The sequence below is a fragment of the Lolium perenne genome, chromosome 6 (genome assembly GCF_019359855.2).
Source record: "Lolium perenne isolate Kyuss_39 chromosome 6, Kyuss_2.0, whole genome shotgun sequence".
In the NCBI taxonomy this organism is placed as follows: Eukaryota; Viridiplantae; Streptophyta; class Magnoliopsida; order Poales; family Poaceae; genus Lolium; species Lolium perenne.
Window position 1 is genome coordinate 246,033,327 of NC_067249.2, and position 133,644 is coordinate 246,166,970.

Below are 133,644 nucleotides of genomic sequence, written 5' to 3' on the forward strand. Positions count from 1 at the left end.
CGGCGGTGGCGGTGGTGGTGGTGGTGGTGCTTCACCTACACCTCCTTCACGTCAGCCGACGCCGCCCCCCAATTCACCTCCGGCGGGTAAGCAGCCGCCGCCCCCTAGTCCGCCCGGCGGGTGCGACGCCGCCCCCAATCCACCTCCGGCGAAGAAGCAGAAGCAGCAGTCCTGGATTATTAACCCGGACCCTTACGTACCTAAGAAAACAAAGGTACCGGAGCCATCACTGAAGCCTCTCCCCACGAGGCCTTGGGAACGTAGTGCCGAGGAAGTCGAGGCGGCCGCGACTGCTGATTTAGAGAAATGGAAGGCGGCCTGCAAGAAGAAAAGAGAGCCCGAGCCCAAGCCAGTATTTTCTGATGAGCAAAAGAAGTGGGCTAAGTCATTTTTGAACGCACCGTCCCAAGCCGCGAAGAATCTGCCTGACGACTATGCACGTGAACTAAAGAATCAGGCACGCATATTCAAGGAGAAGAATGAGGAGGCCGATAAAGCGGAATTACAAAGTGTACAAAGCGGGAAACGAGTTGTTGCCCAGCTCGGGGAACAAAGTAAACAATCGATTGCCCCGCTTATAGTGATAGCCGCCGGTCCGGATGCCCCCGAAATCATAGAAGCTGCGGCAGCACAGGGATTGACTGTAACGAGTGCCAGAGAACAAGCGGCCAACTTAGGTATTACTCTTCGTGAACTGTTAGGCCTTGATGAGGCGCCAGTGAAGGAGGTAGTACTTACATATGTGAAGAATGGGCCTCTCGTCGAGCCTGCGCAGGAAGAGGATCTACCTCCACAAATGAAATGTCTGCTGAACTAGTACAAGGGTTACATAAAACATAAAAACGCCAAAGATTATATTTATGCGGAAGTTGGATATGAGCATCACTTCAAACAATACTGTGTATAAATTCATCTGAGTGAATTGTTCCAGCTTTTCAATCTGCGCGAGCTCGACAAATCTATCATCAGTTGCTACGTTCTGTAAGTGATTTATTTCTACCCCATCTCGTTCATATTGCCTGCACTATATATATATATGTCCTAACTATATTGTTGTGTCCGCTATTATACATGCAGATTGAAGATTAAGGAATGCAGAGTAAGGAGCATCCATGATGTTGGGTTCATTGACCCACACATCGTTAATAGATATACGTTAAAACATCACCCCGCCGACGTGGAGAAAGACCTGTGGCGGTTTCTTGATAAGCAGGAACTCAAAAGTGATATTCTATTTCCTTACCATTTTGGGTGAGTGTTTATGTCTTGAGCACATTCTCTTTTGTTTACTCCATGCATGGTATGTGGCCGGCTAATCGATGAGTTATGCATGACGTACTGTGCATGTATCGTGTCCGCAGGTTCCACTGGATTCTGCTAGTAATTAAAGTTGACAAATCAGAATGTCTCATCCACGACTCTCTGGATATGGATAAGGCGGAGTGGGCCGACATGAGACAAATGATTCAAAAGTAATTGTTTTCATTCATTTGCGCTCTATATCGATCGGCCTATTTCGTTCATTTCCTAATTAAGCTTCAAGTAATTAACTAATAACTCTCTTGTTCATTTAATTTTCTTTGCCTCGTAGGGTTTGGAGACGGTTCGCAGATACAAAGGTCGGTGAATTCAAGAAAGAGCTAAATTTCATGCGGTCAAAGGCTAAGAATGGTAGCGATATGCAGCCACCGGGAACCAATCTGTGTGGATACTATGTCTGTGAGATGATCCGGAGATACACCTCTGAGCGCGTTCCGAGTGATCTCAATGCTCAGAGGAATAACCTCCGGTCGATGCTTAGTCCAGAAGCTCACTTCCGACCACTTCAAGAGGAACTAGCTGGATGGTTCAGGAGGGAAGTCCTCCATCCTAAAGGAGAACACCATTGCGACGACGTAGAACTATACATGCATTAAATTATGTATGGAAACTTGTTCAAACTTGTATATGGTCATCCGATGATATTGAATATATATTGTATATTCCTCTTGAATTCTTTTTGGTTCTAATTTCAAATTTGTTTGAAATTGTACATTCATATGCATGTATATATGTAGTACCGTAGAATATGTGAAACTCCTTCAAAATTACAATAAAGCACAAAAGAAATAAAACAATATACAAATTAAACAGAAAATATGTTTAGGGGGGGGGGGGGGGCAGGTTTAGGGGGGGCCTAAAACCCTAAACCTGCGGCGGCCTTTAGTCGCGGTTGGCCAGAAGAACCGCGACTAAAGGTCCTCCGCCCGGACGGCCGCCTGGCGCCCACGTGGACGGGCAGGAACCGCGACTAAAGGGGGGGGCCTTTAGTCGCGCTACTTTGGTCGCGGTTGCGCAACCGCGACTAATGGCAGTTGCGAACCGCGACCAAAGGCCCTTTTTCCACCAGTGTTATTTAATGTAGCATAATTGGTTCTACAAATAACTAACTACTACTATTTTATTTTGTAGAATAACACTGTCTGATCAGAAATACAAAGTAATCAGAACACCAACGGATATGGCATGGATCAGGTATCTAGGAAAATCGGAAAAAGGGGTGTATTTGGCATCAGTTTGTGGTCGTCTTAGAGTTTGGATGCTGCATGACCAAGATGGTGAGATGAGCTGGATCTTGAAGCACGATAATGACCTTAAGCCCATGCTAGCACGTCAGGTGTTTGATCGGCAAGCTTGTGGACCATGGGTCCTAGAGGATGCGAACTACAGTTTTTTTAGAGAAAATCTTAGCGACCACTCTATTCTTCCAGAAGTAAAACGCGGAAACTATTTCGAGGGGAAATTTGAATGGAACTCTGATGATGACGATGATTATTATGATGATCTCTTGGACAAGGGAGACTACAAGGTTAAACAATGCGATCGCCGTGGACATGTTGATATACTCGGGTTTCACCCGTACAAAGAGATTGTTTTCTTGAGCATCACAGAGGAACATCACACATTGGAGACAGGATTAGCCTATCATTTAGGCAGCTCGAAGCTTCAAGTCTTGGGGGATGTATGCCCAACGAGCTATAGCATCTTCAACTACTCCTTACCTAATGATCAGTGGTCATTTGAAACTTTTCCATACACTCCATGCTGGATCGAAGAGTTCCCTGGAAACAGTTAGTTTATTTTCAAATATAAATATTGTTGTTTCGTTTATTTTCCGCTACGATCTTAATTTGGAGGTTTCCAAACAATGCAGCCTCCTTTATCTTTCTATCTCAAAAATGTTTATTATTCTCAAGAACATACACTCTGGATGAAACTCGGAGGTACGGACGAAGTTTTCACGGATCATGAGCCTATTTGGGTATATATACTAAAATCTCTTTAGGTTTTGGATGGATGCAAGATTGAGTTTACTTGTGTAGGGTGCAGTAGCTCTGCACTTGGCTCGGCCACTGTATTTTCCCCAATATTACTGGCATATGTTTATAGAGAAACTGTAAAGTTCATCAGAAACTAGATTTTGAAGTGCGCCTTGGCGCACGACCCCGTAGAATTCATGTATAGATGAGAAAGTGATAATGCTTTTCTTTGGTTTTACAAAATGAAGCGACTCACAAAATTTATAAACGGAGTAACAAACATCTATATATACAGGAAAGCAGAAGAGAATATATTGTGGCAACTAACATTCAATGATTCAATCAAGATAAACAAATCTATGGAAGGAGATTTAGGGATGAGCCTTAACGCACCATCAGGTGGAATTCGTGCCAATTTACATTTTGTACGACAGAAGAAGACCAAAAAGAGTAAGAGCGGAACAAATTTGAAGAAAAAGAGGAATAATGAAAAAATCCAAGGTCAACCACGGAAAGCATGTACGAAGATTACAGTCGGTAGAAAGGATTCACAGACCTTCACAAAGATTACATTTGGTAGAAAGGATTCATAGATGGTTCGTGAGGTAATTAAACAATTATGTATCCCAAAGACTATCTTTAAAAGAAACAACTAACACACATAGAGAAGGCCATCACATTTGTAGGTCAACATTTGATTTAACAAAAAATGTTGAAGAGAAAAGCATTCTGCCCAAGAAAGGGTGTATGCTCAGTGTATGCTCAATGAACCCTCCTAGACACATCTTTATTCAAGGTTAACAATTTGAAGCAATCATACAACTATATGACTATTCTTATCTGAGAAAAAGATTACAAGGCTTATAAGGATAATGAACGAAAAAAGAGTTGAGCAAACACATAGAACATAATACAATTGTTGATGTAATTGTGTTTATGAATTGAGCCGATGGCAAGTCTTCGACCAGCAAGTTCCTTTCAGCTCAAAGATGCCCACCTAGTAGAAATAACGAAAATATTAGTTCAAAAGAGAACAAATCACCTACACTCACTAAATATTCCACTAATAACATAGTAGATTTAATTTTTAAATCTAAGCTACCGATCATACTGTCCCTATACATATTTTGGACAATGTACTGCATATGCACCTCAAGTGTAAGTATTATTAATACATTAATATCAGAGTATGCAGAGCTGGCCCAAATGAAGTCATCAAACTTGTATAAAGTCCATTGAAAACTACCACACTAACCTTATGTTTAAGGCAGCCCGTGAAAATGCAAGATTCTTAGCCATATTATATTACAGAGCAAATTGGCATAATCAAAAAGCCCTTGTCGCCAGACAACAACAACCTCAAAACTAATCTTCTTGAGCTTTGACCGAGAGTAATTGCTTTCCTCGCGCATGCGTGCAAGTTCATAGGCACCAGCAGCAAAACGTAGAAGCCATAGTTGCTTTTGACACGACAATTAGTGTAGCATATTAGGAAGAAAAATAGAAGGGAAATGTTATTAGTAGTAATGTTGTTTGAGATATCCTCTCGAATTTAATTCAATTGAACTAACTTGCTTTACTGCTTGTTGTCATATTAAAGTCTAGCATAGAGATGGGCAAGGAAACAATGCTTCAGGTGTGTGACTCCTAAAATTTCAAGCAAGAAGAATCAACAAATTCTCAAGGCAGCCCAAGGTATAAGTAATGATGTTTTATTTCAAGAAGTACCTTTGATGCGGCATTATAGACACCATATGATTCAAATAGTTTTGTGAGAGCATTCATCATTATATCATCATCAGGTGGTTAGCCCCTAACAGTTCCAAACTGCCTCGGCCAAACAACCCAAATGCACCGATGCTATCGCATGACACACCATTTTTATACAAGGCCTTGATTGCAAAAAGCCTGGACAAACCTACATATTTGTAAAGGTACTAATACTAAAATATGTGTTAATTTACTTTAAAAGACAACTTAGATAATAAATGAGAAAACATCTAATCCATTGCGAAAGCAAGACCCAACAAAGTGGGTTAACTGGCAACCTACCAAATTCCATGCCAAACATAAAATAGTCTATTTTAGCAACTTAGATCAGTTCCAACCCTGCTAGTACCATGAAGAGTTGAAGAAGTCGGTTGCTTGTTCAATAACTTGATGGCATTAACTTTCATCTACTGGAATTTATATTTGAAGATCAGTAATTTTTACCATATTTGACAATACAACTATTTGTAATACAATGTAGATATATCAGTGATATATACAAAATGTCTAACAGAAGCAGCAAAATACAGGGTACAAACCAAAAATTAACTCATCAGTAAAATCATCAGCATATGAAAGGTGCGAACAGTCAGCAAGCACAATATGGCCAAAGAAAATTGATGGAATATCATGCGATGACAATCTAAAAACAGTTCCAAAAATTAATAGTTAAGCACATATTCTTACTTCACCACTTCCAAGAAATTGGTCTGTTCTTCCCGTGTTATGATCAAAACCACCTGTAAAACTCCTCATTTCTCAGTTAGCTCTCTAAGTAAATGAACCGGGCCTTCAAAACTCATCAATTATCAGCCAGCTCTGCAAGTAACTGAACTGGAGGCCTTCCCTATTCTACCTATAGTGCAGAAAAGTTAAACAAAAAATGCTAGTTATAGAGCAGAATGAAAACATGGAGGTACTATGAGTAAAGTTCTTATTCCAGATTACATCGATATGTTGCCCTTTCTTATTGGCATTTGCAAAGGACCAACGATAACAATTGTGTATGTACAAACGAACTCTCAGTAAATAAATAAAACCATTTTTGAAAGCGGGGCACAATCTACCCAGCAAAACGGAATGAGAAGCAAGTTGATACTTGAGATTTCGCCTCATTGGCCCGATCAGTTTTTTTTCTTCTTGAGAAAAAGCATATTTAGTATAAATATCTATAAACAGACATTTTTTCTTGACCTACAGATACCAATGATATTTTAAGACCGAGATAAGTACAAAAAATTAAGTTTAGGTTTAATCCAGTAAAAGAGGGCACTTAATTTCCATACTAAAGAAACATATTCAGTACACATATATAAAGTATGTTCTACGTAACTTATATGAAACGCTGTACTTTTTAAATTTCTATGTCTCGACATATGAAACTGTGAGTTTATCCACTCAAAAAAGAACAAACCTTGAATGGCTTGTCAATAGTTAAGAGTAGAGCTCCTTTCGTCCGTCAAGATGTCGACACAAAAGCTCCCATATGAAACGTTGTACTCTTTAAATTTCTATGTCTTAACATATGAAATTGGGGAGTTTATCCACTCAAAAAAGAGAAAACCTTCAGTGGCTTGGAAATAGTTGAGAGTAGAGCTCCTTTCGTCCTTCAAGACGTCGACACAAATTCTCGCATTATTGTTGATGTCCTTCAGGCCGACTGAATGGCTGCCTCAGCTGTTAGGGACCAATTTCCTCAAACTAATGTGCCTTTGTAAGAAAGGAAACCTCATTAGATAGCTTATCAAAAATATTTGCGCCACATTTCTATGTTCAGCATAGCTGTTGCAAGCCGTATAGGGAATATGTACAGATGTAGAGTAGAATTAGTGGCAAAGCTAAGTAGTATTTTTTTTTAGACATAGTTCTGATAAGCACCATTTCAGATTAGGAAATAGCGCCATAATTTGCTGAACTGAATTTGTTCGCATTCCAAAATAGGTAAAGAGCATCAGTAGTTGAAAGATTGGGAAAGAACAGGAGAAAGTACATGTAGGCTGCATCTCGATGTCGCTGATCTCTCGACAGTCCATTGTGGCGCAACATACGATCTAGAGACAGTAGGCAAGAATCTAGATGACAATCCCGCTGGTAGTTGTGGCGAGGCCACTAATGCTTTAATAGAAAGAACATAAGGGACCAAACACAAAGCAGACATCTGATTGTGGGTTTGTTAGCCCAACCGTCCAAAAATTAATGCAAGGGGTAGATAATCTCCATACACAGCCACCATGCCATGCCATAACAATAAAGATGCTGGTGTCTAAGTAGTCCAAAAAATAGGAACTAAAATAAAGATATAAGTTATTCACCTAGAACTTGTAGACTCCGATCTAGCTGTGGCAAGATTTGTCAAGTGAAGCATATTCACGTTGGTGAACAATCTAAGGTCAACCATGAAACTGAAGCTGAACCTGTGATATATTGGCAATTTGGCACACCCAAACTAAATCATCAGTTTTGCAAGTATAATAAGCATATGATATACATTGCACCTGAGCGATAGTACTGCAGTACAACCAGCGAGGATTAAAGCCATCTGTTCACTATGGATGCTAATCCCAACAAAAACCATCTCTTCACGAATCATGTTGCTGCATAAATGATATGGATTAATCAGGCAACCACAAAAATGGCATTATCGTTCCATCAAGTTCTGTAGTTCATAGAGAGAGAGAGAGAGAACTATGCAAAGAATCATCTAAAGAACATATACACGAGTCTAAAGTTATTGCAGATTGAGTTTGAAAACAAAGAAATATCTGAATAAGAAAGATTAAAATAATTGCATGCAGACACGAGAAGAAAGTGAGATCTAGCCCACCTAATAATATAAACCAATCCCATGAGTCCACCAATTAATCACAAAGACACACTACTTAACCTGATAGTATTGAGCATTGCGACACATTTAACTGATTGCCTTCCGTCTGCAATGCAAAAACCAACAAAGACGTAGCGACACCCTGTGGTACAGACCTGAAACAAAATACCTGAGATTGTAAATAAACAAAGCCAACATTGTAACCCAAAAGAGCACATGTTTCTCAGCAAACAGAAACAATTAAGATGGCTATTACTTCAGGGCAGTAGATGGAGGACAGAGGAGGTAAATTAAGTGGACCAATTGAGGTATGTAGCAGAACTTTAATCAATATAGATACTACCGTGTGAAGTTTCAAGGATATCTGCTGGAGCAGATGTAAGAAAGAGCTAGTACAATATGTTAATGTAACTCGGCGTCTGCCTATTGCGCCATCAAGATGCTGGTACATTTAGCCCTACAATAAATTAGGAAAGTGTGTCATAATTACTAACATATGCTCGCCGCCTTGCAAACTTGAGGATGCCAAACCGTAAGAAACAAAACAGAACAATATTCCACAAGAAAACGTACATGTCCAGTTCACATGATTAGATATCCTTCTTAATGCACCATCTCACCGAGGAGAAACACTGCATGGCAATGGATCATACATGAGGAAGTCTCACAATTAGAAATGTGATAGGGCAGTTTAAGTAGGTCGACCCAGTATGACTCAATTGGTTAGATATCAATACACCAATGTTCTGTAACAACCTTTGTCTGAACTCCAAGTCAAGCTCATCACAAGTTATGGATTCCATATGAATCATATCCAATTATGTAGAACACTTGCTAGATAAGAATATGGAAATCATAACCTTGCAGGTAAATTTGGAAGATGAGCTTTTTTACCAGATTAGTACTGTAGGGGCATTGGAATCTGATTTTGATCTTGCAGGTTGAGATGGTATCATAAACTTAATTCTGAGTAGTTGAGAATCAACTACTTTGTTTTGCAATATCACGAAACATATGTAACAGAGCCGAACAAATATTTAGCTTAATTTAATAACAGTACTAACAAAAAAATCGAAGTTCACGCATAACACAAGTCAGTATATTAGTGGATATCACCTTCCCTTGCTTCTCCTCTTCTAGCAGACCCAGAACGGCCGGAAGGAGGAGCATCCCGGCCATAAATAGCCCGCCGCAAGAAAATCACCCACCATGCAAAATCACCTACCGCTGCCAACATCTCACGCAGTAGGGCAGGCCAAGGTGCTGCTAGAGGGAGCCATCGTAGCTGCTGCTCCTTGATGGATTAATCTCCCCTGCAGCCTATTAGGATTTCCATCAAACACCTTGCAGGCACATATAAGCATGAATTTGCAGAGACATGAAAAAGAGAGGAGTTGAAGAGAGGGTTATCTGAGATGTAGAAATTTACAGGGGAGGTGGACAAAGGAGCATAGTCGACCGCTAAACATACATCACGCGACATATATTGACTGGTGATGGTCCTCCCTCGTCTCTTGTTGCTCATGTCTCCTCTTCATCTCTTACGCCCTCTCTAATTAATGGTGGAGAAGTAAGGGTGTAAAGATGGAGAAGGTCTGGCTAGGGTCCATAGATGGTGGAGGGCGAACTCCCCCCGCATCGGCCCGCCGCATCACCGCGTGCTCCTCCAAATTGCGGGTTCCCGGCCGGACAACTGCAGGTGGCGCTGGAGCCCAAGGCTGGTGCTGCTACCGGCCGGCGATGGCGGCGGCGGGAGGCGGCGCTTGCGCCCAATGTTGGCTCTGCTCCCGGCCGGCCATGGTGACGACGAGATATCGATCGGAGGAGGGAGAGGCAGCAGCAGCCAGGTAGAGGTTAGGAGGATATGTACAGAAGAGGAGGGGGTACGGAGAGAAATCGCCAACCATGGGGATCTGACGAGGAGGACGGCTGCGGAGGGAGGAATAGCAGGAGGGGAAGGGGGCGCGCGAGCGGGCGCTCCTCCTGGCAACGCCATGGCGCGCGGCGGTGGTGTGTGCGGGGCCGAAGGGGAGGCGGAGGTGCATCGAGGAGGAGGCGCAGCAGCCGCCGCCTCTCGCGAGGAAGAGGGAGAACGAAGGGGCGCGGGCGTGGGTGTGGCTGGGGCGCTCGTTTTGTCTCCTCGCACGACCGGGCCGGGATGGGCTTTTAGTGACCCATGGATAAAAAGTGGGTCTGCGGGAGGGCCTCAGCGCCCTGGACGGAACGACGGCCGAGATCGCGCCACGTCTGCTCGATCGGACGGCCGAAAATCCAAAGCGCTGTGAGAGCTCCATGGGGTGCAGCAATCATACCATGAGATTGTAAACACTGATCGGATTCTCTTGAGGAGATGGTGGGAGCGAGAGTGCTGCTTGGGTCATTTGAAGTACTCAGTTAACAGTGGTGGGAATTATGTCTTCAGTTAACAGTGGTGGGAGTGCTACTAGCGCTGCTAATGCGGCGCCAGTGGTGGCGAAAAGAGCCTTTCCTAGACGGACAGTGCTTACTCCCCTAATTACTACTCACTGATTACGTTTACGTGGGTCTCCGTGCGACTCAAATCGCAAACAGATTTTCTCTCGGCTGGGAGCATTGATGGTAGCTTAACTGCACCGGCAAAATGGGAAAACCCAGCACTGGCCTGCTCCAGGTGACCTGAAAATAACTTAAAACTGACAGACCAGATGCGGTTTGACCTTGGAGTAATGGCTCCATTGCATTGAAATTTCTGCCTAAAACGAGAAGGAGCACTGCAATTTCTTCTGGGCTTGCCAGCTACGTAGACAAGAAGAGTGCATTTGAAACATCAGATCGAACAAATTTCAAATATTTTGTTGTCATTCGGAACCCTTGTAAAAGAAATGTAAGCAAGAACCCTGGTTCAGTTCAGTGCAGCAGGTCAGCAAGCCTCTGCAACTTTTTGTGAGATGACAGAAGAAAAATCTCTGCCTACAGGTAAGGATTCAGCCATTCGGCTAGCTTGCCCAACTCGGCACCATGCGTGCGTCCTTGGTTTCAGAGGAGCGAAAGCGATCCTGCCAAACATCCCGGAGGCGCGAATGATACAAGAGAGCGCCAGTGATCGTGGTGGACAGGCCCAAGCAGCACTCTCGCTCTCACATGCGCGATCACGCGCCGACGGATCAAACAAATCCCGCTTTTCATGTGTGCAGCACTCTCTCTTGTCCCGCCTCCGCGTCGGACCATCGCCGTGGATCCATCATTCACGTGAACATCGCTGGCTGTTTTCGGTTCTTGATTTCTTGTATAGTTCAAATGTTGAGTGGCAGCTGATCGAGGTACTCGGATTTCTGCAACAATTTGCTTCCGAGGTCCTATCGCCGTTGCAAATTTGCAACCATCAGAGCATCTCCACCGGGCGTCCCAAATAGTCGCCGACAGGGTCACCGACACTGCTGTATGGGGACGCCGGCAGTGCATCTTCTATTTTGGTACGCTGTTCCCACACGAGCGCCCTCCATACGGCGGCCCTCAATTTTTTTTTTCTTTTTACAATATTTTGAAACAATATATCAATCACATTTTATTCATACTATATTTAATAATTCATACGATCACACAAATAGTACTTCAATTATTCATGCAATCAAACAAATGGTACATAAATTATTCAGATAATCAATCAAACAAATAGTACTTAAATTATTCATACAACCAAATAAATAGAAATAAAATCATGCATTATCAGCGGCTCCTCTCCTCGCCCATAAATACGCAGCTACATCCGTTTTAAATTGTGCATGGATATCTGCATCTCGAATTTTATTGTGCATATGAAGAAAAACGGCAAATTCTTGTGGTACATGCTCTACCTCAGCAAGTGGCCTTTCATAATCAAATAGTTGATCATCCTGCACAGGTTCGCCGCGCTCGCTCTTAGTGATCATGTTGTGTATGATCACACATGCGCATCACCTCCCACATCTGAGACTCAGACCAGGGTACATGACAACGGCGAAACACTGCTGAAGCACCCCAAAGACATGCTCAACATCCTTGCGTGATGCCTCCTAGCATGTTGCAAAATAAGCTTCCATCTCGTTCGCATGAGAGGGAATTGTCTTCACAAATGTAGCATACATCGGATAATACCATCAGCATGTCGACTCTGCCAGCCGTAGGTAGTCATTGGCTGTATCTGGAGGAGGTCTGTATGCAAGACAGTGCATTACAGCAGTGCAGTTCTGAATTGAGGTAAAGCCCCATAAAACTGTGCAATCTTGCTTCGCCATGAAGTAGTTGTCGTACTCCCTGACGTCGTAGACAATCTTCAAGAACAACTCCTTGTTCATCCTAAACCGGCGCCGAAATTCCTTGGGCGAATGAGTCGCGTCGTCGTTGAAGTAGTCGGCGTCAAGAAGGATTGCGTCGGCTTGACGATGCCGGTTGATGTTCCTCCTCTTGCATGGCTTTGAGCCGCCGGCGCCGAGGCACGACGAAGAAAAGGCTGGCGAACGCGCAACATGCTCGTCAGAATCAGTTGTTGCTTTTGCCGCCGGACAGCCTCAGCGTTCTGCTTCTCCGTGAACAACTGCACCATCATCTCGTCGTCGGTGTCCACCGCGGCAATCAGACGAACACCTTGCAGGCGGGGCGGTTGTGTCGCGGCGGCAGCAAGCTCTGTTCCGGGCGAAACAGCGGCCGCCGATCGAGGGGGTGGCGGCCGTGTGGATGGACGGCGGTTCCTTGACATGCAGTGGTGTCTATTGCAAGCAGGGCGCGGCAGAGACGGCGATGATTGCGATCTAGAGAGGTGGGAGTCGGCTCGGGCGTGGAAAAGAGGTGGAGAAATCGGTGTGTCTGGCTGCCAAGCAGAGCCCACGCTCGTTTTCGGACGTATCACGAGGCGCCGGCGCGTCCGACGCGAAGAGGCCGGCTCGGGATGCCAGCGATTTTATTGGGCACGAAAACTAGCCGGCATCATCTGAGGCACATCAGTGCAAGCCCAAAAATCACGCTAGCCCCAAAACGCTATCGGTACCGTTAAATATTGTAGGAGAGAAAAAAGGAAGAGGATGATGAAATTAACCGAATGAAAAAAAGATTGTGCGTTCGTATCATTGGTGTTTGATCGAATCGATTTTGCTGATCAGATGCGCAGCTTCCGACTCGGTTGCTCTGCTGCCGTCCACCGACGAACCAGAGCAGGGATCTGTCGGTCACCAAAGATCGCTGGCTGTTTTCTGGGAAGATTCTTGTACAGTTCAAAATTTCATTGCAAATGAGTTGCAGTTGATCGACCGAATCAGAATTCTGAAACAGCTTGCTTCCGAGCTCCTATGAGTTTTACAGATTTCTCGCCGCTGCAAATTTGCAACCACTAACGACCTAGTAAAAGAAAAACAGAAAAGAAGAAAGAATTTGTGTGTTGTTTTTCGTTCTCATTGGGGTTTGGTCGAGTCGAGGTGCTGATCCTGATCATCAGGCGCGCAGCTTCCGACTCTGTTGCTCTGCTGCCGGCCGCCGACGACCCAGAGCAGGGTGCGCCGCGCGAACGACGGCCGCTCCTCGGCGAGCGACGACACGACGCTGTTGCCGCCGCAGCTCCCGGCCTCCACGTCGTCGGCCCAGTCCGCCTCGCTCCCGCTCTTCCGCTCAACTCCTCCTTCGTCCTCCTTGCTGCTCCTCACCGGCCACCGGAACGACACCGTGCGCCGCTCGGACGATGCCGAAGCGTTGGCGTCGCTTTTCTTGGAGGACGGCGGCACCATCCAGGTCTTGGACACGGAGAAGCTGTCCTTGGCGAGCTTCGCCGCGGCCATTCCGTCCGGAGGACGCTGCTGCTGCTGCTTCTGCGCCGGCGTCGTGGCGAATGATGGTAACCGGAGCGAGCCCTCCCCGAGGCGCTTGGAGGCGCCGAACCCGCACTCTGACATGGCGCCGCCACCGCGCCGCGCCCTAGAGAACGCGGGTGGCTTCTTCTTGGGCGGCGGCTTGATGGCCACGCGGAGCGCGGCCTGCTCCTCCACGACGTACTCGTAGGACCCCATGGAATGGCACCTCCTCTGCCCGAGCTCCGCATTGGCATCGCTGCTGGTGCCTGCTCCGTCAGCGGCAACCGCGGCGGCGGCGTTCGCGTTGCCTTCCACGCACATGAACTTGCCCAGCTTCACCTCCACCACCTCCTCTGCTCCCGGGACGCGGACGGCCACGCTGCTCGGCTCGCCATCCGCCGCGGCGTGCGTCGCGGACTCACCCATGTCGCGGGAGCTCTCGGACTCGAGCACCATGACGACGGGGCTGCACGTGGGCGAGAGCTCGCCGGGGGCGAGGAGGCTCCTGCGGCAGAGCGGGCAGGTGGAGTGCGACAGCAGCCACGTGTCGATGCACTCGAGGTGGAACGCGTGGCTGCACTTGGGCAGAAGCCGGAGCTGGTCGTCGGCCTCGAACTCGCACAGGCACACGGCGCAGTCGAACGGGTCCTTGCCGCCGCCCAGGACGCTGTGGTAGAGGAACACCGGGAGCGCGTCGATGAAGGCCTGGTCGACGCCGGCGTCGTGCAGGTGGAAGAGCTGCTGCAGCTGGCCCTGGAACGCCGTCACGCTCTCCGCGTCCTCCCGCGCCGCGAGCCGGCGCCGCCGCAGCCGCAGCAGGTGCCGCGCCAGCAGGTGCAGCAGCCCGCACACGAAGAAGACGATCGCCAGCACCGCCACGATGAACAGGATGCTCGGGCTTATCTTGTTCTGCAGCACCGACCCCGGCGACGCCTCCGCCGACGACGAGCTGCTCATCCTCCTCACACCGCCGCCACCGCCCCAACTCTAGTAGGAGTAGTACGGATCAAAGTCCAAGCTTGGCTTTACGAACCAGAGGAAAAAGATGGAATCTTGCTGGCTACGAGTAGGTGAAGGATCTTGGCATGGCGACTCTGGATTATAGGTGATGGCGATGCAGCAAGAAAGGGAGGGAGTACTTGCCGTTGCAGGTCTAGGGGGGAGGGAAGCTTTGTGTGAGAAGTCAGAGGGAGAATAAATTGCAGAGATCGACCGGGATTAGGCTATCCCTATGTAATTAATCAATGAATTAAAGCCGCATTAGGTGAGGGTTAGGACACACAATTAAGCACGCAGGTGTGGGTCACTGTTGTGTAGTGAGGTCATCGGCAGGACGGCATAAACAATTGGTGACATCGCTGTTGCAAAGGAGTTGCTGATCCGTTGCCCTTTTCTGCTGGTTTTGTTGGCGTCTCATGTCTTCCTTTTTTCCATTTCTTGATCGAGTCGTTACTATGTCACTTCAGTATAGAGTTACTTCTAATTGGATGGAGTATTTGACTATTGCGGTATTGGCTACAAAATGATGTGTGTGATGCGTCCTCTGCCTCTACTCCTGCTCAATCCTCGTGTACCTTTTTATGCAGTATACGCCATTAGTTGCCTTGTCTAGGCAGAGGCCGCTGACCTGGTTTAGGGTACTTCTGTTTGCACTTTTGTTGCATTGACTTGCAACGAATGCCTCTTTTCCTTCTACTATGGCCACCTGTAATTCCACTTTTTGTGTACCGAAAGTGAGAAGCCTTTGCTGATTCCACCTGTAATTTCCTTTTTGTGTACGGTTTTGTTGATTACAACATTTGTTCTTTCTTTTTGCGAATTGATTGCAACATTTGTTATTCACAAGATTAAATTTACTGCAAAACTACAATGCTCTAGGCAGGAAATACGAGTCTATAATCAAACTAACGGGTTTCTATAGAGGCCCTAAAATCAACGAGAACATCCCAATTCATTTTTTATTTCACATATTTCTTCAGCTTTTCCAACTCCAATCCTCAGTCCTTACAATAAAGTCAAAATCAAGGATTGTAGCGTTTTCTCTGCGAAAAAAAACAATATTTGGTTCCTTGACTTTCCTGAAAGGGTCCTTTAGGCTAGCTATAGTATCAAATAGCAGTTTAATACATATAATACTTACTAATTGGCTAAAAGAAAAGATGTCTACATCTTAGATTAAAATTATGCTCCATATTACTCTACATTTTAGCTTTACAATAAACAATAACAGACAAAAATAAAGCAACCCTCTCTATTGGATATCATTAATTTTAATGTACCTTGGATTGGTTGTTGATATGTCAAAGTACTAGTATATACAAGGCCACTAACACTAATCGATAAAAATAGATTGGCTTTCTACCTCCTAGGATGGTACTTATTAATTGTGAATGTTGCATGCACCCATAGAAAATCAGACACCACATGCAACACATTTAGTTAACCCGCAAGACTAGAGCATTTTTATATAATTAATTGTGCTATTTATTAGTACACTTTATTTTCTTGGTATATAAAATTTGATTTTGAGGTCTTGTATACGAGGACAGAGGAAGTGACTTGCTGATTGGTCTTAATTTTTTTAGAATGTAGATAGAGGATTGTGCATTATACTATCTATATAAGTTATAGGGAGGAGGCGTTTTAGCTCATAGGAGCAATTACACCCATTATGCAAAATAATTAAAACCCAATTTTAAAAATATTAAAATTCTAATATAAAATTTATGGTGTATATCGTGACATTCTATGTTTGTACACAAGTTTTCGTGAAAAAACAACATTTTATGTGGCATGTAAGAAAAATACAAAAAAATGTTATGTACGTAGTCGTGTTGTAGCATCAAAATTTATCTTTTTTAGGGAGACGTAGAAAAAACAAAAAAATTCTGAAAACTTGTGTACGAACATAAAATGTCTAGATGTATTTTATTTCGGAATTTTTTGACACTTCAAAATGTATTTTCATACAACAGGTTCATATACTCCTATGAGCCAAAGTGGATTACCCATGATATAGTATGATGTATTACTATCATATTCTTATTATATTTGTTGATTTGTAGAATTTTAATGCAAAATTATGTATAAGATTTATTTAACATTATTTTTTCTCCGTTCACAATTACTTCGTGTTCTAGGTTTAGTCAAAGTCAAATTTTAAAAAGTTTGACCAAATATTTACACAAAAGTATTAAAATCTTCAATACAAAATTTATTGCATTCAAAACACCATATATAAAATATATTTTCAAATATATATATTTGGTATTATAATATTTATATTTTTATCAAACTTTGTACAGTTTAGCTTTGATAAAATCCAGAACGCAAACTAAACAAAAACAGAGGGAGTAGCTAGTTACCACAAGCAAATTGAGGCATGCACTCTAGTGGTAGATTAGAACTGACTGTGGCTTGTGATGGTATTTTCTTTGTCACGATGAAGGCATTTGTCCAATGAAAGCACACAAATAAATAGTATGAGGACGTCTTGACCAGTTGGATGGCTAGTACGGGAGTAGCACCTCTAGCCACCTCGAGTTTAAATGTTAGGTTTAACACTTTGTTATGTCTCATAAAAAGTGAAATATATTTCAAGTGGGAGCCGACGTTCCTGTCGATAGCGAGCGTACGTAGTAATTTTATTAATTTCAAGACACGCCAAATCAGTTTCTTTTACTTAGTTTGTGGGGTTGCTTATAGAAGTAGAATGTGCATGTGTAAGTTTATAGAGGTAAGTCTACATACGTATTTGTGACCGCCTGCGCTTGGTTCTAATAGAAGAAAAAAAACACCCAAACCAGGCCCAAACAAATAGGCTTCGTGCATCACTCAATAATTGTCGTCGTCTCCCGTAGACCACAACCACGCAGGAAGGATGCAACTTGCTCATCATTGGTCTTGTTGAGGACGTGGAATGGAACAAGCTTGGTGCCTTGCGTATCAATGGCAGACGACGCAACCCACCTGCCGGATCAGGTTCAGACAAGCACGCACCCATGGCCGGTACTGCGTCGGTGCAAGCAGCAATGGCGTGTACTGCGGTGACGGGTACAGGCTTGTGATCAGCGGTGGTGCCTTCTTCGTCACGAGGATGGCACCGGCCATGGCGACATGGCGTGGTGTGCGGCGAAGAACCATATTTGAACAAAAAAGTGGTAAACGGCAGAAACAAATGAGAGCACGCGAATCCCGAGAAAGATTTTCCAAATGCAAGATGCCGCTGTCTTGTGACACGATGGCCGTAGATGGCGATGGCGATGGTGATGGGTTGGGGGTTGACTTTGGCAGCTTCCAGAAGAAGGCTCTTTTATGGTACGGAATGGAGAGTCCCTGTAGCTAGTTAGCGCCATTGAACTCCCCTGCTCTGCTCGTAGATGCACCGACGGCCGACGGGGTGTGCCAGCTGCACGTACCTCGTGGCGATCTGCCGCGCGCGTGGTATTGCTGCTCTATCTCCTGATACCCTGCCTAGCTTGCTACTCGCGAGTCAAAAGGCACGGTCAGCTCTAGATGGTGGAGGATTTGCGGCGAGTCAAACGGAAGGAGTGAACAGAAGCAGACTGTCACATCAGTTTCTTGCGCGACTTCTCGCTACTTTGGTCCTTTGTGGTGTAGTACTGAAAAAGTTAGGAGCGTAAGTTAGGCCTCCGGTTGTGATCCAATGGGATCGGATATTGTTTTAACATACTCCAATGGGAGTATTTTTTTTTTATGAATTTAGATCTGAGCGGGTAATTGTTAATACGGGTTCGAATGTAAATTGTATTGGATTACGGATATGGAGTGAATTTGGTGCAGACTTGGATCGAAACCACGTAGGAAAGCACCCGCGGGGCCCTTCTACTGGGCAGACGCGCCGGTTTCCCCTCCTTCCACCCATCGCCGCCATCGGCGTCGCGTCTCCCATGCTTTCCTTCCACCCCGCCTTTCCAGAAACCGCCGGCCATCGACACTGTTGCCACTCCCTCGATCGGCCACCGCTCTTTTGGCCGGAATAGAGGTCCCCGCCACCACCGCCCAAACGCCGAACCGCCTTGCCCACAAGGTGTTCATCGGATTGACACGATGGACAATGACGACGAGATATTGGTGCAACTGTTCATGGAGGAGGAGAGCACTACCGCTGTCCGGCGGCAGAAGCAGTAGATTCTGACGAGCCTCCTCCGCGTTCACGAGCCCTTATTGGTCGTGCCTCGACGCGGCGGTTCAAGGCTAGGCAAGAGGGAGAACGTCAACCGGCATCATCAAGACGGTGCCATGCTGCTTGAGTGTGACTACTTCGCCGACGATGCTACTCATACGCCGAAGGAATTTCGGCACCGGTCTAGGATGAACAAGGATCTGTTCATGAAGATTGTCTTCGGCGTCAGGGAGTACGATAACTACTTCATGAGCAAGAAAGAATGCACAGGTTTGTGGGGCTTCTCCTCAGTCTAGAAATGCACTACTCACTCCTAGGAAATCCCTTTTCTGTGGCGCACCATTTTGGACTTCTGTGGCACATATCCCTTGCGCCACAGTTGTCACGCGACAGATATTTGAATTCTGTGGCGCATATCTACATGCGCCACAGAAATTTCAAAACTTCGGTGGCGCACCAGGTCGTCATGCGCCACAGAAATCTTCTGTGGCCCACCCAGCAGTGGTACGCCATAGATTTTTTTTAATTTTTTAAGAAATGGCGGCTAGATTTAGATCTAGATCTGGGGCCGCCGGAATTTCGCTGATTTTTTTAAATTTTTCGGGGGTCGCCGGAGGTGGGTGGTTGGGGTTGGGTTGGGTGGGTTGATGGGTGGGTGGGGTGGGTGGGTGGAGGAGGTGGAGGCCGATGAGGCCGGCAGGAGGTGGTGGTGGAGGAGGAGGTGGAGGTGGTGGTGGTGGTGGTGGTGGTGGTGGTGGTGGTGGAGGTGGTGGTGGTGGAGGAGGAGGTGGTGGTGGTGGCGGTGGTGGTGGAGGAGGTGGTGGTGGTCGCCAGAGGAGGAGGAGAAGAAGGTGGTGGTGGGTGGGTGGGTGGAGGAGAAGGTGGAGGTGGTGGTGGTGGTGGTCGCCGAAGGAAGAGGAGGAGGTCGCTGGAGGAGAAGGTGGTTGACAAGGGATTAACTTGTCAATGCCTACGGGTTGTAAACTAGGGTTTTAGCTAGAAGTGGAGGGCAAGTAGATCTCGAAGGTTTCAGCCGAAAAGTACTCGACGATATGAAAACTAGGGTTTGTGAGACAATGAATCGATGCTTTCTTTGTCCCTCGGCTCCCCCTTATATAGGAGGTGGAGCCGAGGGATTCGTGATACATAAGTTACAGAGTCCGGGAGGGTTTCCAACTCATCCCGCAATATTACAAGTGTTCTCTCCTAATACAACTCTAGCTTTCCTTAACTAGCAACTTGGGCTTCCGATTCTTCTTATCCTTCGGCTCGTGGGCTTTCAGTAAACCCCGGGTACCATCTTCGGCAGGCCCATTGGGGATGCCTATGTCAGTAGCCCCCGAGATTTTGCTTGAATCGCAGAGTCAGGGAAAATCTCCACCTTAATATTTATTCGATAACTCTGAACTTTACCACATATCTTTGCATACGAATTTATATATTGTACAGGGATAATGGTAGTTGGGGCTAGTTCATCTGACGGATCGGGTACTAGTTAACTGCCCTAGTGGCAATCCGCAAAAATCTACTTCAAGATCACGTCCCTGGACATGATCTCGGGATACTGGTGTAAACTTCGACAGGTGCCGCTTAAGGTCTTACCATTCTGTCGAGTCCCAGTCATATTTATCGGGTACCTAACGCGTCCGTTAGGATTTTTCTTCGTATCTGTTGATACGGAAAAAAGTAGCAAACCGACGTCAGAGACAGCGCCACACCACACAGAACGGATCTGGGGTCTTACCTTCGCAAAGTTTTGCGGCATTCAGAAATTGTTCGCAACTTTGGCGTTCTGAGAATATATTGTCGAGTGCTTATTCGGCTGTTGGAATAGCACATTTTATCGAGTCAACGGATGACTTATATTGCTCTCCCGATGGGAGTATATGTAGAGTTATTTATATAACTCGAAATATACTCACTTTTTCTTCTTTTTTCTTTCTCTCTCTTTTTTTATAATTTCATCGGGCACGCGAACAGCCTTTCCGATGGGAGTAGCCCCCGAGGCTACAGCCAAGGACTTATGCTTGGATATAGGCTCCACGCCTTATGTTGCTATATTTTTCCTCTCTCTCTAAGTTTTCAAATCTCTCGGGTACGCGAACAGGAGGAGGAGGAGGTCGTCGGGTATGGGTGGAGGAGGAGGAGGGAGAAGGGAGAAAGGGAGAAGCAGGAGAAGTGGAGGAGTAGGAGGAGGGAAAGGGAGAAGAATGGTGCCTCCGAAATTTAAAAATCGGGCTCAGAATTCTGTGGCGCATGTTCATATGGTGCGCCACAGAATTTTTTTCCAATTTTTTTATTTTTGCAGGAAAATATCTTGAATTTTCCGTATCTTTTTACGCTTTTCAAATTTGGCGATTCTAAAGAATGGCTAATCGGGTAAATCCAGGTGAATTCGGATGTAGAATTTTCTCCGGTCATTTAGATATATTGTGCGTTTTTTTCGAGTTCGTATGCAACCGCAAATCCAGTTTGATGATTTTGCAACGCAATTTTGCAAAAAAAAGTTGAAATTCATGTTTGTTAATTCTGAGTGGTACTAGATGACATAATACATGGGCACCTCCAAGGATTTTATTTTTGAATTTTGTACCTATTTCTTTTGTATTTTATAGAGCTAAAAAGGGCGATCCGGGGGTGAGTTGCATGGAGAGCAAAAAAAAGAACCCTACACTTTTTGTGGCGCATATGCCTACATGCGCCACAGAAAGAATAACTTTTGCGGCGCATATGCCCATATGCGGCACAGAATTTTGACTTTCTGTGGGCGCATGTGGGAAGATGCGCCACAGAATTTTGACTTTCTATGGCGCATGTGGGCAGATGCGTGATGACCCACAAGTATAGGGATCACAACAGTCTTCGCGGGAAGTAAAACCCAATTTATTGATTCGACACAAGGGGAGCCAAAGAATATTTGTAAGCCTTAACAGCGGAGTTGTCAATTCAGCTGCACCTGAAAACAGACTTGCTCGCAAGAGTTTATCAGTAGCAACAGTTTTATAGTAGTAGCAGTAGTGAAATATCAGTAGCAGTGTAACAAAGACAACAGTAGTGATTATAGTAAACAACAAGATTAAAGTACTGTAGGCACAGGGATGGATGAACGGGCGCTGCATGGATGAGAGAAATCATGTAACAATCAAGGTATGGTATTTGCAGATAGTAATAAAACAGTATCCAAGTACTAAACAACCATAGGCATGTGTTCCATATTTAGTCGTACGTGCTCGCAATGAGAAACTTGCACAACATCTTTTGTCCTACCAGCTGGTGCCAGCCGGGCCTCTAGGGAATCTACTGGAAATTAAGGTACTCCTTTTAATAGAGCACCGGAGCAAAGCATTAACACTCCGTTAACACATGTGATCCTCACATCACCGCCTTCCCCTCCGGTTGTCCCAATTTCTGTCGCATTGGGGCCTCGGGTTCCGGACAGCAATATGTGTATACAACTTGCAAGTAAGATCATAAAGCAATGAATATCATCATGAATTGATAGCATGTTCAGATCTGAGATCATGGCACTCGGGCCCTAGTGACAAGCATTAAGCATAACAAGTTGCAACAATATCATAAAAGTACCATCTACGGATACTAGGCACTATGCCCTAACAATCTTATGCTATTACATGACCAATCTCATACAATCCCTACCATCCCCTTCAGCCTACAGTGGGGGAATTACTCACACATGGATGGGGGAAACATGGCTGGTCGATGGAGAGGCGTCGGTGGTGATGATGGCGATGATCTCCTCCAATTCCCCGTCCCGACGGAGTGCCAGAACGGAGTTTATGGTCCCGAGACGGAGTTTCGCGATGGCGGCGGTGTTCTGGATGGCTTCTGGTGATTTCGTCTAACCCCCGTGCATTTTTAGGTCGAAGCCCTTAAGTAGTCCAGAGGGGGGCACCTGGGGCTACCCGAGGCGCCGCCACCATAAGGCGGCGCGGCCCAGGGGCCCACCGCGCCGCCTTGTGGGGTGGCCGCCTCGTGGCCTCCCCCCCTTCTGGTCTTCTGGATCCGTTATTCTTCTGTGAAAATAGGCCCATTGGAATTAATCCCGGGGATTTTCCTGAAAGTTGAGTTTCTGCACAAAAACGAGACACCAGGGCAATTCTGCTGAAAACAGCGTTAGTCTTTGTTAGTTGTATCCAAATTACACAAATTAGAGGCAAAACAATAGCAAAAGTGTTCAGGAAAGTAGATACGTTTTGGACGTATCAACTCCCCCCAAGCTTAGCTTATTGCTTGTCCTCAAGCAATTCAGTTAACAACCGAGTGATATAAAAGAACTTTCTCGAACACATTTGTTCATATGATGTAAATATTCTCATGATATGGACAAGTACTTAGGCAATTCATAATAAGATACATGCAAATAAAGTCATCTAATAGCTATGTCAATCATGGAAAAGGTACCAACAAATTAATAATAAGCATCATGAATCATGTCTATCAGCAAGATTGCAATGTTCATAAAAGGATATGATAAAGTGGTATCTCGCTTGCCCGTATTTGTACAGCAAAACATAAATGCCCGGGCACCTTTGAGTTTCATGGAAAGACTAGAAGTAGAGATTATCAAAGATAAAAGCATCAAAGTTATACCACAGTTAATCACATTTTGGGATAAGCATATTATACTAAGAATGACAGTTGTGCTCTCAAGAAGGTGCTTAAAGAAAGGATGGTGACTCAACATAAAAGTAAAAGATTGACCCTTCGCAGAGGGAAGCAGGGATTAACATGCGCAAGAGCTTTTCATTTTTTAAACAGGAGTAAAATTATTTTGAGAGGTGTTTGTTGTTGTCAACGAATCGTAGTGGGCACTCTAACTACCTCGTCAACTAGACTTTCAAGAGCGGCTTCCATGAAGGACGTTATCTCTACCATCAAGGTAAATCATCCCTCTTCTCTTTTGTTTACACACGTACTTTAGTTTTATTATGGATGACACTCCCCCAACCTTTGCTTACACAAGCCATGGCTAACCAAATCCTCGGGTGCCTTCCAACATTCACATACCATGGAGGAGTGTCTATTTGCAAATTAAGTTGCTTACTGATAAATCATGGCAAAATATGTAAAGAGAATTATTGATGAAAGTTAATTAATTGGGGCTGGGAACCCCGTTGCCAGCTCTTTTTGCAAAATTATTGGATAAGCGGATGTGCCACTAGTCCATTGATGAAAGTCTATCAGAAGTAAATGACAAGGTTGAAAGATAAACACCACATACTTCCTCATGAGCTATAAAACATCGACACAAATTAAGAAGTATTTTGAAGGTTTAAAGGTAGCACATGAGAATTTACTTGGAATGGTTTGAAATGCCATGCATAGGTATTTATGGTGGACACGTTGGAATAACTTGGTTTTCAGGGGTTTGGAAGCACGAGCAGCGTTCCCGCTCAGTACAAGTGAAGGCTAGCAATAGACTGGGAAGCGACAATCAAGAGAGCAGTAACCGCCATAATCATGCTTGCGACAAAATAATTTAACGGAGGCATAAAATTGATACAAGAACTCTGAGGCAAAGTAAATCATCGAGGTTTAATTGACTTTGGTTCAGTCATATGCATGCGTGAGCATGTGCCAAGTCGATTCAAGAGAATTATTCAGAGGAGGATACCACAATATCATACCTATTTATGAATAAAACAATGCAAGCAAATATTTATGACATGCTACTCATATTAATAAACTGGAGCTAAACATGAGAGATCATGAACTACTAGACTTTCTTAAATGACATATACCTCACATGAACCAACTAAGCATGCTCACATGGATGAGTATATGTACAAAAATGAAAACAAATAGAGTTCATACCATCCTCTCACCACAGTCGAATTGTCGTAGATTGTCATTATTGCCTTTCACTTGTGTAGCTTGAATAATATGGAATGAAAACCAAGCTCCAGCCACCGAAGACCGCTGAACTCCATAATGAACTTTACAAAATCAAAGAAGAACAACAAATATTTTTGGTATTTTTGAATTGGAAACAAGAACAAAAGGAAACAAGCAAACAAAGCAAAATCTTTTTGGATTTTCTTATAGCAAACCAACGATAGCAAATAAAGCAAAATAAGAGCAAGAAACCAAAATAAACAAATGGTAAAGAGAAACAACAGAAATATTTTTGGTCTTTTTGTGTTTTAGGAAAGAAACAAAGCAAAAACAAGAAAATGAAAACTAAAAGAGTCACATAAACACAAAGCAGCAGAAATTCGTCAATCTTGACAGCAGTACAGTAATCGATTTTTAAGAAAATCTTCCGCTGCTCAGCTCGAAAAGTGCTCAACTAATGAAAGTTAGATAATAACCTGGGGAACATGCAAAAAAATTGGCTTCGCAAAATAACGTTCTGGCTGTTTTTGAGAATTTTTTTGGTATCAGTCCAGAATCTGTTTTCAAACAGCACTTCCCCAAATATCATCTCCCTCTTATTAGAAACCACCTTAAGAAGCTAAACAAGTATGTACAAGTATCCAGCAACTATAATATGCAATGAATGAGTGATGCCGGCATACCTCCCCCCAAGCTTAGCCTTTTGGCCTAAGTGGAGATCAATCCCAGCGAGGGTCAGGGTTCCACGAGCGGTGGATCATACATGGCGTGGTCATAATAAGGTCCTTTTTGCAGAAGAAAAGGGTGAAGGCTCCACATGCCCAAAATGTTGATGTGAGGAACTCGCTGCATCGGATGACAAGTCGAGGGGTTCCTCGGCCTCCTCCGTGTCGTCCCCTGCATGATGGCCATCTCCCTTTGTGTATGCATCTAGTTCATCTTCTGTGACCGACCAATTTCTACTGGAATCAAGGTTAAACAAAACAGGTGCAGGAAATTCTACTAGCCTTTCAGTTTTCTTAGTTGTTCTCCAATTTTTCTTGTAAAAGGTTATCTTATAAGACAGGTTACACAAATTAGACCACTCAGAAACAAAGTCATGTTTTATCATGGAAACAATATCAAGTCTCTCTACGGAGAGCTGAACATCAAGAGGATGAGGTTCTACACCATGCATAGCTAGCAAACGAGAGGCGATGAGACCTCCACAAATTCCTCCCTTTTCAGGGTTAGTAGCAAGTCTAAAGGCTATCAAAGCACCCAAATTATAAGTCCTATCACATTGCAATGCAGCGGCTAGGAAAGCCAAATCCTGGATAGATAACTTATTTGCATTCTTTCTAGCAAGAACGCACTTGGTGATGAAGTAAGCAAAGTAGCGAATAGTTGGGAGTTGAATACTACGAATTTTACCACTCTCATCTGAGAAGCTTCTCCCTTGACAGATCGTCTTGTATAGACTCAAGAGCTCCTGCGGCAGTCCCCTAACCTTCTCACGTGATCCCCATTGTGGCACTCTAATTGCTGCACAAAAATCATCAAAAGGCAGGTTGACAGTTTTATTATAAATTTTGTATCGAACCATGGGGTTAGGTTGGGACCAATTGAATTCAAAATCTTGCACCACTGACATGGTCAGTTTTGCATATTGGTAAGGTTCACTGATACGTCTCCAACGTATCCATAATTTTTGTTGTTCCATGCTTGTTTTATGACAATACTTACATGTTTTGCTTGCACTTTATAATATTTTTATGCGTTTTCCGGAACTAACCTATTAACAAGATGCCACAGTGCCAGTTCCTGTTTTCTGCTGTTTTTGGTTCCAGAAAGGCTGTTCGGGCAATATTCTCGGAATTGGACGAAATCAACGCCAAACCTCCTATTTTTCCCGGAAGGCTCCAGAACACCGAAGAAGAGTCGGAGAGGGGCCAGAGGGCCACCACACCATAAGGCGGCGCGGCCTGGCCTGGGCCCGCGCCAGCCTATGGTGAGGAGCCCCCAGGCACCCTCCTGCGCCGCCTCTTCGCCTATTTAACCCCTTTCGACCTAAAAACGCAGTACCAAGTGACGAAACTCCAAAAAGACTCCAGGGGCACCGCCGCCATCGCGAAACTCCAATTCGGGGGACAGAAGTCTCTGTTCCGGCACCCTGCCGGGACGGGGAAGTGCCCCCGGAAGCCATCTCCATCAACGCCACCGCCTCCATCATGCTCCGTGAGTAGTTCCCCCATGGACTACGGGTTCTAGCAGTAGCTAGTCGGTATTCTCTCCTCCATGTACTTCAATACAATGATCTCATGAGCTGCCTTACATGATTGAGATCCATCTGATGTAATCGGTGTTGTGTTTGTTGGGATCCGATAGATGATACATTATGATTAGTCTATCTATAAAGTTTGTGAAGTTATTGTTGCTGCAATCTTGTTATGCTTAATGCTTGTCACTAGGGCCCGAGTGGCATGATCTTAGATTTGAGCTTTATAATTATTGCTTAGATTGTATCTACAAGTTGTATGCACATGTCGCTGTCCGGAACCAAAGGCCCCGAAGTGACAAGAATCGGGACAACCGGAGGGGATGGCGGTGATGTGAGGGACACATGTTTTCACGGAGTGTTAATGCTTTGCTCCGGTGCTCTATTAAAAGGAGTACCTTAATATCCAGTAGATTCCCTTGAGGCCCGGCTACCACCGGCTGGTAGGACAAAAGATGTTGTGCAAGTTTCTCATTGCGAGCACGTACGACTATATATGGAAAACATGCCTACATAATTAATAATCTAGATGTTCTGTCTTAATGCTTTATCAATCCTATCAATTGCCCAACTGTAATTTGTTCACCCAACACTTGTTACTTGTTATTGGAGAGTTACCACTAGTGTAGATCGCTGGGAACCCCAGTCCATCTCTCATCATCATATACTTGTTCTATATGTCATTGGAAGTAGTATCAACTATTTTCTGGTGCCATTGCTCCTGTGTTCTTATTCTTTATCTTTGTATTACTGTTACTATTGCTCTCATATTACTGCTACTTTCACATTACCCCTGTTACTAGTGCTTTTCCAGGTGCAGCTGAATTGACAACTCAGTTGTTAAGGCTTATAAGTATTCTTTACCTCCCCTTGTGTTGAATCAATAAATTTGGTTTTTACTTCCCTCGAAGACTGCCGCGATCCCCTATACTTGTGGGTTATCAAGACTGTTTTCTGGCGCCGTCGCCGGGGAGGCATAGCTCTACTCATAAGTTCACCTGGGGAGTACACTCTACCTCTCTCTCAGTTTTTATTTTGTTTTATTTTGTTTCGCTTAGTTTACTTTTATCTAGTTTATTTGTGCTTAGTTTATTTCTGTCTAGTTTTATTTTGCTTAGTTTACTTTTGCTTAGTTTATTTTTGTCTTGTTTTACTTTCCTCATATACCTGAAAATCCATAAAAATTTGAAAAATCTAAAAATTAAAAACTGCTATTATGGGAGAACCTACAACCTACTTGGAGCTCATAGAATGTTATAATAATTATAGAGAATCAAGAACTGGTAAAATAATGAGTGCTATGATGGAAAAATTGAATACAATGGCTAGAATCTTGCTTAGACGCTATGATATAAACTGTTGCTCTCAACAGGATACTAAACATCTTAAATTTCAATGTGGCTTTAGTGAGGAATTTTTAATTAAAAACTATAATCGGAATTGCTATATTCATTATGGGTTCGAAGAGGTAGAACAATTTGTCTTATTTATGGGAGCCTCCGAGATAGAACCCTTCATGGTTGAGAATTATGAAACTTGTGTTGTTTGTAAGGACCTTAAAGATTATGTCTCTTCTATCCTTAATTGTTGCATAGAATGCTTCAGTGATAATCCTTATATCATTGACTATAAAGAGAGACTCATTAATGCACAAAAATGCACTCACAATTTGCAGGAACCTGTGGAAGAAGAAACTGATGAACCTGAAAGCTCATTGGATAAAAAAGAGGAGGAAATTGATGAACCTGAAAGCTCATTGGATGAAAAAGAAGAGGAGAGTGATGAACAAAAGGAGGAAGAATGGATTAGCTACCCATGCCAACCTTCTAATGAGAGTAACTCTTTATCTCTTACACTATTTGATTGTCCTCCATGCTTACCGGAAGAGGTTGAATGTTATGTTCCTGTGGATTCTCTTGAAATAGTACCTATGAGTAATACTTGTGAGAATAATTATGCTACTGTTATCTATGATAATCCATGCTATTTTGATAAATCTTATGATAATGCTTTGTTTGTGCCTGATGTCGAAATGCATGGTACTAAAGAATTTTGCTTAGCAAATGTTTATGATAAAGCTCTAGATGATGGTCCTATGTTACTTGATAATATTAATTGTACTACTAATGAAAATGGGATTGGAGAGTTCTTGACTTATTCTATGAGTCCCATATCTCTTGAGATTGATCAACTACCTTGTTATATTATTAATAAAAGAAAGTTTGAAAGTTTTAATTCCACTATTCTTGAACTTGATAAAAATTATATGTTTGAGGATCATGAAAAGTATGCTGCATGTGATAGTTATATTGTTGAGTTTGTTCATGAAGCTACTGAAAACTATTATGAGAGAGAGAAATATGGTTGTAGAAATTTGCATGGTACTAATACACCTCTCTATATGCTGAAATTGTTGAAGTTACACTTGTTCTATCTTCCTATGCTTGTTACTTTGCTTTTCATGAACTTGTTTATTTACAAGATTCCCTTGCATAGGAAGCATGTTAGACTTAAATGTGTTTTGAATTTGCTTCTCGATGCTCTCTTTTGCTTCAAATACTATTTCTTGCGAGTGCATCATCGAAACTGATGAGCCCATCTTAATGGCTGTAAAGAAAGAACTTCTTGGGAGATAACCCATGTGTTATTTTGCTACAGTATTTTGTTTTATATTTGTGTCTTGGAAGTTGTTTACTACTGTAGCAACCTCTCCTTATCTTAGTTTTGTGTTTTTTTGTGCCAAGTGAAGCCTCTAATCGAAGGTTGATACTAGATTTGGATTTTTGCGCAGAAACAGATTTCTATCTGTCACGAATCTGGGCTGTTTTCTCTGTAGGTAACTCAGAAAAATATTCCAATTTACGTGCGTGTTCCTCAGATATGTACGCAACTTTCATTAGTTTTGAGTTTTGTGATTTGAGCAACGGAAGTATTTCTTTTAAATTCGTCTTTACTGGCTGTTCTGTTTTGGCAGATTCTGTCTCTATTTTTTGCATTGTCTCTTGTGGACTTTAAGCAAGGCTTTCTAGACGTGGAGAGCTGTAGCTAATGTTTTATTGAGTTCTTGCAATGTGTCACTACAGGACCAAGGTGGATTCAAATTTTTTTGAGTACTAACCCCTCTAATGAAGTTTATGAGAAGTTTGGTGTGAAGGAAGTTTTCAAGGGTCAAGAGAGGAGGATGATATATGATCAAGAAGAGTGAAAAGTCTAAGCTTGGGGATGCCCCCGTGGTTCATCCCTGCATATTTCAAGAAGACTCAAGCGTCTAAGCTTGGGGATGCCCAAGGCATCCCCTTCTTCATCAACTTATCAGGTTTCTTCTATTAAAACTATATTTTTATTCGGTCACATCATATGTGCTTTACTTGGAGCGTCTGTGTGTTTTTATTTTTGTTTTTGTTTGAATAAGATCGGATCCTAGCAATCCTTGTTTGGGAGAGAGACACGCTCCACTTTTTCATATGAACACTTGTTCTTCGTTTTACCTTTAATGTTCAATGATAAAAGTTGGAAGCTACAACACTTATTATTATTTGGTTGGAAACAGAAAATGCCTCATAATGTCTTGGATAATTTGACACTTGGCAATTGTTTTGAGCTCTCAAGTAGATCATGATTAAGTTTTTTCATGTAGTTTAAACCTATTAGTGGAGAACTACCGTAGAGCTTGTTAAAATTGGTTTGCATGATTGGTCTCTCTTAAGGTCTAGATATTTTCTGGTAAAAGTGTTTGAGCAACAAGGAAGACAGTGTAGAGTATTATGATGCTTGCAATATGTTCTTATGTAAGTTTTGCTGTACTGGTTCATACTTGTGTTTGCTTCAAATAGCCTTGCTAGCCTAAGCCTTGTATCGAGAGGGAATACTTCTCATGCATCCAAAATCCTTGAGCCAACCACTATGCCATTTGTGTCCACCATACCTACCTACTACATGGTATTTCTTCGCCATTCCAAAGTAAATTGCTTGAGTGCTACCTTTAAACAATTCAAAATTTATTACCTCTGATTTGTGTCAATGTTTTATAGCTCATGAGGAAGTATGTGGTGTTTATCTTTCAATCTTGTTGGGCAACTTTCACCAATGGACTAGTGGCTTCATCCGCTTATCCAATAATTTTGCAAAAAGAGCTGGCAATGGGATTCCCAGTCCCAAATTAATTAACCTAAATAGACACTCCTCCATGGTATGTGATTGTTGGACGGCACCCGAAGGATTCGGTTAGCCATGGCTTGAGAAAGCAAAGGTGGGGAGGAGTGTCATCATAATAAAACTAAAATAAAAGGGCACTCCTTCATGGTATGAGATTGTTGGCAGGCACCCGAGGATTCGGTTAGCCATGGTTTGTGAAAGAAAGGTTGGAAGGAGTGCCACCCAAAAATAAAATAAAATGGGAGCCGCTCTTTGAAGGTTTGTCTGGCAAGGGGGTTAGAGTGCCCACTACCATTCGTTGACAACAACAAACACCTCTCAAAACTTTACTTTTATGCTCTCTTTATGTTTTCAAAACCAAAGCTCTAGCACAAATATAGCAATCAATGCTTCCCTCTGCGAAGGGCCATTCTTTTACTTTATGTTGAGTCAGTTTACCTACTTCCTTCCACCTTAGAAGCAAACACTTGTGTTAACTGTGCATTGATTCTTACATACTTGCATATTTGCATTCATCATATTACTTTGTGTTGACAATTATCCATGAGATATGCATGTTGAAAGTTGAAAGCAACCGCTGAAACTTATATCTTCCTTTGTGTTGCTTAGATGCCTTTACTTTGAATTTATTGCTTTATGAGTTAACTCTTGTGCAAGACTTTTGATACTTGTCTTGAAAGTACTCTTCATGAAAAGTTTTGCTATATGTTATCTATTTGTTAGCAACTATAGATTATTGCCTTGAGTCACTTCATTCATTTCATATGCTTTGTAATAGTATGATCAAGGTTATGTAAGTAGCATGTCACTACAGAAATTATTCTTTTTATCGTTTACACCTCGGGACGAGCAGGAACTAAGCTTGGGGATGCTGATACGTCTCCAACGTATCCATAATTTCTGTTGTTCCATGCTTGTTTTATGACAATACTTACATGTTTTGCTTGCACTTCATAATGTTTTTATGCGTTTTCCGGAACTAACCTATTAACAAGATGCCACAGTGCCAGTTCCTGTTTTCTGCTGTTTTTGGTTCCAGAAAGGCTGTTCGGGCAATATTCTCGGAATTGGACGAAATCAACGCCAAACCTCCTATTTTTCCCGGGAGGCTCCAGAACACCGAAGAAGAGTCGGAGAGGGGCCAGAGGGCCACCACACCATAAGGCGGCGCGGCCTGGCCTGGGCCCGCGCCAGCCTATGGTGAGGAGCCCCCAGGCACCCTCCAGCGCCGCCTCTTCGCCTATTTAACCCCTTTCGACCTAAAAACGCAGTACCAATTGACGAAACTCCAAAAAGACTCTAGGGGCACCGCCGCCATCGCGAAACTCCAATTCGGGGGACAGAAGTCTCTGTTCCGGCACCCTGCCGGGACGGGGAAGTGCCCCCGGAAGCCATCTCCATCAACGCCACCGCCTCCATCATGCTCCGTGAGTAGTTCCCCCATGGACTACGGGTTCTAGCAGTAGCTAGTCGGTATTCTCTCCTCCATGTACTTCAATACAATGATCTCATGAGCTGCCTTACATGATTGAGATCCATCTGATGTAATCGGTGTTGTGTTTGTTGGGATCCGATAGATGATACATTATGATTAGTCTATCTATAAAGTTTGTGAAGTTATTGTTGCTGCAATCTTGTTATGCTTAATGCTTGTCACTAGGGCCCGAGTGGCATGATCTTAGATTTGAGCTTTATAATTATTGCTTAGATTGTATCTACAAGTTGTATGCACATGTCTCTGTCCGGAACCAAAGGCCCCGAAGTGACAAGAATCGGGACAACCGGAGGGGATGGCGGTGATGTGAGGGACACATGTTTTCACGGAGTGTTAATGCTTTGCTCCGGTGCTCTATTAAAAGGAGTACCTTAATATCCAGTAGATTCCCTTGAGGCCCGGCTGCCACTGGCTGGTAGGACAAAAGATGTTGTGCAAGTTTCTCATTGCGAGCACGTACGACTATATATGGAAAACATGCCTACATAATTAATAATCTAGATGTTCTGTCTTAATGCTTTATCAATCCTATCAATTGCCCAACTGTAATTTGTTCACCCAACACTTGTTACTTGTTATTGGAGAGTTACCACTAGTGTAGATCGCTGGGAACCCCGGTCCATCTCTCATCATCATATACTTGTTCTATATGTCATTGGAAGTAGTATCAACTATTTTCTGGTGCCATTGCTCCTGTGTTACTGTTACTGCTGCTGTATTACTGTTACTATTTCTCTCATATTACTGCTACTTTCACATTACCCCTGTTACTAGTGCTTTTCCAGGTGCAGCTGAATTGACAACTCAGTTGTTAAGGCTTATAAGTATTCTTTACCTCCCCTTGTGTCGAATCAATAAATTTGGGTTTTACTTCCCTCGAAGACTGCCGCGATCCCCTATACTTGTGGGTTATCATTCACCAACAACAAAACTTTCCAACCCTGCATTGGAAATCAGATTTTGAACATCTTGCAAGATTCCTGCGCTCCTCATAAAATCTGTGCATGGGTAGTAGGAGGGGTATACTCCCTCTTCGCGGTGAACTCTCATAACTTGTTGCACCTCCGATTCTTGTTGGTTGAGTTGGTGCCTATTCCACTCCATTTTCTGAAATTTTCAACAATCATTATAAAAGTTTATTTGGAGACATATAATTGAGGGAAACTACTATAGGAACTTGGTAGAGTACTAAACATGCATCAAAACTAATTTTTACAACTTAGAACAAGCATGCAAGCTCACTTAACATGTTACCTACAACAGCAAAATATTCAAGATATACTCAACCAAACAAAATTCTATTTGGATGATCGGAGGAGTCACATACCGGAGAGCAAATGTGCCAAATTTCAGACAGAAATCTGGGCTGAGCAAAGAGATCAAGAAATCCCGAGCTCTTGAGCAAAAACACGAGTGAGAGAAAGTTGGTACGAGTTTTTTCGGGAGAGAGAGTGGAATGGGAGGAAGAGATGACTTAGTGGGGCAAGGAGGGGCCCACACCACAGGGTGGCGCCCCCCCCCCCCTCCTTGGCCGCGCCGGCACATGGGGGGCAGCCCTGGGTTGCCCCACTGGTCAGCCCCAGGTGCTCCCAGGTAGCTCTTCGAAAAATAAGACCAACGGTATAATCTTTGTGAATTTTTGAAAACTTTGAAAAATGCTCATTTCTAGGTGTTAAAATTATTATTACCGGGCAGAAAAAGATTTTCAAAACTCTAAACAACTAAAGAATCTTGCAAAACAATTAGTGCTACAGCAAGTAAAACAAGTGGAGGAAGAAAGAAATATTGTTTAGTTCCTCTATGCATATAAAATGTACTTGTTAACAAGGTTGATCAAGTCTTGCCACCAAATAAATTTTACATGACATAAGATGAAATAAACCTCAAATCAATCATGTTACCTTGTATTGTATTGATATGGATCCAATCATAATATTTTGATATCCCTCTTTAGGCTCATATATAGGACAATCAATAACTCCCACTTTGATAGTTCTCACATTAGAAATTGTATTAACTCCACATACTTTATCAATCCTCTTGGGAAAATAAACAGTATGCTCCTTGTCATCAACATTGAAAGTAACCTTTCCTTTATTGCAATCAATAACAGCTCCTGCAGTGTTAAGAAAAGGTCTCCCAAGAATAATAGACATATTATCATCTTCAGGCATTTCCAACACAACAAAATCAGTTAATATCAAGCAGTTATTAGTAACTTGAACAGGAACATCCTCACATATACCAACAGGAATAGCAGTAGATTTATCAGCCATTTGCAAAGATATATCAGTCGGTATCAACTTGTCTAAATAAAGTCTCTTGTAAAGAGAAAAAGGCATAACACTAACACCTGCTCCCAAATCACATTAAGCAGTTCTAACATAATTATTCTTGATGGAACAAGGAATAGTCGGTATACCTGGGTTGCTCAGTTTCTTTGGAACTTTGCCATTGAAAGAGTAATTAGCAAGCATAGTGGAAATCTCCTCATTAGGAATTTTCCTTTTGTTAGAGACAATATCTTTCATATACTTTGAATAAGGAGGCAATTTAATAGCATCAGTCAAAGGGATTTGCAGGAATAAAGGTTTCATCCAATCACAAAATTAATTTTAGTGTTCCTCTTCCTTTGATTTTAGTTTCTTAGCAGGAAAAGGCATTTGCTTTTATACCCAAGGTTCTCTTTCATTACCATGTTTCTTAGCAATATAATCTTCTTTAGTATACTTTTTATTTTTAGCATGCTTTTCAGGTTCATCTTCAACCTCTTCTTTATCAGAAGCATCATTCTTATCATTATCTTTATCATGTTCATTACCACTTTCAGTTTCAGCATCAGAAATAGAAATACTATTAGGATCATTAACAAGCTCAGAGGATTCTACAACAGTTTTATGTTTCTTCTTCTTTTTCTTAGAAGGAGCACTAGTTTCAATTCGTTGAGAATCTTGTTCAACTCTTTTGGGATGCCCCTCAGGATATAGAGGATCCTAAGTGGAAACACCGCCTCTAGTTGTTACTTCATAAGCATGTTTTTCTTTAGAACTATTTTTTAACAAGTCATTTTGCACTTTAGTGAGTTGATCAATTTGAGTTTGAACCATATGAAAATGTTTAACAAGCATCTTAACATCATTGGAGGTTCTCTCCACAATATCATGCAATTTACTAATAGCTTGAGAATTTTCCATTAAATGATTATCTACTCTCATATTAAAATTATCTTGCTTAACAATATAATTATCAAACTCATCTAAGCATTGAGCAGGAGGTTTTGAATAATGAATATCTTCCCTAGTAAAGCGTTGAAGAGAATGTACCTCAATCATGGATGGAGGGGGAGTTATCTTACATAAATCTTCTATGGGAGGTAAATTCTTCACATCTTCAGATTTAATACCTTTCTCCTTAAGAGATTTCTTGGCTTCCCTCATATCTTCATCATTTAATTTAATCATATCCCTCTTCTTCAATATTGGCGTCGGGGTTGGTTCAGGTGTAGTCCAATCATCATGATTCCGGCCTATTCTAGTCAATAATTCTCCAGCTTCGTCTGGAGTTCTTTTCCTAAAAACATAACCAGCACAACTATCCAGGCATGCCCTAGACTCAATGGTTAGTCCACTATAAAATATATCAAGTAAATCATGCTTTTCCAGATCATGTCCAGGCCGAGCTCTGATAAGAGAGCAAAACCTTGCCCAAGCTTTAGGCAATTTCTCTCCATCTTCCTGGTCAAAACCATAAATTTTCTGTAAAGCAATATGTTGGGCACTAGCAGGAAAGTATTTCCGAAAGAAAACATCAAGCAAACCACTTGGACTATCAATAGAATCAGGAGGCAAACTATTATACCAAGTTTTAGCATCATCCTTTAATGAGAAAGGAAATATTTTAGCAACAAAATAAGTACGCTTCTTGATATCATCAGAAAACAAGCTACTCAAAGTAGAAAGTTCATTCATGTGTTCTACAACACTTTCTTTTTCAGTACCACAAAAAGGTGTTTTCTCAACAATAGATATATGAGATAAATCAAGAGAAAAATCATAATCCTTATCCTTAATGTTTATAGGAGATGTGGCAAGTTTAGGATCAGGAGACAGCTTATATCTAACAGTATGTTGTGCAAGAAACTTTTTAATATTACTTGTACCAGTAGTAGCATTGCATTTATCAATAAAATCATCATCAAGTTCCACATAATCTTCATCAAGATCATCACTAGAGTATTCAACAGACTCAGGTGAATTAACAGGTGTAACAGTATTTTCATTAGGAGTTTCAGTATTTTCAATTTGTCTAGACCTAGCAATTGTAGCATCTAGAAAAGATCCTAACGAACCACTATCATCAAGCACATCAGAAGCATCATCAAAATTATAAGAATTTTCAGATTCAGCAGAAGTACCAGCATGTGAAGCTTGTGGTGGTGAAACAAGTTGACTTATCACAGATGGTGAATCAAGAGCAGCAGAGGTACTCAGAGTTGTACCTTTTCTTGTCGTGGATGGTAATATGGCGACTTTAGTACCGCGAGGTTTACCCATGATGGAAAATTTGCAGCGAACAATATCAATCCAAGTGAACTTGCAAATAAAGCTATGCTCCCCGGCAACGGCGCCAGAAAATAGTCTTGATGACCCACAAGTATAGGGGATCGCAACAGTCTTCGCGGGAAGTAAAACCCAATTTATTGATTCGACACAAGGGGAGCCAAAGAATATTTGTAAGCCTTAACAGCGGAGTTATCAATTCAGCTACACCTGGAAATAGACTTGCTCGCAAGAGTTTATCAGTAGCAACAGTTTTATAGCAGTTGCAGTAGTGAAATATCAGTAGCAGTGTAACAAAGACAGCAGTAGTGATTATAGTAAACAGCATGATTAAAATACTGTAGGCACAGGGATGGATGAACGGGCGCTGCATGGACGAGAGAAATCATGTAACAATCAAGGTAGGGCATTTGCATATAGTAATAAAACAGTATCCAAGTACTAAACAACCATAGGCATGTGTTCCATATTTAGTCGTACGCTCTCGCAATGAGAAACTTGCACAACATCTTTTGTCTTACCAGCCGGTGGCAGCTAGATGATGCACAATCATAACTTATACCAAGTACTACATGATGCACACACTGTCAACATTACATCATGGAGGAGGAATAGACTACTTTAATAACATCACTACAGTAGCACATAGATGATATTCAACTAGATCACAAAGAGAGAGATGAACCACATAGCTACGGTAGAGCCCTCAGCCTCGGGGGAGAACTACTCCCTCCTCATCATGGGAGATAGCAGCGGTGATGAAGAGGGCGGTGGTGTCGATGGAGATGCCTTCCGGGGGCACTTCCCCGTCCCGGCGGCGTGCCGGAACAGAGACTTCTGTCCCCCGAATCTTGGCTTCGCGATGGCGGCGGCTCTGGAAGGTTTTCCGTATCGTGGCTTATTCCCCTCGAAGTTTTAGGTCACGACAACTTATATAGGCGAAGAAACGGAGTCGGAAGGGGTCTGGGGGCTCCACACACCAGGGGGGCGCCCCCCCCTCTGGCTGCGCCACCACCACGTGTGGGGGCCCTGGGCCTCCCCTCTGGTCCCTCTTCAGTGTTCTGGAAGCTTCGTGGAAATATAAGATCGCGGGCCTTGATTTCGTCCAATTCCGAGAATATTTCCTGTGTAAGATTTCTGAAACCAAAAACGGCAGAAAACAGGAACTGGCACTTCGGCATCTCGTTAATAGGTTAGTTCCGGAAAATGCATAAAAACGATATAAAGTATGAACAAAACATGTAGGTATTGTCATAAAACAAGCATGGAACATCAGAAATTATAGATACGTTGGAGACGTATCAGCATCCCCAAGCTTAGTTCCTACTCGTCCTCGAGTAGGTAAACGATAAAAAGAATAATTTCTGAAGTGACATGCTACCAACATAATCTTGATCATACTATTGCAAAGCATATGAGATGAATGCAGTGATTCGAAGCAATGGTAAAGACAATGAATAAACAACTGAATCATATAGCAAAGACTTTTCATGAATAGTACTTTCAAGACAAGCATCAATAAGACTTGCATAGGAGTTAACTCATAAAGCAATAAATTCAAAGTAAAGGCATTGGAGCAACACAAAGGAAGATTAAGTTTCAGCAATTGCTTTCAACTTTCAACATGCATATCTCATGGATAATTGTCAACACAAAGTAATATAATAAGTGCAACAAGCAAGCATGTAAGAATCAATGCACACAGTTGACACAAGTGTTTGCTTCTAAGATAGAAAGAAGTAGGTAAACTGACTCAACATAAAAGTAAAAGAAAGGCCCTTCGCGGAGGGAAGCATGGATTACTATATTTGTGCTAGAGCTTTTATTTTGAAAACATAGAAACAATTTTGTCAACGGTAGTAATAAAGCATATGTGTTATGTATAAGACATCCTATAAGTTGCAAGCCTCATGCATAGATTACCAATAGTGCCCGCACCTTGTCCTAATTAGCTTGGATTTACATGGATTATCATTGCATAACATATGTTTCAACCAAGTGTCACAAAGGGGTACCTCTATGCCGCATGTGCAAAGGTCTAAGGATAAAGTTCGCATTGGATTTTTCGCTTTTGATTATTCTCAACTTAGACATCCATACCGGGACAACATAGACAACAGATAATGGACTCCTCTTTAATGCATAAGCATTCAACAACAGACAATATTCTCATAAGAGATTGAGGATTAATGTCCAAACTGAAACTTCCACCATGGATCATGGCTTTAGTTAGCGGCCCAATGTTCTTCTCTAACAATATGCATACTCAAACCATTCAACTCATGATAAATCACCCTTACTTCAGACAAGACGAACATGCATAGCAACTCACATGATATTCAACAAAGTGTAATAGTTGATGGCGTCCCCAGGAACATGGTTACCGCTCAACAAGCAACTTATAAGAAATAAGATACATAAGTACATATTCAATACCACAATAGTTTTTAAGCTATTTTTCCCATGAGCTATATATTGCAAAGACAAAGGAATGAAATTTTAAAGGTAGCACTCAAGTACTTTGGAATGGCAGAGAAATACCATGTAATAGGTAGGTATGGTGGACACAAATGGCATAGTTTTTGGCTCAAGGATTTGGATGCACGAGAAGTAATCCCTCTCAATACAAGGCTTAGGCTAGCAAGGTTGTTTGAAGCAAACTCAAGTATGAACCGGTACAGGAAAACTTACATAAGAACATATTGCAAGCATTATAAGACTCTACATTGTCTTCCTTGTTGTTCAAACACCTTACCAGAAAATATCTAGACTCTAGAGAGACCAATCATGCAAACCAAATTTTAACAAGCTCTATGTAGTTCTTCATTAATAGGTGCAAAGTATATGATGCAAGAGCTTAAACATGATCTATATGAGCACAACAATTGCCAAGTATCAAATTATTCAAGACATTATACCAATTGCCACATGTAGCATTTTCTGTTTCCAACCATATAACAATGAACGAAGCAGTTTCAACCTTCACCATGAACATTAAAAGTAAAGCTAAGAACACCAGTGTTCATATGAACGAGAGGAGCCTGTCTCTCTCCCACACAAGCATGAGTTTATTCAGAGAATGAAAATAACAAAAATGAAAATAAAAGCACACAGACGCTCCAAGTAAAGTACATAAGATGTGACCGAATAAAAATATAGTTTCAATAGAAGAAACCTGATAAATTGTTGATGAAGAAGGGGATGCCTTGGGCATCCCCAAGCTTAGACGCTTGAGTCTTCTTGAAATATGCAGGGATGAACCACGGGGGCATCCCCAAGCTTAGAGCTTTCACTCTCCTTGATCATATTGTATCATCCTTCTCTCTTGACCCTTGAAAACTTCCTTCACACCAAACTCAAAACAAACTCATTAGAGGGTTAGTGCATAATCAAAAAAAACTCACATGTTCAGAGGTGACACAATCATTCTTAACACTTCTGGACATTGCCCAAAGCTACTGGAAGTTAATGAAACAAAGAAATCCATTAAACATAGCAAAACAGGCAATGCGAAATAAAAGGCAGAATCTGTCAAAACAGAACAGTCCGTAAAGACGAATTTTTCTGGGGCACTAAACTTGCTCAGATGAAAATTCTCAAACTGAATGAAAGTTGCGTACATATCTGAGGATCACTCACGTAAATTGGCAGATTTTTCTGAGTTACCTACAGAGAACCCTGGCCAAATTCATGACAGCAAGAAATCTGTTTCTGCACAGTAATCCAAATCTAGTATGAACCTTACTATCAAAGACTTTACTTGGCACAACAATGCAATAAAATAAAGATAAGGAGAGGTTGCTACAGTAGTAACAACTTCCAAGACTCAAATATAAAACAAAATTGATGTAGTAAAATAAACACATGGGTTATCTCCCAAGAAGTGCTTTCTTTATAGCCATTAAGATGGGCTCAGTAATTTTAATGATGCACTCCCAAGAAATAGTAGTTGAGGCAAAAGAGAGCATCAAAAAGCAAATATGAAACAAATTTAAGCCTAACCCACTTCCTATGAAAAGTAATCTTGTACACAAATAAATTCATGAGGCATAATGCAACAAGCATAGAAAGATAAGACAAGCGCAACTTCAAAAATTTCAACATATAGAGAGGCGTTTTAGTAACATGAAAATTTCTACAACCATATTTTCCTCTCTCATAAAGATTTTCAGTAGCATCATGAACAAACTCAACAATGTAACTATCAAATGAAACATTCTTATCATGAGTCTCATGCATAGAATAATTACTACTCCCAACATAAGCATAGTCATTCTTATTAATTGTAGTAGGAGCAAATTCAACAAAGTAGCTATCATTATTATTCTCATCATCAAATATAGGAGGCATATTGTAATCATAATTAGATTTATCCTCCATAGTAGGTGGCACCAAAAGACTACTATCATTATAATCATCATAAATGGGAGGCAAAGTATCATCAAAGAAAATTTTCTCCTCCATGCTTGGGGGACTAAAAATATCATGTTCATCAAAACCAGCTTCCCCAAGCTTAGAATTTTCCATAGTATTAGCAACAATGGTGTTCAAAGCGTTCATACTAATATCATTACTACTAGCATGCAAATAAGGTTCCATAGGTTTTTTAATTTTTGCATCAAACAATCCATGTCTTAACTCAGGAAATAGATTAAAAAGCTCACTGTTATTTTCCATTATGCCTAACTAGTGAAAAACAAGAAACAAAAAGATGCAATTGCAGGATCTAAAGGAAATAGCTTCGAGCACTCACACACCGTCAACAGTGCTAGGAAATAGCTTAGTCGGAGGATGTGAATACCTTTTACCTTACCTCCCCGGCAACGGCGCTAGAAAATAGCTTGATGTCTACGCACGCTTCTATTCCTGTAGACAGTGTTGGGCCTCCAAGAGCAGAGGTTTGTAGAATAGCAGCAAGTTTTCCCTTAAGTGAATCACCCAAGGTTTATCGAACTTAGGGAGGAAGAGGTCAAAGATATCCCTCTCAAGCAACCCTGCAATCACGATACAAGAAGTCTCTTGTGTCCCCAACACACCTAATACACTTGTCAGATGTATAGGTGCACTAGTTTGGCGAAGAGATAGTGAAATACAAGTGGTATGAATGAATATGAGCGGTAATAGCAATCTGAAATAAATATGGCAGCGAGTAAACATGCAACAGAACAGTAAATAAATGGAGATTCGATGTTTGGAAACAAGGCCTAGGGATCATACTTTCACTAGTGGACACTCTCAACATTGATCACATAACTGAAACTACTCTACACTCCCTTGTTGGATGACAAACACCATTAATTGTGTAGGGCTACAAGAGCACCTCAATGCCGGAGTTAACAAGCTCCACAACATTCGATGTTCATATTTAAGTAACCTTAGAGTGCATGATAGACCAACGCAATTATACCGAGTACTAACATAGCATGCACACCGTCACCGTCAGGCTATGAAAGGGGGAATAGATCACATCAATACTATCATAGTAATAGTTAACTTCATAATCTACAAGAGATCACAATCATAACTTATACCAAGTACTACATGATGCACACACTGTCAACATTACATCATGGAGGAGGAATAGACCACTTTAATAACATCACTAGAGTAGCACATAGATGATATTCAACTAGATCACAAAGAGAGAGAGATGAACCACATAGCTACGGTAGAGCCCTCAGCCTCGGGGGAGAACTACTCCCTCCTCATCATGGGAGACAGCAGCGGTGATGAAGATGGCGGTGGTGTCGATGGAGATGCCTTCCGGGGGCACTTCCCCGTCCCGGCGGCATGCCGGAACAAAGACATTTGTCCCCCGAATCTTGGCTTCGCGATGGCGGCAGCTCTGGAAGTTTTTCTGTATCGTGGCTTATTCCCCTCAAAGTTTTAGGTCACGTCGACTTATGTAGGCGAAGAAATGGAGTCGGAAGGGGTCTGGGGGCTCCACACACCAGGGGGCGCCCCCCCCTCTGGCCGCGCCGCCACCACGTGTGGGGGCCCTGGGCCTCCCCTCTAGTCCCTCTTCGGTGTTCTGGAAGCTTCGTGGAAATATAAGATCGTGGGCCTTGATTTCGTCCAATTCCGAGAATATTTCCTGTGTAAGATTTCTGAAACCAAAAACAGCAGAAAACAGGAACTGGCACTTTGGCATCTCATTAATAGGTTAGTTCCGGAAAATGCATAAAAACGATATAAAGTGTGAACAAAACATGTAGGTATTGTCATAAAACAAGCATGGAACATCAGAAATTATATATACGTTGGAGACGTATCAAGGTACTCCTTTTAATAGAGCACCGAATCAAAGCATTAACACTCCGTGAACACATGTGATCCTCACATCACCGCCTTCCCCTCTGGTTGTCCCAATTTCTGTCACTTTGGGGCCTCGGGTTCCGGACAGCAATATGTGTATACAACTTGCAGGTAAGATCATAAAGCCATGAATATCATCATGAATTGATAACATGTTCAGATCTGAGATCATGGCACTCGGGCCCTAGTGACAAGCATTAAGCATAATGATACGTCTCCGACGTATCGATAATTTCTTATGATCCATGCCACATTATTGATGTTATCTACATGTTTTATGCACACTTTATGTCATATTTGTGCATTTTCTGGAACTAACCTATTAACAAGATGCCGAAGTGCCAGTTCCTGTTTTCTGCTGTTTTTGGTTTCAGAAATCCTAGTAACGAAATATTCTCGGAATCGGACGAAATCAACGCCCAGTTTCCTATTTTTCCCGGAACCATCCAGAACACCCGAGAGCTGCCAGAGGGGAGCCCTGGGGGCCCCACACCACACCCTGGCGCGGCCAGAGGGGGGGCCGCGCCGCCCTATGGTGTGGGCCCCCCAGAAGCCCTCCTGCGCCGCCTCTTCGCCTATATAAAGCCCCTGGATCAGAAACCCTGAGGCGTTCGACGAAACCCACAGAAACCTTCCAGAGCCGCCGCCATCGCGAAGCCAAGATCTGGGGGACAGGAGTCTCTGTTCCGGCACGCCGCCGGGACGGGGAAGTGCCCCCGGAAGGCTTCTCCATCGACACCACTGCCATCTCCACCACCATCTTCATCACCGCTGCTGCTCCCATGAGGAGGGAGTAGTTCTCCATCGAGGCTCGGGGCTGTACCGGTAGCTATGTGGTTAATCTCTCTTCTATGTACTTCAATACAATGATCTCATGAGCTGCTTTACATGATTGAGATTCATATGAGTTTTGTATCACAATTTATCTATGTGCTACTCTAGTGATGTTATTAAAGTAGTTCTATTCCTCCTGCACGTGTGTAAAGGTGACTAGTGTGTGCACCGTGTGGTTCTTGTCGTAGGCTATGATCATGATCTCTTGTAGATTGTGGAGTTAATTATTGCTATGATAGTATTGATGTGATCTATTCCTCCTACATATGCATGAAGGTGAAAGTGTGCATGCTATGTTAGTACTTGGTTTAGTCTGTTGATCTATCTTACACTATAAGGTTACTAAAACATGAACATTATTGTGGAGCTTGTTAACTCCGGCATTGAGGGTTCGTGTAATCCTACGCAATGTGTTCATCATCCAACAAAAGTGTAGAGTATGCATTTATCTATTCTGTTATGTGATCAATGTTGAGAGTGTCCACTAGTGAAAGTGTAATCCCTAGGCCTTGTTCCTAAATATTGCTGCGTTACTACTGTTTGTTTACTGTTTTACTGCGTTACTACTGCTGCAATACTACCACCATCAACTACACGCCAGCAAGCTATTTTCTGGCACCGTTGCTACTGCTCATACTTATTCATACCACCTGTATTTCACTATCTCTTCGCCGAACTAGTGCACCTATTAGGTGTGTTGGGGACACAAGAGACTTCTTGCTTTGTGGTTGCAGGGTTGCATGAGAGGGATATCTTTGACCTCTTCCTCCCTGAGTTCGATAAACCTTGGGTATCCACTTAAGGGAAAACTTGCTGCTGTTCTACAAACCTCTGCTCTTGGAGGCCCAACACTCATTTCTGAAAGGAGGGGAAGTAGACATCAAGCACTTTTTCCGCGCCGTTGCGGGAGGAAAGGTAAAAGGCACTCATACTCCGGTTCCAGGTAAAGTACTTTTCTGGCGCCATTGTGTTTGTGCTCGAAGCTATTTCCTTTAGATCCTGCAATTGCATCTTTTTGTTTCTTGTTTACACTAGTAAGGCATAATGGACAACATCTGTGAGTTTTTTATTCTATTTCCTGAGTCAAGACATGAATGGTTTAATGCGAAAATTAAAAAACCCATGGAATCTTATTTGCACGCTAGTAGCAATGATATTAGTATGAACGCTTTGAACACCATTGTTGCTAATGATATGGAAAATTCTAAGCTTGGGGAAGCTGGCTTTGATGAGCATGATATTTTTAGTCCCCCAAGCATTGAGGAGAAAATTTTCTTTGATGATACTTTGCCTCCTATTTATGATGATTATAATGATAGTGGTCTTTTGGTGCCACCTACTATGGAGAGTAAATTTTGTTGTGATTATACTATGCCTCCTACACTTGATGAGAATAATAATGATAGCTACTTTGTTGAATTTGCTCCCACTACAACTAATAAAATTGATTATGCCTATGTGGAGAGTAATAATTTTATGCATGAGACTCATGATAAGAATGCTTTATGTGATAGTTATATTGTTGAGTTTGCTAATGTTGCTACTGAAAGTTATTATGAGAGAGGAAAATATGGTTGTAGAAATTTTCATGTTACTAAAACACCTCTCTATGTGCTGAAATTTTTGAAGCTACACTTGTTTTATCTTCCTATGCTTGTTACTTTGCTCTTCATGAACTTGTTTATTTACAAGATTCCTTTGCATAGGAAGCATGTTAGACTTAAATGTGTTTTGAATTTGCCTCTTGATGCTCTCTTTTGCTTCAAATACTATTTCTTATGAGTGCATCATTAAAACTGCTGAGCCAATCTTAATGGCTATAAAGAAAGAACTTCTTGGGAGATAACCCATGTGTTATTTTGCTACAGTACTTTGTTTTATATTTGTGTCTTGGAAGTTGTTTACTACTGTAGCAACCTCTCCTTATCTTAGTTTTGTGTTTTGTTGTGCCAAGTGAAGCCTCTAATCGAAGGTTGATACTAGATTTGGATTTCTGCACAGAAACAGATTTCTATCTGTCACGAATCTGAGATTTTCTCTCTGTAGAAAAATCAGAAAAATATGCCAATTTACGTGCGTGTTCCTCAGATATGTACGCAACTTTCATTAGTTTTGAGTTTTCTGATCTGAGCAACGTAAGTATTTATTAGAAATTCGTCTTTACGGACTGTTCTGTTTTGACAGATTCTGCCTTTTATTTCGCATTGCCTCTTTTGCTATGTGGGATGGATTTCTTTGTTCCATTAAACTCCAGTAGCTTTGAGCAATGTCCAGAAGTGTTAAGAATGATTGTGTCACCTCTGAACATGTGAGTTTTTGATTATGTACTAACCCCTCTAATGAAGTTTATGAGAAGTTTGGTGTGAAGGAAGTTTTCAAGGGTCAAGAGAGGAGGATGATATACTATGATCAAGAAGAGTGAAAGCTCTAAGCTTGGGGATGCCCCGGTGGTTCATCCCTGCATATTTCAAGAAGACTCAAGCGTCTAAGCTTGGGGATGCCCAAGGCATCCCCTTCTTCATCGACAAATTATCAGGTTCCTTCTCTTGAAACTATATTTTTATTCGGTCACATCTTATGTGCTTTACTTGGAGCGTCTGTATGTTTTTGTTTTTGTTTGTGTTTGAATAAATTGGATTACATCATGCTTGTGTGGGAGAGAGACACGCTCCGCTGTAGCATATGGACAAGTATGTCCTTGGTTTCTACTCATAGTATTCATGGCGAAGTTTCTCCTTCGTTAAATTGTTATATGGTTGGAATTAGAAAATGATACATGTAGTAATTGCTATAAATGTTTTGGGTAATGTGATACTTGGCAATTGTTGTGCTCATGATTAAGCTCTTGCATCATATGCTTTGCACCCATTAATGAAGAAATACATAGAGCATGCTAAAATTTGGTTTGCATATTTTGTTTCTCTAAGGTCTAGATAATTTCTAGTAAGATGTTTGAACAACAAGGAAGACGATGTATAGTTTTATAATGCTTGTAATATGTCTTTTATGTGAGTTTTGATGTACTAGTTCGTGCTTGTGTTTGCTTCAAACAACCTTGCTAGCCTAAACCTTGTATCGAGAGGGATTACTTCTCATGCATCCAAATCCTGAGCCAAACAACACTATGCCATTTGTGTCCACCATACCTACCTACTACATGGTATTTTCTGCCATTCCAAAGTAAATTGCTTGAGTGCTACCTTTAAAATTCCATCATTCACCTTTGCAATATATAGCTCATGGGACAAATAGCTTAAAAACTATTGTGGTATTGAATATGTAATTATGCACTTTATCTCTTATTAAGTTGCTTGTTGTGCGATAACCATGTTCACTGGGGACGCCATCAACTATTCATTGTTGAATTTCATGTGAGTTGCTATGCATGTTCGTCTTGTCTGAAGTAAGAGAGATCTACCACCTTATGGTTAAGCATGCATATTGTTAGAGAAGAACATTGGGCCGCTAACTAAAGCCATGATCCATGGTGGAAGTTTCAGTTTTGGACATATATCCTCAAATCTCAAATGAGAAAATTATTAATTGTTGTTACATGCTTATGCATAAAAGAGGAGTCCATTATCTGTTGTCTATGTTGTCCCGGTATGGATGTCTAAGTTGAAGAATAATCAATAGCGAGAAATCCAATGCGAGCTTTCTCCTTAGACCTTTGTACAGGCGGCATAGAGGTACCCCTTTGTGACACTTGGTTAAAACAGTGCATTGTGATGATCCGGTAGTCCAAGCTAATTAGGACAAGGTGCGGGCACTATTAGTACACTATGCATGAGGCTTGCAACTTATAAGATATAATTTACATGATGCATATGCTTTATTACTACCGTTGACAAAATTGTTTCATGTTTTCAAAATCAAAGCTCTAGCACAAATATAGCAATCGATGCTTTCCTCTTTGAAGGACCATTCTTTTACTTTTATTGTTGAGTCAGTTCACCTATCTCTCTCTACCTCAAGAAGCAAACATTTGTGTGAACTGTGCATTGATTCTTACATACTTGCTTATTGCACTTGTTATATTGCTTTGCATTGACAACTATCCATGAGATATACATGTTACAAGTTGAAAGCAACCGCTGAAACTTAATCTTCTTTTGTGTTGCTTCAATATCTCTACTTTGAATTATTGCTTTATGAGTTAACTCTTATGCAAGACTTATTGATGCTTGTCTTGAAGTGCTATTCATGAAAAGTCTTTGCTTTATGATTCACTTGTTTACTCATGTCATATACATTGTTTTGATCGCTGCATTCACTACATATGCTTTACAAATAGTATGATCAAGATTATGATGGCATGTCACTCCAGAAATTATCTGTGTTATCGTTTTACCTGCTCGGGACGAGCAGAACTAAGCTTGGGGATGCTGATACGTCTCCGACGTATCGATAATTTCTTATGATCCATGCCACATTATTGATGTTATCTACATGTTTTATGCACACTTTATGTCATATTTGTGCATTTTCTGGAACTAACCTATTAACAAGATGCCGAAGTGCCGGTTCTGTTTCTCGCTGTTTTTGGTTTCAGAAATCCTAGTAACGAAATATTCTCGGAATCGGACGAAATCAACGCCCAGTTTCCTATTTTTCCCGGAACCATCCAGAACACCCGAGAGCCGCCAGAGGGGAGCCCTGGGGGCCCCACACCACACCCTGGCGCGGCCAGAGGGGGGGCCGCGCCGCCCTATGGTGTGGGCCCCCCAGAAGCCCTCCTGCGCCGCCTCTTCGCCTATATAAAGCCCCTGGATCAGAAACCCTGAGGCGTTCGACGAAACCCACAGAAACCTTCCAGAGCCGCCGCCATCGCGAAGCCAAGATCTGGGGGACAGGAGTCTCTCGTTCTGCACGCCGCCGGGACGGGGAAGTGCCCCCGGAAGGCTTCTCCATCGACACCGCTGCCATCTCCACCACCATCTTCATCACCGCTGCTGCTCCCATGAGGAGGGAGTAGTTCTCCATCGAGGCTCGGGGCTGTACCGGTAGCTATGTGGTTAATCTCTCTTCTATGTACTTCAATACAATGATCTCATGAGCTGCTTTACATGATTGAGATTCATATGAGTTTTGTATCACAATTTATCTATGTGCTACTCTAGTGATGTTATTAAAGTAGTTCTATTCCTCCTGCACGTGTGTAAAGGTGACTAGTGTGTGCACCGTGTGGTTCTTGTCATAGGCTATGATCATGATCTCTTGTAGATTGTGGAGTTAATTATTGCTATGATAGTATTGATGTGATCTATTCCTCCTACATATGCATGAAGGTGAAAGTGTGCATGCTATGTTAGTACTTGGTTTAGTCTGTTGATCTATCTTACACTATAAGGTTACTAAAACATGAACATTATTGTGGAGCTTGTTAACTCCGGCATTGAGGGTTCGTGTAATCCTACGCAATGTGTTCATCATCCAACAAAAGTGTAGAGTATGCATTTATCTATTCTGTTATGTGATCAATGTTGAGAGTGTCCACTAGTGAAAGTGTAATCCCTAGGCCTTGTTCCTAAATACTGCTGCGTTACTACTGTTTGTTTACTGTTTTTCTTTTGCATTACTCTTCGCAATACTACCACCATCAACTACACGCCAGCAAGCTATTTTCTGGCACCGTTGCTACTGCTCATACTTATTCATACCACCTGTATTTCACTATCTCTTCGCCGAACTAGTGCACCTATTAGGTGTGTTGGGGACACAAGAGACTTCTTGCTTTGTGGTTGCAGGGTTGCATGAGAGGGATATCTTTGACCTCTTCCTCCCTGAGTTCGATAAACCTTGGGTATCCACTTAAGGGAAAACTTGCTGCTGTTCTACAAACCTCTGCTCTTGGAGGCCCAACACTGTCTACAGGAAAGGAGGGGGAAGTAGACATCACATAACAAGTTGCAACAATATCATAAAAGTACCATCTACGGATACTAGGCACTATGCCCTAACAATCTTATGCTATTACATGACCAATCTCATCCAATCCCTACCATCCCCTTCAGCCTACAGCGGGGGAATTACTCACACATGGATGGGGGAAACATGGCTGGTCGATGGAGAGGCGTCGGTGGTGATGATGGCGATGATCTCCTCCAATTCCCCGTTCGGCGGAGTGCCAGAACGGAGTTTCTGGTCCCGAGATGGAGTTTCGCGATGGCGGCGGTGTTCTGGATGGCTTCTGGCGATTTCGTCTAACCCCCGTGCGTTTTTAGGTCGAAGCCCTTAAGTAGTCCAGAGGGGGGCACCTGGGGCTGCCCGAGGCGCCGCCACCATAGGGCGGCGCGGCCCAGGGGCCCACCGCGCCGCCTTATGGGGTGGCCGCCTCGTGGCCCCCCTCCTTCTGGTCTTCTGGCTCCGTTATTCTTCTGTGAAAATAGGCCCATTGGAATTAATCCCGGGGATTTTCCTGAAAGTTGAGTTTCTGCACAAAAACGAGACACCAGGGCAATTCTGCTGAAAACAGCGTTAGTCCGTGTTAGTTGTATCCAAAATACACAAATTAGAGGCAAAACAATAGCAAAAGTGTTCGGGAAAGTAGATACATTTTGGACGTATCAATGCGCCACAGAATTCCCTTCGTCATGTGTAGTACTAGACCTCACATGGGCCCCATAGAGATTATGTGGCGCATCCGTCCACATGCGCCACAGAAAGCCATAATTATGTGGCGCACCGGTATTACATGCGCCACAGAAAGCCACAATTTATGTGGAGCATATTTTTCTATGCGCCACAAAAATATTTTTGTGGAGCACACACTTTTAGGTGCGCCACAGAATACATTCCTACCTATAAGGGGTTTCCTAGTAGTGACAGCAATACGATGTCTTGCATACGGAGCTCCTCCGGATACAACCAATGACTACCCGCGCATGATGGAGTCGACATGTTAAAAGACTGTCTACAGGTTTTTCCGAGCCGTCATAGCGGAGTTTGGTGGGGATAATTTGAGAGCACCAAAAGCATATGATATAGTCGGATCCTGGAACAAAATGCAACTCAAGGGTTCCCTGAGATGTTTGGAAGCATCAACTGTATGCATTGAAGTTGGAAGAATTGCCCTTTGCTTGAAAAGGGATCTACAAGGGCCATACCGGTGAGTGCAGTGTCATTTTTTAGGTGGTGGAAGACTATGACCTCTGGATTTGGCATGCTTCTTTGGCATGACAGGAACAAACAATGATATAAACGTGTTGCAGCGCTCTTCGGTGTTTTCCAGGCTAGCTGAGGGAGAAGCTTCTTCGGTGAAATTTGAGGTTAACGGCCACGCATACAACAAGCGATACTATCTAGCTGATGATATCTATCCAACGTATGCTACATTTGTGAAGACAATCCTGGCTCTAGCTTTGGAGATGGACACTTATTTTGCGACATGCCAGGAACCAGCTCGCAAGGATATTGAGCGTGCTTTTGGGGTGCTTTAGGAGCGTTTTGTCATTGTCAGGTACCCTGCTCTCACTTGGTCTGAGTGATACCTCTGATTCGTATTACGGATTGTAGTATGGTTAGCTTTTCCCTAGAAAACCTAGGTTTAATCAAACCTTGGGAAGCACTTCTAAATGGTTTATGAAGAAAACATCTACAAGACTTTGCTGGTGTATTTTATCTTGAGTTTACCGAACCTATCTACTTTACTTTTAAGGGGGTTGTGTTCAATGATGGAAATAGGCCAGGGTTAAGGTTTCACCTGTAGCCATGCATACATATATAAATAAAGCTCATATGTGTAACAAATAAAATAGAGAAAAGAGATTTGTGATTAGCACATCCGTAAATACCATTGCCCTAGCTAGAGGTGACAAGAACCTAATGGTCCAACCATTGTCCTCACAGCCGCAAGCAACAACAGTTTTTAAGTAAATACAGACCAAAGCCTTTAGCTAGATAATTATGCTATGATCCCGTGAATCACTAAACATGTACCCGTACTTTTCCCTTTATGTCACTGAGGTTTCGCGATAGCACGCCGTTCTCCACTCATCCCACCTCTTCCCTTGATCCTCTCGAATGATATGGGTACCTGCAGATCATCAAAGATGAGGCAAAGAGACAAGGATACAAGATCGCAAAACTCCTATTCAATCGTTACACATAACATAAGATTAGATGCACATAATTGATGCGAGAATTCACCCCAACCTGCAGCCCGTGAGGACTACTCACACATAATATCAAGATCAAATACAAAGATAGATATCATTGTGCAAAATACTTAGATTGAAATCACAATATTCTTATAATGGTCACCAATTCTCAAGGATATCTCTATTACAATGGTGATGGCTATGGCTATGGAGGAAATGGATGATGGAATGGATGAACTATGGGGATGGATCTCTTTAGGTTTGTTGCAAGATGGATCTGGTGGATGGCGGCTCTGTTTGGCGCTAAATGGCTCTCTTTTCAGCATCGGTTCATTCACGACTTTTATAGTGTTTGACCTCGGGAACGCAACCGTGGGTGGTACGGGCGAACGGTACGGGCGGGGCTTGCCCGTACCGATGCCCGTTAAAACCCGTGGAACTGCTTTTCCGAGCGTAGTCAACTTTGCCATGCTCCTGACGCGATTTTCTTCAGTAATTGCAGGTCCATTTGCCATTATGACGTGATATCCTCCACATCATCCAAAAATATAAGAGATTGCACATCTTTGCATTGATTAGACATTAGTGGCAAGTTGAGAGGTAAACTTAGTCAATTTCTTTACTTAGCTAGGGGTTTAAACGCGAGAAAATATGGCGTATTTCACAACCATCAACTTCCCCAAGCTTAAACTTGATCATCCTCGAGCAAGAAACAAAAAACCCATAAGGAACTTGGCGTTTAAACCAAAACACGAGAAAGCAAAGTCACTTACAAGTGGTAGCCTTATGAGTCCAGCACTTCTTCCATTTAATATAATACAAGCATTGGTAACTCGAGACAAATCACAATAAATATTATGAGTATGAATAGCTAGTTGTAGAAACAATCACTCTAGCTTAAGTAGTTAACTCTCAGTTTGCCAAGGAACACCGGAAGTTCATTATCATCAAATTAAGTATGATCATTCATGTCTAAAGAGGTATAAGCAATGAAGTATCTTAACTACGCCCACATCAATCTATCTAGGCTATCAAAACACTTACTATCCATTCATTTCCCTTCAAGAATATAGTCATCTAATAGTAGCGAGTCCATGCCAGGATTTGGGAATTGATATCTTTTCGATTTCTTTGACAGTTTCCAAGTAAAAATCATGAATGACTTTATAGGATTGTGACAATCATGGGGCCAATGGTGCTATTATCCCAAGAGTGTGTGCAACAGTCGTGTTGCCACGCATAAAGCAATATCAGACACTAAAGCATATGTTGGCACGCGTAAATAAATATCTCATATTTATATACAACCTTACATCTTGACATGAATCTCAGCTGCCACTAGACTTCAATTTCATCAAACAACTCCTATCAAGAGTGCTATCAAGTGTATCACAATATCTATGGAGTTAAGTATCTTCAAAGTTAAACCCTTAAGACAATTGGTCATCATACAAGTCATAATTTTAAGACTTCTTCTTGTTGTACTTGTTTAGAAATATTATTTGCATGGCAAGACTCGGTTAACTAGATGAACTAGAGTAAGAACTTTCAATTAACTAAGAATACAAATAAAGCTCTATTCCAATTGTTTCAAATCACTCCCACTGATACAATATCTTAACAAGTCTACTGACTAGCATAAACAATTCAAACTTCAAAAGTGGGATACATAAGACATACCTCTTGTAGATGGCTTCAGATTTCTCTTCTTTATGATGTGTTCCTTCAAAACTCTTAGTAGATCTCTCTCATAAATAATATCAAGCAAAGAGGCATTCAAAAATTCAGCTCTTTCAAACAAGGATAAAAGGAAAAAATCTTTTTGTATTTTCATGAATTGGGATAGAGAGGATGAAAGAAACGAGAACGGCGACAAAGTAAGGAACTAAATCAAACAAATGAAAAAGGAAAAACAAACTAAAATGAAAAGAAAATAAAAAAAGCAAAGTGTTGGAACAAACCAACACGAGTGTTTCAAAGCTCTCTCATAGAGTTGGAGTACAAATTTATTTAACACAAATAAAAATGCTTGAGAAACACATCTCCAAGCTTAGGCTTTTGCAAGCCCTCTTGGTGAGCTCATTGTGGTGGAGGATAATTCCCACTGTTCCATTGGCTTCTCCAATGAGTGAATTGGGAACCGAGTTTGGTGGTGTGGTCTCGAAGGTTGATGGCATGGTTGCTCAGGTTCTCAATGCTTCCTTCGTGAGCGTACATGTCCTGGTAGGTGGTGAAGTCATGGAGTGGTTGTTGCTCGTGTTATGGTCCTTGAGGTTCTTGTTCAACCTCTTCTCCTTCTTTCGATTCATCTTGTTGTGGGGTAGATTTTCATCAACCTGCGCATCATAATGCAAACGCCTTTCCTCCAGACAGAATAGACCATTAGGCAGAGGGGCATCAATCGAGTGGTCAGCTCCCGGTATATTGAAGTAATATCTACCAACTACTTTTCTAATCATACCACATGCATTCAGAGTAGTAAAATAAAGGAGGCGAGGGCCTTCCAATGCTCGTAAATTACTTACATCGATGTTAAGCCTTCTTGCCAAAACGGTTATGACTCCACCTCCGCATATGGGCCCACGAGCTTCAAGTGCTTGGTGGTGCAAGTAGAGAACAAGAATGGCACCCAAGTTTGGGCGGATGTTGCATTCTGGGTGTAGGGATTCGTAGCATAGAAAACAAAAAGTTTCCTACCGCAAGAAGAATAACAAGCCAAGATCTAATCTAGTTGATGGTAGCAACAAGGTGAAGATCAACATACCCTCGAAGATCGCTAAGCGTTAACGAGATAAATCTCGTGGTGGATGTAGTCGATCACTTGCCGCTTTCAAAAAGCGTAGAAGATCTTGACGGTGCCACAATCGGGCAGCACCTCCGCACTCGGTCACACGTACGATGTTGATGACGACGTCCTTCTCCCCATTCCAGCGGGCAGCGGATGTAGTAGATCCTCCTCGGAATCCCGCCAGCATGACAGCATGGTGACGGTGGTGGTGGAGATCTCCAGCAGGGCTTCGTCGTAAGCGCTGCAAGAGAAAGAGGGGGAGGGAGTAGCTAGGGTTTGGGAGAGGGGGGGCACTTGGGACACCGGCCTGGGAGCCCCTTAGTGGTGCGGCTGGCTTGATGTGTATTTCCCCCTCCCCTCTCCTCCTCTATATATAGGTGGAAAACCTAGGGTTCCCCCAAAACCACTTTGGAGTCGAACTCCCAACTCCCTTTACTTCTTGTTTGGCCAGCCAACTAGGTGGACTCCACCATGGACTCCACCTTCCCACTTGGTGGGTTGGCTAGGGCTGGTGGAGTCCCTTCGAGACTCTACCTACTATACTGATTTATTCCGGATGATTCTAAAATATTCTACAACCTTCCATAAATGCACCGGACCATTCCCAAACTTGGAATGTGACTTCCTATATATGAATCTTATTCTCCGGACCATTCTGCAACTCCTTGTGATGTCATGGATCACATCCGAGACTCCGAACAATATTTGAACTCAATTCCATATTCCATATCTACTTAAAACGACATCGAACCTTAAGTGTGTCACCCTACGGTTCATGAACTATGCAGACATGACCGGTACTCTTCTCCGATAAATAACTAATAGCAGGACCTGGAGATCCATAATAGATCCCACATATTCAATGATGACTTCGTGATCGAAAGAACCATTTACATACGATACTGATTCCCTTTGTCTCACAATATTTTACTGATCTGAAGTTTGATCGTCGGTATCTCTATACCTAGTTCAACCTCGTTACCGATAAGTACTCTTTACTCGTTTCGTGATATGACATCCCTTGTGAGCCAGTCACATGCTTGCAAGCTAGTTGGATGACATTCCACCGAGAGGGCCCATAGTATATCTATCCGTCATTTGGATGGACAAATCCCACTATTGATTCACGTGCTTCAACCCTATACTTTCCGAATACTTAATGTCACCTTTATAACAACCCAATTACGAAGTAATGTTTGGTGTCATCAAAGTATCTATCTGGTGTAGGTGATTAACATGATCTCATGGTCTAAGGATTAGGTTATTATGTATCTTAAAGCTTGAAGCACAACGAACTAAATGACTTGATCATATGCTACGCTTACTATATATGGGTGTCTGTCCATCACATCATTCACCTAATGATATGATCTTGTTATTAATAACATCCAATGTTCATGATCAGGTAATCATGATCATCTATTAATCAATAAGCTAGTTTAACAAGAGGCTTACTAGGGACCCTTTTATGTTTGCAAAACACACAAGTATTAATGTTTCCGGTTAATACAATTATAGCATGGGATGTAAACATTTATCATGAACACTAAGATATAACAATAAACACTTTTATTATTGCCTCTTGGGCATATCTCCAACACTGGGAACACAATCTTTGCGAGGACCATCATGTCCTCCTCATTAATTCTTGTGAAATCACCTCGTGCGTGCAAGGTGTTAGCGATAACATAGTACAAATAGCGAATAGCGGTGCACTCAATAGTATTTCCCCGAGGGAGTGTGCTAGGTATTCTCATCCTAGAAAAATTCATGCTAGGTGAGGGGTTCAAGGAAAAGCAAGCATAGCGGTTTGCGGTGGCACTGTTTTCAAAGCCAAAGTGGTTGCACCACTCATCCAAGGTCAAATCATACTCACGGTTCATCAAACGGAAGGATATCCGGTCAACTAAGGGCTGATTCCCCGCAGTTTTGTAGCAGTGGTTCACCGTGTGCTTCAGAGTGATGAGAAACTCGAGTGTCAAGCGGCGATAAGTGGTAGCCTCCTGAAAACAAAAGTCAAGCAGACCAACATTGTTGCAAATAGTATTGAAATCATTGTACAATCCTAGTTGTTTCATAATATGGGGGCATGCCCATTTTGTCGACTTGATCTTGCGGTCCTTGAGACGGTTGAAACATTTGAGTTGACGACGGTCTTCAAACTCGATACCGAGTGAAGCGGGTGTGTCTTCAACCGGTAGTGCAGCCTGTGCATCCACAACGCGCGATCAGCTCCTTGTGTTCATCTAAAAATCAATTAGCGGTTTAGTACCTTAAGCGCATCTTAAAAAATTAACTAAAAAAAAAATCTGATCCGATAGGAACAGACATATGATCATCCTCTACACATCTTAAGAATCACCTCTAAAATTACGATCTAGCATGCGCGTTAAGGTGATGAAGTTCATAATATGACCTAAGTCTAGATTGATAATGAAAAAGCTAGACCATGCATTCGCGAATAAAAGTTGGGGATCGGAGGAGAAACGTACCATGCTTCGATGAAGTGCAAGGAATCGAATCAAAATGAATGAATTTGGGGATCCAATGGAGTAGGTTTTGAGTTTGGAGGAAGAAGAGAGAGAGCTTATGAAAATTTGGGTTGCATACCTGTTCCTTGCCGGTTTAAGTCGTCCGACACGCGGTACGGGCACACGGTACAAGCGCATCCCGCCCGTACCAGGTGCAACCACCTTGGAATAAGTCGGTCAACGCGGTACGGTCGAGCAGTATGGTCGTATCCCCCGTACCGATGCTCGGTAAGGTTACAGAATTTTTTCGAAGAAAACTTATGTTTTCGTCGTCGAAGCGGTACGGGCGCATGGTACGGTCGGGTGTGACCGTACCAATGGTCGCCAAACTTGCGGACTGCTTTGACGAAATCTTCAACTTTTTTCTTTCTGGTACGACCGTACCAATGGTCGTCAAAGTCACAGTAACCTGCGAACATCAAAAATTTCTATGCAATCTTCACGTGCATTTATGCATCAACATTACCTCGAAAATGGATAAGGAAAAAAACATCAGTATATATCAAAAATGCGCAACCATTAGCATCGAAAATCAAAAAGGCATTGTTGTTTAACTTCTTCTCCTCTTTTCCAAGGATAACATGAACACTCTTTATTAGAAATGAAACAAAACAAATAAATAAAACTAAACATTAAACTTGAACTAGATAGGAAAACTTTATTGAGCACGGGTTGCCTCCCATGAAGTGCTTCTAGTTAAGATCAATTAGCTTGACCAAGATGGTGATCACTTAAGAGTTGGAAGTGGAAGACCCACTCCAAAATAGTTAGCTTTCAAAGTAGTGATCCCATCATCATCAGTTTTGGCCTTATTCTTTCTAGAGAAGTGCACTACAAATGGGTCTTTGGATGGTAGTTCAATCCTCACATTCCCTTCATGCAAATTTATTAGCACTTTAATAGTTCTAAAAATGGTCTTCCTAAGATTATATGAGCTATAGGATCTTCAGGCATGTCCATAATAATAAGATCAATAAGAGTAGGACATCCTTTAATATCTACTACAATATTATCCTTTATCCCTACAACTTGTCTATATGTTGAATCAGCTAAGTGTAGTCTTAGATCAGTTGTTTTAAATGGCCTCATTCCTAACTTATCAAATGAAGTTTTTGGAATTGTGGAAACTCTTGCACCAAGATCACAAAGTGCAGCCACCTCATTTGTTCCAAATTGGATTTTAATAGTGGGCTCAAATATATCATCAAGCTTAATTAGCTGGAAGTTAATATATCATCAAGCTTAGCTGGAAGTTTTTCAGCTAGCTTCTTATACTGTTGTTCTAAATCACGGACTTTTCATGCTACCTCATGTATGAATTGACGGTACCTTTCATCATTACCTTCGTTGATTACGGGGTGTCTTACCGTGACCGTCTTAATGAGATCTTCCATGGAATACTCAGGTGTTGGAGCATTGCTATAGTCCAGTTCTTCAAGTGCTTCTCCACTTCTTTCAATCCTCAGCATCTTGAGGTCTTCAACGGGGTTTGGTTCTGGTTTAACCTGCAAATCTTGCAAGTACAATAGTTTGGCTTTCAGCTATCTTCCCCCGTTGTGTCTCAACAATCTTCGTCCTCTCCTATAGAGCTTTAACATCATTCTTAACAGAAACGGTTTGGTTAGATAAATTCCCTAACATAGTGCTATGATTTTTAGTGAGCTTTGTAAGGGTACTATTTTGTTCAGCTTGAGCATGCATAAAATTGAAAGTACTTTCATTTCAAGTATTGCCATTGATTGCTCCACTACCGTTGGTGAAGTTATTATTAGGAACTCGTGCATTATTATTATAAGGTCTAGGAAAATTAGAGCCATAGTTTTGACTATTCCATGCAGTGTTGTAAGGATTTCTTGCTATGAAGTCTATTTCCTCAACTTTAGTATTAGTGAGGGCATTAACTTGGGTAGTTTCTTTACCCTTTATAATATTTAAAAGCTCACCTACCTTCGAAGTAAGCTCTTCATTGTTACCTTCGCTGATTGCATTCACCTTTCTTGAAAAGGATCTATCTACATGCCATTGGGCATGGTTGCTTTGCATATCATCAAGAAGCCTCCTTGCCAGCTCAACTGGCTTGCTCATGAATGTTCCTCCTACTGCAGTATCAAGCATAGACTTTGACATTGGGTTAAGGGCATTATAAACTAAATGTAGGATTAACCAATCCTCCATTCCATGACTTGGACATATCATGGTGGCCTCCTTCATCGTTTCCCATGCAAGCGCTAGTGGCTCACGGTCTTCTTGTCTAAAACTGTAATATTAGAACGCAGTTGCATAGTCTTTGCTGGTGGGAAAAACTTAGTCATAAAGATATTAGTGCATTCATCTCATGAAGTTATACTGCCCTTAGGCAAAGCTAGCAACCAGTCATTTGCTTTTCCTCTTAATGAAAGGGAAGCAAGCGCAATTTTATAGCATTTGGATCAACATCTTTAATGCGCATCATATCACATATTTCAGTGAATGTGTTTAAGTGCATACCTGAATCCTCACCGGCTGAGCCTCCAAATTGGTTCAGTTGAACCAAGCTTAAAAGATTAGGCTTAATTTCGTAGTTCTCCGCTTCAACGGCTGGCTGAGTTATCTGTGCACGAATAAAATCATCATTAGGTAGAGCATATTCCCCAAGCTTCTTTTCGGCCATAGTGATTATCTTTTTGGGTTTTATCTTCTATGTTTGAAAAAGAACAAGTAACTAATTTTTTGGGTTTTCAAGTAAAATTAAAATAGTAAACTAATAACAGTAAATAAAAACTTAAAACTAAAAATAAGATAACTAACAATGCCTCTAGTAACCTTACCCGAATAGCGAAATTGCTTCCCCGACAATGTCGCCAGAAAAAGGTTTGATACCTCCGATCTGGATTAGGGATTGTAGTATGGTAAGCTTTTTCCCTAGGAGACCTAGGTTTAATCAAACCTTGTAAATCACTGCTAAATGGTTTATGAAGGAAACATCTACAAGACTTTGCTAGTGTATTTTATCTTCAATTTACCGGACCTATCTAGTTTACTTTTAAGGGGGTTGTGTTCAATGATGGAAATAGGTCAGGGTTAAGGTTTCACCAGCAGCTATGCACACATATATAAATAAAGCTCATATGTGTAACAAATAAAATAGAGATACAATATTTGTGATTAACACATCCATAAATACCCTTGCCCCTAAAGCCAGAGGTGACAACAGCCTAATGGTCCAACCATTGTTCTCACAGCCGCAAGCAACAACCGTTTTAAGTAAATACAGACCAAAAGCCTTCAGCTAGATGATTATGCTATGATTCTGAATGAATCACTAAACATGTACCGGTACTTTCCCCTTTCTGTCACTGAGGTTTTGCGAAAGCACGCCGCTCTCCACTCATCCCACCTCTTCCCTTGATCCTCTCGAATGATGTGGCTACCTGCAAATCACCAAAGCCGAGGCAAACGGACAAGGATACAAGATCAAAAAACTCCTATTTGATCCTACACACAACATAAGATTAGATGCACATAATTGCTGCGAGGATTCACCCCAACCTGCACCCCGTGAGGACTACTCACACATAATATCAAGATCAAATACAAAGATAGAAATCATTATGCAAAATACTTAGATTGAAATCACAATATTCTTACAATGGTCGTCAATTCTCAAGGAGATCTCTATTACAATGCTGATGGCTATGGCTATGGAGGAGATGGAGGATGGAATGTATGAACTATGGGGATGAATCTCCTTCGGTGTGTTGCAAATGGATCTGGTGGATGGCAACTCTATTTGGCGACGAATGGCTCTCTTTTCAGCGTCGGCCCCTTCACGACTTTTATAGTGTTTGACCTCGGGAACGTAACGGTGGGTGGTACGGGCGGACGGTACAGGCGGGGCTTGCCCGTACCGATGCCCGTTAAAGCCCATGGAACTGCCATTCTGAGTGTAGTCAACTTTGCCATCCTCTTGACGCGATTTTTTTTTTAGTAATTGCAGGTCCATTTTCCATTATGACGTGATATCCTGCACAACATCCAAAAATAGAAGAGATTGCACACCTTTGCATTGATTAGGCATTAGTGGCAAGTTGAGAGGTAAACTTAGTCAATTTCTTGACTTTAGCCAGGGGTTCAAACGCGAGAAAATAGGGCGTATTTCACAGCCATCGCTTAGTCTCCAACTGTGGGAGGTGATGAACGCATGTGTGATCATGCACAACATGATCATTGAGAGCGAACGTGACGAACCTGTGCATGATGATCAACAATTTGATTACCAGGTCCCTCTTGCTGAAGTAGAGCATGTACCACAACAATTTACCGTTTTTATTCACATGCACCAAGAAATCCGATATGCAGGTGTTCATGCTCAACTTCAGGCGGATCTGGCTACGTATTTTATGGGCGAGGAGAGGAGCCTCCAAGAACACATGATTTAATTTGAATTATTGTATGAATAATTTCCTTTGTATTTGTGTTAAACTATGTCAAAATATTGTATGGATAGTTTTATGTGATTGAAATATTGTAAAAGGAAAACAAAAGATTTTGGGGGCGTCGGTTTGGGGGACACCGGTGTGGGAAACCATTCCCCAGATGGAGGAACGTCCACCGGCGCCCCCAATAGAGCACTGTCGGTGAACCTGCCGGCGCCTATTTGGGGTCGTCGGTGTAGATGATCTAAGTAGTTTATATTGTTATTCTGGGCCTGATCTAATTTTATTGGATAATTATCTTTGAAGACCTCGAATAATCCACAAAAAATGACAGTTGATCCACCGTCGGATATTATCAAACCATATCCACTACTCTATCCGTCAGATACCCGCTTGATCAATATTCACATCCGTATCCATATCCGGTGAATTCCTAAAAGTGCTACCATATCCTCAGAAAAAGTTGTGGATTTTAATCTAAAGTGAAAATTATATGGTACCCGCCCGACCTAAACGGGCCGAGCCAGTTCGTTTTGGTCCATGCAAATAGGAGGTGAGGCAAGATCTAGCATAGTGGTCCAACACAAACGGACCAAGGCATCCGTGGTGACTCATTTCCATCCGGAATTTATGTTGGAAATGCGTCGGTGTGGACGCGTCGCAAACTGACTATGTTTCCTCCCTCTTTGGGCCCAGGCCTACCTGACAAGCTAGTCTGCGATCGCTTTGCCTTCTATGCGCTAGTGCCGGTGGGTGGCAGCTATGTAGGCTTCTGCGCCACCATCAATGCCGCTCACTTTGTCTTCACACCTTTATTGGCAGGCGACGCGGGCCTTCCGTGCTAGCACCAATGCCACGGCTGGTAGGATGCCCTCGCCAACATTGATGGCGGGCTAGGTGATCCTTTTTAAGGCGTGTCGTTGTGCCTAGAGTTTTGGCAAACGCCCCACGCCATTCCCGCATCCAAGAGAGACACTACTCATGTACTGAAGAAACACTCTCGATGGACAAGTCCTGATCATGGAAGAAAGCGCGAAATGACCAGGAGGCGGGGGTCCTCGCACGGATGACGCCGCGTCATCTGGATGAACTGGCCAAGTGGCAGGGCTTGCCATCCAGCCATGGGAATCCGTGCTAGCGCAGAGGACACCTTCCATGCCTCTGGTAACCCCGCCGCATACACTAGCGCATGCCCCCGCGCCGACTCCAATGCCAATTGTAGGACCTCCAACACAATAATGGCCATGACCGTGGGAGCCACCGGTGTTCATCGACGTCGTCGACGAGGATTAGGCACCAACCCTAGCCAGCAAGTGTTTATTCCATTTTTTAAGCTTTTATCGTCTTATACGCACTTTGTAAATAAAATTGACAATATATAAATTTTATTATGAAAAAATATGCCTTGCCGCCGTCTACTCTGATCCGAATGAGCGAGGATGGTGATCAAGATGGACACTTTTGGTTAGACCGATGGAGATGCCCTAATCTGAGAAAAGTGTAAGAAAATGCAAGAGAGAATTTCTTATTTGGCTCTGGTTAAAGTTTGTCTTCCTTTCTTGACCCTGTCAAATTTCGTCTTTTTTTAACACAACAAAGTTTGGTTGGTCCTTATTTGGCTCTCATGTATAATTTAAGCACTAACGGTAAATATCTAAGATGACACTTTTGGCCATGAGACAATATTTGATCAGATTTTTTTAAAAAGGGAAAACGCTCTATTCCACCAGGGACACGTCCTTCCAATCGTCCTGCTTGCACTGGTGACATGCGCCCACGTGGGACCACCACCCGGGCTGTCGTTCTCTGCCCCCTCCGCCGCCCCTCACCGACGATGGCCGACGACATCTTCTTCTCTCTTCGACGCCCACGTCCCCGCATTGCGGCGTCCTCTCTGGACGTGTTTGGTGGCCCGGGCCAAGTGGGAAATTCCCAACCCACCCGAGATATTTAGTGGAGAAGTTGTTTGGTACCTCAGGTTTCCCTACTGCGCGCTGCCCACTTGATACGGAAAAGGGGCTCTTAGCCCTGCCCGGTAGAGAAGCTCGAAACGAGCTTCGCACCTCAGCAGGGCTGAGCTCGCCCGAAAATGCTCCCGCAGCTGGTCCCGAGTCCACCGCGGCACTCCACCCGCACGTTTTCAGCAAACCATTCTCCCCCTGCTCTGTCCACCAACCAACGCCACCACCGCACGAGACGCCGCGGCCGAGACGGAGCGCCGCCACCTCCCGCCACCGCGACCTCCATGCTCGACCTCCAACTCGCACTGCAGCAGTCGGCCGCCAGCACCGAGACCATGCACCGCCAATCGCCATGGCCGGCTCCACCGAGACCAGCGCCGTGGCCGCATCCTCGCGCGACGACGGCCTCCAGGGCCAATCTCGCCCTCACCACGCGTAGAGCGGGATGGGCTCGACCTTTCGGAGGCGGCTCCTCTCGCCGGTGGTGGCTCCTCTCGCCGGCAGCTCCTCTCGCCGGCGGTGGCTCCTCTCGCCGGCGGCGGCTCCTCTCGCAGGCGGCGGCATGTCGAATCCGAGCTCCTGCAGGCGGCGGCATGTCGAATCCGAGCTCCTGCAGGCCGGAAGCTGCTCATAGAGGTGCTTGGCAGCGACTCCCCATGCCTCCTCGCACCTCCTCGTGCCGGCAGCGGCTCCGGCGACCTCGAGGACCCGATTGCTTTTCTGGTCTTTCCATCCAAGGAGCCGATTGCTTTTTTATTTTCTATAAAAGGGCCTCTTTGTAAAAAGAACAAGGAAGAAAATCTCAGGTCAGATTGTTTTACCAAACAACATCTCTCAGCTTGTTTCATCACACACAGGCTAACAAACAAAGGGCAGAATCTGAGCTGAGCTTGTATAAGGGCAACATGTATGAGTGGAGATAGTGATTCTCCATTGCCCCGGTCTACCAAACACACCCTCTGTGGCCCGGCATGGCCGAGTCCATCTGCTCCAACACCAAAGGGAGGAAGCCCTGTTATGGAGAACCCTGGCGGCGCCGGCAACCCCTAGGTGTTGTGGGCTACTGGTAGGCCTGGAGGGTGGTGGCGAGCCGTGGGCGCATCTACGGGGATGCCTATGGGCGGGCGGCAGCGGCGCCTGGATGTGGGCCGTGGGGGACGGCGGCGAGTCCCGAGCGTGGGCCGTGGCGGATGGCGGTAGAGTCATGGGCGTGGGGGGGGACCTGGGCGGCGAGGGTTGGTGGTGGTGCTGGAGGCGCTGCTGCGAGCGGCCTCCATCGAGCCGTCAGGGTCAGGCTTTTTTGTTCTTTTTTCCTATTTTCTCTTTTCTTTACTGATCTATCGATGCAGTTAGGGGTATAAAAGTCCAGCAAACAAAAAATGTAATAGGAGTAGCTAACAGAATTGAGGGAGGACCAAATAAGAAACCAACCAAAATTTATGTATCAAGAAAAGAAGCAAAAAATTACCAGGGCCAAGAAAGAAAGGCAAACTTGAGCCAGGGTCAAATAAGGAATTCTCTCGAAATGCAATGTAGGCGTGTTTAGTAAAGCAGAATGCAAAGCTTAACCGATCGTGTACCGTCAGGATGCTATACAGTTCTCCACCGGGACCGCGGAACTGTATGTCGAGCTGGGCAGCAGACTGCATCGGCACGAAGTGTGTTTGCCGTACTGCCACGATCGACGACGAAGCTATTTGCCATTGGCAGTCACGGCGGGAGAGGCCACAGCGTCGCCATCGATCGATCGATCGCGGTCGGTGGAAGTACCACTTGGAGTTAAACAACAATCCGGCGAGCTTCTCCGCGCACAGACGCACGCACGAATTCGCGGAGGGTTTGACGTCCGAACCCCCAGGCGATGGCTCCGCCATGGCCCGCCCTTCCCAAGTCTTCTGTTCTGTCCTCGGGTCGGCCTCACGGCCGGCCGGAGCTGTCCTCGTGGGTTCTCGGGAAACGCGAGCCGTGTTCCGCGTCACTAGTCAACGTTGCTAATTGTTGTTCTCGTGTCGCGGCGCGGATGGATTTAATTTTCTCGTTTCCAGGAGGGATTGATGGTCTCGGGATTCTCCACTTCCACGATCGAAGCCTCCGAGCTGTGGCGGTTTTTGAACTCGTCGGCTGCTGATGTCGTTTGCACAAAGCTTCTTCGTAGGAGCATTGCATCAGAGATTCAGAGTACCAAATTCTTCTGATGTTTCAGTTATGTGTGTCATTCATACTGACGCGTCGACCTCCTCCTCGTACGTCACTACGTGCTCACGTATTCAGCAGTACAAATCGCACACAACAAGACGGTGGTTACAGGCAGTGGAGCCGCTCAGATTAGTGGTTGGGCCTCAACCGATGTTCGTCTTAACAATCGACTTAATTCCCAGCCGATAATCTTGTTGTGTTCTGCACAGCACAGGGGCCGACTACGTGGTTTGCCACTACATGCTTCTTGTCAGGGGAACAGTTCCAAGGAGTTGCAGCCACGGCATGCCGGTCCAAGCCAACAGTATTAACCGGATCATCATTCATTCCCTGACAGCGTATAGCTCTTGCAAACACAAGAGACAAGAAGACTTGTTAGAGGACTGTGCTTGACTGACAGAGTGACTGGTGGCAATGGCGTCTTGCTGGAGCAAGCCCAGCCACGGGAATGTGTTCTGGTCCACGCGAAGCTGCCGTCTGATTCGGCCTGGTAGTGGGCTAGTGGCCCATCTTTGGAGCCCACCGAAGCCCGGTTTCATACTGTTTTTCGGCATTTACAGGTCTGCTTGGTTTGGTTTTTTTCTTTTCCCTTGGAACTGTTGGTTCATTATGCTGATACTAGTCGGAAATTCAATTCGCCTCTTGATTGCACATATGCTTCCTTTACCCAAAGAACATATTTCTAGTTCTAAAAAAAATCCTATAAAAAGTGTAGTACATCTCGACAATCTACATGTGTCTGTACAGTTTCACGAATATTTTTAAATTCGTGAAATTTTCTTTTAGATTTTTTTTAAATTTTAAAATATATCAAAGATGCATCCAAGAGACAAAACATCACTCCCGATACTTAGTGTGTTTTAATATTACTATGAGTCGATGACATCCTACTTTGTAAATCTCGACTCTATCTAGAATCTTCACATCGTCAATTAGTTTGATAAACATGTGTGTATGTATGTCTATGTTGTACTTGTTGTTTTTTAGATAAAAAGTTGCTCCAATAATGTTTGAGGAAAATTACTATTGTCAAGTTATTAGACTACAATATTTTATGGTTGACTCGAACTTGATGGTTGTATTAGTCAGGTCTCTTGGGACGAGTTCGGATACTCCCATGCGATTTTTTTTCATGTTTCTGCTTTTAGCCTAATGGATGTTGCATGAGGGAAAACATGATTTCGACATGTTTTTGCATTATGATTAGATGTTAACAAAATCTACTGTTGCATGAGGGTACCATTTTTCCCCAACTTGATTGGTTGTCCACAAAACGAGTTTTTTCAGATGGGCCGATGCAACGCAATGCGTTTGGGTGCTTGCATAAGGCCCAATATGTTCAACTCACACCACTACTAGGTGAACTTACCATCTATTAGTTCATGTTTTTGGGTATTACAAGTAGTCACACACATGGTTAAGACCACAACAAATACATGTCCAGATAAAAAAACGATAATGATGTAGTCCTTGAGCCTGCTACCTGCGATCATCGGAGCGCCATGACCTACGATCTTCGGAGTGCCATGAACTACAATCCTGCGAGCTACATACATCATAGCCATGTTGTTCCGCAAAGAACTCAGAGTATGCTTTGATTTGCCTCCTCTCTAGTCTTATACCAATTGTGGAGGTTCTTGTGGTAACCTGTCGCCTGTGGGCCGACCTCCTCCCATGAACTGTACACTTCTAGAACTTTTTCATAGAACACCATGCACCAGTTGTATTTCTACTAACACAGAGCATATGAAACATAAGATACATACTTCGCTAAGAATAGAAGCATGCATGAGCATATAACTTTCACAGCCTCGGTCATGAAGGACATGTGTACAACATCCTCCTCTACCAAGATCGACTTCTTCCCCTTCTTGGCACAATCAGCAAAACCTATAGCAGTACCACCACAACTAGGAGCAACACTAGTACCATCACTAGGAGACGGAGTCTGCGGATAGTCGTCATCAACGACGACGGTATCAGACTCATGCGTGTCAAAGTACTCAGCGAAGGTGCACCCAGAGGTTCACTGGAGCCCATGGCAAACTTGCCGGTGGCAAGGCCATATGAGAAGATATGTCGCATCTGGGTGTAGTTGCTAATTGGCTTGTTCAGGTACTCGACGTCATTGGGTGAGCCTAAGATAGGATATATACAAAGATAGTATGTTACTTGTGACATGTTAGAAGAGAAGGTAATTGTCACAAGTTATGATCTAGATCCGGGTAGTAGCAAGACATGGCCTATGTAGTGCTCTTCCTCTAGGAGAATGGTGTGAGTGTCATCATCCCATCGACACTGCTAAGGTCTCTAAGCTTCAAGATCTTAATCCACCTTCCTCTCCACTTACGTAGGTGGGTGTACATGATGTTGGCATTACCCTGCGGGTACCTGACATTGGCCTACCTCCCTTGGCCCAACAGGAGGCCCATGAGAATCACCGCAACCCAAGATGGACCCATACGTCGATTGCAACGGTGGAAAGATGGAAGAAAACGGATTCTTGCCGCACAAGGCAAGAAGACATCGAATAAGGAAAAGATAGATCAGATCTTGATGTAACCTAGTTGAATTCATGCCGGACTCTCGAGACCTGGCCTCCTATATAAAAGCCAGGAGAGGGCCTGCCAGATCTCTCCCGGACAATCGCATACAATCCCTCATACACCAAACCCTAGAAACCTTGCCTCCCGGTGAGATCACCACCACGCAGTCTATCGGCTGCCCCATTGTAACCTTTTTCACAGACAAGCATGAGTAAGGGTTTTAGAGCATCTCCACTCGTCTCCCCGACGAGGCCCCCGGCGAGCGTTTTTTCCATCCGGACGGCGTAATTCGGCCCAGTCGCGCCCCCGGTTCCTCGTTTTCGTCCGGATTTGGGCCTAAATTCATCCGGCGATCCCACGCCATCCCCGGCCCCCCGGGGAGTCCGGACGAAAGGAAAGCGCGGGAAACACCGAGGAAACTTCCCGCGCGTCTGGTGGCCCCAACTTGTCGGCGAGAGAAACCGATCGTCGTCCTCATCGCATCGTCTTCCGCGCGCTGTAAAAGCCTGCCGCCGGTCTGCATTCGCGGGCCACGCGGCGAGTTAATGTCGTCGTCTTCCGCGCGCACTAAAGGCTGCCGCCGGCCAGCTCGCCGCGGACGCGTCGCATTCCACGCGTCATTAATCACCCGCGCCAGCCGCGCCTATATACGCCGGTCCGCTCGCCGCGAGGCGTACCCCGTGCTCCACTCTCCCTCCACTCTTCCTCTACTCTCCCGATGGCGTTCTACGACGACGACGGCGCAGCCAACAACGGCTTCCCCCGCCGGTCGCTCCACGCGTGGGAGGGGCACCTCCTCCACCAGGCGGGGTACCCCTGCCCGCCGGACACGAGGCCTCCCGGCGGCGGGTGGCGGCTTAGTGCTGGCGGCGTACCAATCCCGCCGCCGCCTCGGGGCCACGCCCTCGACGTCGCCATCGAGGAGGCGCGGATGACCTTGACGGACGAGGAACGCGCCGAGCCACGCCACCACCCCGACAACTACACGGCGTGGAACTCGTACTTCCTGCGGCAGTGGGAGCGGGAGCTCGCCTCCTACGACGGCCCGCCGCCTCCGCCTCCGCGCAACAACGCCGCGGGCCGCCGACGTTGGTGGAGCGCGCCGGAAAGGACGCTGGCGAACGTCCTCGCGCACATCGAGGGCGGAAACTACCCGGTGCTCACGATGCCCCCTCCATCGAGGGCATCGGCGAGCCGCCGCCGGGGAAACGTCTGGCAGCCATGGCGCATGGCTGCCAGTTCGTCGTCTTCCGGATCGGCGCCGAGGTCATCCTTCGCGCCGGTGAAGAGGGAGGAGGCGACGTCGCCTTCGACGCCGGTGCGCGTCAAGAAGGAGCCAGCGTCTCCGCCGCCGACCAGAGGGCGCAGCAGCGGCGCCCTCGTCATCCGCGACCAACCCTCCCAGCCAGGGCGGAAGAGGAAGGCGCCGAAAAAGGAGGACGCCGCGGCCGCCGCCGCAAACAGGCTCGCCGAGGAGGAGGCGAAGCGCGCGGAGGACGCCGCCGTGGCGGAGGCTATCGCCAGGTCGCTCAACGACCTGGTGCCCGCCGACAACACCCTCCCCGAGGACGCCGCCCTTGCATGGTCCAGGCAAGACTGGGAGCGCGAGGAGGAGGAGCAGCAGCAGCGGCGGCTGCTGGACCTGGCCGCCGCACGCCGACTCGCCGTCCGCGCCTCCCGCGCCGCTCCAACCGCCGCCGACGACGCCGCGCGCTACCGCCGTCTGCGACGCCTCCATCCGGCGTCGTTGTCCCCGTCGTCGACCTCGAGTCCTCGGACGACGAATGGTACAAGCCATCCCCGGGGTGGGGAGACGCCGGCCAGGGCAGCAGCCGCCAGGCCGCGCCGCCGAGGGCGCCGAAGGTCGAGGACGACGGCTCCGACGACGGCGGCGACGACTACACGGTGTTCTACCGCCGTTTGGGCATGTAGAGCGCCGTGTTTTAGAATTAGCATTTGAATTCCCCTAGCCGAATTCGAAATATAGTCGAATTCGGCCTCTATGTATGAACTCCGCCCGTTTTAGTCTAAATATCATTAAATTTAGTCTATATTTTCCCGAATTTAGCCGAAGTTTATCAAGTTTCCGTTATTCAAACTCGCACCGTTGTCTTCGCCTGGGCACGCGGCTGGGAAACTAGTCCTCCCCACGCCAAATCTTCCTCCAATCCGGACGAAAATTTCGCCGGATTTGGGTGTGGGGAGGGCCAACGAGTGGGGATGCTCTTACCTCATCGAGAGCCCCGAACCTGGGTAAATCTCGCTCTTTGCACGTTTGGTATCCGATGTCTCGTGCTAACCTTCAGGATTCCGTCAACCCTAAGCCACTCATGGTGGGCATTACTGAAGAGCCCCCTCGTCAGTACACCTGTTGTGAGGACACCTATTGGTAGTGTAAGACTTTGTTGGCAACACTGGTCAAGTGCACCTCCTTGAACCCCTTTTCTGCCCTCACGCCACTCTTGATGAGTTCACACATCTTGTTTAGGATGAAAAATCGACACAAATGGATGCCACTTCATAGTGTCTTTCACCGCCTTCAACCCACCAGTGTTGTGGCTTTACCTGCCTTGGTCCTCCTCTTCCTAGCAAGCATGTTTGCAGCAATCGTGTCATCATAGTCCACGACTACTGAGTGAAGGCCATGCGACGATATTATCTCTACTTGCTACGGGTATGTGAGCAATTTTAATGCATTTTCCTGCGTCTCGAGTACAAATGATGGATTCTCATGTGTATCGATGAGGGCCTACGCAAACTCATCACAGGTATACGCCTACGTAGATATTAGTTAGAACTACGACATTGTAATGCACGAGACCTAAACGAAGTATAACCAACCACACTACACATGACTACACCATCGACATCGATAATCTAGATTGAGCAAGTTTTAAGGAAGATTTAGGCAATATTGAGCACGGTTCAACTATATTGAGCAACTACAAGGTGAACCATGCATATCAATATCAATTAGTAGACGCAAGAAACAAGCGGGAACAGATCTGCCGATTCCTAAACTCAGATCTAGAACATTCTCAAAGATCTTAGCTAGTTGGGTCTGAACAACTCATCACCATCCGAGAAGAAGTTGTCGATGAACTTGGAGTCGATGCGGATGTCCAGCGGCTAACGCGGTAGATGTTGCCGTTGACCTGCTCGTCGGTGAAGCTCCTCGTCAGGAAGGAGAGCTCGAATGTGGGGATGCGTGAGCTTGCACGGGTGGCGTGTAGCTTTTCCCTTTTTCGCAAGTGGAGATCTTGGCTCCCTAGAAACGGTGTAATTGAGCTTGCCTCCACGTGCAGTCCAAAATGTGCTTTAAAAAGCACGCGGACCAAGATTTAGAAACGACGCGAGCAACCAAATGCACTAAATTTGACCTAGTGGGTGCAAAAAACGGGTTTGCGAGCAACCAAAAAAGTTGACTTTCCTTTACAATAATAATTCATTAGCTTATAGAAAAATCGACGAAACACAAGCACAACAACATACCACGTACACCATCACATAAATCTAAGCTTACCTTCATTAAGGCCTTTGTCACCATCTCGATAGCTTTCGCTAATGGAACATCTTTATTTGTATCCATAGTAGTCTAGTGAACACTCCCAACCCTAACACCCAAATCCCTAACCTTTTGAGAAGTCGCTTGGCTTTGCTCATGTGTCGTTGCCGCCTCCGCCTTGCAGTCCTAACCACGCCAACTATATATTCTCTTTCAACTATGCACTAGCCTTCACGTCGACGGTGTTTTCATCTGGCGTATCATTAATGTGTGAGACTGATGTTGACAACGTTTTAAAGGCAAGAGACCATTGGTAATGACAAATGATAAATAAGTACAAGTAGAACACCTAAATTGACATTTGTTATACACAATTTTGTATCGCGGATTGGAAAAGTTATGACCATGTAATTATCTACACAATCATCAGCGCTGCGGATGGGATGATCTTTCGTTAAAACTAAAACTAGACAACAAAGTTCCGAAGGAGAATAAACGGTTTGAGATTTGAGAATTAAACAAAAAAACACTCACACTAAGTTTGTGCAATTTCATCATATATATTTTTAAAAGACAAGAGGCGACTGCCACTATCGAATGCATAAATAAACACAAGTAGTAAGATGGAAGAAGTCAACAAAACAAAAAATTGCTATCCATAAAATTCTTTTGCAGGTTGGAAAAAAGTAAAGCAACCATCAACACCTCCCCTGCCCTAGTAAATTTGAATACTCGTCATCATCGCTCGTTGATTAGTTACTGTTCTGAACAAAATAAAGATTTGGACCAACACTGTACGAACACACCGGAGAGGGACGTGCTGCGGAGATTTCTCTGCCACCACCCTGCCCTGCTGCATCTCCCCGTCGCCGTCTCCCTCAGATCATTTATTCCGTTCACCTGCCTTGCCCTCTCCGAATTGCAACCTCGCGTTCCTGCAAATCGCCTCGGCTCTGCCTCCCCCCAAGATTCCCCATCCGCTCCTCCCTCGCTGGAATCGCCGGCGGGGTCTGAGGATTCGAGTCGGCGGCCGCCTGTGGTTCCGCCCTCCGGTCTCTTGTCTCTCTCGCGAGGATTGGGGCCGATTTGCAGGCAAATCGCCGGCCTTGGCCCCGTTTGTCTCTCGCTCGGGACCGGCGATCCCGGGCAGTTCTTGAGGTGGGTTCTTGCAATCTTTCCCCAACAGTGCTCCCTAAATTTCAGAAATTTAGGGAGCATTTGATTTGAGACGAGGTCTTTCCGTGTGCTGGAAAAGACCTCGTCTTTGCGCATCCATGGGGTTCCTCAGCCTCGTGGGCAACTCCTTCGGGTGCTCGGCCTCCGGCGAGCGCCTCGTCTCAGCTGCCCGGGACGGCGACCTGCAGGAGGCGCGTGCGCTCCTCGAGTACAACCCTCGGCTGGCCCGGTACTCCACATTCGGCGGCCGCAACTCGCCTCTGCACTACGCCGCCGCACAGGGCCACCATGAGGTAATGCCATCTGTCTGCTAAACCAGCTGGAATTTGGATATTTGTGGTGATTGGACAAAGGAGCGGCACTAACATTTCTCCTGCTGCTGGTGCCATGTTTTAGATTGTTTCTCTGTTACTCGAATCCGGTGTAGAGATCAACCTCAGGAACTATAGGGGGCAGGTAAACTCAAATTTAGGTGCATTTGCTTATTTTCAGTTCCACATTCAGAGATAAAGTGTTATATCTAAGTTTCTGATTATGTGTAGACTGCTTTGATGCAAGCCTGCCAATATGGCCACTGGGAGGTTGTTCAAACGCTGATGCTCTTCAATGCAAATGTGAGTATTTTGCTTGCTGTTCACACTCTGTTTCTTTTTAGTGCTTGGATATGTAGTTCTGAGTCGGCGAAATGTCTTTCAGATCCACAGGTCAGATTATCTGAATGGAGGGACTGCTATACATTTTGCTGCACTGCACGGTCATGCCCGGTGCCTTCGCCTTGTGCTTGCAGATTATGTGCCAAGCATACCAAACTTCTTAAACCAGACGAATCACAGATCATCTGAAGAAGTTTCAGATGCTGATTTCGATGATGAGTATGTCTGGGTCCCTTGCCTGTTTCTCCTTTTTTTTTTCTTATACGAATCTTGTAGTGATATACCTGTATTAGCAGTGGTTTGGTCAAGATGGTAAACTGGAAGGCAGATGGAGGCCTAACTCCTCTTCATATGGCGGCGTTGAATGGCCATGTGGAGTGTGTACAATTGTTACTAGACCTGGGAGCATGTGTTTCTGAGGTCACAATTGAAGATGGAACAACTATTGACTTGATAGGTATTTTGCAACTGTCTTTTTTTTTACCTCAATAGGAATTTTTCTTCAGGTACTTGTTACTTGTTAACTTCACTGTTTTATATAGTATGCTGTTGTTCTAAGTTCTTAACATTATAGAGATTCATACATTTGCATATAGTCCGCGAATTAACTTAAGTGATTCTTTGTCTCGAAATGTTTTAGTATTTTCTTCCATGAGAACTTTAATATACTCCCTCTATTACTGTATTTCAGCTTTTGCACTTTGATACAGAGATGATGGTTATAATTTATAAGTCTTATTACTTTCATCTGACAGGATCAGGTAGCACCCCACTTCATTATGCTGCCTGTGGTGGAAATGCTGCATGTTGTCAAGTATGTTCTGGTAGTCTGATGGCAATTTTGTTGTTTAAATGTTGGGGTGATTTTCTCAACATCTGATAACCATGCACTGTTCAATACAGCTTCTTATTGCTAGAGGAGCCAACCTGTCTGCAAAAAATGCTAGTGGGTATGATTTTGAATTTTTGATACTTTGTACTAAATCAGCGATACTTAATATAGATTGGAGGGAGTACATAAAAAGAACTATCATTATTGTTGTCTTCATTATGATGTGATTAATTTGTTTTTGTTCATTTGTCTTGTGCAGCTCGACCCCGTTAATGGTAGCTCAGTCATGGCATCGAAACTCTCTTGAAGAAGTTCTAAGTAATGAACCAGGGGAGCGAATACGCACACTTCCTTCTCCATACCTGTGCCTCCCACTTATGAGTATCATGAGCATTGCCAGGTTAGTATACTAAATCTTGCGAAACTGAACCTTTTCCTGTCCATTTGGCTTGCTCAAGTGCAAATAAGTTTTGAGGCCCTTTGCATCTTCGGACGCAGAGGTTTCCAGGATCATGTCTATTATCTAAAACCCCAAATTCTGCTGCTAAATAGATTGTATTCCCTTTTCTGGTTCTTCAGTCCCCATATGAAAAGATGTTCTAAATAACCCCGCATTGTTTCTTATAGGCCGTCCTCTTTTGTTGTCGCATGTGTATTATTGACTTGCTTAATTATTGTTTTCCTATAGTATGATTAGACCACTATGTTGTCCCCAACCCTGCAATATGAAGATTGTGACCTCTATTTTGGAACGGGCTGTTATATTAAACTATTGTCACCAGTGCTTATATTGGTAACCATAGTAACATCTGATAGTTAGGTGGCTGTTTGTTTTGTAGGGAGTGTGGTTGGAGGTACCTAAACCAGTCACCTGTATGTATTGACCCATGTGCTGTCTGCTTAGATGGGAGCTGCTCCGTTGCTGCAGAAGGTACGCAGGGAAACATACCTTTTGCTTACATGATATTGTAGTTGGAGCAAGCTGACAGTAAGCACGCTGTCTTGCTTTTGGCCAGTAATTGCTAGCATGAGTGTCATATGAAGTTCATCAATTTGCTCACACTTTATGTTCTGCTTCATATCCACTTTTAAAAACTGGGTTCATATGCACTTGGTAACTCAACAACTGCACAAAGTACAAAAGTAAGCAAGCTGTCTTGCTTTTGGCCAATAACTTCTAGCCTTAGAATACTGAACCTTCTCACCTATGCAGGATGCAAACATGAATTCTGCACGAGATGCGCGCTCTACCTTTGCTCAACCAGCTACACGTCAGCGAACCCCGCAGGTGCCATACCATGCCCTCTCTGCCGGCACCCGATCATCTCCTTTGTCGCGCTCCCTGGCACGAGCCCAATAAGAGAGCTCCCAAGGAACAGCCTGTCGCTGTCGTTCTGCACGACCTGCCCAGCAGTGAACTCCGACTCTGCCGCATCCTCGGCGGCCAGCCACCTGTACCGGGGAGAGCTTCACTGTGGCGCACGCATGCCACCGATGGGCTCATCCTCCTTCCGCTCCCTGAGCTGCCAGGCAATGAAGCTCAATCCATCGTTCTGCATGGGTGCCATGGACACGAATCCGTGCCTGATAAGATGCTCCAGGTTCGGGTCCAGCCTGAGCCGTTCTGCGTCCCATGGGGAGGGCAACCGGAGAGGTGCGTGGCCTCTGACGTTCAGCCCCATTGTTGCTACCAGTAGCTAATAGGAGTGAGTAATAAACATCACATCCTCATTTTTCGCGGCCTTCTTTGAAGAGTGTCCTGTTTTGCCTGCTGTTATTTGTATCAGTGGCGGCGCGCAACTACTCCTACATCGGTTTGTAAATAACCATGTGTTTGTGTACATTTTTGGGCGAGCAATGAAATTATTGCAGTGCGATTACTTTTTGAATGTGGCGAAGATTTTGTTTGAATCGGTAGCGGTTGAATACCCGAGAGCCTTTTTTTAGGAAGATAATATCGTGAGAGCTGTGATGAGTGGCAGGCACAAAGAGCTGGACTGGTCGTCGTTGGTAGCTGAATACCGTGCGTGCATGTTCTGTGTTCGCGCTTTTGGTGGTTCCGATAACCGTCCATGTGCTGCTCTCCACGTACTGCTTGTTTATCATTTGTACTTTTTCTGTTATCAAGAGCTCATTGGAGACACTGCAGAAGAGATCTTTCCCTTGTGATTAGAATTAGAATTTAGAAAAGTAATTGTACAACACGAGTACATGACAGCTCTGTCCAAGAAAGGATGACATTGTCCGCTGAACTGAACTGGCATCGATGTTTTTCAGCTGTGCCGGCAAAGGAGGTGCTTTGCATGATGCTACACTGGCTGCAAGAACTTGTCGTCAGGATGTTATTATTCATTTATTATTTGCACCTTTTAGGAACAGCATGAACGATCCCTGAGTTTAAGCGGGCTTGACTTGCTGTTGACAGCAAAGATTAAGAGTATACCTGGGCATTCTTCGGGCCGGGCCTAACAAAGCCCGATGCAAAAAACCCAGGCTTGGCCCGGCCCGACCATCGGGCCTAACTTTTAGGCCCAAGCCTGGCCCATCACACCAAAAGCCCGTCGGGCCTCGGGCCGGGCAAACCCTATACACCGACCAGGTCGGCGTGTACCGCGCACCGCACACCCTGCGCGCGGTACGGGCCGGCCCAGTTAGGTGCGGGCTGCCTCCTTTTTCGATTTTTCTTTTCTTTTTTGTTTCTTATTTTTTGTTTCTTATTTTCCTGTTTTATTTTTTATTTTTTCTGTTTACTGTTTTCGTTTTTCTTTCGTTTTTCCTGTTTCCTTTTTTTACTTTTATTTTTCAGATTCGAAAAATAGAAATATTTTAAAAAATTAAACTAAAAAATGTTCAAATATAAAAACCGTTCAAAATCTGAAAACCGTTCAAATTTAAAAATCGTTCAAACATGAAAATTGTTCAAACATGAAAAATGTTCAAATTTAAAAACCGTTCAAATTTAAAAATCGTTCAAACTTGAAAATTGTTCAAACATGAAAAATGTTCAAATTTAAAAACCGTTCAAATTAAAAAACCGTTCAAACGTGAAAAATGTTCAAATTTTGAAAAATATAATTTTTTGAAAAATATTCAAAATATAAATCGTTCAAATTTTAAAACTATTGAATTTAAAAATGTTCATATTTTGAAAAAAAATCTTGAAAAATAATTTCATCAAAAAGGTTAGATTTTGAAAAAAAAAATATTAATAACAAAAAAAAAATAGAAGAAAGAAAAAAAGAAAAAAAAGAAAAAAAACGTACCTGAGCTAATGGGCCGCGGCCCAAACTACCCGACCTGGTCGCTGGGGGTGTGCGGTACCCCGCACGCGCCGACCAGGTCGGCGTATAGCAGTCCCCCTCGGGCCGGGCCTCTTCCTTATTTCATGCATTTTTCAAGCCCAGGCCCGGCCCATCATAGTCATCGGGCCTAAATTTTCAGCCCAGGCCCGGCCCACCAGCATGCTCGGGCTGGCCCAAGCCCGGAAATTTCGGGCCGGGCCGGTCGGGCCAGGCTGCCCATGGCCAGGTATAGTTAAGAGTGAGATATCGCCGAAGATAACATGTAAACAAATCTTGTTTCTATCTTAATTTCTTCGACATCAAGACAAGTAAGTGAAAGGAAAGTTAAACAGGACAAGAGGATACGTAATATAGCGGAAGGTCTTCATAGAAACAGAGTACAGGCGTAACTAACTAACTGTACACCGGAAATTCACATCTGATCCCAGGTATATGTTCCTTTTATCCAACAATATTTTTTGAAATGTGACAGAAGTTCTGAAAAATTAGTTGACACATCCATATCCACATTCTATGTGCTTACGCAAAAGTTTCGTGAAAACCGACAATTTTTATGCTCTAGGTAAAAGGAGAAAAAAAAAACCCTCGTGCAAACCCTTATTTTAGCACTGAATTTTGGTATTTTACACATGTCACACGCAAAATTGGTTCTTCTTGAAATAGCTTGACATGCATATAGATTATGAAGATGGCCGTGTGTGAGTACATTTTCCCAATTTCGACGTTTAAAATTCATTTGAACATGCCACCGACGGCATAGAAAAAGAACATCATGCACTAAAAATGCTACGTGTGACATAACAAAAATGTTTTTCATTTTCTCGTTCGGTTTATCAATAGTATGTACATACTTGTAAGTGTCATACACAAAGCAGCATCCCCACCCATTATTAGCCAATTGGGGGCCAGACTCAAAATAAGCCCAAGCGACGACCCCATCTGTTGTGGTGGCCCAAATAACTGCGTGGCACCCCCTTGTCCACCCCTAACCTTGGGTGCCGGCTAGGGCTGCTCGGGTATGATTGCCACGCAGCGCAAGTAGGCCAAACCCAACCTCACTTTCCCCCTTTCCTTCCACACTTCCGCTTACTGCTCCTGTTCCCGCCCAACTGATACCGACATGCTTCGTTTGACACTGACGATGCCACTTATCCCGTGCCTCCCCGTATATCATCCTACGAGAGGACAAATGAGCTACAAAGGTTGTGGTAGGCGTGAGAGAAGGCCCGGAGGAAGGTGGAGACCGACTCCCGAAATCAATGACCTTGCAACCAGGGTAAATTCAGAAGGTGGCGCTGCAGTTGAAGGGCCTAAAGCACCATCTGCCTGCGGAGTCTACAGGCTACGACGATGGCTCGATGGCTGATTTCAGCCAAGGGATCACCACCACAGGCCGTTCAAGGAGATCCTTGTTGTCTTTCCCATCCGACTTCCATATAGATCGGCTCGCCGACTGCAAACATGTTTCTTCTTCGTCGAGATTGGCAGTGAGCCCGTCGATTGCAACACTGTCTTAGCCCCAATTGGCATGGTCCTTGCTCGGCGTGGTACACAAGAGTTCAACCTCAAGGAAGATGCATACATAAACTTGTTGTTTCTCTGATAGGCGCCACTCATGTTCGATGAAGGCGCCACCACGGGCGGCTGCAACCTGCTTGGTGCTAATCCAACGCCTCATGATGGTATCGACTTTGTGGACGCCGGCAACGTGTTCCACGGAATGCCTCACGCTATCCCTAAAATTACCGAGGTGCATATTTGTCAACTTATTATAATTTGGATATCAACATATGTTTTATGCGAAAAAATGTGTATGTGGTGCATAGAGTCTCGTCGTCGCAGCAGTCATGTCCATTATCCATAGTGACTATTTCGAGGGCGCTAAGGCCACACAAGATGAACCGAGGAAGAAAATAAGGATTAATAATGCAACAAACAATGTCCCATGTTGACACCAGAAAAAAAGGAAAGACGATTAGGAAGAGATGACCGCATTCAACAAAATTGTGATGAATCGCAACAAGAAGTCTATGTCACATAGGTGGAGCCACATACAAGAGATATGCATCAAATACCATGGGTGCTATGAGAAAATTGTCAAAAGGAATGAGAGTGGCAAGACTCACAATAATGATGTAATACTCTGAACTACGTTCAATTTGGCACACTCTCAAATTCTAATATGTCGACGTGTGACTTGTTTTTCTTAAGTGGAAGATGCTCTAAGGATGAACCAACGTTCTAACAAGAATAACAGTTTCAGTTTGATGCATTTTTGGACAAATGTCCAAGCTTGCGAAAAATGTGAAACCCTCGAGGGCTATGATACGATACGTTGGAAATGTATCCACAAACTTTGAAGTTTATTATGTTAATTATATTCCAACATACATTTAATGTTGTATGGGATTTTCCACAGAATCCCTTTATTTGGGTTATAAGAGCATGATTTCCTGCTTTTGCGTATTTTGGACTTTCAAAAACCTTCCTGAGCTCAAAAGGTCCTGAAAATTTTCCAGTAAGTTTTCATCCGGAAGAAAGACTTGGGAACTTTGATGGGCCATGGGGTGGTTTTGAGGGCTAGAAGCCTAGAACCACCCCATGGTGCGGCCAGAGAGCCCAGGCACGCCATGGGGGACCTTCTCTCTCACACCCCACTCTTTCACCCACGGATATGGTTTGACCTAAAACCACCTGTGAATATGTTCGCTTTTGCGAATTCACGAGGAGGCAGCCGCCATCACCAAAATACCAAAATAGATACACAAATTTCGTCTCCATCAAATATTGGATCAGGAGACGCCAGTGGAGCCACCTTGGTTGCTCCATCAATTCCTCCAACATTATCGCCATCGTCTCCATGATGAAGAGGGAGTAGTACACCCGAAATACGGATTTGTGGCAGTAGCTTGATCTATCTCTCTATTAGTTTATGAATTCTGATAAAACTAGTATGTTATAACACATGATGGGGAATGTGCGTGTTAGATGTAGTAAACTAGTAGTAGAAATAGACAGTGGCATAAAATTTGGGAACTACTATGATTTTTAATTTTGCATTGTTTACATCACTAAGGAGAATGAGATACAATTTCCTATGTTCGTCTAGTAACAGAAAATATACCCTGCCCCACCACTAGAGTGCAACCACTTAGTTTCTAGTATGCTGAGTTTTCTCTTACTATGAGAGTATTTTAGGAATGTCTTGCATCATCTGTATAACAGGATCTGATGCATGCCCATACAAATGTGAATCAAAACTACACCAAAGATGCATCAATATCATTATTGTCTACAAAATCTATAAGTGCACCATCTTTTATTTTTTGAGGAAACAAGTGGGTTTTATTGATCACATAACCATAATGTCATTACAAATATGCTCCTGGATACACAGCCAAGCAGCACCACGCCACGCAAAACTAGAGTCCTCGCAAAGCCTAGCTAGAGAGTGTGCTGGTACATTTGCACCTCTGAAAACGTGTTGAAAAACGTAAGAAGAAAACAAAGGAGCTAGTAGCTTGATATCTTCAGTTACCGTGCGCAGGATGGATCGATCAGTCACGCTGGTAACACATTGGATGACAGATAGACAGTTTGAGGCCATTACCACCCGATCAAAGCCTTCATCTTTGGCGAAGTGGATCGCCCGATGAAGTGCAAGAGCTTCAGCAAGTTCCAACCTTGTTACCTCGGCAAGGTACTCGCTGCAAGCAGCTAAGCATGAACCTGTATGGTCCCTGATAAGGGCACCATCTTTATGTGAGAGTACAAGTGAACCATGAACCCCAGTCATTTTTAGCATAAGAAGAACAATTTACATTAAATTACTTCCATTTATATTTTGCACAATTATATGTTCTGAAAATACAAAACATTTACTACATTTACATTATCTATTTTATTTACTTGCTAATTGTTTTAATCTCATTCACTCTCTATGTTGATTGACAACCACCACGGTTGATTTGGGGGCGCAAGGCATTTATCTTTATTTTGAAGATTGCTAGAAGAGAATAGAGAGGGGGAACTAGCATTTCGTCGATAGTTCGATAATAATCCAGAGTCACTCTTGTGGGAGAAAGTTACTCACTCTTCAACTTTTTCCCTTTGGTATACTCAGTCCTCACGAAAAGTAAGTATCTATTAGTTTGCTCATTTTCTTCTCTTTCCATTCATTTTTCGACTTATATATTTTCAGTCCATTCATTCTATGGTTGAGACATTCATCTTTCTAGAGTGTTTAATATTATTATTTCTTACTACCTCTGTTCCAATGACTAAAAGTTGTATTATTTTTGAAAATTCAAACAGTATAAAGTTTGACCAAGTTTGTACAGAAAACTACTAATATGCAAAATAAAAATCATTTTCATTAGATACATCATGAAATATATTTTATATGATATCTCTATAATATCATAATTTTTGATAGATTATTTTCATCATTGATCAAATCTTAATTGGCCTCATTTTTCTAAAAAATATGTATGCCTTAATTATTGGAATTGGAGGGAGTAATACTTATTCTAGTTCCTCATTATCTTCTTATGACCTTGCCTCATTTTAACTTTTGAGTCTTTAATTTATGTTAGTGGATCCCTCAGTCTTCAGTCTTACTATTCTTTCAATCAGTCACTCGCTGCAATCATTTTCAGTTTTCCCACCTTTTTTCATGTAGTCATTAATCTCTTTACTTCTTAGTTTTGACTTTTCCAATTCATATGCCTGTTCATTCATATGTTCATTCTTCATTCTGTTGAGTCATGTATACTTCTTCAATTCTCTTATTTTGTATATCCATAGTCTCTATCTAGTTAATTTAACTTAAATAAATAATTTCTTTTGTGTCTGCCTCATGTGGTAGCCTTTTTTTCTTTCTTTATTTAATTACTTCAATCTTGAGTCCCGGCTTTGCATTCATTCTTCAACCAATACTTATAGCACATATTTGTTTGTTATTTTCTCCATGTGAAGGGGTAGCATAGCTTTCTGATCCGCCATTGCTCTAGACAAAACTAAGTCTTCGTGCCTTTATGACAATCGGCATGCTCGGTTGTGAGAGCATGGGGTTTCCATTTTGTGCATTTCTTATCGAGAACAAACATAGATTTGCCTCCATGGTTATACACTGTCATTATGGTTTTCGCCTCATTTTTCTCAATTTATGGTCAAGAAGTTTTTTTGTGTGTTACACACTTTCTTTCATTTCCGTGCATCTATTGTCACATGTTGTGGGAAATCCCCAAAAAATGGTTCCCAGCTAAAACCCCCAATAGCTGGTTGGTCACACTTACGACAGGCGGAGGAAACTACACAAAATAAAATTACAACACGGTAGCAGACAATTGTCTCTATTTGCAGGCATAATGGAAGAAGTCCTTTGGATTGACCCTGAGAATGTTATAGATCTCATGTTTCATTTTACCAATTACAATTTTTGATGCAATGGTGAACAATGAAGTTCTATTCGACGACGAAGTGTAAATTTTGTTTGGATAAACAAACTTCCCTAGTCCAATGTGTTCTACTTTCCATAGATTTCTAGTGGTGATTCTTATGTGTTTTTTGGTGTAGTATCAAATATATCAAGACTATCATCATGAATGTAATCTATAGGTGCACATATGAGTTTTTTTACTTTTTGTTTTTGTTTTGTTAGTTTCAATGTTGCCTTCTTGTGTCTAGGTACTTAGGTAGCAGCCTTGTTTAGCACCCGTGCGAGTCATGCTTTGCAACCTGGAGCACATGCAAGTCCCCCAATGTACAACACTCGAAAGTTTTGCTCTATTTCTTCTAATGAAAGCTCCATTTTCCACCAAGGCGCAATAAAAGGAAGAGTGAGATTAAGCATCATCAGCTGGTGGTATGCAGAAAAAGAGTAAAAGGCCTAGGGAACAACCACAATGGAACTAAAAAGAATACCAGAAAGGGAAGTGATATGGATAAGGCCCAAGAATTAGAAAGGCCCGGCAACTGGCGACCAAGTACTCTATCTGGATTACTTTAACAGTCATGCACGCAGTTTAAGTCAAACTTTAACCATTAATTTTATCAACAAAATATAAATTATATGTCTATAAAATCTATACCATTAGATTCATATTCAAAAAATGTTTCAAGTGATATAGTTGTGACATATATTATATATTTTATTAACGGAAATAATGTTCAAAGCATTTTGTTGAAATACGTGCACGGTTGTTAAACCGATCCGAAGGGAGGAGTTTGCTTGGGGAGAGATCCGGAGGGAGTAGTTTGCTCGGGGAGAGCGGTTAAGCAGATGCCATGGTGCAGTGTTACTGGTCAGAAAATCTGTCTGCTATACACTACGGGAAAACAGGGCTTTGCCGTGCGCCACATTGCACGGCAAAGACCCCTATATGCACGGCAAAGGCTTTGCCGTGCGCGCACGCACGGCAAAGTCTGCCCGGCAAAGAGTGCGCCGGCAAAGCCAACGTTGCCGTGCGCATGGTCGTATTGCACGGCAAAGGCCTTTGCCGTGCGCACTCGTCTTTGCCGTGCGCCATCGTCTGTGCCGTGCGGCATTGCGTTGCCGTGCGCTGAGGGCTTTGCCGTGCGCGCATACGTTGCCGTGCGGCCAAACCTTTGCCATGCGCGCAGACGTTGCCGTGCGGCTGCTCTGTGCCGTGCGCCACCTCGCACGGCAAAGTGCTTTGCAGCACACCCCCCAGGACCTCCCAGGAGCACAGGTGAGCGGCACGTGGCGCCTTTGCCGTGCGTGTGCACACGGCAAAGAGACCAAATGTCCTTTGCCGTGTGCACACGCACGGCATAGGGGCCTGATTTTTTCATTTTTTTGCTGTTTTCCAATTATCCCTGCATTTCAAATATTGCATTTCACAAATATAGCATATATAACATATATATCAACATATGATCACCAAACACATCAACAACACCACAAATACATCGAGCACACTTAGTTCATGCATACAATCCGTTACATAGAGTCCACATCGAGCACACATAGTTCATGCATAGCAATGTCCATTATTACAATCCATAACAAGTGCGAACAATCCATTACAACGACGATGAGTGCACGAAGACCATGCCATCAACCTTGTCCTCCTCCGCTTCCGCCGGCCTCATCGTCATTGCCTTGTGACATATAATCTATAAGCAGGTTGATGGAATGAACATTTGCATTTGCATATTGAACACTTGAACAAGTACAAGTAGCGGGTTGGGCATAAGTGTAGGAGGACTCACCGCGGTTCATGCTCCGGATGATGTTCATGTTGTTGACGGTGATAGGTGTCCCCGGGGTCTGAGTGGGCGGTGGCGGCATCCACGGCATGGAGTAAGGTGGAGGAGCAGGAAGACTCCCCGGTGGAGAAGTCAGAACCGTCTGGCTCATCAGCCAGCTCATCGTACTGCTTCTTCTTTGCATCATCTGCGATGCCGTTGCATCTGTTGCATCATCTGTGTCTCTTCGCCTTTGGTACTCCAGAATCTGCTGCTCCATCTGCGCCCTTTGCTCCTGGGCCGCCTGCTCCTTCGCTGCCATCTCCTCCTACGTTGTGTTGCCGCGATGTCATTAACATTTCAATGGAAAGCATGTAAAGGAAATGTAGAGAGCCGAGGAAGAACATACCCGTAACCGCTCGACAGCTAGATCCGAAGCCCGTGGCCGGGGCTCTACCTCAGGCTGGCCGCTCTTACGACCACGACGGATCTGGCGGAGAGAGGGAACCCTCGCTGGGTCGACGCACCCGTCACCAAACCATAGGCGGCCATGCTTCAAGCCTTCTCCCGCAAGCACCGCGACCTCAGGGTCAAAGTCCTCAGCCTCTGGGTTGGCGTCCTCGCCGTACTTCTGCTTGAACTTGGAGACATACGACGTGCACTGGGTCTCGGATTGCGGGTTAACCCACACGGACCCCGTCTCAGGATCAGGCGTCTTCCTTTGCTTCATCTTCTTTAGCACGGCAAAGACGTTAGGCTTCGCTCCTGTCCTGACTTCCTGCAAAAGAGAACATGTAATTGAGTGAAGTGGCACACCCTTGCGGAGTTAACAAATATATAACATGAATTCAAAGAATGAAGGAACCATTAATTTGCTCACCTCCTTCTGCAGGTGAAGAGAGATGGGGATGCTGCCTTGGATATGCGATCCACCTCGCATCTCTGCCCGCTTCTTCTTGCCCTCCTCGTGCTTCTTGAGGTACTGGGGGCATGTCCACCACATGACCATCGCAAGAAAGCACCTCTCGTCGTTGCCGACGTACTGAGGAGGGTTCTACATGCAAAAGATAAACCCATTATGGTAAAATAAACTACATGGAGATAAAGAAATCAATAACACATAAATGCAAATACCTGCAAGTACTGCCACGGCTGCATGAGCGTGTCGCGAGCGTCCTCCTTACTCATGTGGACGAAGCGGTCAGCGTGCCAGTCGCGGACGCATTGAACACGTGCCTCGTAGTGCATGCCAGTCACCCTCTTCCTTGCAAGCTGGTGTAGGACATCATCGCACGCATTCTCCTTGCCCTCGGCCCTCTTGAGGTATTTCTGCAACCATGCACATAGGTAAAACAAGGGGCATTAGTGCAATTATTGTGAACCAAGGAGAGTGTATGAATGGTAAGAAGTCAAAAGTCACGTACCCAGAATTTGGCAACAACCAAATCCGCCGCGGTGCCGCGGCCAAGAGGATCTTCCGCGAGGCTGTAGTGCGCCCACCTCCAAGCTACGTCGCAGCCACCAAAAGAGGGAGATTGACTATCCCAGGGAAATACCATCTAAGTAGGCCCCCAAGGATGTTCGAGTACCCACGTGGCGGCTTCTGCGACGGGTCTTCATACTGGAACGAGCTGCACCATGAAACGACAACATCAATATGTATGTGATAATAATTTTGATAATGACAAAATTTCGATAACGAAATGCCAAAAATTAACATGTACCTCCTTCCATAGGGCTGTAGAACAACGTGCCTGTAGCGCCGATCCTTCGCCGCGGGAGTCAGTGTTATCCCACGCCGATATGGCTTCCTATCACGTGGCCTCGGCCTCTCCACAGCTGGAACGTACTGGTAATCCTCCGGCGCTTTCCACTGTAGGCTTTGATCAGGATCGAACACTAAGTTCCCCAACCCCTCATCCTCCGAGAGGTCCTCCTCGTCCCCCTCCTCCTCCTGGTCCTCCCCACCCCCCTCCTCCTCCTGGTCCTCCCCACCCCCCTCCTCCTGGTCCTCCCCACCCCCGTGGTGCTCCTGGTCCTCCTCCTCGTCATCATCATCGGCTGCGGGAGGGGGGCTAGGACTAGGAGTGAGTACCCGCGTCGCATTCTTCCTACGCGGCCGTCCTGTGGGAGCGACAGGAGGGGGGCTGGGAGGGGGGGTAGTAGCTCGGCCCCGCCTCGAAGTCCCTACACCTACCATGTCCTTGAGCTTCTTTTTAAGACCGCCACCCCTTTTTTTTGGCGGCATGCTTCAATCACCTGCAAACACAAATGAAGAGAGTGTTTTATTAGTACGCAATATTGTAAAGAGATAAATATTAGTGAAAGCAACAGAAATATAAGTAGATGAACATTAATGAAAGCAACAATAATGCAAAAGGATGAACATTAATTAGTGGAAGCAACAAATAGCTAGCATAGAGTTCTCTCAAACATAGCACGGAGTTCTTACAAATAATCTAGCTAGACAATCACTATTACACAGAGTTATTACAAACAGGCTAGCCTCACAATTACTACTACATAGATCAGTAGCCTGTGTCGCCATCCGTGATTGGACCGCGTGTCTCCTCATCGTCATCAGGCTCGGCGAACCAATAATCATCAATGAAACCTGGAGGTGGTCCATCTGCATGGAGGTCAATCCCTGCTCTGAACGCCTCGAGCAAACTCAGGTCTTCCGGGGCACAAACATCCTCAGCTTCATCTTCTGCATTGTCCCCATCCATGCCCGCATCTTCTTGTTCATCGTCTACGACCATGTCATCGATAGTCGGCAAGGCGATTGTGAAATGCCCGGGGAGCCCTTCTTCCTGATAGAACTCGACACTCTTTGCTGAGGGGTCTACGCGGCGGTAATCGTCCTTGTTTGGCGGGGGCGGCCTATTGCGTGAAGGCACCGTCATCACAACATCCCATCCATGTAGACGTTTTGTCGGGTTTCTGCACGCGTACGGGAGATAGAATACTTGAAAGGCCTGGGTAGCCAAGATGTACACATCCTCTCCCTTATAAACAGAGTTCCTTTCAACTTCGACCAACCCAATTTCAGGATCCCGTCTCACCCGACGTGGGTCAAACCAATGACATTTGAAGACGACGGGATTTAGCCCTTTCTGAAACCCGTAATTCAGCTCGTATATATCCTCGACTCTTCCATAGTAATGGAGCCCATCGTCACCTTGACATACCACCCCGCTATTTATTATCTTCGCGTTGGGCCGGCTTGTTGTGTATTTATGGGTCTGGAAGCGATACCCGTTCACGTCATAGGAGTTGAACGCTTCGAGGGAATGGTCAAAGCGCCTAGCAATTTTTCTTAGCTCTGACTTCATCTCTTTGTTAGTTCTTGCCTACAAGTTTAGCACGAGAAGTTTAGAACGAGAAATAACCGATAAATGTCGGAAGTGCTAGCTAATTTGGATAGAAAAGTACCAAATTACAGAACCAGCTACTGAAACCGAAACCGCCGCCCTTATCGAAAATTTGCTTGGATTCTTCCGGGGTAGGCTCCCTGTGGGTATTCTTCCAATGTATAGCCTTGAATTGCCTATACCGATGAAAAGAGGAAGAGTTAGCCACGCAAATACGAGTGAATGTTTGCGACTAACTAAATGGTTCGCACTTACTCGATGTACGGCTTCACTTCGACCATGGTGTTCAAGACATACGAGTGGATCAAGGTCCGCTCCTGCAGGTCCGTTCTGTACGGCTTCGAGCCACTTGACTTGCCACCAAGCCCCACGAAGATGCTAAGCTTGGGTACTTCTTCATTGTTGGCGGCATTGTAACGGAGGACCGGGTTGTGCTTTGTGGGAATGTTGGGATCATAGTGCTTAGTGGTGAAGTTTGCCACCTCCACGTTCAGGACTGCCTCGGCTATGGATGCTTCGATCTTGCATTTATTGCCAGTCATTTGACGAAGCTTTTGTGTTTCTCTCTCGGGACCAAACTGCCAACGGCCCCAATTCGGCCCCCCCTTTAAGCATTCCTCCGCGAGGTGCAGGATCATATGTTGCATCGGATTAAAGAACCATGGAGGAAAGATCTTCTCTAGATCGCAAAGCAACACGGGTGCCTCTTCATCCAGCTTCTCAATCACTTTAGTGTCTAACTCCCTAGCACAAATCTGGCGGAAGAAAAAACTCAACCTCGCTAGCACTCGCCAAGTCTTCTCAGGGACATAGCCTCGAATCATCACCGGCATTATCCGCTCAAGCCATATGTGGTAGTCATGACTCTTCAGCCCTTGTACTCGCAACGTTTCAATGTTCAGACCCCTCATCCAGTTGGCTGCGAACCCATCGGGGAAAAACAAGGAGTCCTTCATCCATTGGAAGACCTCCCTTTTTTGGGCCTTTGTGAGGCAGAACGGAGCGTGTGGCTTAGTCCAAGTTTTTTTGGCACCATGAGGTGGCTGCATGTTCAACTCCGGCCTATCGCACCACATTTCTTGATCAATTCGAGCCTTTATGTTATCCTTCGTCTTCTCGGTGTCCACAATCGTGCTCCAAATGGCTTCACTGATATTCTTCTCGGTGTGCATTACATCAATGTTATGCGGGAGCTCGAGAAACTCAAAGTAAGGGAGCTTCCATAAGCACGGCTTGTGAGTCCATTGGTGTGTCTCCCCATATCCCAAGAAACCATTCCCATCAGGGCTAGGCTTAAGAGCATCTAACTCGGCCTTGATTTCCGTTCCGGTCTTCGGAATTGGCTTCGGGCCACGGACAACACGGCCTTTCTTGAAGCTCTTTACATCACTCCTGTATGCATGCCTCCGCTCAAGGAACTGTCGAGCTTCATCAAAGCATGAATACTTGCCTCCCTTGTTTAGCCAGAAGAAAGTCACGGCCTGCCTGCACTGTGGGCAAGGCCACTTCCCATGTGTACACCACCCGCAGAACAAAGCACGTGCTGGCAGGTCATGCAGGGACGTGTGGTACCACACATACATATCAAAGTACTCCTTCTTCGATGCGTCATATGTTCGGATCCCGCGACCTTCCCAGCCACGAACCAAGTCATCCACCAGCGGTTCCAGGTACACATTCATGTTCTTACCTGGGTATTTGGGCCCTGGGATTATCATCGACACAAACATGTTCTCTGATCTCATGCAGGCGCCAGGGGGGAGGTTCATGGGAATAACAAACACTGGCCAACAACTGTATACTGCAGCCGACATACCATATGGATTGAACCCATCGGTTGATATCGCAACTGCTACGCTCCTCGGGTCACCTGCTTTCAGTGGAAATTTCTTGACAAAGTTCTTCCATGCAGTACCATCCGATGGATGTATCATCTTGTCGGTGTATCTGTTTCCTTCCACGGCCCACCTCATCTGTTGGGCACTATCCTCGGTCATGAAGAGCCGCTGGATCCTCGGTAGAACTGGAAGATAGCGGAGGATATTCTTGGCAACCGTGGTCTGCCTCTTCTGACCATCACCATTGCGGTCTACCTCAAAGTACCTAGAGGAATTGCATTTGATGCAATAATTTGTGTCAGCGTGCTCCTCTCTGAATAGCATGCATCCCTTTGGACAAGCGTGTATCTGCTGAGATGACATCTTAAGGTCACTGAGCAATTTGGTCGAATAGTAGAAGTTTTGCGGCAAGAGGTGCCCTTTCGGCAGAAGGCTGCCTACGATGACCAGAAGTTCATCGAACCCATCTCTGCACAAGTTCCTATGGCACTTCAAGGCCATAAGGCGAGCGATGGCATCTAGTTGGGTAACCTCTGTATTTTCATGTAGGGGTTTCTGCGAAGCAAACAGAGCCTCATAATACTCCTTTGTGTTTTCCTCCGGGTCCTCACTTGTCTCCGCATCCTGAGGTGTCTCCACCTCTACATGAGGGCTTTCAGACACATTACTATTAGCCAAGTTTTCTAAGCACCTATCAAAACCAATGTCATATTCCCCCCTAGGTTGAATCTGCCGCACCTCCTTCCTAGCACGTTTCTTTGCCTTTTCTCCATGGTAAGTCCAAATCCTGTAGGACGGTGTGAACCCAAACTTGATCAGGTGCATACTCATAGTTTCCTTGTCCTGTGCCTTTCGGTTAGCGCACTTACTACAAGGGCACCAAACACTTATAGGTCTGCTAGGGATGGCAAACGCCCTATCCACAAACTGCTCGGTCTTTTCACCCCATTCATCAGTATAGTTCCACTGACTGATTCTGCCATCGTACATCCGGCCACGATTATCCATCCTCTAATCAGCAACAAAACAGACGAACATAGCATTTATATATCAAATACGGAATAAATGCATCATATAATTTTTTTTACGCGTGCATCAACCTGAAACTCTACTAGGTGGGCTCCTAGCAGCCGCCGGATCCGTAGATTGAGTACGTTCTCCTAGCTCAACCCCGATCCGAGACAGAATTTCGGCAGCACCTCCCCGCTGCTCTCCCGATACACGTCTCGGCAAAAAGCCGAGAGGGGTGTGCATCCGGAGAACAACGGGGAGGCGCTACCGAAATCTTGTCTCGGATCAGGGTAGAGCACGGAGAACGTACCCAACTACGCATCCGCCGGCTGTCCCGATAAATGCCGTAAGAGTTACGGTTCATAATATGCGAGACCACTAATGCATATTTATCCGCGTAACCCTTACGGTCGGGAAGAGACGCCTAGGTATCGCGACAGACTTGGTGATCTAGACACAAAAAAAAACCTAGGTACAAAAGAGGCGAACGGATTCTCACCCTCGAAGCGTGATCGACAGCCGGCGAAGAAGATCGACAACCCTCCGGCAAAATCCCCTCCGGTAAAACGGTCCCTCTGAGCAACGCTCCTCAAGCACCCCGACAACGCCGGCCCCTGTGTCCACCTCGAAACATCGTCTGCAAATGCGGAAAAATGAATATTTACAAGCATATATATGGCTATCATATGACCATTTGTTTGCTCTAAATCCCACTATTGTAAATACAATATTTCTAATAAATTGTGCCCTCCACTTCCTAAAATAATTTCTATACTAAACTACCCTATTTTTCATGCATATTTATTGTAACTACTAATTAGCATGCATAATATTTTTTAACTACCCTAAATACAATAAGTAATATGAAAATTTGAAAAAAAAGAAGAGGCACATGTATACCTTACCCTCCTCTGGTGGTGGCCGGCGCGGGAGGTGAGCGAGGAGCGAGTGGTGGCGGCTCGGGTGGTGGCGCCGGCGACCGTGGGGAGCAGCAGCGGCGGCCTGCCGGCGAGCAGCAATGGCGCGCGGGTGGGGAGCAGCAATGGCGGGTGGGAAGCAGCAATGGCGGCGGCGGGGAAGGGGGCGGGGGAGTAGCAGTAGCGGCGGCGGCGGGGGAGTAGCAGCAGCGCGCGGCAGCGACGGAGATCGAGGCGGCGGCGTGCGTCCTGCGTGCGTGTGGCGGCGGCGCGGGGGGTGAGCGAGGAGAGAGTCGACCGGGCGTTTTTGTGGCTCAGGGCGCGTCCCGACCAGATCTTATCCGCAGACTTTGCCGTGCGGGCTTCTTTGCCGTGCGGCGAAGAACCTTTGCCGTGCGGGGCGTCTTTGCCGTGCGCAGGGCAGCCTTTGCCGTGCGGCAGGCTTCTTTGCCGTGCGCCTGCGCACGGCAACGAATTTTTTTTTTACCATTTCATTTATAAGGGTGCTAGGATGATTTTGTACCCTTTAGTGCTGACATTGATATAAGTGATTTGAGACTAGATAGTATGCTTTGGTTCACTCAAAACCATTTTAGGAGGTTACATAGAATACAACTACTAACTTGTACAATTATTGTATTGCATTTTCACGTGGGTCTGATCCTTGAGAGAAAGCCGTAAATAAGACTCGATCATGAAGAGAAGGAGGAAAATGTGTACCATGCTATGAAATGAATGAATGCATGCTCAAATTAGCAGAGCAAGAATAAAGGCTATGCAAATATCTTTACCTTGACCCTCCTCAGCAGATCGTATCATGTCATGCCAGGCCGGCATGCAGTAGTCAGTGACTACACGTGCTGACACACCGGAGTTGACACACCGGAGCTGCAAAACCATGCATCATAAACCCTAACCCTAACCCTAAACCCTAAACCTATACCTAACCCTAAAAGAATGAAAAGTTACATTGGTGCACCCTCGCGCAGAGAAATCTAGGGGGGTAGACCCGCCGGGGCACATGTTCCGCTGTTTTGGGGGAAGGAGGGGGATAACGACCGCCGGAGCACCGGAACCCCACCAAATCTTGCATGTGGACCTATGATATGTGTCAAAGTGTGGTGCAAGGTCTAATGGTGCAAAAGTAGCTCCCCTAAACCCTAAACCCTAAACTGGGGAGGCTTCGAGCACTAAAACCCTCTAAAACCCTAAACCACGACGCCGGAGCTGCAGAACCATGCATCATAAACCCTAACCCTAACCCTATACCCTAAACCTATACCTAACCATAAATACTTACCTTAACCTAAACCCTAGCCCTACCCCCTAAACCCTAGCCCTAACCCTACACCAAACCCTAACCAGTAGATCAGGCACACCCTCGATCGTGTGATAATGGCTCGAGCTGCGGGTATATGTGCCAAAGGGTCCCAATCTTGGTTCTCCATGTGTATATGTCCTAAACAAACCTAAAAGAATGAAAAGTTACATTGGTGCACCCTCGCGCGGAGAAATCTAGGGGGGTAGACCCGTCGGGGCACACGTTCCGCTGTTTTGGGGGAAGGAGGGGGAGAACGACCGCCGGAGCACCGGAACCCCACCAAATCTTGCATGTGGACCTATGATATGTGTCAAAGTGTGGTGCAAGGTCTAATGGTGCAAAAGTAGCTCCCCTAAACCCTAAACCCTAAACTGGGGAGGCTTCGAGCACTAAAACCCCTCTAAAACCCTAAACGACGACCGAGCTGCAGAACCATGCATCATAAACCCTAACCCTAACCCTATACCCTAAACCTATACCTAACCATAAATACTTACCTTTAACCTAAACCCTAGCCCTACCCCCTAAACCCTAGCCCTAACCCTACACCAAACCCTAACCAGTAGATCAGGCACACCCTCGATCGTGTGATAATGGCTCGAGCTGCGGGTATATGTGCCAAAGGGTCCCAATCTTGGTTCTCCATGTGTATATGTCCTAAACAAACCTAAAAGAATGAAAAGTTACATTGGTGCACCCTCGCGCGGAGAAATCTAGGGGTAGACCCGCCGGGGCACATGTTCCGCTGTTTTGGGGGAAGGAGGGGGATAACGACCGCCGGAGCACCGGAACCCCACCAAATCTTGCATGTGGACCTATGATATGTGTCAAAGTGTGGTGCAAGGTCTAATGGTGCAAAAGTAGCTCCCCTAAACCCTAAACCCTAAATTGGGGAGGCTTCGAGCACTAAAACCACTCTAAAACCCTAAACCATGACGCCGGAGCTGCAGAACCATGCATCATAAACCCTAACCCTAACCCTATACCCTAAACCTATACCTAACCATAAATACTTACCTTTAACCTAAACCCTAGCCCTACCCCCTAAACCCTAGCCCTAACCCTACACCAAACCCTAACCAGTAGATCAGGCACACCCTCGATCGTGTGATAATGGCTCGAGCTGCGGGTATATGTGCCAAAGGGTCCCAATCTTGGTTCTCCATGTGTATATGTCCTAAACAAACCTAAAAGAATGAAAAGTTACATTGGTGCACCCTCGCGGAGAAATCTAGGGGTAGACCCGCCGGGGCACACGTTCATTGTTTTGGGGGAAGGAGGGGGAGAACGACCGCCGGAGCACCGGAACCCCACCAAATCTTGCATGTGGACCTATGATATGTGTCAAAGTGTGGTGCAAGGTCTAATGGTGCAAAAGTAGCTCCCCTAAACCCTAAACCCTAAACTGAGGAGGCTTCGAGCACTAAAACCCCTCTAAAACCCTAAACCACGACGCCGGAGCTGCAGAACCATGCATCATAAACCCTAACCCTAACCCTATACCATAAACCTATACCTAACCATAAATACTTACCTTTAACCTAAACCCTAGCCCTACCCCCTAAACCCTAGCCCTAACCCTACACCAAACCCTAACCAGTAGATCAGGCACACCCTCGATCGTGTGAAAATGGCTCGAGCTGCGGGTATATGTGCCAAAGGGTCCCAATCTTGGTTCTCCATGTGTATATGTCCTAAACAAACCTAAAAGAATGAAAAGTTACATTGGTGTACCCTCGCGCGGAGAAATCTAGGGGGTAGACCCGCCGGGGCACATGTTCCGCTGTTTTGGGGGAAGGAGGGGGATAACGACCGCCGGAGCACCGGAACCCCACCAAATCTTGCATGTGGACCTATGATATGTGTCAAAGTGTGGTGCAAGGTCTAATGGTGCAAAAGTAGCTCCCCTAAACCCTAAACCCTAAACTGGGGAGGCTTCGAGCACTAAAACCCCTCTAAAACCCTAAACCACGACGCCGGAGCTGCAGAACCATGCATCATAAACCCTAACCCTAACCCTATACCCTAAACCTATACCTAACCATAAATACTTACCTTTAACCTAAACCCTAGCCCTACCCCCTAAACCCTAGCCCTAACCTACACCAAACCCTAACCAGTAGATCAGGCACACCCTCGATCGTGTGATAATGGCTCGAGCTGCGGGTATATGTGCCAAAGGGTCCCAATCTTGGTTCTCCATGTGTATATGTCCTAAACAAACCTAAAAGAATGAAAAGTTACATTGGTGCACCCTCGCGCGGAGAAATCTAGGGGGGTAGACCCGCCGGGGCACACGTTCCGCTGTTTTGGGGGAAGGAGGGGGAGAACGACCGCCGGAGCACCGGAACCCCACCAAATCTTGCATGTGGACCTATGATATGTGTCAAAGTGTGGTGCAAGGTCTAATGGTGCAAAAGTAGCTCCCCTAAACCCTAAACCCTAAACTGGGGAGGCTTCGAGCACTAAAACCCCTCTAAAACCCTAAACCACGACGCCTTGAGTCGCAGTAACCATGCATCATAAACCCTAACCCTACCCCTATACCCTAAACCTATACCTAACCATAAATACTTACCTTTAACCTAAACCCTAGCCCTAACCCTAAACCCTAGCCCTAACCCTACACCAAACCCTAACCAGATCGTGCACACCCTCGATCGTGTGATAATGGCTCGAGCTGCGGGTATATGTGCCAAAGGGTCCCAATCTTGGTTCTCCATGTGTATATGTCCTAAACAAACCTAAAATAATGAAAAGTTACATTGGTGCACCCTCGCGCGGATAAATCTAGGGGGGTAGACCCGCCGGGGCACATGTTCCGCTGTTTTGGGGGAAGGAGGGGGATAACGACCGCCGGAGCACCAGAACCCCACCAAATCTTGCATGTGGACCTATGATATGTGTCAAAGTGTGGTGCAAGGTCTAATGGTGCAAAAGTAGCTCCCCTAAACCCTAAACTGGGGAGGCTTCGAGCACTAAAAACCCTCTAAAACCCTAAACCACGACGCCGGAGCTGCAGAACCATGCATCATAAACCCTAACCCTAACCCTATACCCTAAACCTATACCTAACCATAAATACTTACCTTTAACCTAAATCCTAGCCCTACCCCCTAAACCCTAGCCCTAACCCTACACCAAACCCTAACCAGTAGATCAGGCACACCCTCGATCGTGTGATAATGGCTCGAGCTGCGGGTATATGTGCCAAAGGGTCCCAATCTTGGTTCTCCATGTGTATATGTCCTAAACAAACCTAAAAGAATGAAAAGTTACATTGGTTCACCCTCGCGCGGAGAAATCTAGGGGGGTAGACCCGCCGGGGCACACGTTCCGCTGTTTTGGGGGAAGGAGGGGGAGAACGACCACGAGAGCACCTGAACCCCACCAAATCTTGCATGTGGACCTATGATATGTGTCAAAGTGTGGTGCAAGGTCTAATGGTGCAAAAGTAGCTCCCCTAAACCCTAAACCCTAAACTGGGGAGGCTTCGAGCACTAAAACCCCTCCAAAACCCTAAACCACGACGTCGGAGCTGCAGAACCATGCATCATAAACCCTAACCCTAACCCTATACCCTAAACCTATACCTAACCATAAATACTTACCTTTAACCTAAACCCTAGCCCTACCCCCTAAACCCTAGCCCTAACCCTACACCAAACCCTAACCAAGAGACTGTGCACACCCTCGATCGTGTGATAATGGCTCGAGCTGCGGGTATATGTGCCAAAGGGTCCCAATCTTGGTTCTCCATGTGTATATGTCCTAAACAAACCTAAAAGAATGAAAAGTTACATTGGTGCACCCTCGCGCGGATAAATCTAGGGGGTAGACCCGCCGGGGCACATGTTCCGCTGTTTTGGGGGAAGGAGGGGGATAACGACCGCCGGAGCACCGGAACCCCACCAAATCTTGCATGTGGACCTATGATATGTGTCAAAGTGTGGTGCAAGGTCTAATGGTGCAAAAGTAGCTCCCCTAAACCCTAAACCCTAAACTGGGGAGGCTTCGAGCACTAAAACCCCTCTAAAACCCTAAACCACGGCCTTACGGAGTCCAGAACCATGCATCATAAACCCTAACCCTAACCCTATACCCTAAACCTATACCTAACCATAAATACTTACCTTTAACCTAAACCCTAGCCCTACCCCCTAAACCCTAGCCCTAACCCTACACCAAACCCTAACCAGTAGATCAGGCACACCCTCGATCGTGTGATAATGGCTCGAGCTGCGGGTATATGTGCCAAAGGGTCCCAATCTTGGTTCTCCATGTGTATATGTCCTAAACAAACCTAAAAGAATGAAAAGTTACATTGGTGCACCCTCGCGCGGATAAATCTAGGGGGGTAGACCCGCCGGGGCACATGTTCCGCTGTTTTGGGGGAAGGAGGGGGATAACGACCGCCGGAGCACCGGAACCCCACCAAATCTTGCATGTGGACTGATACGTCTCCGACGTATCGATAATTTCTTATGTTCCATGCCACATTATTGATGTTATCTACATGTTTTATGCACACTTTATGTCATATTCGTGCATTTTCTGGAACTAACCTATTAACAAGATGCCGAAGTGCCCGATTCTGTCTGCTGTTTTTGGTTTCAGAAATCCTAGTAAGGAAATATTCTCGGAATTGGACGAAATCAAAGCCCAGGGCCTATTTTTCCACGAAGCTTCCGAAGTCCGAAGGAGAGACGAAGAGGGCCACAGGGAGCCACACCATAGGGCGGCGCGGCCCCCTGGCCGCGCCGGCCCTGTGGTGTGGGGCCCCGTGCCGCCTCTTGACCTGCCCTTCCGCCTATAAAAAGTCCCCGTGACGAAACCCCCGATCTGAGAACCACGATACGGAAAACCTTCCCGGAGACGCGCCGCCGCCGATCCCATCTCGGGGATCCAGAGATCGCCTCCGGCACCCTGCCGGAGAGGGGAATCATCTCCCGGAGGACTCTACGCCGCCATGGTCGCCTCCGGTGTGATGTGTGAGTAGTCTACCCCTGGACTATGGGTCCATAGCAGTAGCTAGATGGTTGTCTTCTCCCCATTGTGCTATCATTGTCGGATCTTGTGAGCTGCCTAACATGATCAAGATCGTCTATCTGTAATTCTATATGTTGCGTTTGTTGGGATCCGATGAATAGAGAATACTTGTTATGTTGATTATCAAAGTTATGCTATGTGTTGTTTATGATCTTGCATGCTCTCCGTTACTAGTAGATGCTCGACCAAGTAGATGCTTGTAACTCCAAGAGGGAGTACTTATGCTCGATAGTGGGTTCATGCCCGCATTGACACCGGGACAAAGGATGAGAAAGTTCTAAGGTTGTCTTTGTCTTTGTTGCCACTAGGGATAAAACATTAGTGCTATGTTCAAGGATGTAGTCACTAGTTACATTACGCACCATACTTAATGCAATTGTCCTGTTTTTAGCAACTTAATACCGGAGGGGGTTCGGATGATAACTTTGAAGGTGGACTTTTTAGGCATAGATGCGGTTGGATGACGGTCTATGTACTTTGTCGTAATGCCCAATTAAATCTCACTATACTCATCATGATATGTATGTGCATGGTCATGCTCTCTTTATTTGTCAATTGCCCAAGCGTAATTTGTTCACCCAACATGCTGTTCGTCTTATGGGAGAGACACCTCTAGTGAACTGTGGACCCCGGTCCAATTCTCTTTCTTGAAATACAATCTCTTGCCAATCTTGTTCTCTTGTTTTCTCGCAAACAATCATCTTCCACACAATACGGTTAACTCTTTGTTACAGCAAGCCGGTGAGATTGACAACCTCACTGTTTCGTTGGGGCAAAGTATTTTGGTTGTGTTGTGCAGGTTCCACGTTGGCGCCGGAATCACTGGTGTTGCGCCGCACTACATCTCGCCGCCATCAACCTTCAACGTGCTTCTTGACTCCTACTGGTCCGATTAAACCTTGGTTTCTTACTGAGGGAAACTTGCCGCTGTGCGCATCACACCTTCCTCTTGGGGTTCCCAACGGACGTGCCAACCACACGCATCAAGCAAATTTACGGCGCCGTTGCGGGAGATCAAGACACGCTGCAGGGAGTCTCCACTTCTCAATCTCTTTACTTTGTTTTTGTCTTGCTTAGTTTTATTTACTACTTTGTTTGCTGCACTAAATCAAAATACAAAAAAAATTAGTTGCTAGTTTTACTTTACTTGTTATCTTGTTTGCTATATCAAAAACACAAAAAAATTAGTTTACTTGCATTTACTTTATCTAGTTTGCTTTATTTACTGTTGCTAAAATGGCCAACGCTGAAAATACTAAGTTGTGTGACTTCACAACCACAAATAATAATGATTTCTTATGCACACCTATTGCTCCACCTGCTACTACAGCAGAATTCTTTGAAATTAAACCTGCTTTACTGAATCTTGTTATGCGAGAGCAATTTTCTTGTGTTAGTTCTGATGATGCTGCTGCCCATCTTAATAATTTTGTTGAATTATGTGAAATGCAAAAGTATAAGGATGTAGATGGTGACATTATAAAACTAAAATTGTTCCCTTTCTCATTAAGAGGAAGAGCTAAAGATTGGTTGCTATCTCTGCCTAAGAATAGTATTGATTCATGGACTAAATGCAAGGATGTTTTTATTGGTAGATATTATCCCCCTGCTAAAATTATATCTTTGAGGAGTAGCATAATGAATTTTAAACAATTAGATACTGAACATGTTGCTCAAGCTTGGGAAAGAATGAAATCTCTGGTTAAAAATTGCCCAACCCATGGACTGACTACTTGGATGATCATCCAAACCTTCTATGCAGGACTAAATTTTTCTTCACGGAATTTATTGGATTCAGCTGCTGGAGGTACCTTTATGTCCATCACTCTTGGTGAAGCAACAAAGCTTCTTGATAATATGATGATCAACTACTCTGAATGGCACACGGAAAGAGCTCCACAAGGTAAGAAGGTAAATTCTGTCGAAGAAACCTCTTCCTTGAGTGATAAGATTGATGCTATTATGTCTATGCTTGTGAATGATAGGACTAATATTGATCCTAATAATGTTCCGTTAGCTTCATTGGTTGCACAAGAAGAACATGTTGATGTAAACTTCATTAAAAATAATAATTTCAACAACAATGCTTACCAAAATAATTCTAGTAACAACTATAGGCCATATCCTTACAATAATGGCAACGGCTATGGTAATTCTTATGGGAATTCTTACAACAACAATAGGAGTTCACCCCCTGGACTTGAAGCCATGCTTAAAGAATTTATTAGTACACAAACTGCTTTTAACAAATCTGTTGAAGAAAAGCTTGGGAAAATTGATATACTTGCTTCTAAAGTCGATAGTCTTGCTGCTGATGTTGATCTTTTGAAATCGAAAGTCTTGCCTAATGAGAATCCTCATAATAAAATTGTTACTACAGCAAATGCCATCCAAGTTAGAATTAATGAGAATATAAGATTAATGGCTGAACTGCGTGCTAGGTGGGATAGAGAAGAAAATGAAAAACTAGCTAAAGAGAAGAATATAGCTAAAGTTTGGACTATTACCACCACTAGTAATGCTAATGCTACACATGTTGCTGCACCTCCTACTCATACTAATAAAAGAATTGGTGTTAGCAATGTTTCCACTTCGAATGCAAAGCGCGAAAAAGCACTGAAATCGCTAAAGCTATTGAATCGCTGTGATAAAGCTGCTGAAATTTTTTCCAACATTGGGGATGATGATCCCATTGCTTTAGATTATAATGGTTTGAATTTTGATGATTGCCACATCTCTGAAGTTATAAAGTTCTTGCAAAAACTTGCTAAAAGTCCTAATGCTAGTGCTATAAATTTGGCTTTCACGCATCATATTACAAATGCTCTCATAAAAGCTAGAGAAGAGAAACTAGAGCGTGAAGCCTCTATTCCTAAAAAGCTAGAGGATGGTTGGGAGCCCATCATTAAGATGAAGGTTAAAGATTTTGATTGTAATGCTTTATGTGATCTTGGTGCAAGTATTTCTGTTATGCCTAAGAAAATTTATAATATGCTTGACTTGCCACCGCTGAAAAATTGTTGTTTGGATGTTAATCTTGCTGATCATTCTACAAAGAAACCTTTGGGTAAAGTTGATAATGTTCGCATTACCGTTAACAATAACCTTGTTCCCATTGATTTTGTTGTCTTGGATATTGAATACAATGCATCTTGTCCCATTATATTGGGAAGACCTTTTCTTCGAACTGTTGGTGCTATTATTGATATGAAGGAAGGTAATATAAAATATCAATTTCCTCTCAAGAAAGGTATGGAACACTTCCCTAGAAAGAGAATGAAGGTACCTTTTGATTCTATTATGAGAACAAATTATGATGTTGACACTTCGTCTCTTGATAATACTTGATATACACTTTCTGCGCCTAGCTGAAAGGCGTTAAAGAAAAGCGCTTATGGGAGACAACCCATGTTTTTACCTACAGTACTTTGTTTTTATTTTGTGTCTTGGAAGTTGTTTACTACTGTAGCAACCTCTCCTTATCTTAGTTTTGAGTTTTGTTGTGCCAAGTTAAGCCGTTGATAGAAAAGTAAGTACTAGATTTGGATTACTGCACAGTTCCAGATTTCTTTGCTGTCACGAATCTGGGTCCACCTCCCTGTAGGTAGCTCAGAAAATTATGCCAATTTACGTGCATGATCCTCAGATATGTACGCAACTTTCATTCAATTTGAGCATTTTCATCTGAGCAAGTCTGGTGCCATTTTAAAATTCGTCAATACGAACTGTTCTGTTTTGACAGATTCTGCCTTTTATTTCGCATTGCCTCTTTCGCTATGTTGGATGAATTTCTTTGATCCATTAATGTCCAGTAGCATTATGCAATGTCCAGAAGTGTTAAGAATGATTGTGTCACCTCTGAATATGTCAATTTATAATGTGCACTAACCCTCTAATGAGTTGTTTCGAGTTTGGTGTGGAGGAAGTTTTCAAGGATCAAGAGAGGGAGATGATACAACATGATCAAGGAGAGTGAAAGCTCTAAGCTTGGGGATGTCCCGGTGGTTCACCCCTGCATATATCAAGAAGACTCAAGCGTCTAAGCTTGGGGATGCCCAAGGCATCCCCTTCTTCATCGACAACATTATCAGGTTCCTCCCCTGAAACTATATTTTTATTCCATCACATCTTATGTGCTTTTTTCTTGGAGCGTCGGTTTGTTTTTGTTTTTGTTTTGTTTGAATAAAATGGATCCTAGCATTCACTTTATGGGAGAGAGACACGCTCCGCTGTAGCATATGGACAAGTATGTCCTTGGTTTCTACTCATAGTATTCATGGCGAAGTTTCTCCTTCGTTAAATTGTTATATGGTTGGAATTGGAAAATGATACATGTAGTAATTGCTATAAATGTTTTGGGTAATGTGATACTTGGCAATTGTTGTGCTCATGATTAAGCTCTTGCATCATATGCTTTGCACCCATTAATGAAGAAATACATAGAGCATGCTAAAATTTGGTTTGCATATTTGGTTTCTCTAAGGTCTAGATAATTTCTAGTATTGAGTTTGAACAACAAGGAAGACGGTGTAGAGTCTTATAATGTTTTCAATATGTCTTTTATGTGAGTTTTGCTGCACCGGTTCATCCTTGTGTTTGTTTCAAATAAGCCTTGCTAGCTTAAACCTTGTATCGAGAGGGAATACTTCTCATGCATCCAAAATACTTGAGCCAACCACTATGCCATTTGTGTCCACCATACCTACCTATACTACATGGTATTTTTCCGCCATTCCAAAGTAAATTGCTTGAGTGCTACCTTTAAAATTCCATCATTCACCTTTGCAATATATAGCTCATGGGACAAATAGCTTAAAAACTATTGTGGTATTGAATATGTCATTATGCACTTTATCTCTTATTAAGTTGCTTGTTGTGCGATAACCATGTTCACTGGGGACGCCATCAACTTTTCATTGGTTGAATTTCATGTGAGTTGCTATGCATGTTCGTCTTGTCTGAAGCAAGAGAGATCTACCACCATAAGGTTAAGCATGCATATGTTAGAGAAGAACATTGGGCCGCTAACTAAAGCCATGCTCCATGGTGGAAGTTTCAGTTTTGGACAACAATCCTCAAATCTCAAATGAGAAAATTATTAATTGTTGTTATATGCTTATGCATAAAAGAGGAGTCCATTATCTGTTGTCTATGTTGTCCCGGTATGGATGTCTAAGTCGAAGAATAATCAATAGCGAGAAATCCAATGCGAGCTTTCTCCTTAGACCTTTGTACAGGCGGCATAGAGGTACCCCTTTGTGACACTTGGTAAAAACAATGCATTGTGATGATCCGGTAGTCCAAGCTAATTAGGACAAGGTGCGGGCACTATTAGTACGCTATGCATGAGGCTTGCAACTTATAAGATATAATTTACATGATGCATATGCTTTATTACTACCGTTGACAAAATTGTTTCATGTTTTCAAAATCAAAGCTCTAGCACAAATATAGCAATCGATGCTTTTCCTCTATGAGGACCATTCTTTTACTTTCAATGTTGAGCCAGTTCACCTATTTCTCTCCACCTCAAGAAGCAAACACTTGTGTGAACTGTGCATTGATTCCTACATATTTGCTTATTGCACTTATTATATTACTCAATGTTGATAATATCCATGAGATATACATGTTACAAGTTGAAAGCAACCGCTGAAACTTAATCTTCTTTTGTGTTGCTTCAATATTTCTACTATGAATTATTGCTTTATGAGTTAAATCTTATGCAAGACTTATTGATGCTTGTCTTGAAGTGCTATTCATGAAAAGTCTTTGCTATATGATTCACTTGTTTACTCATGTCATATACATTGTTTCGATCGCTGCATTCACTACATATGCTTTACAAATAGTATGATCAAGATTATGATGGCATGTCACTCGTAAATTATCTGTGTTATCGTTTTACTCGCTCGGACGAGCAGAACTAAGCTTGGGGATGCTGATACGTCTCCGACGTATCGATAATTTCTTATGTTCCATGCCACATTATTGATGTTATCTACATGTTTTATGCACACTTTATGTCATATTCGTGCATTTTCTGGAACTAACCTATTAACAAGATGCCGAAGTGCCGATTCTTGTTTTCATTGTTTTTGGTTTCAGAAATCCTAGTAAGGAAATATTCTCGGAATTGGACGAAATCAAAGCCCAGGGGCCTATTTTTCCACGAAGCTTCCAGAAGTCCGAAGGAGAGACGAAGAGGGGCCACAGGGGAGCCACACCATAGGGCGGCGCGGCCCCCCCTTGGCCGCGCCGGCCTGTGGTGTGGGGCCCCCGTGCCGCCTCTTGACCTGCCCTTCCGCCTATAAAAAGTCTCCGTGACGAAACCCCCAGTACCGAGAACCACGATACGGAAAACCTTCCAGAGACGCCGCCGCCGCCGATCCCATCTCGGGGATCCAGGGAGATCGCCTCCGGCACCCTGCCGGAGAGGGGAATCATCTCCCGGAGGACTCTACGCCGCCATGGTCGCCTCCGGTGTGATGTGTGAGTAGTCTACCCCTGGACTATGGGTCCATAGCAGTAGCTAGATGGTTGTCTTCTCCCCATTGTGCTATCATTGTCGGATCTTGTGAGCTGCCTAACATGATCAAGATCGTCTATCTGTAATTCTATATGTTGCGTTTGTTGGGATCCGATGAATAGAGAATACTTGTTATGTTGATTATCAAAGTTATGCTATGTGTTGTTTATGATCTTGCATGCTCTCCGTTACTAGTAGATGCTCTGGCCAAGTAGATGCTTGTAACTCCAAGAGGGAGTACTTATGCTCGATAGTGGGTTCATGCCTGCATTGACACACGGGACAAAGGATGAAAGTTCTAAGGTTGTCTTGTGCTGTTGCCACTAGGGATAAAACATTAGTGCTATGTTCAAGGATGTAGTCACTAGTTACATTACGCACCATACTTAATGCAATTGTCTGTTGTTAGCAACTTAATACTGGAGGGGGTTTGGATGATAACCTGAAGGTGGACTTTTTAGGCATAGATGCAGTTGGATGACGGTCTATGTACTTTGTCGTAATGCCCAATTAAATCTCACTATACTCATCATGATATGTATGTGCATGGTCATGCTCTCTTTATTTGTCAATTGCCCAACTGTAATTTGTTCACCCAACATGCTGTTCGTCTTATGGGAGAGACACCTCTAGTGAACTGTGGACCCCGGTCCAATTCTCTTTACTGAAATACAATCTCTTGCAATCTTGTTCTACTGTTTTCTGCAAACAATCATCTTCCACACAATACGGTTAACTCTTTGTTACAGCAAGCCGGTGAGATTGACAACCTCACTGTTTCGTTGGGGCAAAGTATTTTGGTTGTGTTGTGCAGGTTCCACGTTGGCGCCGGAATCACTGGTGTTGCGCCGCACTACATCTCGCCGCCATCAACCTTCAACGTGCTTCTTGACTCCTACTGGTCCGATTAAACCTTGGTTTCTTACTGAGGGAAACTTGCCGCTGTGTGCATCACACCTTCCTCTTGGGGTTCCCAACGGACGTGCCAACCACACGCATCATGGACCTATGATATGTGTCAAAGTGTGGTGCAAGGTCTAATGGTGCAAAAGTAGCTCCCCGGTACCCTAAACCCTAAACTGGGGAGGCTTCGAGCACTAAAACCCCTCTAAAACCCTAAACCACGACGCCGGAGCTGCAGAACCATGCATCATAAACCCTAACCCTAACCCTATACCCTAAACCTATACCTAACCATAAATACTTACCTTTAACCTAAACCCTAGCCCTACCCCCTAAACCCTAGCCCTAACCCTACACCAAACCCTAACCAGTAGATCAGGCACACCCTCTAACGTGTGATAATGGCTCGAGCTGCGGGTATATGTGCCAAAGGGTCCCAATATTGGTTCTCCATGTGTATATGTCCTAAACAAACCTAAAAGAATGAAAAGTTACATTGGTGCACCCTCGCGCGGAGAAATCTAGGGGGGTAGACCCGCCGGGGCACATGTTCCGCTGTTTTGGGGGAAGGAGGGGGATAACGACCGCCGGAGCACCGGAACCCCACCAAATCTTGCATGTGGACCTATGCTATGTGTCAAAGTGTGGTGCAAGGTCTAATGGTGCAAAAGTAGCTCCCCGGTGTGACCTTCCTCACATTTGGGCGATAACACTTAGCAGATTTTCCGAAGCGCGTATTAATTGCTCCGAAACCCTGATATATGTGGGGGATAAACATGGAGAGTAATTTTGTATTGCACATTGTCTTAAGTAACACTAATAAATATTCATCAAAAAGTGAAACTAATAAAAAAAAATTAAGTATGAGATGAAATAAAATAGAAAGAAAAACAAATAAAATGAAGTATGGCGCACGGCAAAGAAGGAGTCGCACGGCAAAGGCTCCTTTGCCGTGCATTTTATCTGGCCTCACGGCAAAGAGAAGCCCACGGCAACGTCCCAGTCCTTTGCCGAGCACAGTTTCTTTGTCGTGCGGCCTTCTTTTGCCTTTGCCGTCATGATTTCTTTGCCGTGCGTGTTTGAGGGACTTTGCCGTGCGAGGGGACGTTGCCGTGAGGCACGGGTGAGGTTGCCGTGCTCTGTATCTTTGCCGTGCGCCACCCTGTAACTTTGCCGTGCACATATTCTTTGCCGTGCGTGCCTCTGGCGTCGCACGGCAAAGAAGTCTTTGCCGTGCGGTGCCTCACGGCAATGATATGCTGCACGGCAGCGCCTGATTTTCCCGTAGTGATAGTAGGTTGCTGTTGATTCTTTATCGAAAAAAAGGTTGCTGTTGATTAGACAGTCCTTATGGTTGTGCATGCAAACACTTTCGGTTTGAATGAGCATGAGCTCTGTTTTAGAATATTTTCCCGGAAAATTTCCACCAACGCGCCGTTTATTCCGTTGACCTGATGAATATGATGAATGTGCGATCGAGGTATTCCCTTGCAAAGAGCGTTTTTGTTTTAACAAGATAGTACTGTACTAAAGAGTAACCAAGATGCACATATTTAAACTTAAGCAATTATATGGGGCGTATCCATCATGATCCTAATCAGTGTGTTGTAAAAGTTCCAAATCCCCTAAAATTTATATATGTATGTGTAACTAACTCGAAGTCTCGAAGCATCCTAATCAAGCACTCCTAGAAAAAACACTATCGATTTCTATTGCTCGTTCATGGCCTCGTCGAGCAGCTCCTCCTACTCACTATTGCACGAAGTCCACGCCGAAGATTCTCACGCTTGCCCGAACCGCAGGCGCCAGTTGCGCAGGCTGCGGGGCCGCTGCCGGCTCAGCAGCTGCCAGTGGCGGCGCCACAATGGGTCCCGGCTCCAGCGCCAGAGTTAGCTCCGGTAGGTAGAGCTCGCTGGAAGGACGTAGCCGCTTCCTCGGCACGATGGGCTTGCCCTTGTAGTGCTTCCTCTTGTGGCCGCCGAGGGAGACGCCTCTCTCGTACTCGGCGCCGCAGATCTCGCACGCGTGCGACTTCGCCGGCCTGGCGCCACCGCAGGACGCGACGTGATCCTGCGGGTCGATGCCCGCCGCGGCGGCGGCTGCAGCCTCCGCGGCGATCCTCTTGGTCTTGTGGCCGGCGGCGTGGCCGCCCAGTCCCTGGTACGTCGGGAACCACCGGTCGCACTCCCTGCACGGGAACCCGCGCCCGCTGTTCCCTGCGGGTGCCAAACCCACGGCCATGTGTAGGCCGACGGGGTCTTGCTGCGGCACTGCGGGAACCATCAGGGGGATGAAGGTGGCTTGCTGCTGTGTGGCAGGCGCTGGGGCGATGGGTACGTGTGCCGGTGCGGCGGCTGGCGGAGCATGAGCTGCCACTGCGATGGCCGTGGACTGATCACTCTGCATCGGCTCCACGCTGCTCCTGGCGCTGCTGCCGCCGCTGCCACCGTTCACGGCCGGGTTATTGGTGCACGCCGACTGCACGGACGTGATGGTGTCGTCGAAGAGCCTGGGCATCGCCGTGACGACAACGGCCGTCGACACGGAGTCGCCCAACTGCTCCACTGCCGACACACCGCCCCCACTGACAACCGCAGCAACCTTCTTGTCCACCTTGGCAGCCTGCGCGTGCACTTTCATGTGGCCATGCACGGCCTTCCTGCTGCCGAACTCCCTCCCGCAAACACCGCACGGGAACTGTCTTTTCGCCTTCGCCAGGGCATCGCCGATGTCGCCGGCGTCGACGTCGCTGACCGTCCAGTCCGAGCCGAACGAGGACGCTGAGCCAGCGCCGACGTTCACCAAGTGGTTGTTGTCGTTGCTGGACTGAAGGTAGTACCTGGCATCCTCGTCGTCGGTGTCCGTGTCGGATCCTGCCGACGCATGGTACCCTGACACAACTTCGCCCTCCTCGATCTCGCGTCCCCGACGCGGCGGCTGTTGATCATCGGCCATGGAATCAGGCCAGGCCGGTCGCGATTATCGATCAGAAGGTGGGCGAGAGAGAGCACGAGCGAGAAACTAGGGTTTGGTCTCGCTGCGCTCGAGGCGAACTGTTGGTGGTTGTGGCTTGGATTCGCTTTGCTTGTGGGTGGAGGAGGCTGATCTGGCTTATATGGGGGTACGGAGAAGTGATGTAGTCGGTGGTAGATCGATCCGATCGGCGGCGGCAAGGTGGAGTTCCACTCGGGAAGAGATCGGGCATAGAGAGATCGCATCGATGGCTAGGGTTTAAGCGAACGCTTCCGTGGCGCGCGCGGCTGATGCTTGCGGTCGATGGACGGACGGATGGATAGATCGGTGGCGGGAGCGAGCCAGCTTCTGTTATGTGGTGGAAGATTCGCGCGCGGTTTAAATGGTAAACTGAGCGGACTTTACTGTTTTTTTCCGAGATGTGAGTTTACTGTTGACACCACGGGTAAAGGGAGAGTTTTACGTGGAAGAAAATCTTAGTATTTCAAATCTTTCTTCCGCATCAAGGCATGTGGAAAGTTAGACCGGACTAGGAAGTGGCCGAGAGAATAGAATAATGGAAGGTCTAGGGAGGGAAAGAGTCTAGACGTGACTGATTACTCGTTTGTCAACTTATATTCCATTTGTGTCACAAAGGATGTACTCCCTAGTCCCTACTACCGTGGTTTTCGAGCAAATTCGCTTAAATCTATACCTAATAATAAAGGAGCTAAGGTTTCTGCCAAAAAGTTTCGTCAACGCTTTTTTTTGGACCGTTTTACCCTCCCACCAAAACACATATAATGCACACTGCCACGTACCGGTTCGTTCCTTCCTTCCTTCTCTTTCTTTTCCCAATCCCAATCCCAAGCAACCGAACGAACGCCCCACCCCTGTGCCACCTGCCCCACAATCCCGCAGAAAAAACATCTTTCTTGCCGCCGCCGGCCTTCGCCGTGCCCGTGCCGCCAACTGCCCTGCTGCACCACAGAGGATCCACACGGAGCAGAAACATTTCCCAGGCCGCGCGCGACGCCGCGCCGTCGAGCAGCTCCTGGCCGCGCGCGACGCCGTCAAGCGTCTGCAGGGCGCCGTCGTCGTCCGCAGGCGACGCCATCGAGCGTCCGCAGGGGCGCGGGCGCACGGAAGCTCCAGGCCGCGCGCGACGCCGTGAAGCGTCTGCAAGGGCGCCGTCGAGCGTCTGCAGGGGCGTGCTCCGACGGCCCGCGGCCCTCATCGGCGATTTGGCGCCCGCGAAACTCAGAGTTACACCCACGGGCGCAGAGGCGACCCCTTCCCTGACGGTGCTACTTCCTGGACGGTGGTGCCCATGGCCGTGGCCATAGTCCCGGCTCCTCGCCGGGGCGTGGCCGCCTTGCCGCGTCGGAGGCAGCTTCCATCTGCCGGCGCACCACACGGCAGCATCTGCGTCCCTGGCCACACCCGAGAAACAGGGGAATATGTAGGTAGAGACTTAGGCCATGGCGGGAAGGCGTCGTCGTCGAGGAGGATGTCCTACACGAGCCAACTGAGGCAGATTTTGGTCCTATTTCTGATGTCTGGTCCTATTTCTTCTCCTCTCTCACCGTGGCTGGCTTAAAGAACTAAGGGGCTGTCATCGGGGCCGAGGCAGAGGAGTTACCGCGCTCGTCGAAGCTTCCATTCGGGAAGGGGTCTCCTGCTCCACGGGCTTAGCGGAGAGCTTGGGCTTAGCGGAGAGCTTGATCACGACGAGAACACCTGTGGCTGGCGCTAAGCCCGCTGATGTTGCTTTACTAATCTTTTCTTTCATTTTTCCCTCTGAAGAGAGCAGCATATTTTCCGCCTCGTTTGGTTCCACTAAAAAAAGCAGATGGCCATGGCTACCATTGGGCCGTGCCACATGTGCATCAGGCCTGGTGCAACAAAGGAGGCGTAACGTAGAATCCAGATCTGGTAAGCTTCCGTATGTTTAGTCCCACCTTGCCTCTTTACACCGAACGCTACCGATTTATAAATGATTGCAAGTTGCCTGATATCAGCAAGCAGGCATGGGAACAGCCAGCACACCGATCATTGTGAGCTTTAAAGAGGAGGGATTGAGGCCCCGTTGGGCATGGTGCATGATATAAAGGAAGCAGATGCTTGTGATTAAACCAAGCCGGAGGGATTGTGGGCTTGCCCGCTGGTCATCATGCATGACTGAATTAAGGAGTTGTAAAACCAAACAGGATTATGGTGCAATCCTGAAAGAGGAAAGAAACGCCGTGGTACGACCCGACGAAACGGAAGTATGGTGCAATGCCGAAAGAAAAGATTCGCGTTAGGTGGTTTCTCAAAGTGGCAATTGCTATAAATTGTGCATATCAATCAATAAATAGGTACAATTCTTCAAAGCCACTTTTAACTCTAAAGTTGCATACATGATTTTAATAAGTATAATGATATTTTTGAAGTCGTACGGATGTTTTTAATGCTAAATTTTAGATTGTTAGCAAAATATTATGTGTATACTGACCGTAAGTTTGTTTAAATTTATAATTAATAAAATTTTAGGATGAAACCCACCATTATTGCCTCTACGGACTGCTGACAATCAAATCTTATTTGGTATAGATGATGTTCTTCGTAAATAGGAGAAAACGTGAACCATCAACAATGGTGACAGATTAAAGAGAAGAAGTGTCAACATAAATGGTTTGCTGCACCGTTTGAGTACTTTGTTTCTCCCGGTACAACGCACGGGCAATTTTACTAGTCTATACCTAATATCTAATAATAAAGGAGCTAAGGTTTCTGCCAAAATTTTCGTCCAACTTTTTATTTTCCGATTTTACCCTCCCACCAATCAACATAATACTACAGATGCCACATACCGGTTCGTTTATCTCCGTCGGCCGCGCTCGATTGAAACCCAATCGTTCCTCGCCCGCGCGTGGCCGACCCAATCTCCTCCACCGCCGCAATCCACCCTCTACTTACGCCCGGCCTCCTCTATCTATCTATCCAGCCTCGCCTCAAAGCATGTACACTCCCGCCCCCTCCTCCTCCGGCTCCGGCGAGGCGGGACGCCACCGCCTCCCTCCTAATCTCCGGTTCTCTCTTCCCCCGCCCTCCTACTCATCCCGTCCGTCGCTGCCGCCCCCAATTTCTTCGTGGACAGGTACGGCCCATCGACGGTCGACCTTGCCGCTGAAGCAGCGCCCAACGCCGGTGTTGCCGCTCCTCGGCCGGTTCGTCGGCCTCCATGAGCACGCCGCGCGCCACCAGATCCACGACCTCTAGCAGTTGGCCCGGCCAGATCCCCGACCTCCGCCCGCTGACTGCAGCACCCCGTGCGCCCCTGGTTGTCGCCTGCCCGAGCTATTGGTATTGGTTGACTGCACGATCCTGCTGCCTGGGTCCTCCCCTACGTCTTGTTGCTGCTAATTGTTGCCTGCTCAAGCGAACTGAAGATGCTGAAGGTAAGATGCATTTGTTCAGACGGAACTGCCCATAGGTTGACTGGAATAGAGTGTTTATATGACAGTTTTAGTTATTTGTATCTACAGAGCCATGAGCGGTGTGAACATTTTGTGTAGTATTCAGGAATATTGATTCATATGTGTGCATTCTTTGGCTGAAAGAAAATTGAGGCTTGTTGCAATATTGCATTTCTTGTCACAGTATAATGGTTACACTCTTATACAATGTAATTCATCACTTCAACCATCCAAACATGATTTGACATTCAACCTCAATATCAAGTTTAGGTTCTAAATAACTAAACATCCAAACACAAATATTGGCATTCAATCTCAATATTAATATCTTGGGATATTGACATTCAAGCCAATACAATGCCAAGCCTCCCAATTCAAACATCCAAAGTGAAATATATAGTGTCATTTAGAGAAACCACCATATTAATACAAATCAAATAGGATTTATTTACAGAACTATATAAGTCGACAATATACAGAGACATATTTCCACCGCTCATACTATGTTGGAGGATAAAATAGGTAAAAGCTAAAGCAAGGCTAGGGTTACGGTGCTCGCCTTACTGGATTGTTGGGCAAAATTCAAGTCCTGTGGTTGTTTTAGTACTAATTTTATAACCACTGGCAAAATATTGTGTATGTACTACTTTAAATTCGTTTGAGTTTATTTGTTAATAAAATTTAAGAATGGCGTCTAAATAAGAAAAAACATGATCACCATCACAATGGCGACATAAAAAAGTACGAACACTCATGGTCCTTTTAGATTGTTTGATTATCCGTACTCCCAGTGCAACGCACGAGCCCTTTTCTTAATTTAAACTAAAGCCACCATACTTATTATTAATCCGAGTGAGTATTAGATTTGTGTAAATTTGGATGAATCTAAACACTAACTTTAGACAAGTTTTAAGGAAACTTTTACAAAACAGAGGGAGTAATAAAGTCATACACAATGGTAGGGAAGACACCGATTCTTTTATTGAGCATTTTTCCAACAGAAACGCTAAAAGGCGCCCACGCGGTAAAAACTTGCCAGTTTAGCGCGTTGGCGCCGAAAAAATGCGCCGCAACAGACGCGCCAAAAATTCGTACGCGCTATTTTTTTATCGCGCGTGGGAAATTTGGCGCGCGCTCTTCCGCGCGGTATAAAACGGTGCGCGCGACGCGTCGGCATCCGCACTGAAATTTCCCTCCCGTCACGCGCCCTCTCGCCTGCCCACCCGCACCTCCACCGCCATGCCCTCCGGCGCAACTGCTCGGGTTTCATCGGCGTGCGCGCCCGTTCGAGCGGCGCGTTCTACGCGGAGATCCGCGTCGGCGGCATGCGCCTCACCCTCGGGACGTTCGACACCGTCGAGCAGGCGGCACGGCCTACGTCCCGGTGGCATGGCGCCTCGGGCGCCCCCGTCAGCATCTCAATTTCAAAGACTGCGCGTCGCTCACGGAGGCGGAGTTTTTGGCCAGCTTCGATGGCCTCGTCACCGCCGAGCAGCGCCGCCGCCAAAAGCAGGTTCAGCGCCACCTCGCCATTGTGCTAGCAGATGAACTTGCCATTGAGGCGTGGGCTGCCGCCATCCCGCAGGATGTCCTCGACGAGCGCGCCTTCTACGCGCAGAAGAAGGTGGAGCTCAGGGCGGAGAAGGACGGCATTCGCGCGTGCAAGCGGTTCATGATTCGAATAATTCTGCTTCGGTATCTACATGACGAATTCGAGGAAGAGGATGCCGAATTTCAATTTTGTATGCTTCACCAGTAGATGAATTATGGTGAGATGACAGTTATATCTAGGTAAATTCTGTACAACGGAGCTCGATGGGAGTTGATTCGTGCACATGCGTGGCTCATGTCACTCTACCGGCATTACTGACCAGCATGGTTTGTGCTAGGTGGCTCAATCCGGTCCCTGCTTCCACCGCACATAATTACCGGCTATCTCCTTTCAACAACAACTCGATTCGGGGAGAAGGTAATTGATAGACCTAGTTCTCCATGTATGTCTATTTTCTGAAATTTATGAACTTCAAGTCTCCTTGTAGTTCTCTACCGGTTGGAATTGGGAAATCAATTTGTCCAGACGAATCATATAGCCCATTTGTGCCATACATTGCATATACTATTTTATAGATCTTTACAGGGTAATATTAGTATTTTTATGCTTCAATGTATTGTTTGTTCATGCTTCATGTGTCAAGAATTATGCACAGGTGATCATGAAGTTGGTACATGTTTAGTACAATTGGCGGGAACCATTGTTACATTATACATTTCAAATTTGTTTTCTTCTAGTACATAAATCGCTATCTGCCGCGTACAAATTAAATTGATGCTTCCATATCCCGCTTATTATGATGTTTCTTATGATGATTGCCATGATTCTTCCATACCCTACTTATTATGATGCGTGGCATATATATTAGCAATGGAAGCTATATTATTTTTGCTCCCATGAACTGCATTGTTTTATGCCGTGTCCGGTGCATTTTTATGCTTCGTGTTTACAATGTTTCCCCAAATTATAAGCCTGATGATGATGGTGAAGATGGATCTAAGCATCGCCATCCCCTAGTACAAAGCACAGTAAGAAATAGAAAGCCCACAAAGAAATCCAGAAGAATCCGAAGATATCACGTTAGGAAAGAGTTAAGCCCATGTCAAATGAACCGACTTATATTGTGACTCGATCTCGAGGTGAACTCTGAGACCTAGCCCGCTATATAAGGGCTAGGAGGAGCCACTGAGGAGGCAGAGATTCAATCGCGCAAGACACCTTGTAACCCTAGTTTTACATCATACAACGATTCTCCCTTGATAGTAATATTCGTTGGCTGCCTAATTTGGCTGACCGGTTTGTTGATTCGCTAGTGTCCTCCTTCTTAGAAATCTAAGTCCATCATCATGGGCATTGACGAGGTTAACCCTTTATCACTGAACGAGGAGAAGGATGACGCCGCTCGGGAGGCGTACAACCTCACCATGGCAGGGCGCAATTCCTGCACGACGGTCGTCACTGACGTGTGGGAGAAGGCCAAGCGAGCCCGCGAGGCCGACAAGGAGGAGGCGCGCGACATTCGATGGGCGAAGCGTGTTTTGATCCGCTCGGAGATGGCGCTCCGCAACTACGTGATCGCCGACTACTTGGGCGATAACTCCGACTTCTCCGATGAGGACACCGACGATGACGACATACTGCCACCGCCTTTGCCGAAGAGGCCACCCCAAGTCCTAGTGATGTAGTGAATTCCAGGCTAGCTTAATTGTAGTGTTTAGGAACATTTAGTTCTTATTTTATATCAATTTTTAAATTATGGCGGATGATCTAGTTTCAAAATCTGGCACCAAAATATAAGAAATTGAGTTTAGGATCCGATGTCCCATCTTCGTCGTAAAAGGCCGACTAGCGGCACGGCCCAGAAAGACCCCAGCTCGATCCCACTTCCTCTGCTGTCCTGCCCCACAGACGAAAATGGAAGACGACGCGGCGGCGGTGGCGGCCGCCGTATCCAAGGTGCTCTCCGACGACGACCTCCTCGCCGAGATCCTCGTCCGCGCCGGCTTCCCCACCACCCTCGTCCGCGCCGCCGCCGTCTGCAAGCGATGGCTCCACCACGCCTCCGACAAGGCCTTCCTCCGCCGTTTCCGTAAGCTCAACCCGCCTCGCATCCTCGGTTTCTACACCCAAATATTTCAAGGGGATCCACGCTTCGTGCCTATGCTTCCTCAGCCCCCCGAGCTGGCCGCCGCCGTCCGAATCGTCAAGGGCTACAGCTTCGGCGCACCCAATGATGGGGACTCACTGGTCAGTCACGAAGTATTGGTCCACGACTGCCGGAACGGCAGCGTCTCCACCGCACTGCGCAGCACAAGGAACCACGCAATGAGATTTGAAGAATTGTTGGGATTCACTGTTGGAATGGACAGCCCCCTTTGCCCCGAGAAAGCCATGGCCATCGACCCACCACTCTCACCCCACCACCAGCACCCCAAGTACCGCGGCCTGGGTCCAGCAGGCTTTCTAATCCTCTCCAGAGAAGAAAAGGACGGCAGTTTATCTTACTTTTTTGTGCTGCTGGAGAACCCCACGAGCTTGGATACAACATCTGAAACAAATTTTGCGGTGCACGTGTTTATGTTGAAAGATGGAGCCTGGTGCATGCTTGCCTCGGCCACGACACAGATCGATCATTGGCGGGAGGACATACGAGCTGTGCTGGTTGACAATAGAATCTACATCATGGCCACCTACATAGAGATTACCGTCTTGGATCTGACGACCTCAAGTTTTTCCACAGTTAAACTCCCACCAGGACTGAGCGACTCCATGATATCACGGGCTGATGATGCTTCCAGTGTGTATCTAGTCGGGATGAAAGAACATCAACTTGGCATATGGCTCCACAAGGGGGACAGCTGGTCGATTATGGGTACCATTTGTTTGCGTGAGATGTGTGCAAATCTAATGATGTCAGACTGCACTGTTAAGGATGTGATTATTTCTCCTCTCTGGATAATCCATGTGGGGGACAACGCTGAGTTTGTGATCTTGCAAATGGGTCGGTCTGTGTTCTATCTTGATACAAGGTGCAGGACACTGCGTACATTGTATGAGACGCCAGAAGATGAACTATACCAGGTGGATTTTAGTATCCAACCTTTTATGATGATCTGGCCTCCCACATTCCCTGCGCTGAAGTGTGATCCTACCAGGTTCGCATTTTGGCCTTTAGATACTCTTTATAGTGATCTTATAGATGTTTTCTAGTTATCAATGGTTCGTCTTCCATCACACTGTCAGGTTTAGCTGCAGAATGGTCTTAGGTATATGATTGATTTCTTGCGCCATTTTAACATATTGTTGACATACTAAAGTTTTGACACCATACATGCTAGAAAATTGCATTTCATAGTATATCTTGTTATTTTTGTCTGTTGCTAGACATATACTGAATTGTCAAGTAATGACATATTATCAATATAATGTGAACTTTTGTTAGAGCATATGTTGGTACCAGACAACATGTTTCTCTGAACTTGTTCTTCCCCATATATAGTCTAGTAATAGTACTTCATCTGTTCTGAATTACTTGTCACATGACTTGTTTGGTGCTTTAGGATGGACGATTCATTTTGCTTTGTCACCTATTTTTTTGAAATTTAAGGCATTTAAGTGAAAAACTAAAATTCAATGTTCAAAAGTATAAACATGGTTTTTCAGAATGTTGATGCATAAGTGAATTAGCATTCCGTATCTGTATGTCAAAACATGATGTTGCATAGTGGATCATATATCTCTTATGCATCATTCCTGATTCAATTATATCATAAGCGAAAGGTTTCTTTGATGTGACTAGTAGATATACAAGTTAACAATGGGTAGTTTTTTCTTGTGTGGCATTTCTCCTTCTATGACCAGGGATTTGTTTTACTGGACTGTGTGATGATAATATGCATGTCTAGGATATTAAGGCATTTAAAAGAACTTCGTACGAAAAGATTTATTGCTTTTTCTTTTGAGGGCAGATAATGTTTGGCTATCTTTTTACTTACCACATGTCTAATTCCTAATTTTGTATCTCTCAATACAGTGTCATACTTAATACTAGCCTGTCATTAGTTTTAGGATGATACTCAAATGACTCCAGACTTGTTACAAAATTACATTTCATAGTGCCGATGGCTGTTGATTTTGTTTGGTAGGCATACTGATGTGTCAGATTACATCATATTACTCCATGGGGTTGGTACTTGTTGAAGCATGTGTTGACCGTATATAGTCTAATGATAAAAAAAATATAGTGTTGCTGAAGATGACCCGTTTGGTTGTTTTACATGGACATTTCATTCTGCTTCCGTCACTATTTTCTGAATTATCAGGTGTCTTTAAGTGCAAAATTAAAGTTGCATGTTCACAAGTATGAACATGGTTTTATTTAAGAAAGCTTATGTATCACTAAACTAATGTTCCTTATCTGTATGTTGAAGCAAACTGTTGCTTAGTGTACCGTGTTCACATCAAAATTTTCCTTTCATGAGTGGTGGATAAGATAATTTAACAATGGAGTAATTTTTGCTTGCATGGAACTTGTCCTTCCACGATCAAGAATAGTTTTACTGAACTACAAGCCGTATAACATAAACATGCCTCCGTAGTATACAAATGCATTTAACCTGTACCCTTGTAGGAACAAATGCATTACTTTGAGTGCTTATATTATTTAACTCGTGTTGTACTAGCAACTTGTATTCACCATTCACTTCAAAAGATAAAAACTTATATTCACCATTCATTTTAAATTCTGACAAATTTCCCATCCTGATCTATGTTATGTTGTCTTTGAAACAGAAATGCCATGTGAAGATGGAAGATATGAGGGAGCTCTTGGATGGTATCTAGCTACGGCGGTGACGAGGGTGGCATCATGGAAGAGCAGTAGTAGTGACCTGCATTTTCTTAAGTACCTGATAGCAGTTCGAACTGCCTTTATTATAACCTGCAATGAATTTAGGAATTAGAGTGCGATGTTAGGTATCCTGTGGTATGTTCACTGTTTTCAACCGAATCTTCGTTTTGTGCGGTTGAGAAGAGAAGACTTGTATGTTGAATAGTTATCTCTACTCATGTTACTGCGATCGTGTCGTGGTCTTATGGTCTACTGCTTGCCAGCATGCTTCTTTTGAAGGTTTTTTTTTTTTGTTTGAAGGGGCTTGCCAGCATGCTTCTTGTGCCTTCTGGAGAGGTATGTTCATGTCTCGCAGACACCAATGGCCGGACCAGACGGATTTCCTATACACCGACCAGGTCGGCGCGTACCGCATGCCGCACACCCCCGCGCGCGGTACGGGCCGGCCCAGTTCGGGTGTTGGGCCACTTGGCCGTTTTCTTTTTTTTGAGATCATTTTCTGTTCTTTTCTTTTTCTGTTCTTTTCTTTTTCATTCCTGTTTTTTCTTTTTTGTTTCTTTTTCTTTTTTGTTTATTTTTATTTTCTGTTTTTTTCGTTCTTAAGATTTAATTTTTGAAATTTAAATATATATTTAAATGTAAAATGTTTTATCTCAAATATTCGAGAAAATTCAAATTCAAAAATTGTTCAAATAAAAACTTGTTCAAATACGAAAATTGTTCAAATAAAAAATTGTTCAAATACGAAAATTGTTCAAATAAAAAATTGTTCAAATTCGAAATTTGTTCATATATAAAAAATAATAAATTTTGAGTTTTTTTGTTTTTAAAATTTGTTCCAATTTAAAAATTGTTCCAATCTAAAAAATGTTCAAATTATAAAAATATTTAAATTTCAGAAAAACTAAAATAATTTTAAAATCAGGTCTAAAAGAATCAGCTTTTAAAAAACGTAAAAAAAAAATTGAACAGAAAAAATAAAAAGCAAAAGAAACAAAAAAAAGAAAGAGTGGGAACGTTGGGCCGGCCCAACAACCCGCCTGGGGGGTGTGCGGCGCCTGGTCCGCACCGACCAGGTCGGCGTACAGCACCCCCCGGACCAGACGCGCCCAAGCTCGTTCGAAACACTCGTGGGCTGGCGTTCCATCTTTGTAAAAGGCCGAGCGAAGCGGTCCGGTCATTGCGACGGCCCAGCATGACCTCAATTGCCCTTCCTCGATCAACTCCGCTGCCCCCCATGGAAGTCAACTCGCAACAATGGATCTGTCGAGAAAACTCGCGAAATTGGAAGACGACGACGCGGCGGACGCCGTGTCCAAGGTGCTCGGCGACGACGACCTCCTCGCCGAGATCCTCCTCCACGTTGGCTTCCCCACCACGCTCGTCCGCGCCGCCGCCGCCAGCAAGCGATGGCTGCACCACGTCTCCGACAAGGCCTTCCTCCACCGCTTCCGTAGAGGAAGGTGTAGAGGAAGGTGAGCTGACAGCCGGGTGGCGAGGTCGAGGGCGAACTTGTCCCACCCGATGTGCAGGTACATCTTGCCATTCCCGTCGAACAAGACCTCGACAGGCCACCGGCAAAAGTTGCAGCTGGCCTCCAGTAGCGCAACTGGGCCGGCTCGACGCCATCGGCCAACTCGGTGAATTTGTCCGGGAGCCGCTTGATACCGAGGGGGTCCTAGTCGATGCGGAGTAGGAACTCGAAGCACCGGTCCTTCTGTGAAGACGACAACAACGTAGGCGACGGCGACTGTGGGGCTGTAGCTGCTCCACCACGGCGGCCCCGGCCCCAGGGCGGCCACGCCCGCGGCCTCGACCACCTCGCCGGCCATGTGGACCCGCCATGGAGTTCCTCGCGGGGCTGATTGCGTCGCAGGAAGAGCTAGGTGATGCTACGGTGGAGGTTGTGTGATGAGGACATCCCTGCCACACTATTACCTCCGTCATTACAAGATGAAGACGATGCTGCTGTGAAGCTCAAGTCCAATGAAGTCAGGATTGGACCAATGACACGAGCTCGTACGAAGCTACTTAAACAACAGGTGAACTTATTCCTAAGTGATACTTTGATCGATGAGAGCTTTATACTGCCTAAGTCGTATTATTTATGTATGATCAGGTATGAAGGGGAACCAAGCATCGCACGAGGAGGAGAGGAGCAGCTGAACAAGAAGGTGGACATGAAGCTGGACATGGAGCTGGACATGAAGACATCCCATGGACGCGCGAGGGAGGAGCGGGAGGCATGCGCGAGAGGAGGAGCTGTCCAGGCCGGCGCCCAGCCCGGTCAACCGGCCGTGCCGCCGGACCATCCGGCCCCAGGCCCGGTCCGACCGGCTGCCACGCCGGGTCCGCCCGGTCCCAACCGGGCGCCACGCCGGTGCCACCGGACCAAGTCCAGTAAGCCAGGACGCATCGTCCGGTCGTCATCCGGTCCCTGGCCCCGTCCAAACCGGACTGGCCGGTCCCAGGCCCGGTCGACCGGCCCCTAGGCCGGCCGAGTCCGAGTCTGTCTCGACCAGATCTATTCTGGGTCGGTTATTTTCGTACTTTTTCGACCTGAGGTCGTCCTGAACCCCTATATAAGTGCCCAGGACGCCCCCAAAGTTGCTTGAGACCACGTTTAAGATAAACCCTAGTTCATAGTTGATTGCTTTGCAACTCTATTGAATCGCTACACCATATTGCATTGATTTGTTGTTGAATCCCTGAAAGTCTTATGTGATATGCTGTTCCATTAGGAATTAGAAGGTTGCAACTTACCGCTTCGTGGTCGGCGGCTATGTGCGCAACTATGTGGAGTTGCGGATATCTTGTAGGGTTGAGAGCTATTGCATTGGCGACAGGGACCAATCGAGAGATCTCGTTGCGTCATACAAATTATCATCCACTTCATCAAGTTATCTCCGCTGTGTTCACCCCGTGATCATCATCACCTCCGTTGCTTACTGAGAAGATCGGGCCACCCCGTATCATTGTGGTGGCTAGGGTTTGTGTGGAGGAGTGAATGAAGAAGACGAGCGTGCGCCCTCTTTATATACGCCGAAGGCAGGCGAGGGGCGCGGTACGCGTGTCATCGCTATTACTTCGTTTGTAGAGGTGGGCGGTGGATGCTCGGCAGTCGAGGCATCGCCATTAACGTGGCGCAGACTACCGAAACGACGCCTTGGTGCCAGTCACTGACGCGCCTGAGAAGACGCATCGAACCTGAGTCGCTGGAAGGCGGGCTCGACGAAACGTTCGCCAGACGCGAGCGGATACTTTGCGCGTCCACGCAGCGTTCGCAGAGACGCATACGAGGTGCATATTTAAATCAGATTTACGTCTCCGCGGATAGCCCGAACACTATGCGTCGAGGCTGCTGGGCTGGTCCCAGACGCATTTTCGGACGGCGCACATTTTCGGACGGCGCAGTCGCAAATGGTCATCTCGTTAGAGATGCCATCAGAGGCAAGGAGTTGATACCAGCCGGTCGGCTTGTGAATGTTGCAATCCTATCTATCTCTTATAAAGCAAAACCCCACTAGAGATCATTTAATTTGTCTATCTCAACATGCAACCTAGCCACATCATCAACTTATCGTAGCCGTACGATTGTAAACATCCATCCGTTCATTTGTGTAGTCTCCATTGTTCACGTGTTCAGGCCATCCCACCATCAAGGCATTTCTTCATACACGTCAGCAGGGCCACATAAATTTGGTTTTTCGTTGAAGCGTCAGCTCGCCAGCACTTGATTCCCTATGAACTGGGCGTATGTTCCTCTTCCTCTCCCAACCAGCTTATTATTGCTACCCTTTCTCCTTCCTCTCCCTTCCAGATTGTTCCAATCCAACGATTCCTTTCCTATATATTGATCTAAGGACCCAGCGTTCATCTCCTCCAGCCCGAGCTTGATGGGGCTAATATCAAGTGCCCACTGTCGACATACATTGCCAGCCCACGCCACTTTCATCGTTTGTATACCGCCATGGCACGCGCGCACATGGCGTCCATGCATCTCGGCGACGAGCCGGTCGGTTAGCGTTGTCCTGGCCAGGTAAGACACCATGTCGGCGTGCTGAACGTATTCAAGCAGAATCTTCAAAAACTTGCAACTAGCTGATGACCTTGGCGGCCGCGCCGGCGAGGCCACGTTCTTTGCACCATGGTTTCCACCGCAGCTGGGTGGCTACGTTCTCTGCGTCAACTGTACTATCAAATGCTCTTGATGAGACAGCCTACACGGTTACACCAGCCAGTAACATCCATGTGCGGGAGTAGCTAATACATCCATCCATACTTTCATGTTGGAGTCAGATAGGTTTGTATCCCACCTGCCATTGTTTTCTTCTCTTAATTTCTGAAACAAACGTGTTCAAGTTGACTGGGATCTGCATGCAGGCTTATCAATTTCCCACTCCACATAAACCCGTTGTGACCATGTAATGTAAATTTGTGCCTACTTCTCATGTAGCCGTTACCAGATTGGATTGCATGTCAGCAGATTGGTTTGAGTTTGCACAATGTTGTTCTCCCGATTTTGGAACCCAAGAAACTGATATCTTCGGAACTAATAGATTTATGCTCTTAATTCGGAATCAATAGATTTATGCTCTTAATTGTGTTTTAGGATATTCCGAATAGATCAATTTCTTGGGTTCCAAAATCTCTTTTTTCGATGAAAAGCCGTTCACAGTTCATTTATGTTAGCTTCCGGGGGTTTTCTCGGGTATAAAACTGTTACATCACATTTCTCTTCTTTTCTGTAAGGGCTTATGATTTCTTAATTTGGAATGACAAAAATTAATCTACACGTGGAGTTGGATCTTTTCATGGTTATAGTTAGACCACAAAATATCATTGACAAACAAGATTTAGGTGGCTGAAACACATAATTCCACTCGGATGATCTCCCCTCTTAAATGTGTACGTGTTACAAGCTTTGTGGGAAGATCAAGCTTAGTATTTTAAATGCAGCCTCTCTGCACACTTCAATTTGCTTAGCTCTACATAACATCAAAACAAAGAATGCAAGTGGAGATACTAACAATAGAACTAACACTTCTTATGATTTATGTTGAAAAACGAAATAGACTTAGCTAAAAAAATCTTGGTGTTTTTCATGTTTGGTTTTCCTTCTTTTTCCATAACATTTGGATTGTGGAAAAATGTATCTGTTTTGTAAGTGTCGAAGGGTAATTTCATATTTTTCTTATTGTAGGTTCAACCATGAACTGTGTGATGTCTTAATTTCCATGCTAATGTTTGTGTCAGTACAATACTACTTATAGCAGACAGTTATGCTAAGTAAACATGAACGATACATGCTATGTGCAGAAGGTCAAAAAATACATAGAGATTTGTGAATATGATTGGAGGGCCAATAGAGTTTACACACAAACTATTATATACCCACATTTGTGTGTCTTGATACATTTCTCATCCATGTTGTCACGGATGTCTTTCTCTCTTTAATTTATGTCAATGTTAGCATTCCGGTTGTTTCTAATTAATATGTACTCAGTGTTTAGTGCTTATGAAATTCCTGTTTTTATAGATCAATGTACAAAAGTTTCATCGACTAAATCTACTCTTAAAATTTAATTTACTTTTGAAGTACATATTTTTCTATCAAATAGAACACTCGGATATACATGTTTTAATCCTTTCTTTTCCTATTACTCTATTCTTTCAATGTCATATTCATTCTATCTTTAACATATGCCACATACTTAAAGAGATCCCGCTGCAACGCGCGGGGTATCCTTCTAGTATAACTAAGAAGTTCATCCCCACTATCTTATTTCTCTCAACATGCAGCTATGCCACCTCATCAAACCTGCCACATCAGCAAATTACCACTACCCACTAACATGTTTTCTATCCAAGTCATCACGTGGGGCCAACTTTTTTTCCTGGGTGCAGAGCCGTTTAACTGATGACTGCGATTTTTATTCTTTCAGTCCCGACTCGTCATTTCCTCTCCCCACTATGCATGTTGCCTCCCACCACACCTTTCCTATATGTGCTGAAATTTATTAGTTCTGACTCATTGTTTCATCTCCCGCTATCCCTATATATTCCACTCCACCTCATCGATCTAGAGTTCTAGATAAGGAATGGTGTTCTGCGTCCAGTTCATCGCATCGCACATGCCTTCATCTCAAGCACATTGGTCTCACAGCTGAATCCTCCTCCTCTATCTCTCTCGACCCCCTAGGCGGTCTGCTGCTTGCACTGATGCTTCGTCGGCCTCCCCAGTTGTTGCTCTGCTTTTGCGTCCACTGATTATTACCGTCCATCGCCATGCTCTCATCTGAAACTTGGGTAATAGATGCAGGTTTTGCTCTTGCATCAAATGAATCACTTTGTAGGACCAACTGCCGATGTGGTTTGTTAGAATATGCAGATTGTATTCGGCTATATATACGTGGCTTCTTTTCCACCTTATATTCATGTTCGGCAATGTAAGTGTATTCTATGTTCTTCATGTTACGGAATCTAAATACTTCTACGTATAATTAACTTTATTATGTTGGCAATTAGATGCAGTACAACAAAGTTAATTTAAAGTGCAGACTAGCTGGCAATTGGATACTTGCTCCGTGTGGATGTTATTTCTGATGCCCAACACGCAGGTCAGTATCTTTATCTATTTTTGGATCAGGTACACTAACCAGGTATTGTGTCTTCTTCGCTACTTCAAATTAACTTTCATTCATATCTTTTCATCCTTCTCGAAAAAACATCACGTTTTTTTATTTATATCTTTCATTTCCTCTGATTTTTTTTTAATTATCACCATCCAGCTCCACATTTATATATAATGGTGATGCATGCATCTTACAGTTCATTTAGTTCGAAACAGGGTTGATTCTCGAAGTTCATGAGTTGGCGAGGAATATCATATTAGCAGCTGTCTCAACTCTCAACCATACCAGTCAACTTTCTCGTGAGTAAACCGACCTTCATTTTCATATATTTTGATTATTCTGAAATATCTTGCATTTTGCACCTGCAGCTCCATATGTTTATATAACATTGCTGTTTCTTACGGTCCATTTAATGATAAACAGGGAGACTACTCAAAGTTCATGCGTTCATTATGGAGTGTCATATAGCAGCTGCCTCAACGGCTCAACCACACCTAGAAACAATCTTTTCAGCCAATATTTGTGTGGTAATTTGGTTTTATTTACTCAACATTCTTTTGTGTACAAATCAATAATCTAAGTTTACTATTGGATTGTATTTGTCATGACTATCTACCAGATTACTCATATATATAATACGCAGAATGTTGTTGATAAATTCAGTTCTGTCACTCAGTGGGGACGAACCAAATATCTGCATTTTTTTCGATAGGGGGAGAACCCCAGCCTCTGCATCAATTGATGCATACAACTTTTATTAAATTTATTGAGCATCCAGTGTTACAAAGCCATTACAATTGAAGGATCACACAAAGTTTCAGCACGCACCAGCCATCTAAACACAGAAAGAAAAATAAGCAGCTATCGTTGGCCAAAATGTCTCAAGAATCGAAGATCTTGATGGCCGACATGGAGAAGATGGACCCCTTGGCGTGGGCGTGGCACGAGATGTACCGCGAGCGCATGGGCCAAGAGGTGATGGCGGCGCAAGCTGCGTTGGTGTCTCCCCCGGCACAGTCCACGTTCATGTCTTCCCCGGCACCGTCCGCGTTTATGTCTCTTATTTCAAAACCTATTTGTATTTGGTGGCCGTGTGTTGGCCCAAATTTCATATTTGTAGACTTATTCGAATTTCTATGGTTGTGTTTGAGATTTCAAATTCAAATTATCTATCGGGACCACCTGTTTAGGGTATCGGTGTGGGAGCAGCTCCCCCAAATAAAAAAATGCTGTACCGGCATCCCAAATGGAGGTGCCGGTGCCGGTGCCTATTTGGAGCTACCGTTGCACATGCTCTTGTACACGGCGGGAACTTGATCGAGCTACGGCATCCGAGGTCCTGCTGGGCCGTTGCAGTGACCGGACTGCTTCGCTCGGCCCTTTGCGAAGATTGAACGGCAGCCCACGAGAGTTTTTTTTTCGAGGGGTTCCACGAGAGTTTCGACGTAAAAGACTGACTAGCCCGGCCCAGAAAGACCCAGCTCGATCTCAATTCTCGTTCCCTGGAAAAACAAAGCAAGCTCAATCCCCTTCCTCTGCTGTCCTGCCCCACGGAAACCTACTGACCAAAATGGAAGACGACGCGGCGGCAGCCGCCGCCGCCGTATCCAAGGTGCTCGCCGACGACGACCTCCTCACCGAGATCCTCCTCCGCGTCGGCTTCCCCACCACCCTCGTCCGCGCCGCCGCCGTCTGCAAGCGATGGCTCCACCACGCCTCCCACAAGGCCTTCCTCCGCCGTTTCCGTAAGCTCAACCCACCTCGCCTCCTCGGTTTCTACACCAAGATAAATCAAGGGGCTCCACGCTTCGTGCCTATGCTTCCTCCCCAGCCCCCCGAGCTGGCCGCCGCCGTCCGCATCGTCGGGGGCTACCGCTTCCCCGCAGGCCCCGACGGGGTAATGTCTGAGGGCTACAGCTTAGGCGTGGACGGAGAGTCATTGTTCCGTTACGAAGTATCGGTCCACGACTGCCGGAACGGCAGCGTCTCCACCGTGTTGTGCGGCAGAAGAAGGCGTGGATCTCGATATGAATCGAGACGCAGCATTGTAATGCACAGCCCACTTTGCCCCGAGAGAGCCATAGCCATTGACCGACCACTCTCACCCCACCACCAGCACCCCAACTACGGCGGTTCTCATGACTATAATACTCTCCAGAGAAGAAAAGGACGGCGGTTTATCTCACTTTTATGTGATGCTGGAGAACCCCATGGTGTTGGATATAACATCTGCAACAAATTTTACGGCACACGTGTTCATCTTGAAAGATGGAGTCTGGTGCATGCTTGCCTCGGCCACGACACGGATCGACCATTGGCGGGGGGGCATACGAGCTGTGCTCGTCGACAATAAAATCTACATGGTGGCCACCTACATAGAAATCACCGTCTTGGATTTGACGACCTCAAGTTTTTTCACAGTTGAAATCCCACAGGGAGTGGGATGTTCCATGTTATCACGGGCTGATGATGCTTCCAGCGTGTATCTCATCGGGGTGAAAGAACATCAACTTGGCATATGGCTCCACAAGGGGGGCAGCTGGTCGATCGTGGATACCTTTTCTCTGAATGACATGTGTGCAAATCTAATGATGTCAGACTGGGTTAAGGATACTGATTGGACTGAACGTCGGATAACCCACGTGGGGGACAACGCTGAGTTTGTCATCTTGCAAAGGCGTCGAGCTGTGTTCTATCTGGATACGAGGGGCAGGACACTGCGTATATTGTATGAGGTGCCAAAAGAAGATGAACCATACGATGGCATTATTAGAGCAAATCCTTTTATGATGATCTGGCCTCCCACATTCCCTGCTCTAAAGTCTGATCCTACCAGGTTTGCCTTTTGGCCTTCAGATAATTCTATATAGTGCTCTTGTTGAGCTTACAGTTTAGCAATGTTCATCTTCCATCACACTGCTTGGTATATATGTTGAATGGTGTTAGCTATGAGATTGGTTCCTTGCGGCATTTTCGCATACTTGTTAATCGACATTTTAGAATGCTCGTGTTCAAACACTTTGGTATTGTGGTTACAATGTATGGTGTTGAGAGGTGACACACTTCCATGATGCAGGTGTGGCACGGAAGGATGAGGGTGTCCCGTGAATGTTACAACAGTATGGACTCCATACTTGTTAGAATATATTGCATTTCATAGTGTTGCTTGTTATCGTTTGCTAGACCTATACTAAATTTTCAAGTTATGGCTTATTACTCCATGGAATGGTAACTTTTGTTGGCACCAGTCATCATTTTTTTCTGAACTTGCTCTTCCACATATATAATCTAATAATAGTAGCATTTTATACTGGTACTAAAAAAATGTCTTATTTGGTCTTTTAGGAGGGAAAATCCGTTTTTGGTTTTCATGCATTCTTAAGCGTAAAACTAAAATTCGATGTTCAATAGCATAAATATTATTTTTTCAGAATGTTGATGTATAATGGAATTAACTCCATATCTGTATGACACTGTTGAATAGTGGATCTTATATCTCTTGTTTATGGTTCCTGATTCAGATATATCATAGTGGAAGTTTACTTTGATATGACTAGTGGATGATACAGTTATGGGTAATTTGTGCTTGTGTGGCGTTTTTCTTTCATCGATCTGACCATTCTTTTACTGAACAGTATCATAAAAATATGCATGTCTAGGATATGAATGCATTTAAATAACTTTGTAGGATAAAATGCAATACTTTTACTTTTGAGCTCACATGATTGGCTATCGTTTCACTAGCCACCTGTCCTTAGTCCTTAATCATTTGAAATTCCAAATTCTGTATCTACCAATACACTTTCATCCTTAATACCGGCTTGTCATTTGTTTAAGCATGCTAATTGAATGACTCTAGATTTGTTAAAAATTACTATAACTGCAGATATCATTTCCTAGACATATGCTTAAGTGTCAGTAGAGCATATTACTCCATGGGATCGTTAATTTTGTTAAAGCTTGTCTTGGGAACAGACAACATGCTTCCTCAACCCTTTCTTCCCAGTATATATAGTCAGTTATAACCATTTATAGAGTTGCTGAAGATGAGTCGTTTGTTTTCTGTAGCATGGACATTTGATTCTGCTTTTATTAAATTATCAGTTGTCCTTATGCGCGAAACTGAAAATTGTGTTTCAAAGTTGTAAACATGGTTTTATTTTAGAAAATTGATGTATAGTTGAATGAATGTTCCATATCTGTATGTTGAATCAAGCTGTTGCTTAGTGTACCATGTATCTCTCTTATCCATGATTTCTTATGATGCAGATATATGACAGTAAAATTTTCTTTCATATTTGTGGTGGATAATACAATTTACCAATTGAGTAATTTGTGCTTGCATGGAACTTCTTCTAGATAAAGACTAGTTTTACTGGACTACAAACTGTATAACGGAAACGTGCCCCCATAGTGTATGAAGGCATTTAACCTGTACCCCCTGTAGGAACAAATGCATTACTTTGAGCGCTTATAATATTACCTGCCATTGTACTAGCCACTTGTATTCACCATTTATTTTAAATTCTGACAATTTCCCCATCCTGATCTATGTTGTGTTTTCCTTGAAACAGAAATGCGATGTGAACAAGGAAGATATCAGGAAGCTATTGGATGGTATCTATCTAGGGCGGTGGCGGTGAGGGTGGCATCTGGAGAGGAGCAGTAGTGAGGTGCATTTTCTAAGTATCTCATTGTAGTTCGAACTGCCACTTGTAATGGATTTATTGATTAGGAATTAAGATGCGATGTAAACCGGAGCTGGTACTCATGTCTTAGAGACTGAGGTCATCGTTTTGTGTGGTTGAGAAGAGAACACATTTATGTTGAATAGCCTGCTTGTTACCTGTGCCCGTTGGAGAATTATGTCCTTATTCAGCTTTGCAAATCCTGTTTTAGTTAGCCATGTGTAGATATTTTTTGACAGTAAAAGAAGACTTCCTTCAGGTCACGATCTGTCTACAATACATGGAAGGCCCTGGTAATATTGTAGAATGTACTAGTGCTGGTCCTGGCAGTATGTATGTTGATCAGACATAAAGAGTTAGATACCAACCTTTGTGCAAGCTCTGAGTAGACAGGATTAGGAACTGCAACTGGAATTAACAAAAGAAAAATAATAATTTCCGTCCATGTGCTGCTCTTCACACACTTGTTGTCTATCATTGGTACTCCCTTCGGTCCTAAATACTTTTGGAGTATTTAGGGCCCGTACTTATTTTTTTTCTGTTACCAAGAGTTCATTTGAGATGAGTACTCCAGAAGAGATCTTTCCCTTGATTAGAATGATTGTAGTACTACAATTAATAGCTCTGGCTAAGAAACAATGCCAGAACTGGCCTCGATGTGGCCGAGGTGCCTTTGCACGGCCAGAACTTCTCATGAGAAATCATTATTCAATTATTTGCAACCTCGGATAAAAAATTATTCACTTATTTGCACCACCATAACTTCTCGTGAGAAATCATTATTCAGTTATTTGCAATCTCGAAAAAAAAATTATTCACTTATTTCTCTTGGCGCTTTTGTACCACTGCGTGACCTGCCGAAGCTCGTCCGAACGCCACATTGCCATCGGCACAAAGAAACTTATGTTGGTTGTCTCGAGCTTAGCCCCGGGGGGAGGGGGGGGGGGGGGGGGGGCTCCTCAATGACTATAAAATGTTCACATAGATATAAAATAAATGTTCACATACATAAAGAGGAAATATTTTTCCATGTTTTATAAACAAATATTTACACATGTATAAAATGTTCACATAGATATAAAAAAGTGTTTTTCTACAATTTTCATACAAATAAAAAAGATGTTCATTGTATAAAATATGTTCATACATAGCAAAATTCATGTTTTAACTTTGAACATATTTATATTATATGTATTGAAAACAATAAATAAAACATAAAAAAGTAAAGCGAATAAATTAACAACAAAACATAACATAGAAAAACCGAATAAAATTTAAAAAAAAAACAAGAAAAAAGTGAACATGAGCCTATCAGAGAACAGGTGCGCGATGTACGAGCCCTTCTGCAAAGGCTACCCGCTCCATCCTGTCGCCTTTGGGCCACGAGAGAGGAGCTAGAATCACATCTCCTTGCCAACTGTCAACTCTGCTTGACACTTTTTTTTTGCTAAATTTGTATTGATAAAGTTTGGAAAAAAAATATACATTGGATATTTCAAATAGTATTGCTTCAAGTTTTCGTCTGACTCTTATACGATGCTGCAATCCACCAGACCACCTTGATGCAATTTCTATCGGATGACTTCGATCCAGCATCATACGAGCATCGGACACCAATTCATCGTGAATATAGCAAGGTTCACAAAATAATTATTCAATTATTTGCAACCTCAGATAAAATTTATTCACTTTTTTGCATGGCCAGAACTTCCTGTGAGAAATCATTATTCAGTTATTTGCAATCACGAACAAAATTTGTTCACTCATTTTGTTTGGTAAGCATATACTTTCATTACTAGGAAAAGACCTAGCCGTAAGACTGCCAGCAGTGGCGCACCATAACTGCCGTGCGCCACTACTACTTAGCAGTGGCGCACCACAAAACGGTGGGCCACTGTTACAAAAGTAGTAGTGGCGCACCTTGATTGTGGTGCGCCATAAGTAAGTGGTGACAGGAGGCCAGCTCCTCCCCCAACCTAGTAGTGGCGCAGGTCTCCGGGGTGCGCCACTGCTACATTTCTTACCTATGGCGCACGTTGGGGAGGTGCGCCACTACTAGGAGGTGTCCAGAGCCCGTTTAGAGATGATAGGCTTAGCAATGGCGCACTGCGGTGGTGCGCCATTGCTACATAGGTTACCTATGGCGCATGTCAGTAGGTGCGCCACTGCTAGGGGGTGGCCAGAGCCCATTTAGAGATGAGAGGCTTAGCAGTGGCGCACCACCTAGCAGTGCGCCATTGCTATGTCACCCTAGCAGTGGCGCACGGCTAGGTGGTGCGCCACTGCTAACCTGGGACCATTTCCCGCATTTAACCCCTCCACTCACATGTGCCACCCACTTCCCCTGACATAGGCATCCCAAATGGGCCTGCCGAAGATAGTACCCGGGGTTTACTGAAGGCCCATTATCCGAAGAATAAGAAGTTTCGGAAGCCCAAGATATTATTAAGGAAAGCTAGAGTTGTAATAGGAAGCATTATTTGTAATCTTGCGGGATGAGTTAGAAACCTTCCCGGATTCTGTAAATTGTACAACACGAATCCCTCGGCTCCGCCTCCTATATAAGGGGGAGTCGAGGGACAAAGAAAGCATCGAATCATTGTCTCTTAAACCCTAGTTTTCATAATCGTCGAGTATTTTTCGGCTGAAACTTTCGAGATCTACTTGCCCTCTACTTCCAACTAAACCCTAGTCTACAACCCGTAGGCATTGACAAGTTAATACCTTGTCATTCCCCAAACACTCTTCCACCACCACCTCCCACCAAATCTGGATCTGGTAGTGTTGCCCCTCCTTCCCACCTCATTTTCACCTCTTCATTCACCAAAATTAAGTTGGTAAACTTAATTTTCTTCATAGGTAAGTAATGGTGAAGCTTTCTTAGCTCAATACCCTACTCAATCTCAACTTTTTACCTCATCCAACACTCTAGGTCTCGCCGTATCGGTAACTTTGTTGGTTTTATGTTTTGTGTGTGACCGGTTCCGATCGTCTTGCACACACGTCACGTACACGTGTGTGTGCACATATGTTATGTGCGAAGC

At 44.6% G+C, this 133,644-nt stretch overlaps 4 protein-coding genes across 5 annotated transcripts; 3 read left to right on the top strand and 1 right to left on the bottom strand.

The window, feature by feature from the left end:
• Positions 1–13,106: 13,106 nt before the first annotated feature.
• Positions 13,107–14,892, bottom strand: LOC127305611 (RING-H2 finger protein ATL13-like). The gene has a single exon (XM_051336114.2). It carries the CDS (start codon positions 14,643–14,645, stop codon positions 13,296–13,298), a length of 1,350 nt encoding a protein of 449 aa, XP_051192074.1. The 5' UTR covers positions 14,646–14,892; the 3' UTR covers positions 13,107–13,295.
• Positions 14,893–18,950: 4,058 nt separating this feature from the next.
• On the top strand, positions 18,951–51,744 carry LOC139832682 (uncharacterized). The gene is made up of 2 exons (XM_071822495.1): positions 18,951–19,104; positions 51,488–51,744. Exons 1-2 carry the CDS (start codon positions 18,951–18,953, stop codon positions 51,742–51,744), a joined length of 411 nt encoding a protein of 136 aa, XP_071678596.1.
• Positions 51,745–73,122: 21,378 nt separating this feature from the next.
• On the top strand, positions 73,123–76,896 carry LOC127305610 (probable E3 ubiquitin-protein ligase XBOS32). 2 transcript variants are annotated; one of them, XM_051336112.2, is made up of 10 exons: positions 73,123–73,815; positions 73,919–73,978; positions 74,065–74,136; positions 74,219–74,394; positions 74,469–74,632; positions 74,931–74,989; positions 75,079–75,125; positions 75,267–75,407; positions 75,847–75,938; positions 76,221–76,896. In XM_051336112.2, the coding sequence occupies exons 1-10, from the start codon at positions 73,621–73,623 to the stop codon at positions 76,706–76,708; spliced, it is 1,494 nt and encodes a 497-aa protein (XP_051192072.1). In that variant the 5' UTR covers positions 73,123–73,620; the 3' UTR covers positions 76,709–76,896. The 2 variants fall into 2 exon arrangements, with proteins under 2 accessions (XP_051192072.1, XP_051192073.1); XM_051336113.2 differs by having other exon boundaries at positions 73,124–73,815; positions 74,472–74,632.
• A 39,382-nt stretch (positions 76,897–116,278) lies between these two features.
• LOC127305607 (uncharacterized) lies at positions 116,279–119,559 on the top strand. The gene is made up of 2 exons (XM_051336108.2): positions 116,279–117,583; positions 119,220–119,559. The coding sequence occupies exons 1-2, from the start codon at positions 116,343–116,345 to the stop codon at positions 119,230–119,232; spliced, it is 1,254 nt and encodes a 417-aa protein (XP_051192068.1). The 5' UTR covers positions 116,279–116,342; the 3' UTR covers positions 119,233–119,559.
• The last annotated feature ends 14,085 nt before the right edge of the window (positions 119,560–133,644 follow it).

Excerpts from the sequence above, each read along its gene's own strand:
- LOC127305611 (XM_051336114.2), bottom strand. The coding sequence starts at position 14,645 with ATGAGCAGCTCGTCGTCGGCGGAGGCGTCGCCGGGGTCGGTGCTGCAG.
- LOC139832682 (XM_071822495.1), top strand. The coding sequence starts at position 18,951 with ATGCTGCTTGAGTGTGACTACTTCGCCGACGATGCTACTCATACGCCG. Across the intron at positions 19,105-51,487 it reads GAGCAAGAAAGAATGCACAG|GAACAAACAATGATATAAAC; the intron begins GTTTGTGGGGCT and ends TTGGCATGACAG.
- LOC127305610 (XM_051336112.2), top strand. The coding sequence starts at position 73,621 with ATGGGGTTCCTCAGCCTCGTGGGCAACTCCTTCGGGTGCTCGGCCTCC. Across the intron at positions 74,395-74,468 it reads GATGCTGATTTCGATGATGA|CAGTGGTTTGGTCAAGATGG; the intron begins GTATGTCTGGGT and ends TACCTGTATTAG. Across the intron at positions 74,990-75,078 it reads GAAATGCTGCATGTTGTCAA|CTTCTTATTGCTAGAGGAGC; the intron begins GTATGTTCTGGT and ends TGTTCAATACAG.
- LOC127305607 (XM_051336108.2), top strand. The coding sequence starts at position 116,343 with ATGGAAGACGACGCGGCGGCGGTGGCGGCCGCCGTATCCAAGGTGCTC.